The sequence below is a fragment of the Nycticebus coucang genome, chromosome 8 (genome assembly GCF_027406575.1).
Source record: "Nycticebus coucang isolate mNycCou1 chromosome 8, mNycCou1.pri, whole genome shotgun sequence".
In the NCBI taxonomy this organism is placed as follows: domain Eukaryota; kingdom Metazoa; phylum Chordata; class Mammalia; order Primates; family Lorisidae; genus Nycticebus; species Nycticebus coucang.
This window is the reverse complement of record NC_069787.1, coordinates 25,181,540-25,325,718: the sequence shown is the minus strand read 5'-3', so window position 1 is coordinate 25,325,718 and position 144,179 is coordinate 25,181,540. Positions and strand designations below refer to the sequence as shown.

Genomic DNA, 144,179 nt, shown 5'->3' with positions numbered 1-144,179 from the left:
GCTTCAGTGATTCTCTTGCCTCAGCTTCCCAAGTAGCTGAGACTATAGGTGCCCACCACAACACCCTGCTATTGTTTGTTGCTGTTTTTGTTGTCGTTGTTTTAGCTGGCCCAGGCTGGGTGTGAACCCGCCAGCCTTGATTTATGTGGCCGGCGCCCTACCCTGGTCAGTGCCTGGATTGCCTCTTCTGTGATTTAACAATGATCGCTATTTTCATTTGCACACTGCACAGGTGGAGACAAATGGCTGAGAATGGCAGAGCCTGAAGAAATCCGAACCAGGGTCTGGTTTGTCAACTGGCATTAAAATCCTCCCCTGCTGAGCTAGGGGCACAGCCAAAATAGCCATCATATTTCAGCTCCCACCACAAGAATTCTCCAGAGGAATTTCAGCATCTTTTCTAAAGCCCTGCAGTTTGTCTTCGCGTCCACGCAGAGTCTCTCAGATTCTTGACCAGCTGTGTGGCCTTAGGCAAGTCATTTGCCCTTTCAGCCTTAGTTTCTTCATTTGCAAAAGGGAATAGTACTAATTCTTAACTGGGGGGGGGGGACTAATCAAGAAAATGCACCTAAAACACACAGTTATAGCGTCTGGTGCTCAGTCAACGGTTCAATGCAGGTTGGGAGCATCACACAATTACTGCGTCTATGCTCCACAGCACAGAAAGTCCCCAGGTGTCTAAATATGGGAGAAGAAAAATGCGGACCATTGGAGAAGCAAGTTTTGATTGGTTTTATTTTGTTTGGTTTCCCTTGGTTTTGGGCTTTTGTTTTAGTTACTTAAAATCACATGGCCGGTTTATTTATTTTGATTGTTCATCACATAAGTAAAAACAAAACAAAGAAGTGTGAACAGTGACAGCCTTTGCTACAACTTGAACTCATGAGAAAGAACCATGGGGTAGAAGAAAAGACACAATTCCATTAAGTGGATAAGCATCAAACTCTGGCAGTTTAGTTCCATCCTCCCCCATATTCCTTACTGTGATTTTGATGCCAGTTGACAAACTAGACCCCATTTCGGATTTTTTCGGGCTCTGCCATTCTCAGCCTTTTGTCTCCACCTGTGCAGTGTGGAAATGAAAATAGTGATCATTGTTAAATCACAGAAGAGGTAATCTCGGCACTGACCGGGTGCCAGGTACTTGACGTGCTAAGTCAGTGATTATGGTGTGCCATGGCGCATCTCGAAAAATTTTAAAGATCGTTGATCAAATTATTTTTGAAAGAAGTTCAGAACACAGTTAAGCACTTTTTTTTACTCTTTTTTTCTGTTTGTTTTGATCAACATAATTTAAGTGTGCTGTGAAAGTTTAACTATAGGCTCAAGTGTGCCATGAGATAACTTGGTGCTAAGGGCTTAGTTCAGTTCTCACCACTTTGCTAGAAGACTTACACATTCTGAGACTCAGAGAATTTAACTGATGCACCCCACCCCACTCCACCCCACCCCTGCCCCACAGCTAGTCAGGAACAGATCTGGGACTTGAACTCCCTACTTGGGGCCACATAGCATAGTCCTGGGTACTGTCAGCCCCAGGGAGGCTGGGTCAGTCAACTCCATCTTGTATAGAATCCCAGAAAAAAACTCAGCTCCGGGGCTTCTCTTCCTGTACTTTCTGTCTCAGCCCAAGGCTCCTGGGAGGGGTGGATCCCAAAGCAGTAGCTCCTCCAGCCCAGCTCGCTGGCCACATGCAGGAAAAGCCAGAACCCTCTGCCCTCACAGCATGCTCCCCTGCCCGGCCACAGAGGCAGGCAGCCTTCCTGCTGCAAACTGCGCTGATTAAGCTGCTGCAGACCCATGTTCGACCTCTTTCCAGCTGTGTGGGCTAATGTCCCCAGGCCCCAGTCTCTCCATCTATAAAAGAGTAGCACAAACTTGGCTCATGTTTTCCAAACATTTTAGGCAAGGAAAGCACTGGTGAAAGTGCACACAGACCTCCAGGTGGGGAACTGATGAAAGAGCAGCAGCTCCAGATAAAAGCGGCCTGGGGCCTGTCACCCTCAGTCTCTACAGGGAGCAGTCACAACACTCCTGACCTAGCCTATCCCTGAGGGCCTGTCCAGCTCTGACATCCGTCCTGTGATTCTTGGATCTTGACGCATGCCCTCCAACAAAGGTTTCTTTCTTCCCAAACATGCCAATCAAGATTCTTGGGGTGGTGCCTGTGGCTCAAGGAATAGGGCGCCGCTCCCATATGCCGGAGGTGGCGGGTTCAAACCTAGCCCCGGCCAAAAACCACAAAAAAAAAAAAAATTCTTGGGGGCAGGCAGCACCTGTGGCTCGAAGGAGTGGGGTGTTGGTCCCGCATACCAGAGGTGGTAGGTTCAAACCCAGCCCCGGCCAAAAAAAAAAAAGATTCTTGGGGGCAAGAGAAATTCAATTCAAACCAAGGTAAGCAAAAGGAGGTGGGGGCGAGGTCCCTGGAATTCCACTTTGTCTTTTCCAAGTTGAGCTGATTTCTATAATACAGGAGGCAGATCCTGTCCCTGTCCTGCTTACTTCCTTCTGGAGTGGCTTTCCATGGCCCTGGGGGAGAAATGTGAACGCCTTACTTTCGCCTGTAAGTCCCTGCGTGACCTGGTCCCCACTCTGCTCCAACTGCATTTTGAGCCCTTCTCTTCTGCCTCTAGATCTTGGCATATGCTATGCCCTCTGACTGGGATGCTCTTCCATATCCAGCTCATTCTCACCATTCAGGCTTCAGCTCTAATGTTGCCTCTTCACAGAGGCCTTTCCTGTCCACTGCAACGTCAGCAGCCCACACTCTTCACCCTAGTCATTCCCCAGCACTTCACCTGTCCTTATTTCCTACCATGGTCTATAATAATCCCATCTACAGGCTCACTTATTTATCGTCTGGATCCTCATTAGAATGTCCACTGTATCCGACACTTGGTACTGTTTCCTGCAGCGTCCCTGATATCTAACACCACACTTGCAGTGTCCAAGTGCCCCATAAATAATTGTTGAATGAACAAATGAATAATTAACAGTAACTCCTCATGCTTAATACGGGCTCCTCCATCTCAAATTCAACATGTCCCTACAAACCAGACCCTCTTGCTTCCTTCAGCAAGAAGCCACCCCCCAAGCCATGTCTGTAAGCCTGTCCATCCCTGGCACCTCCCTCCTGCCCATATCCGTCCATAGCCACGTCCTGCTGATCTACCACTAACCTCTCAAAGCCATCCTTCCCTCTCCATCTGCTCCAGGCCAAGCTCCCCCTCTCTTTGCAGAGCCTACAGCACCTCCTCTGAAGTCTCTGAAGAATCCCTTCTTGCTCCCTCCCCACCTGACCCCCTCTGTACAGCTCTGATACTGTCATCCTCTGATGAGTTCCCCATAGCACCATCCGGCACATTCTGAATAAGCTCAGCTACCTTCCCATAGGGTCTGCACGGCCTGGCCTCTCCCTGGCCCTTGGAATCATTGTGAGCTTTGCTGCCCCTCTCTTTCTGCTCCGCACCATGTTCACCAGGTTTCTGCCTGCAGTTTACCAGAGCAGTATCACAGCTGGTTTATGTATTTACACTACGGATCCCAGATCGAATCTGTCTCCCATACCTCACTATATGCTCTATCAGGGCAGAGCCCTCGTCTGGTTTTGCTCATCACTGCCTAGCCCTGTTCCTGGCATTTAGTTGGGTGATTGCTTGATAAATATTGGTAGATGAATGAATGAAAAAATGTTGGCTCAGCGCCTGTGGCTCAAGCAGATAAGATGCCAGCCACATACACCTGAGCTGGCGGGTTCGAATCCAGCCTGGGCCCACCAAACAACAGTGACAGCTACAACCAAAAAATAGCTGGGCATTGTGGCAGGCACCTGTAGTCCCAGTTACTTGGGAAGCAGAGGCAGGAGAATTACTTGAGCCCAGGAGTTTGAGGTTGCTGTGAGCTATGACGCCACTGCACTCTACCCAGGGTGACAGCTTGAGACTCTGTCTCAAAAAAAAAAAAAAGAAAAAGAAAAAAGAAAAAAATGTTGTTGAGGCCAGGCACAGTGGCTCACACCTGTAATCCCAACAGTTGAGAGGCCAAGGTGGGTATTGTTGAGGCCAAGCTCAACAACATTTGCCTGAGCTCATGAATTCAAGACCAGCCTGAGCAAGAACGAGACCCCATCCCTACTAAAAATAGAAAAATTAGCAGGGCATTATGGCAGGTTCCTGTAGTCCTAGTTACTTGGGAGGCTGGGGCAAGAGAATTGCTTAAGCCCAAAAGTTTGAGGTTGCTGTGATCTGTGAGCGGTGATGCCACTGCACTCTACTGAGGGTGACAAAGTGAGACTCTATCTCAAAAAAAAAAATTGAAAATATATTGGATTCCTACATATGCCAGACACTAAGCTAAATGTTATCTCATTTCACTTTCTCTACAATCGCGTAAAGCATTCCTAGGAGGAATGATTGATTGAACAAATGAATGAATGAATGAACTTCCAAACAAGGGAAGAGTCATAATCCAAAAGCACACAGAGGCCAGGAGGAAACACAGAGTGAGAAGTGCCCAGTGTAAGGCCCTAGCAAATGGAGAGGACAGCAGCACAATGAAGAACATGGAGTCTATTCTGGGCTGAATTGTGTCCCCCCAAAGTCCACATGCCAAAGCCCTAACCTCCATACCTCACAGTGTGACTTTATGTAGAGACAGGGACTTTATAGAGGTAATTAAGTTAATGTGAAGTTGTTAGGGTGGGCCCTAACCCAACATGGCTAGTGTCCTTAAAAATAGGGGGAATAGGACACAGACATGTCCAGAGGACACAGAAATGTGAAGACACAGGGAGAAGAGGGCCATGTGTAAGCCCAGGAGAGAGCTACGGATCCTCCTCCACAGTCCCTGAAAGGAACCAACCCTGCCAACACCTTGGGCTCAGAATTCCAGCCTCCAGAGCTGTGGGACAATCGATGTCAGTCACTTAAGCCACCTGTCTGCAGCATACTGTCAGGGCAGCCCTAGAAAGCAGATACAGCAACCAAAGGCATTCACACTCAGAAACATTTCTCAACTCCAGATGGACCATATAAGACCTGTCTGGAGGCCGCATTCTGCCCAAGAGGGCGCAGGTGGCAGCCTCTGCAGTCTGCAGTTCCCAGAGTAGACTTTGTCCACTAGGGAATTGGCTCTGTGGGAAGCTGAGGTCTAGCAGATCAAATGGAAATTCAATTATGGTTTGGAGATGAATCCGTGAGGTCACAGATTAAATGAGGGCAGGGACTGTAGCCTGGGCCCTACTGTGTGGCCTCTGCCCCAGGCCCAAGGAGTGGCACGGCCACCTCCACACAAGGCCACACAAGGCCACACAAGGCCCAGCCTGCTTGTCACACAGAGGAGAAACCTGGAATTAAAAAAAAGAGAGATAGGTAGGATCATTTTATACATGGCTGTCGAGTAATACCCCAGCACATGGTAATCAATACTCTGTAAATCATATTGGAACTACTGCATACAAGTATCTGTTAATTATTAAAATTGAATCTATTTTTTTCCCCTCTATTTAGTTGTGAAATCTCATGTTACACAGAAAGGTTAATTACAAACCAACTTCAAGAACCCTTTGTTGGAAGCTTCTGTTTCATTTTTTCCCAGATGATTCCTTGAACTCCATATTTGGGAAGGTAGACACAGGCCGGCTTAGCAAAATCGTTTCCTCATTCTAGCAGACCCCAGACATAGCAAACCTCTCAGATGGCCCCATGGAACTAGGATTAACCAGAAACCACTTCAAACCATCCAAACCATCTAAAATGTGGTTTTGTTGCTTTTTCCATTTAGACCCAAGACCACCATCTTTTCAACATGTTGTCCTGGTAGAAAAAGTAAGAGGGTCTCAAGTTCTGGGACCACAATGAGAGACATACAATATTCCAGTGGCTACACCAATCAGGGCTGTTTGCTCTCGGCTTTGGAGAAGGTAAGTGCTCTATTACTTGGTGGGTAATTCATACCACATGGCATTCCTCAGCCTCAAGCAGGCCTGCAAGGCCTTGTATTTCTAGAGATAACTAGAAAGGCAGAGTGCAGGGCAGACCCCAGCACCAAGGTAAGCCCCTTCCCCACCATAACCTGTACCAAAAGGCTCCCCTGCTTGCCAGGACCCCATCAGAACCTTCCCAGGATTTAGTTCTTCTTTTTTTTTATGTCTCCCTCAGTAGAGTACCATGGCATCACAGCTCACAGCAACCTCAAACTCTTGGGCTTAAGTGATTCTCTTGCCTCAGGCTCCCAAATAGCTGAGACTACAGGCTCTCACCATAATACCTGGCTACCAAGATTTAGTTCTCTTCAGTGGTGCTTGGCAACCTCCTTGTAGTAGGTGGGGGTAATACTGAATTTTGTCTACCTGTGTCTCCATGTGGCCTCACCAAGCTAGTGTTACAATACCCAGCCCCAGGCAGTCTGTGCCCCAAGCTGAGCCAATAATAGGACTATGTTCTTCCGTTTGATTCAAGGGGGGGAATACATGACCCAAACTCCCTGGGACTTATAGCTAGTGTATAAAGATAGTCCTCCTTTTGTTTTTTTAAAGGTACTTTACTTTTCGTATTTATTTATTTAGACAGTGTCTCACTCTCTTGCCCTGGGTAGAGTGCTGTGGTGTCATAGCTCACAGCAACCTCCAACTCCTGGGCTCAAGAGATCCTCTTCCCTCTCAGCCTCCCCGAGAACTTGGCACTACATGCACGTGCTGCAACACATGGCTAGTTTTCCTATTTTTAGTAGTGATGGGGTCTCACTCTTGCTCAGGATGGTCTTGAACTCCAGAGCTTAAATGATTCCTCATCCTCCCAGGGTATTAGGATTATAGGAGTTAGCCACCATGCCTGGTCCCCCACCCTTTTTTTTTTTTTTGAAACAGAGTCTCACTATGTCACCCTCGGTAGAGTGCTGTGGTGTCACAGCTCACAGCAACCTCAAACTCTTGGGCTTAAGCGATTCTCTTGCCTCAACCTCCCGAGTAGCTGGGACTACAGGCGCCCGCCACAACGCCCAGCTATTTTTTAGAGACAGGGGTCTCGCTCTTGCTCAGGTTGGTCTTAAACCTGTGAGCTCAGGCAGTGCCTGTTGGTCAGTGGGTAGGGCACCCGCCCCATATACCAAACCCACCCCCAGCCAAACTGCAACAAAAAATAGCCGGGCATTGTGGCAGACACCTGTAGTCCCAGCTACTCAGGAGGCTGAGGAAAGAGAATCGCCTAAACCCAAGAGCTGGAGGTTGCTGTGATCTGTTACCAAGGGCGACAAAATAAGACTCTGTCTCAAGAAAAAAAAAAAAAGAAGAAGAACCTGTGAACTCAGGCAATCCACCACCTTGGCCTCCCAGAGTACCGGGATTACAGGCGTGAGACAATGCCCCCAGCCATCCCCCTCCCTTTTTTTTCTAAATCATGCTATAGGGATATAGAGCCAAGAACCAAACCTCTTGCTTGATGTGTTGTTCCTGGGTGCAGCTGCCTATAATAATACAGGCAGTCCCCAGGTTACGAATTGGATGGGTTCTGTAGATTTGTTCTTAAGTTGAATTGGTATGTAAGTTGGAACAGGTACATACACCTATTACCTGTAATAGCCTCCATTTGTAAGTGCAAGTTATATATCAGTCAGATGTTTGTAACTCAGGGACTGCCTGTAATGATAATAGCAAAGACTTATCTAACATTTACTGTGCCAAGCACGATTCAAACCAATTACACGTGTATTTTGCTAAATCTCTACAACCTTCCTCTGAGATCAGCATTCTTATCACCATCATCATTTTATATAGATGGAGAAACTGAGGCATAGAAAAGTCACATAACTTACCCAAGGTATATAACACGTAAGTTTCAACCCTAGGCAGTCTGGCTCCAGAGGCACTTTCAACCATTACCGTAGAGTGAGAAGAGAATGAGGTAGGGATGGAATCAATTAAGCCCCTGGATCCATCCATACCTGAAGCTACTCCTGGATTTCCCAGTGACACAAACCAATTCATTCCCTTTATTTGCTTAAGCTGCTTTGTTTTGCTAACTTGCAACCAAAAAAGGTTCTCTTTAAAGCATCCTTCCAGAGGGCTGGCCTGGTGGCTCACACTTGTAGTCAAGCACTCTGGGAAGCCAAGGTGGGTGATTGCCTGAGCTCAAGAGCAAGACCCCATCTCTAAAAATCGCCATGCATTGTGGCAGGTGCCTATAGTCCCAGCCAATTGGGAGGCTGAGGCAAGAGGATCACTTGAGCCCAGGAGTTTGAGGTTGCTGTGAGCTATGACGATATTGGCACTCTACTGAGGATGACCAAGACTCTGTCTCAAAAAAAAAAAAATCCCTCCAACACATTCTTCTTAGGTGGAAGATAGGCAAAAAGCATTTTAGTGTTTCCTACTGTCCATTTAGCAGGGCTTTGCTTTTAAATATAAAATCCTTCCTATGGTTCTATTACTAATCTCATTCTGCGGACTATGAAACTAAGGCCCAGAGAGGCTATGCCATTAATTCATGACTACATAACTGGTAAGTAGCAGGTGTGCCTGAATCCACCCAGGGCTACCTGACCCAATGTCCATGATCCCAACTACCTTTTATGTTGGTTTGTAATGCATAGCCCAACTCCTTCAAAAATTAGCATAAAGGGCTATAGTAGAAACACAAAAGCCAGGACAGTTAAAATTGAACTTTTTAGGAAAAGCCAGACTTATTTACATATAATTCACATACCATGTAATTCAACCATTTAAAGTAGACAATTCAATAATTTTTAATATATTCACAGCAATCACCAAATCAATTTCGGAACACTTTCATCGCCCCCTTAAGAAACTCTGCCCATTAGCAATCACTCTTTATTTCTCTCCAAATCTCTCCCTAGCTCTAAGCTACAACTAATCTACTTTCTGTCTCTATAGACTTGCCCATTATTGACATTTCGTATCAACAGAATCATACAATATGTGAGCTCTGTGTCTGGATTCATTCATTTGAGATCTTTTCAAGGTTCATCTGTGTTGTGGGGTTTTATCAGTACTTTATTTCTTCTTATTGCCAACATAGGAAATTGCATGATACATTTCATTTATCCATTGATTAATTAAGGAATATTTGGGTTGTTTTCACTTTGGAGCTATTATGAATAATCCTGCCATGAATATTTGTGTTCAAGTTTTCATGTTTTCATTTCTTGGTTGTGTACCCAGGAATTTCTGGATTGTATTGTGTGTCTATGTTTAATATTTGAGAAACTTCCAGACTATTTTTAAAGTGGCTGCACTATTTTACATTCCCAGCAGCAATGCACAGTGGTTCCAATTTTTTCCCATATCCTCACCAACACTTGTTATATCATCTGGCTTTTGTTATAGTCAGCCTAATGGATGTGAAGTGTATCTATCTTATTCTGGTTTTGATTTTCATTTTCCTGATGGCTAATGATGTTGAGTACCTTTTAATATGCTTTTTGGCTATTCGTATACATTTTTTGGAAAATTTTTCCATTCCAATCTTTTGCCCAATTTTTAATTAGGTTGTCTTTTTATTATTGAGTTTTAAAAGTTCTTTATATATTCTATACATAAGTCCCTTATAGGTTATATGATTTGCAAATATTTTATCCTTTTTTGTGGTTTATCTTTTCATTTTCTTTTCTAGACAAGGTCCTACTCTGTTGCCCTAGGCTGGAGTATAGTGGTGCAATCATAGATCCCTGCAGCCTTGAACTTCCACACTCAAGAGAAAGTGATCCTCTGCTTCAGCCTCTTGAGTAACTGGAATTATAGGCCTATGCCACCACACCCACCTAATTTTTTTTGTTTCATTTTTTGTAGAGGTAGAGTTTTGCTATGTTGCTCAGGCTGGTCTCAAACTCTTGGCCTCAATTGATCTTTCCACTTTACCCTCCCAAAGTGCTGGCATTACAAGGGTGAGTCACGTACTTGGCATATTTTACTTTCTTGATAGTGTCTTTTGAAGAATCTGAGGTTAATATTTATGGAGTCCAATTTATTAATGTTCCTTTGATTGCTTTCGCTTTAGGTGTCATGTAAAAAACTATTGCCAATCCAAGATCATGAAGATTTATCCTGTTTTCTTCTAATAGGTTTACAGTTTTAGGGCTTACATTTAGGACTTTGATCCATTTTGAGTTAATTTTTTTTTTTTAAGACAGAGTGTCACTATGTCGCCCTCAGTAGAGTGCCATATCACAGTTCACAGCAACCTCAAACTCTTGGGCTTAAGCGATTCTCTTGCCTCAGGCTCCCGAGTAGGTGGGACTACAAGCACCTGCCACAATGGCTGGCTATTTTTGGTTGAAGTTGTCATTGTTTAGTAGGCCCAAGCTGGGCTCAAATCCACCAGCCTCACTTTATGTGGCCGGCGCCCTACCCTATTCACTGAGCTGCGGGCACAGAGCCCAATTTTTTTGTTGCTGCATTTTAGCAGAGGTCAGGTTTGAACCCACTACCTTAGGTATATGGGGCTGGTGCCCTACTCACTGAGTCACAGGCACCGCCCTTTTTTTTTTTTTTTTTTGTGACAGAGTCTCACTTTATGGCTCTCGGTAGAGTACTGTGGCGTCACAGCTCACAGCAACCTCCAACTCCTGGGCTTAGGCGATTCTCTTGCCTCAGCCTTTCCAGCAGCTGGTACTACAGGTGCCCGCCAGAACACCTGGCTAGTTTTTTGTTGCAGTTTGGCTGGGCCCGGGTTTGAACCCACCACCCTCGATATATGGGGCCAGTGCCCTACCCACTGAGCCACAGGCTCCGCCTGCCAAGCACATTTTGAGTTAATTTTATGTATCATATGAAATGGGAGTTCAGCTTTATTCCTTTGCATGTGGATATCCTGTTGTCCCAGCACCATTTGTGAGAAAGACTATTCTTTTCTCATTGTATTATTTTCTTACCCTTGTCAAAAAATTAATTGACCATACCTGTGAGGATTTATTTCTGGACTCTTAATTCTATTCCATTCATCTATACTGATTATTGTTTCTTTGTTCTGTTTACAAATCAGGAAGTATGAACCTTTTATTTTTGTTCTTTTTTTTTTCAAGATGTTTTGGGTTATTCCTTGCATTTCCCTGTGAATATTAAGATCAGCTTGTCAGTTTCTGCAAAGTCAGCTCTGATTTTGATACAGACTGCGCTGAATCTGCAGACCCAATTTGAGAGAGTGTTGCCATTTCACTGATATTAAGTCCTTTAATTGGTGAACTTAAGATGTCTTTCCATTTATTTAGGCCTTTTTTATTTCTTTCAACAATGTTTTCCAGATTTCAGAGTATAGGTATATAGGTTTTATACTTTTGTTAAACTTATTCCTAAGCATTTTATTTTTTGATGCCTTTTCTTTTCTTTTTTTTTTTTTTGAGACAGAGTGTCTCTTTGTCACCCTCAGTAGATTGCTGTGGCATCATAACTCACAACAACCTCCAACTCTTGGGCTCAAATGATTGTCTTGCCTCAGCCTCCCAAGTAGCTGGGACTACAGGTGCCTACCACAATGTTCAGCCATTTTTAGAGACGGGGTCTTGCTCTTGCTCAGGCTGGTCTCAAACTCCTGAGCTCAAGCAATATAACCCACTTCAACCTCCAGGTTTTTCTTTTCTCTTTTCTTTTCTTTTCTTGTTTTTGAGACAGGGTCTCAAGTTGTCACCCTGGGTAGAGTACTGTGGCATCATAGCTCACAGCAACCTCCAACTCTTGGGCTCAAGCAATCCTCTTGCCTCAGTTTATTTATTTATTTTTTGTAGAGACAGAGTCTCACTGTACCGCCCTCGGGTAGAGTGCCGTGGCATCACACGGCTCACAGCAACCTCTAACTCTTGGGCTTACGTGATTCTCTTGCCTCAGCCTCCCGAGCAGCTGGGACTACAGGCGCCCGCCACAACGCCCGGCTATTTTTTTGTTGCAGTTTGGCCAGGGCTGGGTTTGAACCCGCCACCTTCGGCATATGGGGCCGGCGCCCTACTCACTGAGCCATAGGCGCCACCTTGCCTCAGTTTTTTCTAGAGACAAGGCCTTGCTTTTACTCAAGCTGATCTTGAACTTGTGAGCTCAAACTATCCACCCACTTCGGGCTCCCACAGTGCTAGGGCTGTGGGTTTTTCATAGATGTCCTTTATCATATTGAGAAAGTTCCCTATATTCCTAGTTTGCTGAGTGCCTTTATCAAAAAAGTGAATGCTAATCTTTAAAAGACCTTGAGACTTGCAGGTAAAGAAACACCATTAAAAAACATACTGCGGGCTTGGCACCCGAAGCACAGTTGTTACAGTGCCAGCCACACACACAAAGGGTGGAGGATTTGAACCCCGCCCGGCCCAGCAAAACAACAATGACAATTGCAACAAAAAATAGCCAGGCGTTGTGGTGGGAACCTGGAGTCCCAGCTACTTGGGAGGCTGAGGCAAGAGAATAGCTTAAGCCGAAAAGTTTGAAGTTGCTGTGAGCTGTGACGTCACCACACTCTACCGAGGGCGAGCAACAGACATAGTGAGATTCTGTCTCAAAAAAAAAAAAAAAAAAACTGTGGAAGGAGGGAGGGTATTTGGGGGACCTCACCTAATGTCCATGATGCAATGGTACATTTCAAAACTATTAAGAAAAGAATGTAATTATGATGGATGTGTTAATCAGTTCAATGTAAGCATTTCACATTGTATATCAAATCAGTACACTGAACCCCATAAATGCATCAATGTACACTGTTATGATTTAATAAAAAAAGAAACATACCATTTTCTTACTTCTTGGAATACCAATAAAGGATTTTTTTTTAAAGCAAAAAAACCCACACAGGTCTGGAGAATAGAGAGGGGATAACAACAAGAAATTATTATTATTATTATTATTTGAGACAGAGCCTCAAGCTTTCACCCTGGGTAGAGTGCTGTGACATCACAGATCACAGCAACCTCCAACTCCTCCAACTCAAGCGAGTCTCCTGCCTCGGCCTCCCAGGTAGCTGGGACTACAGGCGCCTGCTACAACGCCCAGCTATTTTTTGGTTGCAGCCGTCATTGTTGTTTGGTGGGCCCAGGCTGGATTTGAACCCGCCAGCTCAGGTATATGTGGCTGGTGCCTTAGCCGCTTGAGCCACAGGCGCCAAGCCACAACAAGAAATTATTTGAAGCTGGAAAATAGATGGGTAAGTAGCCATGGTTTCTAAGCCGAGTTGTAAAAACCAAAACCAAGTGAACTCTCCAAAAGGTCAGAAATTGGTTGCTCAGTAATTGTACAAGTGAAGGTGGGGCATGGAGAGGACTCAGGAAGGAGCGGTTAAAAGCTGTTGATGCGCTCTCAGTCTGCAGAGGGCTGCCCCTCCCCCACCTGCTCTGCAGGGGAGCTTTGTTCACAGAGCCCTCCCCTTCCAGGATGTGTGACTTTGCATAAGGAAGACTGAGGCTCTAGACTGCTTTTAGGAAGAAGACAGGAGGGGACTGACTAGCCCAGTGGGTAAGACCTAAAGACACTTACATTCAGGGTTCCCCCCAAAAGACCATATCCCCCTACGTTTAACATACTTTACTCTCAACTTGGTGGTTTCACCTTTCTCAAAGTCTACCCTTAAACAGGAGATTTACAGACACCTGAGAAAAGCCTTTACTAGGACAGACATAAAACAGGGAACTTGACAGCAGACTCACCTAGGAAAAGAAAGCTTTGAATATGCACATTGCTAGGTTTTTTTTTTTTGAGACAGAGTCTCACTATGTCGCCCTCAGTAGAGTGCTGTAGTATCACAGCTCACAGCAACTTCCAACTCTTGGGCTTAAGCGATTCTCTTGCCTCAGCCTCCCAAGTAGCTGGGACTACCGGCGTCCGCCACAACAACGCCTGGCTATTTTTCATTGCAGTTGCCATTGTTGTTGAGCAGCCCAGGGCCGGGTTTGATCCTGCAGCTTTGGTGTATGCGGCTGGCGCTGTAATCACTGTGCTACAGGTGCTGAGCCTATGTTGCTAGTTTTCTCAGAGAAATGGAAGAATGTATTGCAGACTTGAAATCAGAGGAAGATGTGACAAAAAGGACACCTACAGAGAACAAAAAAATGGTTCTTGGAAATTAGAAACATACTGGAAGAAATTAGAACTTAATAGTAAGAACTGATGGGCCAGGCATGTTGGCTCACACCTGTAGTCCTCGCACTCTGGGAGGACAAGGCAGGTGGACTGTTTCAGCTCAGGAGTTCAAGACCAGCAAGAATAAGAGCAAGACCCCGTCACTACTAAGAATAGAAAAACTAGTTGAGTGTTGAGGTGGGTGACTATAGTCCTACGTACTCAGCAGGCTGAGGCAAGAGGATTGCTTCCACCCAGGAGTTTGAGGTTGCTGTGAGCTGTGACTCTTGTTGCAAAGGACACACACACACACACACAACCCCACAAAAACAATAGTAAGAACTGGAAGGAAAAGATGAGGTACATTAGTTTGCAAGGGCTGCCATAACAAGTGTTAAAAGTTAGACAAATTAAATTTAACAGAGTTTAATTGAGCAAAGATCAATTCATGAATTAGTCAGCCCCCAAACTGGAATAGTTCAGAGTGACTCTGGGGCTGCCAGATGGTCAGATTATATTTACAGGCAGAAAAAGGAAAATGACAAACAGAAAATGGGCTTGAAGTGTAGAGATAGCCAGACTGGTTATAGCTCAGCATTTGCCTTATTTGAACATGGTTTTTTTTTTTTTTTGTAGAGACAGAGTTTCACTTTATTGCCCTCAGTAGAGTGCGGTGGCGTCACACAGCTCACAGCAACCTCCAACTCCTGGGCTTAAGCGATTCTCCTGGCTCAGCCTCCCAAGTAGCTGGGACTACAGGCGCCCGCCACAACGCCCGGCTATTTTTTTGTTGTTGTTGCAGTTTGGCAGGGGCTGAGTTTGAACCTGCCACCCTCGGTATGTGGGGCCGGAGCCCTGCTCACTGAGCCACAGGCGCCGGGTGGCTGCCTGTGATTGGCTGAGACTGTGACTGGTAAGAGAGTAAGTTACAGTTTGTTACACATCCAGTTAGGTGATAGTTCACTAAGGAGAAACCTCCAGGCTGAACTTAAAATCAATAGGGAGGGCCAGGTATGGTGGCATATGCCTGTAGTCCCAGGTCCTTGGGGGGTTGAGGCAAGAGGATCACTTTAGCCCAGGAATTCAAGGCTGCAGTGAGCTATGACGATGCCACTGCACTGCAGCCAAGGCCACAGAACAAGAATCTTTCTCTAAATAAACAAACAAAAAAAGGTAAGGAGGAAGCTTTAGGCTAAACTTAACACTAGGTCAATGGAAAGTAATACAAAGTACCACAGCTGAAATGTATGTTGTTTTACTTTTCTGGTGAGTTGCTGGCAATCTTTAAAATTCCTTGCCTTGTAGACTATCACCCAGATCACTTTTTCATACAGTGTTCTCAATGTGTGTCTTTGTATGTAAATTTCTCCCCCTATCGCCTCCCTTTTTTTTTTGAGTCTCACTCTGTCACCCTGGGTGAGGTGCCATGGAGTCAGCCTAGGTCACAGCAACCTCAAACTCCTGGGCTCAAGCAATCCTCTTGCCTCAGCCTCCCAAGTAGCTGGGACTATAGGTGCCTGTAACACTCAGGCAGTAACACTCAGCTAGTTTTTCTATTTTTAGTAGAGACAGGGTCTCACTTTGCTCAGGCTGATCTTGAAAAGATCCCCTGAGTTCAGGCGATCCCCGAGCCTCAGCCTCCCAGAGTGCTAGGATTATAGGTGTGAGCCACCCTGCCCACCTCCAATTTGCCTGGCCTCCAAATTTCCCCTTTTGATGAAGACACAGTCATATCAGATTAGGACCCTGCCCTAATGACCTCATCTTAACTTGATTATCTGTAAAGTCCCTATCTCCAAATAAAGTTACATTCATAGTCACTGGGGGGGGGGGTTAGGACTCCAACATATTTTGGGGACACACAGTTAAACCTACAACACGAAGAAATCATCATCATCTTCTTCTTCTTTTTTTTTTTTTGAGACAGTCTTACTTTATTGCCCTTGGTAGAGTGTCGTAGCATCACAGCTCACAGCAACCTCCAACTCCTGGACTTAGGTGATTCTCTTGCCTCAGCCTCCCAAGTAGCTGGACTACAGGCCCCTGCCACAATGCTCGGCTATTTTTTTGTTGCAGTTTGGCCGGGGCCTGGTTCAAACCCACCACCCTTGGTATATGGGGCCGGCGCCCTACCCACTGAGCTACAGGCGCCGCCCAGAAGAAATCATCGTCTTAAACATGAAGAAGAACAATAGCAAAAAGAGGTGGAACATAAAAGAAAAATTGCAAGGAAATTAGAGGAGGTACAATATCTGAATAAATGGAGTTCCAGAAAGAAAACTTGGGTGGCACCTGTGGCTCAAGGAGTAGGGTGCCGGTCCCATATGCCAGAGGTGGCGGGTTCAAACCCAGCCCTAGCCAAAAAAAACACACCCACACAAAAAAGAAAACTTGTGAAAAATGAAGGGAAGAAGTCATCAGTGAAATAGTTCTTTTTTTTTTTTTTTTCTCTTTTTCATCAGTGAAATATTTCAAGGAGGCTCGGCTCCCATAGCACAGTGGTTACCGTGCCAGCCACATGCACCAAGGGTGGTGGGTTCAAACTCAGCCCAGGCCAGCTAAACTACTGCAACAAAAAAATAGCCAGGCATTGTGGTGGGCACCTGTAGTCCCATCTACTTGGGAGGCTAAGGCAAGAGAATAGCTTACTCAAGAGTTTGAGGTTGCTGTGAGCTGTGATGCCACGGCACTCTACCAAGGGTGACATAGTGAGACTCTGTCTCAAAAAAAAAAAAAAAGAAAAAAGAAAAGAAAAGAAATATTTCGAGGAAATTTCCCAGTGCTAAACAATAAAAATTTTTGGATTGAAAGGGCCCATGGGGCATTTGGCAGTGTTGAAAATAGACTCATACATAGTCATAAAATACCAGTATACAGAAGACACAGAAAAAATTCTTTAAATTTCCAGAGGAAAAAAAAATCTCCATGCACAGGATCACGAGTCAGAGGGCTTCAAGTTTCTCATCAGTGTCATAGCCAAGAGGAAGGAAAATTACTCCCCACCCCCAACCTCCAGGCCAAGGGACTGTGCCAGTCAGGTGTGGAGGAAAGATAAAGCCGTTGGTAGTCTTGAAAGGGCTCAGGAAGCTACTGGAGGGCGAGCTGCACCAAAAGTGGACATGTAAGCTAAGAAAGAGAAAGATGGGGCCTCTAGGGAGCAGGTGATACAACACAGAGGAGAAAGAAGGGTGCCTCGGCCTGATGGTCAAGGAGCCCTGCCTGGAAGGGAGCAGGTCAGGGGGCTTTGGGAGAGATGTTTCCTAGAAGCTGAACCTGCCAGGACATCTGAAGTCAATGAGTCCGTTGAGAAGCAAGGAGATGACAGGCCGAGTGCACTGCAGTTTCTACTGTGCCCACTCCAGAGACCCCAGGAGGATCGAAACTCCCTCACCCTCTGGTTTCTGATTTGGTTTGGCTAATGGGAGGTCCTGGAGTAAGAGAGAGAGGCCAAGTGTTTCCATGCCTCTACTCAACTGCTCAGATGTCATCACCATACCCCAAAACACAGAGCATGTGAGGAGGCCCCTCCTCCCTATCCAATAGCCCTCCCATTAACTTACCTGGCCACCACGTTCTCTTCATGCTATAGATTCATTCAAGGAGGATGCCACATAGAGGAAGAGCAGTGAGAACCAACCAAAATTATCTGGATCCCCTTTAGACCACAGTGCACTTCACTTTGGGATCATGGACCATTCTGGAATCTAATAAAAAGTATAAACCCTGCCCACAATAAAAATGCACAGCTTGAGGCCGGATACAGTGGCTCACCCCTGTAATCCTCGCACTCTGGGAGGCCAAAGCAGGTAGATTGCTTGAGCTCAGGAGTTGGAGACCAGCCTGAACAAGAGTGAGAGTCTGTCACTAAAAATATACCTAGGCATGGTGTCAAGTGACTGTAATCCCAGCTACTTGGGAGGCTGTGGCAAGAGAATCACTTGAGCCCAAGAGTATGAGGTTGCTGTGAGCTATGATGCCACTGCACTCTACTGAGGGTGACAAAGTGAGACTCTGTCTCCATTAAAAAAAAAAAGAAAGAAAAAAAAGCACAGCTTGCTATCAAACACAGACCCGCATGTGTGCTTTTGTGAAAAATTTCAATTCACAGACTCTCTGAGGCCATTGATGCATGCCTCGTTTAAGATCTAACATCAGGGCCTGTGGCTCAGTGGGTAGGGCGCCAGCCCCATATACCAAGGGTAGCAAGTTCGAACCCGGCCCCAGCCAAAATGCAACAAAAAAAAATAGCTGGGTATTGTGGCAGGGGGCCTGTAGTCCCAACTACTTGGGAGGCTGAGGCAAGAGAATTGCCTAAGCCCAGGAGTAGGAGGTTGCTGTGAGCTGTGACACCAAGGTACTCTACTGAGGGCAATAAAGTAAGACTCCGTCTCAAAAAAAAAAAAAAAAAAAGAAGGTCTAACTTCAGTCTCATCTTCAGAAACTCCCCAACAGCAGATGCTACATCTGCTATCTAGAACCTTGCACAGCACAGAAGACAGTTTCCACTCAAAGACAGAGACTGTATCACTTAGCTCTGGGTCAATGTGATAACTGGCACAAAGTAAGTAGTCAGGAAATACATGTAGACACAGCAACCCTGTGCAAAAGGCATCATAATGATCTGATTGAGTTCAGGAGAAATCTGCAAAGATTCCTTAAGGTCATCCAGTGTTAAGTGATGGGTGAATCTGGACCTCAAATCTACTGGCCTTTACTCTTTGCATTGTCCGTACCTCCAAATTACTCAAACCCAGGGGATACAGGAGGCTTCAGCAAAAATATGGACTATTGGAGTGGGGGTGGGGGGCGGGCATCAGTTTTACTTGAATTTTTTATTTTGAGACAGTCTCACTCTGATGCCCAGGCTACAGTGCCATGGCCTCAACCTAGCTCACAGCAACTCAAACTCAAATTCCTGGGTTCAAGTGATCCTCCTGCCTCACCCTCACAAATAGCTGGGACTAAAGGTGCCTGTCATTCTATTTTAGTAGAAACGGGGAATTGCTCTTGCTCAGGCTGGTCTTAAACTCCTGAGCACAAGCAATCCACCCACCTTGGCATCCCAGAGTGCTAGGATTACAGGTGTGAGCCACCGCACCGGCCCTTCAGCTGTTACTTAATATGTGGCTTACATCCTTAAGGTCCTCTCATGGTCCAATTCATTGTTAGGGTTCCAGACATTACATTCATATCCCCTTATTCCCACAGCATCATTCAAGGACACTTCCCCAAAGTGACATACAACACTTCAGCTTGCTTCCCACTGGCGAGAATACAGTCACTTGGCCAGACTCTGGTGCAAGGGAGACTAGGAAGTGTCACCTTTGTTCCATAAAGCTATCTGCTCTGTTAACCACTAAGATTCCACTCTGAGAAAGGAAGAAGAGAGTGGAAATTGGGAGCAATTCAGAGTCTCCACCAGTTTTTATATTCATATACAGCCCTGCTAATCAGACAACACTGGTTTTCAGTCTGGCTGTGCACCTTGTGACACTGGGCGAGGGCTGTCAAGGTGAAGGGACTGTCTGTGTCTGTGCATGTTCTTGGATGTCTAGTGGAAGGCCAGGCCAGACTCATTTCCAGGCAATGACTTTGCAGGCAAGGATTTAAAGGTGGACAGAAATGACAGTAACTATGCTGACATGTGACAATTGAAGAGAGTAAGAACCAAACGAAGGCATCCAAACTCTGAGTAAAATTTTAAGGTGCTTCCATGTAACGGTGGAAGGATTCCCACCACCTGGGCTCCTCTCAAAAGACCTGCTGCCTCTTGGGATGCAAACTCCAGTGAGATTCTCAGTGGTCCTGGGACAGAGCACCTCTTCTCCCAGGGAACTATAAGGGGATGATGGCATCGGCTAGGTTACTGTCTTGGAATTATGTCCTTTGAAGCAGGCACCAGCAGAGGGTGGGGGTGGGATGGAGGATGAGGGGTGGGAGAAGCTAATCAGAGAGGGAGGGCATGGCCAACTTTCACACGGTTGATTCTTCCATTTTTCAGAGGCCTTCAGAGTGTGAGTGAGAGACAGCCACGGGCTCAGTCTGCCAACTGCCAGAGAGTAGCTGACGCACAGGGTCGTCACTGACAAAGCCAGGCCTTGTCAAATATACACCTTCCCCTCCTCGCCCTCCCCTCGTGGTGGGGTAAGAAAGTCACAGACTTTCTCAAACTTTCCAGCTGAAGCACCTAGTGAGGCAGGAGAGCACACTGAGAACGGGCCATTTCTCAAGTCTTGCATTTTGTTCTCAGAATACATGTTGAATTTGCATTTCACCACACTTCCCAGTTTGGGTCAGTGATACTGTCTACTGAGCTTCTGTGCCGGGTGGCACGCCCTTCCTCTCCTTCCCCTCTGGGTGAAGGCGGGCACTGATGAGGGAATTACCCCGGCTCTGCGGAGTGAGTCCCAAGGCTGGGCTCGCTAAGCTCAGACACACCTCTTGCAGCAGAGTCCATTAAGCAAAATCTTTACATGTCTGGGTTTCAAGATGGCCAGGGATTTTCTCAGGCACTGAAGTGGATGGTCACGTCAAGAGGCTGCCAGCGTCTCACCTGCTGTCAGAAAGAAAGGCTTCTGGTGTCCAGGGAGTCAAGAACAACTCACTTAAGCAGGAGTGTGACTAAAATGAGAGTGGATTCGAGAGTGCTGCTGACAGCCACAGTGCACTGTTAGATCTCTCCCAGGAAATGACGGATGACAAACTCACAAGGCAGGAGCAACACTCCCAGCCACAGCCCCGAGCCACGGCCATGCTGTTGGCACGCAGATGGTCTGGAGCATTTTCCAGTCTGCAATTAGAATGCCAGAAAATTCTCTCTTCTGCAGTTGAGATCATGTTTGATGCCTCTGAATGGTCCTATCTGTAACAATTAGGCACCTGAACGTGAAATGAGCTGTCACTTTGCAAAGCTACAGTTGTTCCCAAAGTGGCCCCTATGGTGGGAAATGGTAAGTTGTAGGACACCTGAGTTAGCCAGGTGGTGTGGGGAACTAACATTTCCTGGGCATTTATCAGGAACTCATCAGCCACCTTGTCATTCTATAGATAAAGAAACTGAGGTTCAGGGTGGCGCCTGTGGCTCAGTCGGTAGGGCGCCGGCCCCATATACTGAGGGTGGCGGGTTCAAACCCGGCCCCAGCCAAACTGCAACCAAAAAATAGCTGGGCATTGTGGCAGGCGCCTGTAGTCCCAGCTACTCGGGAGGCTGAGGCAAGAGAATCGCTTAAGCCCAGGAGTTGGAGGTTGCTGTGAGCTGTGTGAGGCCACGGCACTCTACCGAGGGCCATAAAGTGAGACTCTGTCTCTACAAAAAAAAAAAAAAAAAGAAACTAAGGTTCAGAGAGGCTCAATGATGTGCTTGTGGTCACAATTTGTACCTAGGAGGTCTCAACTGCAAGCCCCTTGTTCTGTTCACTTAAGCTTTCCCCCGAGTTAAATTAGTTGGTAGAAGGTAGGTTGAATAAGTTTTTAACACACTCTAGTAAAAAAGTTAAATGGATCTCTTTCCTGCAGGACTTCCTAGAACTTTCTTTCTTTCTTTCTTTCTTTTTTTTTTGCAGTTTTTGGCTGGGGCTGGGTTTGAACCCACCACCTACGGCATATGGGGCAAGTGCCCTGCTCCTTTGAGCCACAGGCGCTGCCCAGACTTCCTAGAACTTTTAATATGCTGGTGTCACTGTGAAACTCTAAGAGGGTGTCTCTACTAAATAGTATTTACCAAACATATCTGGCCACAGCTAGGCATCTGGCCTAACTGGTGTTCCAAAGAATATACATTGGGATAAGCTCTTCATTCAGTCTCGTGAAAACTAAAAGCCAGGACTCTGGATTAGACAAGGCTGAGTTAAACCCTGCTTCCCTCACTTATAAGCTGTGTGACCTTGGGCGAGTTCTTTAACCTCTCTGCACCTGAGCTTCCTCAGTTGTAAAACAGGGAGTCAGTGATTCCTCCATTTTACAACATTTTCTAGAGTTGTGAATATTCTTCTTTTTCTAGAGTTGTGCCAGAGTGTAAATATTTTAGGGTTGGGCCACACAGTCTGTCACAATGACTCCCCTCTGAAAAGCAGTAGGGAAAATAGCCAGCCATAGACAATGTGTAAATGAATGGGCAAGCTCTGTTCCAAAGAAACTTCATCCATAGACACTGAAATCTGAACTTTGTATAGTTTTCACATGTCACAATCATTCTTTAAAAAAAGTTTTCTTTAGGGCGGTGCCTGTGGCTCAGTGGATAGGGCACTGGCCCCATATACCAAGGGTGGCGGGTTCAAACCCAGCCCCAGCCAAACTGCAACAAAAAAATAGCCAGGCATTGTGGCAGGCACCTGTAGTCCCAGCTACTCAGGAGGCTGAGACAAGAGACTCGCCTAAGCCCAGGAGTTGGAGGTTGCTGTGAGTTGTGTGTTGCCACGGCACTCTACCAAGGGCAACAAAGTGAGACTCTGTCTCTACCCAAAAAAAAAAAGTTTTCTTTAATGATTATTAAAAATTTCCAGGCTCAGCGCCCATAGCTCAGTGAGTAGGGCACTGGCCACATACACCAAAGCTGGTGGGTTTGAGCCCAGCCCAGGCCTGCTAAACAACAACAACTGCAACCAAAAAAACAGCCAGGCGTTGTGGTGGGCGCCTGTGGTCCCAGTTACTTGGGAGGCTGAGGCAAGAGAATCACTTAAGTCCAAGAGTTTGAAGTTGCTGTGAGCTGTGACGCCACAGCACTCTACCGAGGCTGACATAGTGAGATGGTCTCAAAAAAAAAAAAAAAAATTTCCAGGCACCTTGGCTCACGCCTGTTATCGTAGCACTCTGGGAAGCTGAGGCAGGTGGATTGCTTGAGTTCAGTAGTTTGAAACCAGCCTGAGCAAAAGCAATAGAAAAACTAGCCAAGGGTTGTGGTGGGCACGTGTAGTCCCAGCTATTTGGGAGGCTGAGGCAGGAGGATCACTTGAGCCCAGGAGTTTGAGGGAGCTGTGAGCTAGGCTGATGCCAGAGCATTCTAGCCTGGGGAGACAGAGTAAGACTCTCATCTCAAAAAAAAAAAATTATTAAAATTATTTAAATCATTATTCTGTAAACATTTTTCAGCCATCAGAAAATGTAAAAACCACTCTTAGCTCATGGGCTGTGTAAAAACAGGCATAGAGATAGATTTAGGGATGGATTTAGCCCACTGGCTATAATTTGCCCAGCCCTGCTGTATTCAGCGAATCACTGAGGCTGGATGTGGTGGCTCCATGCCTGTATTCCCAGCACTCTAGGAGGCTGAGATGGGTGGATTGCTTGAGCTCAGGAGTTCGAGACCAGACTGAGCAAAAGCGAAACTCCATCTCTACTAAAAAAAAAAAAGAATAGAAAAACTGAGGCAAGAGGATCACTTGAGCCCAAGAGTTGGAGGTTGCTGTGAGCTATGATGCCCCAACACTCTACTCAGGGTAACAGCTTGGAGACTCTGTTTCGAAAACAAACAAAAAAATGCAGTCACTGAGGCTTAAGTGAGTTAATATAGACAAGATATTAAAAAAGTGCAAATAAAATGTGCTTCGATGAATTCTGCTATGAATATACCAAACCACGATGCATAGAACTGGTATAGGGAGTCAGACCAAAATGAATAACTGTAACGGGCCTGGGAACATAAAAGCAGGTTGTAGAGTGAACTGTCGTTCCCAGCACACTCTACTCACATATGTCTCCACTTCCAGGTCACTCAGTCTCCTTTGGGCCTCTCCAGGAAAGGAATGAAACTGGCTGAGCCAGGGTGTCGGTGGTCCCGCCTCTGCTCAGCAGGCCCCCAGAATGGTCCCAGGTTCTTGCTGACCCTGCTTGGGCCACACATGACTCCATGAGACACTATTAAATGCAGCGGAGGCTGCTGATTGCTCCAAGATGAATGGAAGCCACTCGCCACTCTCACTCTTAAGACCCCATTTGTTTGCTGCCTTCATCTCCATTGTCAGGATGATCTCTGTAAGCAGGATTGGAGCTTCACAGTGTAATTTATTAGAGGGTCTTGTCTCCTGAGAATGCCTTAAATTCATATATATTCTAGATTGTTACAATTCTAGCCAGTGAGATAACTCTACAGTAGACTTCTCCAAATGGGTGTACAAATTCTTTAAATGCAAAGAGGCAATGAATACAATTTATAAATCTGCCTTGCCCTCAGACACCAAGCTCTCCTTTTTCTGAGGCTGCTGTGATGGCTGAATTACTCAGGCTGAAAAATGATTCTCGTCTAGAATTCACTCTCCCTGAGTGTGTTTGTGGCTGATGTAGTGGTTTGTAGCTCAAACTTCTCTGTGCAAGGAACCTGTGGTATTTATGCATCAATGAAAAAAAAAAATCCGGCTCAGCACCTGCACTTCAAGCAGCTAAGGCACCAGCTACCTATACCAGAGCTGGTGGATTCAACTCCAGCCTGGGCCTGCCAAACGACGACAACTACAACCAAAAAATAGCCAGACGTTGTAGCAGGTGCCTGTAGTCCCAACTACTTGTGAGGCTGAGGCAAGAGAATTGCTTAAGCCCAGGAGTTGGAGGTTGCTGTGAACTGTGATGCCCCAGCACTCTACCCAGAGCGACAGCTTGAGGCTGTCTCAAAAAAAAAAAAAAAATCTATGTAACCCAGCCACTAACACGTGTTAAACTTCTCCCAGGCCATGTCTAATTCTCCTACTGACTCTAAACTTTTTTTTTTTTTTTTTTTTGTGGATTTTTTGGCTGGGGCTGGGTTTGAACCCGCCACCTCCGGCATATGGGACTGGCGCCCTACTCCTTGAGCCACAGGCGCCACCCCAACTTTTTCCTTTTTAATAATAACAGGACAGTGAGCATCATTTAAAAAATTGAACTTTTAATGACCAAAAGCCATATATACATTGTAACACTGTAGACACAGAAACATCAAATGGTTGTTAAAAATACCATTGGGCTTTATTTACAAGAGGCCTTTTTATCAACTGCTCTTTCCTCTGGGCCAGGAAAACTAATGCATAAAACATTTTAAAACACCATAAAGCCAAAACAAACCCTTTTCATTCATAGTGTTAGCAGTGAAATATAAGAATGAAAGTTCAGGAAAAAAATATTGCTCCCCATTATTAAAAACATGGTAAAACATAACCAATCTCCTGTGACTCTTAGGAGCAGAGAACAAGGCAAGAACCCAAATGCATCTAGCGTCTGAGGAACCAGGGAGGCTGACTTGCCCAAGGTCACCCAGTCATTCATTCAGAGGTGGGAGTATTGCCCAGTTGTGACTCTCAAGCTGTATCCTGTTGTTTCCAGGAATCACATCCGCTTGGTGTTCTGCCCTGCTATTTCAGAGTCCAAGGTTGTCAGAACTGGTGTGACAGCTTGGGCAGGTCCTAGTCTGGCCCATAACGGCAAGACTCTGGCTGGTAGGCCTTTGGGTCTGGAGTTCAGGGCTGCATTTAAAGCTACAGTGCTCAGCACTGGCCTCCCTAAGAATCTTCCAGTCTGGCCCTGTTTTAAACAGAAAGCTGAGCTCTTTGAAGAGTTATATGTTAGATAGTTTTCTTCCTCCCTGACTCCTCCAAGCCTCTCAGTCAGACTTCTCCTTGGATTCCTACGGTTCCACAATTCAATTGAAGTTTCAGCTAAAAACTACCTTGAAAGGTTCCCCAGTGGTTTGGGGGGTGAGCTTTGTCCAGGGAAGGAATATGGCAAATGATTTTATCTCAAGAGAATGTGTGCTAGAATAGCTGCCTTGAGGATTCTGAGTCTGGATTCAGCAGAAAAAGAACACTAGGACTGAGTGATGGCTGGAGGTGGGGAGGGAAACGGTAGGGTCAGTGTCACTTACTTGCCAGATCTAGGTCAGTGCTTGTGTGCACTGCTCCCCACGACCCTTGCTGCTCACTTGAGCACAGCATTGCAGCAAGAGACTGCAAGATACCCAGCCATGCAGTATGAAAAATGAAGACATCCCCCTGCCCAGCCATGTAATATGAAAAATACAGACATCGGTGGCTGAATACTTTCCAGACAGCCATCATACATAAATGCTTAGGGACTGGACACCTTAGAGCCCCCAGCCCTTCCCTGTGGTTAACACCTAGAGAGGTATTAACACCAGGCAGAACATAACATCTGCAAATCTACTTTCACTCTCCCTGTCTCCAGACACATCCTGTGATCCTTTCTAGAAAAATCAGAGCCTTCCCTGCAGTATCCAGTTGTCCTTTTTTTTTTTTGAGACAGAGCCTCAAGCTGTTGCCCTGGGTAGAGTGCTGTAGCATCACAGCTCACAGCAACTTCCAACTCCTGGATTCAAAGAGATTCTCCTGCCTCCGCCTCCCAAGTAGCTGGGACAGGTGCCCTCCACAACGCCCAGCTATTTTTTGGTTGCAGCCGTCATTGTATGGCGGCCCCAGACTGGATTCAAACCCGCCAGCTCAGGTGTCTGTGGCTGGCGCCTTAGCTGCTTAAGCCACAGGCACGGCCGAGCCCAGTTGTCCATTTCTATAGTACCTTCCTGACAAAAGCCATAGGACAGTCAAGACAGGCTGCGGCTTCCATCAATAGTTAGCAAACAGAACCTTGCTTGAAAGTTTTGATCTTAACACAAGGATGGCTCTAATCTTTCGGAGTGGCTCTTTGGAACTGCTGAGCAGTCAAGGTGAGACAGACCAAGGGCCTTACTGACATCATCATATTCTCTTCCCCGTGCCAAGTAGGAGCTGGCTGGCTTTCCTGTCCATGCACATGACTATGAAAACAGACAATACAAGCCTGGTTACTTTCTGGCTTACGACATCATTCTACCCTTTGCTGTTCACACCCTAACCATGGGATTCCCCAAAATGGGGTCTAGATACTTGGTGTTAACAGTAGGGTTTGGCTGAGGACTAGAGGGAAGCCTTTTGCACCCTTCCTGTCCATACAAATGGAAAGAAATCACTCTTTCTAAAGGACATCCTTATACTTCTGTTGTGAGGGTCAAACACTTGTCACAGGGATACTTCTAGTGTAGGCGGTGGCTCCCATCCTCCCCAAACAGGTACCAGGACCACCAGCAGTGGGAACGCTCAGAGAACTCCCCAGGCACCCAAGTAGAAAGCAGCCTAAGGTACAGCAGACTGCCGATCTGTATCCATCACCGGAAGCATTGGAGACCCCACCCATACCCTGCCTTTCAACCCTTCCCAGGCCAGCTTTCTTAGAAAGCTAAGCCCTCTGAATAACCACACTACAAAATAAGGACAAAGGAGAATGGAATTTGCAAAGTCTTCTCTTTCCAGGACAAAAACCCATTTTCAGATCAGAGGCCTGCACTATTCCCTTAAGATCCAGACAGATCCAGGACAGTTATTAGGGACAAGTCTTTTTTTTTTTTTTAATTGGTGGGGATTCATTGAGGGTACAATAGGCCAGGTTACACTGATTGCAATTGTTAGGTAAAGTCCCTCTTGCAATCATGTCTTGCCCCCATAAAGTGTGACACACAGGGACAAGTCTTGAAGTGTTACTCAGCTCTATAATTTTTCAGAAGGTCACAGTGACTGGAGTGGCCTCAGCAGCAGGCAGTGTCTTCCAGGCACAGGGAAGAAAGTAAGTGAGCTTTGCTTGTGTAGTTTTTAAGTTTGATGTTGCACTTGGTTTCTGTCTCTCAGCCATCATGGACCTAACCCGCAGCTGGCCAGACACAGGGGTTGTTTTCAACCCTGATTTAGCCATTCCTAGCATCATCTCCATTTCCTTTCTTTAAATCATTGCAACTTATCTCTGAGAATGCACTTACAAGGTGATTCTTTTGCTCATTTTATGTTTTTTTTTTCTGCATCATTTGGGACAGGTACTAAGACACCCAAAGCAACTTTAGCTTCTGATAAACAACTCAAGTTCTAAAAAAAAGAAATGACCTTCCTATTCACATTGGAAATATTCCACAAGTCAAAACTCAAGGTACAAAAAGTAGCTATTACTCTAAGCACTAAAGTCTGTACACACAAAAATAAAGATTTCCAATGTAAATTTTACTATTTTATTTGTGAAAAAACTACAAGCAGAATTCATAAATAGACATTTCTATTTAAAGCAGGAAAATGATAAAGTGGCTTCTAATAACATAGTCGTGCACATGCCAGTAACAGGAATATATTAACATCTTTTATTTGCTAGACAAAGAGCAGTGTCCAATATAAATTTCCCCAAAACATTTAAGACCTGTGAATTTCTGACCAGTTCACAAAACCACCAACTGACACTTTAGCATGAAGAAAAAAACAAACCTAACAGACTGTCAGCTCTAAAGACGTTACAGAGCAGAAACTTCCAAAAGCGTTATACAAGCTGTCTTTCTGGGCAAATGAAAAATATAGCTCGTATAATACATTAACAAAAATTCACAAGATAAGATTATGTTTTGACATACTTAACAAGCATTCTCTCTATTTGTCTCCAACAAACAAAGCTAAGGAAATAATGTAACCATCTTTACACAGTAAATTAAGGTTACAAGTCATACACAAGAACAGAACTGCTTGCGCATTAAAAACTGTTCAGCTCCATTGTCATAACTCTAAATGTTGGCTCTTAAACCATTTTCGGTTACATACAAGCAAAGGTTATTATATATTCAGCAATTAATAAATTTTCAATAATTTAAGATACGGTAGCTTAAAAAAGTAGACTGAGAATGGTCTTGATAAGGCAGGTGAAACATCTTAGTGGAACTAAACTCACAGAAGCTTCTGCCAATGTTTTTAAATATCCAGATTGAAACTGAAAGGTTTTGATTAAAATATTTTGTGGGTGTCAAAATGTCTTTACTTTTTTTTAACTGACTGACTATAGCAGAGCAAGTCAGGTAAGCTCCATGTGTGCACACGCACACATGCACGCACAGGCTGAAAGACTGTGTGGTATTAAAACAAATGGAAACTTGCAAGCATAACACTGTGCTTTTTTTGTTTTTGCTTTTTAACCTGCTTTCTGTGTCACTGAATACCAAGTATTTCTGGTCCTCTTTTAATATATATCTTTGTAATCTACACTAGTGTTTTTATGCGCTGCCTACTAATTGTAGGGCCAACTGCAAATGCAGGAAGTTACAGAAATTCCATTTCCAGAATACATGCCTGAGGGATGGTTCATTTTCAGAAATTAAAAGTCTAAAGTACCTACTACCTTACTGTCCCAGCAGAGTACACAACAGCAGCTAAAGGGCTGGCCCTGTAACATCTGATTGCTCTAACTCCCAATGTTAGCTGCAGTTTCTACCAGGATGACAATATCATGCCACATGTTCTAAAGTTAATTCTCCCCTTCCTTCTCCTCTCCCCATTCTCCTAATTTATCACGGAGGCAAAACTGAAAAACCAAGACATTGGCAATGAATTAATGAGCAGCCTATGAGTAGCTGATTAATCAGTCTTTCCCACTAATCTAGGGGGTCCAATCACTTTACATGAAACTAGTTTTCCAAAAGTACACAGTGTTTCTGAACAAAGTGCATATCAACACTTACTGGTTCAAAAAGCAGTGCAACCCATGAGTTTGGTGGTATTTTAAATTTTTTTAAAAAGTTAATTTAAAAACTTAGCAATTCCTTACACCTCTGGAAAATAAATATGGCTGACTAATTTACCCTCCCTGAGACCCTTAATAAAAGGAATATTAAAACTTTAGAAGGAATGTCTTTGCAATATCCCACTAATATTAAAATGTAGATTTAAAATTCATAGTCAAATCACTATGTATTATATATTCTAATGCTTATAGAAAGCATCTGATTTCCTTTGGTTCATTAATAAATACTTTAAAAATGTATTTAAAAAGATAAGCACAGCTTGCATCCCAGATACAAGTATTTTTAAAAAGAGGGGAACATTGTCCATGCATTTGACAATAGGACCACAGCAACAAATGGCACTGCTTTATAATCTAGACCTTTAAGAAAAGAATTTTAGTTATGGTACACCAATGACTACAGAATAGTTTTAATGTAAATGTGAAAGGAACCTTTCCTTTGGCTACTCAAATCAAGCTGTTAAATTTTTTTACTTGTTGCCTCCATAGACAGAAATTACTTCTATTATTAAGCAAACCAGGTTTTCAACACCAAAATGTGGTGCTGCATTACAAATTGGGCTGCCCTCCCAGTGAGTCCCGTGCTTGAAAAGACTCTGAGTACTAGGAACTGTGTGTGTTTATGAATATGAAAGTCAAACAGAAGACGGACCTCTAATCCAAACAAAGCAAAGCAAAGCAAACAAAACAAAAATTTCTTTTGATGAGGAGGGGGTGAGATCATGTTAGTGGTCTTTGATTTTTTTGTAAGACAGTTAAAAAAAAGTGAAAACAAAAACAGTTTACTCATGCTATCTTTATATCAAGGAAGATAAAGATCACTTTCTGCCGGCAGTAAGCAGGAGCTCTCCTAGCAACTCCGCCGCTAGGGCTCAAGCCATTCACTACTAGAGTTCTTTCCCACAGCAGGGAACCAAACAATGTCACCAAACACTGAAAAGCTCCACATTGGGCTTGGGCTGGATGTGTGGCTGATAACTTTTGTTCAGTAAAATGAATCATAGTAGGTTTTGAGAAAGGAAAACAATTCTCACAACTGAGTGGGTAGGGGTAGGTTGAGGGTTCATCAACCAAGGGACATGAAGCAAACCAATTTCAATCACAAAACACCACCTCTGCAATGTCATATGGAAAGTAGAAACAAGGAATTGCTTCCTGTATGGACCAAAAAATAGAGTTTGGACTGTTTCAATCCTAAAACTAAGAGACAATTTCTAGATTTACCTCAGCCATGATGAGTAGAGGTCTGGAAAATGGATGGAATCTGAGTACAGAATACCATATTTTCATGAGTGCTTATGTAAGAACAGCTATGTTAACATGTAACCGTAATTTACATGAATACTTGGCATTCTGGAGCTAGTTTAGTTACTTCTGAATGATCAAAGCCCTCCTCTACTAAACCACTTGTGATTTGTCAGTTATTCCATTGCGAATGCAGGCTATCTGGAGCAGTCTTTAAATGTGAGATCACATTGTTTAAAAAATATATATTTTTATATCGTCCAGTACTCGTTAGACAGATGAGAAAGTTGAGTTCCCATGTAGGTTGGAACATACTTCACCTAAGACTGATTTTAATTTAATTTCAGCACTTTCATAGAAGGGACTGTCCCAGATCTGTAACTGTTCAATGTTGTATTCACTTCACAGTGTATCAAGCACCAGCGTTGCCATGGATTGGTTTCAAATAACCCTTTATATATAATTTTATATTTATATATATATAGTTATATCAAAACTGATAGTACATAGTATAACTGGAAGAAAGAACTAAACTTAAAAAGGATATGCTGAAAGGATGGAGTTTGTGAACACAATAAATAAAAGTTCCCTCCCCCTCCCCAACCTCCCCCCCCAACAAAACAAAAACAAAAAACCAGTTGTAATGTACATGGAAAATTGTGCACAGCAGATTTTTTTTTTTTTTTTATAAAAAGTAGATTCAGGAGCACATCCAATTATAAATGATTGTTAGGAAAATCATATAAAACAATGGAATACATAAAAGTGTCAAGAGTAATCGTCAGGGTGCGAAATTCCTTGGTGGCCAGATGCCCATGGCAAGCAGGAATTATCCTGGCAGCATCATTAAGAGGTCGATGTCCACGGAAGATTCTCCAGGGGTGCAAGCAGCATGGGCAGGTGGAGGATTTGAATTTCATACCCTGATTCATAGTTTTCACAATTCCATGTGCAATTTCAGAAAGATTCATCATTTACTGCTGACATGTCGCCCTTTGGCGTGGAGGAACGGGAGGAGCCCTTGTCTGTGCTCTCTGACCCCGAGCTGCTCTGGTTCTGCTGTTCTGACCCTGCACTGGAGGTCACTGTGGATGAGGACGTCGAGGAGGAGCGAGTCTTTTCCTTAAAGTCTGTGATAATGACGGTGACGTTGCCAACAGTTACTGCCAACTGCTGTGCAGTGCTCCTATCCACGTTTTTCAGCCGGGGCCTGAAAGCAACACCACAGGGGAATAGCCCGATTAAATAACTTACGGATTAAAAACAGCTTCTGGCAAAATGTCATCAATACACACAAAGATTTCATGACACTATGGCAATGAATCTCAACTGCTCACCACACATGCCAAAGATGACTGCAAGTGTGCTGATCAACTTTAGCAAAGCTTTGGACCACTGCAAAAGTAGTATTTATCTTTCTCCTGTTTCAGCAAACAGTATTTAAGTATTCGATTAACAAATCCACTCCTAGCTCTTCATCTCACCTCCTTATCCTACAAACCCACTTGGGTTTTTGATGATTAAGTAAACCATAGCAGCAATTCAGTATTTCATTCTAGTTATTCTGAGTACCTTGAGGTGTGATTCGTTTCGCTGGTCTTTGTTGTAGCATTTGCAGACTGTATACTGTTTGCTTCGCTAGGAGGATCTTTCAGAATATCAGACTTTGGTCTAAAAGAGGGAGATGCGAAAAAGAGGCATTTAAAAAATGTCCGGGATTCACTTGCAAAATACTATCATGTACTTAACCAGAAACTTACTTTGTTTTCTTGTTGGTATTTTTCTTGGTAACACTAGGGCTAATTTCCTTATCTTTCTCAGGTTTCTCTTTGTCTTGCTTTTCAACTTTCTCCTTCTTCTCCTTTTTAGGGGGTGGTGGAGTGGCATACTGCTGTGCCACTTGCTGGGCCACCAGCTGAGAATTGATCCGAGGTTTTCTAAAACATTTGAAAAAAGATGTATCATTATTTGCTTTATAAATTTTTTTTTATAATTTTTATTTGGTTCCACAAGTTCTTAGGGATTTTATTATTGATCTCTGGCAACCCAAAACTAAATTACATGGTGCATGTATGTTATTTCTACATTATTATTTTGATTTAGCAGAAAGGAGTCCATAATAATTTACTTTCATAAAAGAAATGGAATATTCTCATGTGCTCACAAACATACACATTCCTATGCATAAAATAGTCTTCCAGACAATAAACCCTGACAGTGTTTCTAAGAGTGCTGAGAACACTACCTTTTTGAACTGTCAATATTATACTGACTGACAACTCTCAAATGCTCCTACTGCAGAGGGTTAATCTCATTTTATTAAATGGACATTGGAAATCTCTTGAAAAGAGAATGAAATTAGAAGTGTGACATTCACTCCTCAATCTAATTATCCTAACTTGTTCCGCCCCCTGCAGCTCTGTGATTGGCACAGACAACACATACAGAGCAATAAAAGGTAACTGTGGTTCACTAGCTCCCAGGAGGGAAAGACTGAAAGTCACCACAAAAAAATCTTGTCAAGTGATACATTCATTGTGCCATCAACCATTATGCCCAAGCCAGGCTCCAACTGACACGGGCTCTTAGCACTATTGTCCACAAATTCTAAGCAGTGCCAAACACTTTTCACAATACACAACCATTCAGAGACCCAAATGAGAAAGGGAGAAAGGAATGCCTATACATTATTTTTATCTAATATTAATTTTCAAAGACATGCCCATCTAGACAGACACAATATACTAAGCCCTCCAATTATAAGATGGAAAACAAATACACAACTGGGTCATGTCTAGCCTGAGCAAGAGTAAAACCCCATTTCTACTAGGAATAGAAAAATTAGCTGGGTGTTGTGGTGGGTGCCTACAGTCCCAGCTGTTTAGGACGCTGAAGCAGAACGGTCACTTGAATCTAGGAGCTTGAGGATACTGTGAGCGAGGGTAATGCCACTGCACACGGCACTTTTAACCTGGGCAATTGAATTAAGATTCTGTCCCCCAAAACCAAAATATATAGATAGGTCACTAAGGAGGTAAGACAACTACCCTGTTTTCCCGAAAATAAGACAGTGTCTGATTTTAAGGTGTGCTCCCAAAGATGCACTAGGTCTTATTTTCAGGGGATGTCTTATCTTTCCTGTAAGTAGGTCTTATTTTTGGAGGATGTCTTATTTTCGGGGAAACAGGGTAGCTGCCATAATATAAAGTCACCTTCTGATCCTACACACGCATTCCCCTCTGCATTCCTCAGGATGGAGGAGCTGGCCAGACATAAGTAATTGTGCAGACCACGGCTGACTCACGAATGCAAAAACAAAAACAAATCTAAGAAAAATAAAATAAAACAAAGCTGCTTTCTTACATTAACTTTTCTATTCCTTACCAGAAAACAAACAAAAAGAGAGTCACTAAGAGCATAGCACGATGATTGCCTAAGCTAAGCATGGGTATGGGAGCCAAGGGCCATGGAGAGGAGGGAACAAGATGCCGACTCCACAACAGCAGCCAGGTTAACAGTGCTAGAAGGCACTGGGTTTGTTCTGAGTGTTTTTTTTTTTTTTAGAGACAGAGCCTCCCTTTAAAGCCCTCGGTAGAGTGCCGTGGCCTCACACAGCTCACAGCAACCTCCAACTCCTGGGCTTAAGTGATTCTCTTGCCTCAGCCTCCCGAGTAGCTGGGACTACAGGCGCCTGCCACAACGCCCGGCTATTTTTTGGTTGCAGTTCAGCCGGGGCCGGGTTTGAACCTGCCAGCTTCGGTATATGGGGCCGGCACCTTACCGACTGAGCCACAGGCGCAGCCCTGTTCTGAGTGTTTTTAATACTGGCTTGGGGGTAGTGTGAACTTTACAAGAAAACACACCACCCAAAGGTGCAAGCTCAGAGCAAGTTTCCTATATGCCTCTGGCAACGGATGCTTTTTATTTTTTTGAGACAGTCTCACTTTGTAGCCCTTGGTAGAATGCTGTGGTGTCATAACTCACAGCAACTTCAAACTTGCCTCAACTTCCCCAGTATACAGGCGCTTGCCACAAAGCCCAGCTAGTTTTTCTAGTAGAGACGGTTTTTTTTTTTTTTTTTAGAGACGGTTTTTGTAGCTCTGATTCAAGCTGGTCTGAGACTCCCGAGCTCAAGCAATCTACCTGCCTTGGCCTCCCAGAGTGCTAAGATTACTAGCACTTGCAGTGAGTTACCGCGTCCGGCCAGAGGCTTTTAGAATGGCACCCCACCAAACTTTGAAAGTCCTCTGCAGCCTGAATCACAAGTGGCCTCACTTGTCACTGAGCAAAGAGTTTCAAACAGATGTGATAATACCCCTAGACAAGGGAAAATATACTTACTCTAGGCAACCCCCCCCAAACCACAGGGCCATGTCAAAGGCAACTTTCCCTTTTCACAGGTCCTAACAAGAGCAGTAGCAGCCATTCTAACACCTTCCACTCCTTTAAAGAGGAAGTATCACTGTGTTAATACTTACAAAGAAGATAATGATCACTACAAAACATTTCATATGCTCTCACTAGGAACAGGGACAGATCAGCTGTCTACTGGGATTGTCGGGCAGTTTAAATGAGAGTTAAATAGCCACAGACTAACCAAAATTTGATGTTAAAATAACTCAGCCAGAGTTGTTAATGTGAATAAACCAAACTATACCTTGAGCGAGAATTTTTCAATTAAGCCAGTGTATGTACTTTACTCCAGAGAAATCTAACCCAAGAACAAGAGGACACGTGGACACCAATTAAGAGTACCATAAACAGAGAGTCAAAGGTACCTGCCCCCCACTCTGAACTCCCAGCCTAAATGCAAAGCCCAAAGCCACACAGACCCCGACTGAGGTGCCTGCCTCACTCCAGGGCAACCTGCAAAGTTTTCCCATGTTTGTTATCATGCTACACTCTAACTGCCTATCAACTGTGTACTCCTCCACAGCAAAGACTACATCTTTGTCATCTTTGTAACCATGACAGAAAGCAAGGCCAGATTCTCAGTAAAACTATCTACTGGATGAATAAATGAACACTGCAGAAAAAAACAAAGGAGAATGTAAACTGAAACGAGGGCCCAAGCTTCGATGATCAAGAGGTTGTTGCTGACTTTTAACAGGCCACATAGGATGGGGCTTTAAAGATTAAGGGACATACGGCTGCCAAGGAACAGTATAAAAACTCCTATTTGTGATCTGTGGTGCTGAGGTAAAGGATGGCTTGGCTGATACGTTCCTGACTGCACGTGGAAGAATGGAAATGGCTGATCTCCACTGACACAGCTATGTACACTCTCTGCCACCAGGAGATCAATGCCAGACTCTCTAGATTAGATATTACAAATTGCACTTGAAGCAAGAGGGGTAGAACCATTCCACAGATACCATATGACAGGCACATTATGTAGTGCCATCTGGACTCTCCATAGACTCCTCACACAAAGGTATCCTCAAACTAGTCTCCTTGCTTTTGAAGAGCCCAGCTGCAGGCGTGCGTGCTCGCGTGCGTGTGTAGGGGATGTCTTGGGCACAGGGTACTAGACACTTGGCCAAAAATCCTACTGCTTTCATTAGCTTCACCATGCTTCACTCTGGCAAGACTATTTTCCCCGCTTTCTACTGCCTTGAAAACACTGTTAGGAATAAACCTATACCATATTTAACACTGCTGACCAGGGAGAAATACTGACATCCCACAAATTTCCTTGCTTAATAAAGTCTTCTAAGCGTCATACAACATAGTACAAATAGCTCTCCTTCAATAAGTGGAACTTTCAATATATTATAAAGTCAAATCTTCAATACAAGCTGACACTTTGAGGCTCCAAGATTATCCAAGTCTCCCAAGTAACAAATATTAAATAAGCAGTTAAAAGTCTTATCATAAAAAAGTCTTCATAATAACAGTGGAAAACATTAGAACAAAGCACACCGCCTACAACTTTTGTTTTGGTATCTAAGCCTCAAGTTAAAACTAATCAACCACCACAACCACAAAAACCCTCCAAAACCAATGAACGATTTGACCATAGACACAATATAGTAAACAGAGAGTCCAGCTTCCACGTAAGTTGACATCAAAGAGTTTTTTGTATCCTCTTGCACACTGTATTTTTCTTATAAAAAAATTTGTCTTGGCTCAGTGCCTGTAGCTCAGTGGTTAGGGCGCTGGCCACATATACAGGGGTGGTAGGCTCGAGCCCAGCCCCAGCCTGCTAAACAACAAGGACAACTACAACGCCAAAAAAAAAAAGTCTTCTTTAAATATTTTATACGTTTATTGTTGCTATATCAGTAGTTTACAAATGAAAATGTATTATTAAGAAACTTCAAAAATAAGCATCAGCAAACCATTTCTATTTTTTTGCATTTAAGCAGCTAATATTTCAGAAAAGAGCCCATTCCACAAAAAGTAAAACAATCTTCAACTAGGGACAACCTTAATTTCTATAAAGGAAAAATTTCGAAGTGTTCAAATACACTTGAATACAAAAGACACTGGAAAACAAAAATCTTTCTGGATTGATGTGTACTTATACCACTTTTAAGGAACACAGGCAAAAATAGTATTTTTTTAAAGAGTCATTTACATACATACCCTTCTTTTCCTGTTGTGTACTCAAGGAAACCTGAGATCTTAAGTACTTCTCTGTATCTCGGCTACCAGAACAAGCACACAAAACAAAACCATCTTCTTGCTGTTCAGGCAACAAAGAACCAGAAAAATCTTTTAAGCTTTTCCTTGATTATGTCCAACTTTTCATAAGGATCATGTGTGTTTTCTGCCCACTTTTGAAATTTCACCTTTCAAAGGTTCTGGAATCAGACAATTTGCCCATCTCAAACATTATTTATAATCAACATAGTTATTACAACTAACAAAGAGTCCTCACCACGTCAGCTTACATTGACCCTCAGAGTACATACATACTATATTCCCTCAAACCTTTCCTTGCCTTAGCAATTTGTTAGTTGAAGGATTAGCAACTTAAGGAATTTAACAACTCTGAGCAGGTCTTTATCCAGATTCTTCATGGCAGACCTCATTATGGTATGCCTCATATGGTAATATAATTAAAAGCAGCCTTCCCTCTCATGACGTTTTCCTGTTTCTATACTCAAAAGACATCAGAGCTAGCGGGTTCAAATCCAGCCCGGGCCTGCCAAACAACAATGACAACAACAACCAAAAAATAGCAGGCATTGTGGCAGGCACCTATGGTCCCAGCTCCTTGGGAGACAGAGGCAAAAGAATCGCTTAAGCCCAGGAGTTGGAGGTTGCTGTGAGCTGTGATGCCATAGTACTCTACCCAGGGCAACAGCTTGAGGCTCTGTCTTTAAAAAAAAAAAAAAAAAAAAAGTCACATACATGTACACTAGGCCAGCTAGGACGAATATGAGTCCATTCTACAATGACTACAAATTTATTGTTACTGATGTCCCAAAATGCATGCATCCCAGTTGGGAACCCAGCAAAGTATTTATTATGTACAGCCATTATTCCTCCCTACTAAAAAAAAAAAAAAAAAAAAAAAAAAAGTTTTTTTTTTTTTTTTTTGTAGAGACAGTCTCACTTTATGGCCCTCAGTAGAGTGCTGTGGCTTCACACAGCTCACAGCAACCTCCAACTCCTGGACTTAAGCGATTCTCTTGCCTCAGCCTCCCGAGTAGCTGGGACCACAGGCGCCCGCCACAACGCCTGGCTATTTTTTGGTTGCAGTTTGGCCGGGGCCGGGTTTGAACCCGCCACCCTCAGCATATGGGGCCGGTGCCCTACTCACTGAGCCACAGGCGCCGCCCTTTTTTTTTTTTTTTTTTGAGACAAGAGTCTCAAGCTGTCACCCTGGGTAGAGTGCTGTGATTTTATTGCACACAGCAACCTCCAACTTGGGCTAAAGCGATCCTCTTGCTTCAGTTTTTCTATTTTTAGTAGAGATGGGGTCTCGCTTTTGCTCAGACTAAACTCAAACTCGTGAGCTCAAGCAATCCATCCGCCTCAGCCTCCCAAAGTGCTAGGATTACAGGCATGAGCGACCATGCTCGACCCCTACTAAAATGTTTTAAAAACAAAATGAGAATGGTACTAAATCCAACCTCAGGAAACTAACTGGGTAGGCCAAATGTGTGGGACTGCTTTATAAATTGCACACAATTCTTTTTGTTTGCAAAATTACCTTGTTAAAATCACACAGAGGCTAAATAATTCTGATCTTTGTTTGGACTAGCCTGTATTAAGACACTGTATTCCAAGGTGTAAACAATTAAACTGCAAATATACTTGTGGAACACAATCTATTTTCAAATTGGGCAATGTGGTGGCGCCCGTAGCTCAGTGGGTAGGGCGCTGGCCACATTCACAGAGGCTGGCATTTTTGAGCCCAGCCTGGGCCAGCTAAAATCAACAATGACAGCTGCAACAAAAAAATAGCTGGTGTCTGTAGTCCCAGCTACTTGGGAGGCTGAGGCAAAAGAATTGCTTAAGTCCAAGAGTTTGAGGTTGCTGTGAGCTATGACACCACAGTACTCTACTGAGGGGAACATAGTAAGACTTTGTCTCAAAAATACAAATAAAAAAACACAAATTGGGCAATGATTTGATTTATTTGCCTCTAAGGAAATGTAAGTGTTAAATAAAAGCATCATTTTTCTATCCCAACAGCACTATCCACTAGCCCCTAAACGGCCGTTGGCTTGGATGACTAGTATAACTTGTTTCCTGTTCATTTAAACTACCCACCCCTTTGCCATTATATTCTTTAAACACCAAGGAACCTATATGACCTCGTGACTTCAATGAAGCCAACCATCACGGTAACATGGATATTTAAAAAATTCAACTGTCACTTGACTTTACTAGGATCAATTATTAGGAAACTAACAATTTCCCTCTGCTTCCTGAACACATCTTTGTGTACAGTTCTTTTTTTTTTTTTTGTAGAGACAGAGTCTCACTTTATGGCCCTCGGTAGAGTGCCGTGGTGTCACACAGCTCACAGCAACCTCCAAATCCTGGGCTTAGGCGAGTCTCCTGCCTCAGCCTCCCGAGTAGCTGGGACTACAGGCGCCTGCCACGTGTATAGTTCTTTTGTTTCCTAAATAGTACTTTCCTCCTTCGTGTAAATAAATATGTGCCTTCACTTTCTCAAATCCTTTGGCTCATCTAGAAGTAACTCCTGGGTGACCCTAAGGTATCTTAGTCTCATTCTAGGTTACTCCTTCCCACAAACATCCTTGACTCGAGAGATAATCACTCTCTTCCATATTAGAAAACTAAAAATTTTCCTCAAATCTGACTCCAACTATCAAATTTTAAAATCTAAGTCACCCCCCTTTCTACCAAGTATCTTTCCTTCTGTTACCACCACAGGTAATGTGGGAAAACACAGTATTAAGGAAAAGTATAGACTATGGAGTTAAAAACAGCCTTTGAATTTTATCCAGACCCACTACTAAGCCTAGGTAAAACCACATGTAATTCAATAGGGCTGAAGTCAGGATGAAGTGAAGTACTGTTCGTTCACTTAGCTCTTCTCAGGGCATGTGTAGATACTCAACAAAATAATTCCCCACAGAAATGATAACATACATTCCAAAGCACTACTTTTCCCCCTGTAGATGTGCCTACCACCTTTCTGAGAGTTAAGTGGGAAGATCTACCAAGTGAAAGAAACTGGCAAACCCTGCCCTGAGAAATGGTTCTAGAGACGTAAATCCTTCACACGTTAGCATCCTTAAGTTAATTATGCTAACAGCAACAGCATCACTAAGGAGCCTCATCAACATAGCTGCAAAGTTTTCTGCATACTCAAGAGAGAATTTTAGTTTTGCAGATACCCTTTTAAAAAAGGATGCCTTGGGCGGCGCCTGTGGCTCAAGGAGTAGGGCGCCGGTCCCATATGCTGGAGGTGGCAGGTTCAAACCTAGCCCCGGCCAAAAACCACAAAAAAAAAAAAAAAAAAAAAAAAAAAAAAAAAAAAAAGGATGCCTTTAGGGGAGGCTACCATTCCTCAACTATATATATGTACATGGCATTACACAAAAACTGTCATCAGATACAGCTTGGTTAGGAACTGGATCCAACACAACACAACACAACTAACAAGCGTTTTTACCTTAATAAACATTTTGTGAAATATTCTACCCTATGTTAAATTTTCATTTTGAATATTCAATTGTTTCTTATGCCCTGAAAACAAACTTAACAACTACTTGAACATCAGTTAAGTGAAAGCACTACAACTTTTCTACAACTCAGGAATGAATACACATACATATATGTTAAATAAATAAAAAGAATTACAAGTGGTTTAGATTATTGGAAACATAGCATTCATTTAATAAACCAATCTGGCAGCAACAGGCAGATAACTCACTCAGTCCTGTTGTCCTCTGAGCGTTGGTCCAGAGACTTCTGAGGGTCTCCAGATCTTTTCAGGAGGGTCTATGAGCTCAAATCTATTTCCACAATAACTTAAAAACATCACTTGCCTTTTCACTTTTGTTCCCTCATTAATGTAACAACAGAGCTTTCCAAAGACTAACTGAAATTGAGACAGTATTATTGCTGAGAACTCGTCTATTACCATAAGCATTTCTCGGTTTTAATTTCTGCATGTGAAAAGTATCTATACATGTAACCAAGACTAACAAAGGCTCCTTGGGGTCTTTAAGAATGTAAAAAATCGGCTCGGTGGGCAGCGCCTGTGGCTCAACAGAGTAGGGCACTAGCCCCATATGCAGGAGGTGGCAGGTTCAAACCCAGTCCTGGCCAAAAACTGCAAAAAAAAAATCGGCTTGGCGCCTGTAGCTCAAGCAGCTAAGGTGCCAGCCACATACACCAGAGCTGGCAGGTTCAAATCCAGCCTGGGCCTGCCAAACAAAAATGACAACTCCAGGGCAGAGCCTGTGGCTCAAAGCGGGTAGGGTGCTGGCCCCATATGTCGGAGGTGGCGGGTTCTGACCCAGCTCCGGCCAAAAACTACAAAAAAATAAAAATAAACAAATAAATAAATAAATAAAATAAAAAGACAGCTCCAACCAAAAATAGCTGGGCATTGTGGTGGACGCCTATAGTCCCAGCTACTTGCGAGGCTGAGGTAAGAGAATCGCGTAAGCCCAGGAATTAGAGGTTGCTGTGAGCTGTGATGCCATGGCACTCTACCCAGGGTGACAGCTTGAGGCTCTGTCTCCAAAAAAAAAAGAAGAATGTAAAAAATCTGATCACCAAAAAGCTTGAGACTTGCTACCCCAGCATTATGCCAAATACTTGTGCAAGTCTGCTGCATCACCAAAGAGGAGATATTCTGGAGAAGGTAACTTTTTTTTCTTTTTATTGTTAAATCATAGCTGTGAACATTTGTGCAATCAAGGGGTACAATGTGCTGGTTTCATATACAATCTGAAATATTCTCATCAAACTGTTCAACATAGCCTTGGAGAAGGTAACTTTTAAAATTCAAGCTTTAATTTTTCTCTCCACAAAATTTCAAAACAGAAACATGAAAAGTAGCATCACTTCCAATGGCAGAGTTAAGAAAACATTTTGAAAATAAACATTCTAGATAAAGCTGGAGAATATTTGCTTTAGTAAAGTATCACAAGAATGGAAAAGCAAGTGAAAGCAAGTATCCAATGTACTCAATATTAATACATGCCCACACAAGAGAAAAACTCAATTTAACTCAAGAGGTGAGGAGGGGAAAGAGAAGGGGAATTAGTGTGCTCCCACCTGATGGACATAACTATACCAGGGATTTTACCTAACAAACACAAACATTGTAATCTAATCGTTTGTACCCTCATATTAATCTGAAATAAAAAATAAAAGAAAAAAATTTAAGCTTATTAAACACTATAACAACTTTCCAAAAGTGGACTTCTTAAAGTATTTGAACTATAGACTATAAATCTGGCTTCCTCCCATTTCCTCTCCCCTCTGGTACCTATAATGACAGAAATGTACAGCGATCTTTCAAATATTTTTAAGTAAATGTCCCATAATAAATATGCCCTTCAGCTAACAGCCCTTCTCCAAAAAGCAAGGCCACTAGCAAAGAATGTGTTAGTTAAATGTGCCATGTGAAGAAAAACACTTCCTAAATTGTTTTGAAAATGGCCCCTTGTTTGAAGATGCCTACATTTTTCTTTTGATACCTCCATTTCATACTTTCAACATATATTGTATTACAGCAAGAAACTTTGATCGAAAAGGGTCTTTGGGTCTGCGTGGTGTTTTAGGATCACTTGAGGCAATGTAAATGCCACGCTAGCTGCAGAGGCTGGTACTGCAGCCACACAGGCATGGTAAAGACAAAGCCCTCCCCGCCTGCCTCACTGAACGAGGAAAACCTATACGCGCATCCAATCTACTCTGGACCAGCATCCTCTGCTTCTCAAATCCAGGCTGAGTAAAGGGGCAGAGATGTTAACTGCCTGTGCTTTCTCCTCTCCACCTTAGTTTCATCCTTGGTGTTTTGGCTTACGGCATTTCCCCTTCATCTCAGTTTCATCTTAGGCATTTTGATTTGTTTTCAAATTCAATGAACACACTTCTCCTGGGGCCTACTATATGCGAAGGCAGTGTGTTGTGCACTGTGGGTATGTGTGGACGTATGTTCATTTTCTGATCAGATACGACATAATAGATTCCAATGGCCCAGACCTCTGGTGAGGGCCATTTATCTTTTACATGGGTTGTTACAAAATTTTGAGAAACACAAAAATCCAGAAGCCTTGTATGTGGTCCTCTCTGACACCAAGCTGAGGCTTTTGTATAGGTAAGATGCCTAAACTCCCCCCTCTTTGCTTTGAGTATTACCTCAGAACAAAAGGTTACAGGAAATGATCTCTAACGTTACTTTAGCTCAGACATTTGTATTCAACACTGAATAAAGACAACTAAATAAAGTATCTGTTCTTGAGGTATACAGACAAGTTTGTAGTTTATGCTCACTTAAGTCAGAAATAAACATCACATTTTTACATTCTACAAACTACATACGGTTAAGTTTAATTTAAAGATGACCTCTCCCTCTCCCCTCAAAAGATATATATAAAGTAACTTATAAATCATGCCAATGATTACAATAAACCCCAGAAACTACCAATCTCTAAGCGAATTGTATTTTTAGATGCAAAGAAACTTCATAAATCAGATCTTTCTCTAAGAAATGAAAACTATATTGAAGCAGCCCAATCTGCACTGCAAATTATTTATAGCTGTCAAAAGATCTTTAAAATTATCAAATCTATACTATCTGCACTTCTCAATATATCACAAACGTGGGTACTTGTAAAACATAACATTAGTAATTCTTCATAGAAAAAAGAGATTAGATAATTCAATCTAACAAATACTTAACCAGTTAGTTGTCCCTCAGGTTTAGTTCCTCATGTGTTAATTTTTTTTTTTTTTTTTTGGTACAGTGCCATGACATCACAGCTCACAGGGGACCCTCAAACTCTTGGGCTTAAGCAATTCTTTTGCCTCAGCATCCCAAGTGACTGGGACTTACAGGTGTCTGCCACAACGCTGGGCTATGGCTCAGGCTTGTCTCCAACTCATGAGCTCAGGCAATCCACTCACCTCCACCTCTGAGAGTGCTAGGATTACCGGCATAAGCCACGGCATCTGGCCCCTCATGTGTTAAATTAAGAGGCTGTAATCTGTAAGGTTTCCCTCAAATCTACTCTTTAAAACAAAACAAAACTTAAGTAATAAGAAAATACAAGTTCCATAAGCTAATTCATGATCAAATGATCCTGTTACAATAGAAGTCCTATGTCTCTGGTAATTAAAACTTTCTTGAAGGCCATTACTATGTCAGAAAGACCTTAACCTCACTGTCCATTGCAGCTTTTCACAACTTCAGCATTACTGATATTCTGGGACTCAATTCTTTGTTGTGGGAGTTATATGCACTGTAGGATGTTTAGCAGCCCATCAGATGCCAGTAGTACTTGCCCCAGTTATGACAGCCAAAAATGTCTCCAGACACTGCCAAATGTTCCTGGGAGCAAAAATCACTGGTCTACCGTTTACCCTTTATATACTTACTATAGGAATACAGACTAAGGGACAGAAAATTTTGCAAATATGGGAAGGCAGCACAGAAAAAACAGAACTCCTCCGATCCATTTTATCAAAAGGTCCTCAAACATCTGACATTGTGTTAATTTTTCTAATTGGTGGGGGTTTTTAAGAGAGTAAGTTTTTAGGAAGAAATCTAAGAACAATGAATATACTAAGATTTTGTTACCTCTGTAGCAGCAAGGTTGAGCAATCACTTTTCTGCCAGACAGATCCTTTGAGGGAGGGTTATATACAATTACAGCTCTGACTTGTTTAAAAAAGAAGAATGGAGAAAAAGTATTGTTTCTTGCTCGGGCTATAAACTCAAACTCCTGGGCTCAAGTGATCCTCACACCCCGACCTCCTAAGTATAGCTAGGAATACAGGCAAGCCACCACCCTGGCTAATTTTCTTTTTCCTTTTGTAGAGACAGGTGTCTCACAATGTTGCCCAGGCTTGTCTCCTGGCCTCAAACAATCCTCTAACCTCAGCCTCCTAATGTGCTGGGATTACCAGTGTGAGCCACAGTGCCCAGCTGACTCTGACAATTAACATCATCAAACCATGGTCTTTACTTCCAGTGAGGGAAGAAAATGGCTTCTAAGTAAGGAAAGGGAAATTTTAGGGTATTTTTACTTACTGGTTCAAAAGGTTAAAAAATTAGGTGTTGGCTCGGCACCATAGTACTGCAGTTACAGTGCCAGCCACATACACCAAGGCTGGCGGGTTCCAACCTAGGCTGGGCCAGCTAAGCAACAATGAGACCTGCAACAGGAAAAAAAAGAAGCCGGGCATTGTGGTGGGTGCCTGTAGTCCCAACTACCTGGGAGGCTGAGGCAAGAGAAATGCTTAAGCATAGGAGTTTGAGATTGCTGTAAGCTGTGACGCCACAGCACTCTAAGGTGACGTAGTAAGACTGTTTAAAAAAAAATTAGGTGTCAATGAAAGTGAAAACTCTAAAATTACTAGTATCCATTAGAAAGACACTAGCATTGAGTTGGAGAATTCTATCAAATCAATAAATATAGCTTTGTTTTGCCTGGAGGGAAGGGAACAATGTGGCACAAGTCGAAGATGGTAACTCACACACTAAATAGTCATCTTTGAATTAAATGCTGGATGAAAAATTTTTATACATGGATGAAAAATTTCTCAGAATAATCATAAAATAATTACTATTATTTACATAAGAATAGCAACTCAAATAGAGATGGGAATATTTTGAGACTCACTGTCAACAGCCATGTATTACAACCTAACACACACAAGCACATACAGTATCTTGGTATCTGAGAAATCAATCACACAAGCAACAAAATCCATTCTAGTTAGACAGAAAGCATTTATGAGAATTTTTTCCCCCCCCATGAGGTGGAAACAGGGTCTTGCTCTGTCACTGGGGCTAGAGTGCAGTGGCTTCATCACAGTTCAGTGCAACCTCAAACTCCTGGGCTCAAGCAATCCTCCTGCCTCAGCCTCCCAATATATCTGGGTCTACAGGTATATGCCACCATACCTGGTTAATCTTTTGTGGGTTTTTTTTTTTTTTTTGGCCGGGGCTGGGTTTGAACCCACCACCTCTGGCATATGGGACCGGCGCCCTACCTGCTGAGCCACAGGCGCCGCCCATACCTGGTTAATCTTTTAAACTAGTTTTATAGAAATGGGGGTCTCAAGCTCCTGGCCTCAAGCAATCTCCCAGTCTCAGTCTCCCAAAGTGCTAGGATTACAAGTTTGAACCACCATGCCGAAAAATCCTAATAGCCAATTCTTTCTAGAATTTATCCTTTTCATTTTGAAGGACCAAATGGAGTGGTATCCAAGACATTATGTGAACACAGTAGAACCTCTGTAAGTTGACCACCCCGAGGGCTATAACAAACACGTCAATACAAGGAACTAGGCCTACTCTACTAATATGTGATGTCTGGTCTATGAAAATTGAGTCAACTTAAGGAGGTGGTCAACTATCAAGGTCCTGCTGTATTTGTATATTAAAAGTTAAGCCTGCACAGCCCCCATTTCTTACCTAAGCAAAATTGTCCATGAACTTTCCTAGCAAATAAGTATGGTGAAATGATACTAAATGAATATCAGAATAGATGTCATCTAATGTTTTCAGCAAACAATTACCACTATTATATTCTGAACACACTGCTAGGGGTATATTGTGGTATGCAATACGCGAACTGTCTCCCGCCTCTTCCTCATTCTTCACATGCCAAAGGGACCTCAAAAAGGACTCTCAAATCTATACTATCTGACTTCTCATTTGCACTGTCTTCCTACATCCTAGTCAGGACCATAATACCTTTTTCCATAAGGTCCTATCTGATCTTTTTTTTCACCTTCTCTCTAGCTATCTTCCCTGATTCTAGAGGACTAAAGATCCTAAAAAAGAATAGGTACTTGCCTATTTCTCCCCACCTCACCTTCCCATCACACTCACTACCCCAGGCTTGTTTTATTCAACTAGCTGAAGCCACTACCCATAGCATCTGAAATGCCCTTCCTCCTACTTTACCTGCAAAGCCCATATCAACTTTAAGACCCAGCTCAAACACCACTTCTCTCTCAAACTCTCCTGGCAGAAAAGGAAGTCTGTAGCCAGGTTTTCAGGGGTCCCAAACCACGTTGACATATTTCTACTGCTTAATATTCTGTATTATAATCCAGAAGCCTATTTGTCTCTCCCTACTAGGTTATGACATCTCCGAGGCAGTACTGACCTTTTCAATGTTATGCTATGTTTGCCAAACTTGCTTCAAAATAACTGTTTCCTTCTAGTAGCTCAGTTGAAAGTGGATTCAAAAATGTATGTCCTGAGTCAGGCATAGTAGCTCACACTTGTAATCCTGGAACTTTTGGGGAGGCCAAGGCAGGAGGATGGCTGAGCTCAGGAATTTAAAAATAGCCTGAACAAGAGTGACTGACATCCTGTCTCTACTAAAAATAGAAAAGTTGGGCGGTGTCTGTAGCTCAAAGGAGTAGGGCGCTGGCCCCATATACCAGAGGTGGCGGGTTCAAACCCGGCCCCAGCCCAAAACTGCAAAAAAAAAAAATTAAATTAAATAAAAAATAAAAACAAAAATAGAAAAATTAGTACAGCATTCTAGTTCAGGTGACAGAACAACACTCTGTCTCAAAACAAAAGTATGTCTTCTGTATACTGTAGTGCAGAACATAGATGCTGTATCAGTATGCAGTGTATTGTACATAGCACTGTACTTAATTTCTGCATGTTTCAGAATTGAGCTCTTTAGAGTCCAGTGCTCTAACTCATCCTTTATTCTGTCACTCTTTAGCAAAAACTCCTAGGACACACTAAGTTCTCAGTGAATATAAATATCTACTCGAGACAGAATAGCTCTCGGCTTAAGGGAGAAGTAGAAAAGCAAACAGGTAATGAGTGTTTCCTATGAAGAAGTGCTGTCTGTGTTGAGCATTCTACTTGCATAATCTCACAGTCCTGATAATTTTATGTTACTAAGGAAGCCAAAGGCCCAACGGTAAATACAAAGCTAGTGCCAAGTAAAGTTTAACCAAAGTTTAGACTTTTTCCACTACATGGCACTGCCCACCCAGTGAACCTAACCTTGACAAGAAGCGAGCTGAAGAGAAGTTAGACAACGAGAGGAAAACAAAGGAAAATGGGATACCATTTAAAAAAGAGGGAAAATGTCTAGGAAATAATGGTCAATAGTATTAAAAAGCTATAGGCTCGGTGCCTGTGGCTCAAGCGGATGTCAGTCACTGCTGGCTGAGCTACGGGTACTGCCCCATACTCAATTTATTAAAAAAAAAAAAAAGAAAGAAAAAAGATGAGGTCTTGCCTGCCTCAGCCTCCAAAGTAGGTGGGTTTATGGGAATGGTCCACCACTCTCAGGCAGATGGCTGTTCTTTTTTTTTTTTTTTTGCTGCAATTTGGCCAGGGCTGGGTTTGAACCCACCACTCTTGGTATATGGGGCCGGCGCCCTACTCACTGAGCCACAGGCACCACCCAGATGGCCTTTCTTTTTAATAAAAAAAAAAAAAAAATTCTGGCATCGTGCCTGTGGCTCAAGCGACAAAGGCACCAGCCAATATACACCTGAGCTGGTGGGTTCGAATCCAACATGGGCCCACCAAACAACAATGACAGCTGCACCAAAAAATAGCCGGGCATTGTGGCAGGTGCCTGTAGTCCCAGCTACTTGGGAGGCGGAGGCAGGAGGATCACTTGAGCCCAGGAATTGGAGGTTGCTGTGAGCTGTGATGCCATAGCACTACCCAGGGCAACAGCTTGAGGTTCTGTCTCAAAAAAGTATATATAGTACACTATATAGTATGTGTATACACACACACACACACACACACACACACACACACACACACACTATAGTAGCAAATGAGTACTGGGGGACAGGCCTTTCAATCTGGCAGTCAGGGAATTGTTCTCCCAATCCAATTGTTTCTTTTCTAATTCCTTCAGCAGATTACGTACATACAATACCCCTTAACCCCTTGCCTTTCCTCTTAAATCAACTATCCCAACTACTTAAATGCATCCTATTTATACTTACACTATACTGGAATGAAAAAAGCAGATTATTCTAAAATTTCTTAAGAAATTGAGTATAGGGCAGCACCCATAGCTCAGTTGGCAGGATGCTGGCCAAATACACCAAGGGTGGCAGGTATGAACCTGGCCCGGGCCAGCTAAAACAACGATAACCGCAAAGAAAAAATGGCTGGGCGTTGTGGCAGGTGCCTGTAGTCCCAGCAACTTGGGAGGCTGAGGCAAGATAATCGCTTAAGCCCAAGAGTTTGAGGTTGCTGTCAGCTCAACAGTTTGCAGTGACGCCATGGCACTCTACCCAAGGTGACAGCTTGAGACTATGTCCCCAAAACACACACATACACAAAATAAACAAACAAAAAAACCTAGAAATTGAGTGTAAATTAAGAAAGAGAAAAGTATGAGTTGTCAAAATTGAGACCCCTAAGCATGATATAATAAGCTGCTTATTATACTTACCCTTAGAGAAACCACATTATGACAAAATTAAGTATTACGGTATCAAGTGGGATTCCTAAACTATCAGTAAGATCTCCAACCACACAGATTTTTATCTAAATCCTTAGCTTATAAAAAGGATATCTGAATAAATTGAGATGACTGTATACTGTATACACGAAATCAAATGACCTGTGTGGGTAATAACGGCTCCAATACAACAACTCTTCCATTTGGTATTCCACTCTAAGTATTTCTCTTGGCATTGAAGTAATCCAATTTTCATTCCTTGTAAAGTTTCCAACAAGATCAGGATTCTATATGTTCCATAAATGACTTTGAAATGTCTTTGTTTGAAGAAGACTCACAGTCCCCCAAATTAATTGCCCCAAGTGCACTTTCTGCAAAGATTTGCTAAAATTTGGATTCACTAATTTGTGAAGATAAAAGAGATTTTTCAAATACGTTTTTAGAAGTATAAGTTTGAAATGGTCTACTTTTTAAACTAATTTTAGACACAGACAAGTTGCAAAAATAGCAGAGTTTCCATATATCCGTCCCTCAGTTTCCCCTAATGTTAACATCTTATATAAACACAGTACAATCATCAAAACCAGAACATTAAAACGTATCCAATTACATTAACTAAAACACAGACCCTTTTCAATCAGTTTTCTCACCAATGTAGATTTTTGTTTGAGGATCCTATCTAAGCCTCCCATCACATTCTGTTATTTCTCATTTTTTAGGTTCTTCCTTTCTATTATGGTTTCTCAGTCCATTATCTTTCATGACTCCTTTCTTTCTTTCTTTTTTTTTTTGAGACAGAGTCTTACCATGTCACCCTCAGTAGAGTGCCGTGGTGTCACTGCTCACAGCGGGCTTAAGCAATTCTCTTGCCTCGGCTTCCCAAGTAGCTGGGACTACAGGTGCCCACCACAACACCCACCTAATTTGTTGTAGTTGTCATTGTTTGGCAAGCCATGGCCGGGTCTGAACCCGCCAGCTCTGGGTATGTGCCTGGCGTCCTAGACGCTGAGCTACAGGCGCCAAGCCATTTCATGACTACTTTTGAGGAGTATCAGTCAGTTATGCTGTAGAAATGTCCCTCAATTTGAATTTTCTAAGAATAAAGTCATGCATTTAGGTACCACCACAGCAGTGATGCTGCACGCCCCTAAATGCATTATATCAAGGGGTTCAAGATGATGCTATGTCTTATTTGTCCACTCTAAAGTTACTATCTTAGGTAGGGGCATAATGGGTCAGCCACACCTATAATCCTAGCACTCTGGGAAGCCAAGGCCAGGTGGATTACTTGAGCTCAGGAGTGGAAGACCAGCCTGAGCACGAGTGAGACCCCATCTCTACTAAAAATAGAAAAATTAGCCAGGTGTGGTGGTACATGCCTATAACCCCAGCTACTCAGAAGGCTGAAGCAGGAGGATCGCTTAAGCCCAGGAGGCTAAGATGGCTGTGAGCTATACTGCCACAGCACTCTAACCAGGGTGACAGAGTAGGACCCTGTCTCAAAAATAATAGTTACTACCTTTCAAATAAATATTGTGGTACAGATACTTTTAGAATATACAAATATGCTGTTTCTCCTCAAATTTTCAGGCTCTAATTTTAGATTCAAACATGGATTCTAAATAAATTACTCTTTTTGTTTTTGTCCTAATGGTGATTTTCTAGTTCTCCCTTTTCAATATTAAGTGGAATTCTTTCAGAGCTGTCCCCTCTCTTCCATATATTTATTCAATTATTAGGCAATTAAATCTGAAATGTCCAACTTCAAATCAAAAGTTTAGTTTGTTATCTCAAACAAGCAGTGCAATTATTCAAAGTATGTGCTCAAATTATTGACAGTTTTGCCATCTTAATGGTAGCTTGTGTATGCCAACAGCAAAGAAGCCTAGAGAGCAAGTGGAGATAAAATCACGGAAGGCGTTTTCCACAGCTTGTTGAGAACTAAAAAAAAAAAATATTTCCCTTGTAAGAAGTGGGCCAAAGCCTAGAAGAAGTGGTAGTTAGTTGGTGCAAGGTCTGGTGAATACTGTGGATGACAGTTTCCAAGTCCAGCTTCTGTAGTTTGAGCAGCATTGATAGTGCAACAGTGCTCTCTGGCAAGAGGATTGACCTATTTCGGCTACTTAATTGCAAGTACCCTCATCGTTTTGTCCAATTAGCTGCAGTAAAGACCCGTTATGATGGACTGACCAAGTTTCATGAAGATGAAGCTGTAGCAGAGATTACCAGCGGTGGACCACCAAACAGTTACCATTAGCCTTTCTTTTTGGTTTTGGATTGTGTCTCAGCCCTTCATCTTTATTCAACCATTGTACCAAATGCCTGCGATTGTCAAAACAAATCCATTTGTCATCAACATAACAAAATGGTGGAGAAATGGTTCCCTTTTGTGTTTTGACAGCAAAGAACAGCCAAGTTTCAAGACAATTTCTCTTCTGATTCTCCTTTAATTCATGCTGAACCCAATTATTCAGCTTCTTTAATCTTGCTGATTTGTTGGTCCAACAGTGTTGGAATAGTAACATCAAACCTTGCTGTTAATCCATACATAGGTCACAATGGATTCGCTTTTTCCACTACAACTTTCAGCTCATCATTATCCACCTTGGTTTTGGGTTGCCCATGTGACTCATTTTCAAGATTAAAATCACCAGAATGTAACTTCTCACCAGATGTCCTGTGCATTCATTAGCCCAAACACTTCATTGATATTTCAAGCTGCCTATGCTGTACTGGTTCCACAATCGAAATCATATTAAAAAATTATGCACATTTTTGACTTACCCATGGTTTCACAAATACTGCTTTAAAAAAGAATTTTTTTTAAAAGGTCATCACAAGCCAAAACATGAGTTGAAAGGCTAAGGATGTATACTCACAATAAAAAAATAAATAAAAACATGAAGGACCAAAGTGAAATGTCAAAAGTATCAACTGTCAAACTTAGTACTTAAAAGAAATTGGACATTTCATACTTTTTTTTTTTTTTGAGACAGTCTTACTATTTTGCCCTCAATAGAGTGAGGTAGCATCATAGCTCACAGCAATGTCAAACTCTTGGGCTTAAGCGATTCTCTTGCCTCAGCCTCCCAAGTAGCTGGGACTACAGGTACTTGCCACAAACACCTGGCTATTTTGTTGTTATTGTTGCATTTGTCATTGTTGATTTTAGCAGTTCCAGGCCAGGTTCAAACCCGCCAGCCTCAGCGTTATGTGGCCAGTGCCCTACCCACTGAACTATGGGCGCCGCTGGACATTTCATACTTAATAACATAACCATTACTAAAAGTTAGGTGTGGGGGTTCTAGATATCATCATGGATACACTTTATCAAAGAGTTAAAAAAAACAAAACCCTTTTTAGTGAAAGTGTCAGATTAGCAATCCTAACACCTTTACTAATCACCAATTTGTGGCCAAAAGATAGATTTATTAGTTACAAAAAGTGCTCTCTAAAACAAAAAAAAAAATTTTTTTTTTTTTTTTAATTTTGGCCGGGGCTAGGTTTGAATCCGCCACCTCTGGCAAATGGGACCGGCGCCCTACTCCTTGAGCCACAGGCGCCGCCCCCCCAAAAAATTTTTTTTAAACTTTTTAATTTTATTTTGTTTGTTTTTTTGGTGTCACAGCTCACAGCAAACTCCAACTCCTGGGCTTAGGTGATTCTCTTGCTGCAGCCTTCTGAGTAGCTGGGACTACAGGTGCCTGCCATAACGGTTTGGCCGGGGCCGGGTTTGAACCCACCACCGGTATGTGGGGCCAGTGCCCTACTCACTGAGCCACAGGTGCCGCCCTATCATAAAATATTTTTTTTGTCTGGAATTCTGGGGGGCAGGATGGGATTTCAAACTCTGAAAGAAACTGAAGCTATTTTGCCCAGGAATAAGGGTATAAGAGACAAGGCTGAGTTGATGGCCCAAGGAAGACCAAATAGTCTGTATTGGGAGAAACAAAGAATCCACTCCCAATTTTATTCAGCCCTTCCTATGGCTCAAACTAGTAGTCTTACTGCTACCCCCCCCGCCCCCGCAACATTACTCCCTGCCTGCTCATAGGTACATGGATCACCTGCCATCCAAGCAAAAACAAACAAACAAAAAAGAGGCCAAAGAAGAATGAGGTAATGTAGTCTGACGCGGTAGTCTATTTTTTTTTTTTCTCTTGCTTAGGACAAGTTTTAATGAGGTACAATCTACGTAGAGTAAAATGCATAGTTTTAAGTGTGCAGTTGAAGTTTTGACAAACGTATATAGAGCAGTGTAATCACCACCTCAATTCTCCTTTATCCCCCTTTCCAGATCTAGGAGGCCAATGATCTCTTTTCTGTCACTATGGATTAGATTTGCTTTTCTTTGAGTTTCAAATAAATGGACTTACAGGGCATATGCTCTTCTTGTATACGGCTACATTTACTGTGCAATCCTCCATGCTGTTGAGTGTTTTGTTTACTCAGTCTCCCATGAATGCGTATTAGGGCTTTTTCCAGTTTTCAGCTATCACATATAAAGCTCAGATGAACATCCACATACAAGTCTTTGTGTGGACATTTATTTTCATTTCTCTTGGCTAAAATGCCTAGAGCAAGTATATAGTCAACTTTGTAAGAAATGGACAAATTCTTTTTTCTTTTTTTTTGTAGAGACAGAGTCTCACTTTATGGCCCTCTGTAGAGTGCTGTGGCCTCACCCAGCTCACAGCAACCTCCAACTCCTGGGCTTAAGCGATTCTCTTGCCTCAGCCTCCCGAGTAGCTGGGACTACAGGCGCCCGCCAGAACGCCCGGCTATTTTTTGGTTGCAGTTTGGCCGGGGCCGGGTTTGAACCTGCCACCCTCTGTATATGGGGCCGGTACCTTACCAACTGAGCCACAGGCACTGCCCTGGACAAATTCTTTTTTCAAAGCGACTGTACCCTGGTACATCATCCCCCCCCCCCCCCCCAAGCAGAGTTCTAACTGCTCCTCAACAACACTTGGTAATGTCAGTCTTTTTAATTTGAGCCACTGAAGTGGGTATGCAGTAGCATCTCTCAATGTGGTTTTAATTTGCAATTCTCTGACGATTATGGATGTTGGGCTCAATTTTTTGCCTAGAATGCACTTTTTACAAGTACAGTTGATAGCTTAACAGAAACAATAATCCTGTACAGTATTTATGAAGATCAAGGAGTTTGCCAATATGGTAACACTTGAAACTGGATAATGAACAGGGAGATTGTTATTTTTACTCTACTGTTTCAATTATATCTATTTAAAAAGTTAAAAATAAACAAACCAGAAGCCTACTGAGTTGCATACCCAAAGAATGTCTTAATTGAGGCACAAAGACTCAAAAGAGAATGAAGTAAAATGACAGCTTCGCTGTTTATCATGAGCACAGAGTTACAGAATAAAGCATTTTTAACTCTGAATTTACAAGAACCTATGATCAATTCTCCAGAATTAACCAGCTGAGAGTCTGTGCATGCCCTATATAAAAGTTGGTAAAATCAGAGACTTGGATATAGAAACTGCTTCTAGGTGACAAGACTGGAAGGAAGTGCTGGAAGATAATGATATCCAGCACTCTGGGATAATAGATTTGAGATTCAACAATAAAATTTCACCAGATAGCAATCTTTAGGGTCATAATCTGCGGTATTTTTAAATGTGAATGTAACTGTTCTGGTGAAATGAGTACTAGACTTAGAACAAGGAATCAGTCTTCGACCTCAGTTTTCTCAACTGTTTTAGGAAAAATGAAAAAATAATTATCACAGATACAGACTTAAACATTTGGTAGAAAAAATACAGAAATGCACTTTTCCACATGCACTTGTGTATACCTACTAACAAAAAAAATCCAAGTTTTAAAAACTTTGCCTTTAGTAAAATCAGAATACCCTCCCTCCCACCCCACCCCCTGAGTTTCAGACAAATACATGCCTCAGAGGGTTGGTACTACGAAAAATAATATTCTAGTGGGAGAAAAAAATACAAGCCTTAACTACCACACTACATTTATTGAGCACCAACAATTCTAGTTTTTAAAAATTGTATTCCATATTACATGTATTATTAAACAGACCATGAAAAATAATTTGCTCTTCTTCTGATGACTTCAGGCTGCTGTTACACTTAACATTCCCTACAGAAATATTCTAAGCTGCCCCACACAGCAAGTCCCTGCCCCTGTTTTGTGGTATACTGCAAAGTAAACCCTGTAGCTGTGCTGCCTCTGTTAATGCTAGCAGCTGTCTGTGGTTCCTGCTGTTATTCTAAGTATTCCACACTAGCCCCCAGCCCTCCTTCTGGGACACTGGAATGGATTTAAAACAAAGTGACAGAGAACACAATTGTTTCAAAAGCAGACCACAATCTGAGTTCTATTTTTGACCACTAATTCAGCATCTTCTCCAAGTGCAAAGGGACTTACCCTCTTAAATGAGGTATTACTGCATTAAATCCATCAGTTACAAAAAGTACATTTAAAATTTCCTCCTATACTTAACCGTTCTTAAAAAGCCACACCATGTTATTTCAGTATGTATCCACATCCCAAACTTAGAATATAGTAAGAAAAACTTCAAAGAGATGCAAGCAATAGTCATACACATATTCATGTGTAAGTATTATCTCATGGGAACAAATACAGCCAACTGGATCCAAAATTCCTCCTTTTCAAAAGACACTTGGGAAATTTTTGATTGGCAGGGTGTGGGTGAAGACATACCATAACTACCCATTGAAATCTTAGTCACAACAGAAGTGTTGCCTACCCAACAAAGGACCTATCTTCTAGAACAGCAGTTCTAAACCTGTGGGTCACTACCCACAGGAACTATATTAAAAGGCTGCAGCATTAGGAAGGTTGAGAACCACTGTCCTAGAAGAATCAGCAAATTTCATTTCTGATGTTTCTACAAGCACAAAACTTCACGCAGGAAAAATATTCATTATCAATTTAACTGATTTGTTTGCATTAATACCAGAATTTACTCTATTCAACTTTCTAAATGATGATAAAAGATAAAGCCTAATGACAAGGTTTTGCGTTAAGAAAAACATGAACATGTTTAAAACAGAAGTTCTAAGGAGAGCAAGTGTTTGGTTGTAGAGGAAAGCACAGCATATGGAGAATCCCCCACTCTTCCATTCTGGAGTAGCTATCTAGCCACACTCTGAAACCCACCAAGCTGCAACAACTACACTGGACTGTGGGGCTGAAAGCCAAATTCTTCCACATTCAACCAGCTCCTGAAGAGCCCATCTCTGGATCAACTAGATCCTGCCTGAAGCCCCAGTTCCGCCTGTAAGCTGTTACACTGCCAAGAGAGGAAATCTTAGAACAACATAAGTTTTTCCCCTGTGCCTCACCAAGGGAAATAGGGATTTCAAGTTCATCACACAGACTGACGGGTCTACTAAATGCAGATGTAGCCCTGTGCAAGAAAAGTGAAGTCAGGGGGATAATATGAGAGACAGTGAGATAGATGATCATCAAAAAAATTCAAAGTGTGGGTGGCGCCTATAGCTCAAGCGGCTAAGGCGCCAGCCACATACACCTGAACTGGCGGGTTGGAATACAGCCCAGGCCTGCCAAACAACAATGACAACTATAACCAAAAATAGCCAGGTGCTGTGGAGGGTACCTGTGGTCCCAGCTACTCGGGAGGCAGAGGCAAGAGAATCGCTTAAGCCAAGAGTTGGAGATTGCTGTGAGCTGTGACGCCACAGCACTCTACCTAGGGCGATAGCTTGAGGTTCTGTCTCAAAAAAAAAAAAATCAAAGTGTTATCAGAATTTTACATAAAGGTAAAATACATCCCCCCTTTGGAGTGGGGAAAGTTATCTTTAGAAGGAGGTTTTAAGGGGACTGTAAAGAATAAACAGGATTTGCAAACTTTTGCAGACTTAGCTTAGACTTATAATCATGACATAACTCTACAGATACCTAGCAGTTCCCAAGCAGTATTTGGTGAAATGCAACTGGACATTCCTTGAAGAAATTTGAGAAACCATCTAAGCATGAGGGCTTATGCCTGTAAACCCCACACTTTAGGAGGACAAGGCAGGAGATCACTTGAGGTCAGGAGTTCAAGACCAGCCTCACCAACATAGTGGGACCTTGTCTCTATAAAAAAATAAATAAAAAATAAATAAATAAAAATATCAGCTAGGCATGGTAGTGCATACCTACAGTCCTATTTACACTATTCCAGTGGCTGAGGCTGGAGGTAGGATCACTTGAGAGCCCAAGAGTTCAAGGCTATAGTGAGCTGTGGTCATACCACTGAACTCCAGCCTGGGTGACAGAATGAAACCTTGACCCTAAAAATATAAGTAGAAAGGAAAAGAAAAGAAATTAAATTTAAGAAACTTATGTGAAAGTAATTACAATAAGATGGTAAACGGTAAAAACTGATTAAATTCTATATTAAATCTGCATTAACACCATTTTTACTCAATAATTTCACATTTATTTGATCACAGAATTTTCTTTGCTTTTACTTCCTTTTTTTTTTTAAAGAGACAGAGTCTTACTTTATTGCCCTTGGTAGAGTGTCGTAGCATCACAGCTCACAGCAACCTCCAACTCCTGGGCCTAGGCGATTCTCTTGCCTCAGCCTCCCGAGTAGCTGGGACTACAGGCACCCGCCACGACCCCCAGCTATTTTTTTTTTTGGTAGCAGTTTGGCCAGGGCCGGGTTCAAACCCACCAGCCTTGGAATATGGGGCCGGGGCCCTACCCACTGAGCCACAGGCTGCCCTGCTTTTACTTCTTTTCCCTACTTTTATTCACTAAAATTCTACCTTTCATAGGTTTTCTTTTTATGTTCCATCAGTGTCACTACCAACTAAAAGTATGAGGGCAGGTGCTTTGGGAGGGGATGGTGGTGGATCCTTTTTATCATCCTAAAAAGGAAATTGTAGTTTATTGTTCTCTCTTTCTCTAGTAATGAAAGTTAACTCCAAAAGCCCAAATACCTATGATAAAAGTTTCAGTTACTAATTAATAGGGTAATTACAGTAGAACCTCTATAAGTTGACCACCCAAGGGACAATAACAAACCGGTCAACATACAAAGTTGGTCAACATTAAGGAATTAGGCCTACAGTGCTGATATGCACACGTGGTGCATGTTCAGTCTATTAAGATTAGATCAACTTGAGGTGGTCAATGTAGGGAGGTGGTCAACGATGGAGATTCTACAATTGTTATTTAATAATAATGAAAATGTTCTACTTTCATATTACTAAACAGATGATTTAGAACCAGTAATTTTCTTTTTTTATTTTTTGAGAACCAGTAATTTTCTTTTTCTTTTTTTTTTTTCTTTTCTTTTGTAGAGACAGTCTCACCTCATGGCCCTCGGTAGAGTGCCGTGGCCTCACACAGCTCACAGCAACCTCCAACTCCTGGGCTTAAGCGATTCTCTTGCCTCAGCCTCCCGAGTAGCTGGGACTACAGGCGCCCGCCACAACGCCCGGCCATTTTTTGGTTGCAGTTTGGCCGGGGCCGGGTCTGAACCCGCCACCCTCGGTATATGGGGCCGGCGCCCTACCGACTGAGCCACAGGCGCCGCCCGAGAACCAGTAATTTTCTTAAAGAAACTGGGTTTTAACTTGCTTCCACTGGTAAGTGTCTAACCAAGACGTCTAAAATTTTTCCCCCAGTTCCTAACGGAATAGTTACAACCTAAGTAAAAACTCTTGGTTCATCTAGTCTAAGCCCCAAGTGAATTTTCTTAATCCTAACAAGTGCCAAAGGGACGTTTTTAAATAACTGCTTCATACTTCCACTTCCTAATTCCAATCACAATATCAACAATTTTTTTTTTTTTTTTTAAGAGACAGAGTCTCATTTTGTCGCCCTTGGTAGAGTGCTGTGGCATTACACAGCTCACAGCAACCTTTAAGTCCTGGGGTTTGGCGATTCTCTTGCCTCAGCCTCCTAGATGGGACTACAGGCGCCCGCCACAACGCCTGGCTATTTTTTGTTGCAGTTTGGCCGGGGCCGGGTTTGAACCCACCACCTTTGGTATATGGGGCGGGCGCCCTACTCACTGAGCCACAGGCACCACCCAGGGATATCAACAATTTTAATAAGTGTCACAATTTCAGAAAGGTGCGATGTTGAAAAGTGATGTGTCAGAGAGTTTAAGTAGGGTATGATTTGATTTACTTCTATACATCATTTACCACATGCCCAGAGTAGTTACAAGAATAAAGAAATTACATGGTGCTTAAAAATAAATGGAATTTAAAAATTCTCTAAATATTCAGGTTTTAAGTTGGATTGGAATTCTTTTCCCCCCAGTGAGTTCAAAATAGTTGACATTTCTTGATATTTAACCTAAAGCTGCAGGGAGGTGGCTATGTTACCCTAGACTACTAATTACTTAAAAAGAAATGATTATTGCTACTTATGAAATAATTTTTTTTTTTTGAGACAGAGTCTCACTTTGTCACCCCAGTAGAGGGTATCCTGGCATCATAGCTCACAGCAACCTCTTAACTCTTGGGCCCAAGCAATCCTCTTGCATCAACCTCCCAAGTAGCTGGGACTACAAGCGACTGCCACAACACACGGCTATTTTTTTTAGAGGCAGAGTCTAACTCTAGCTCAGGCTGGTCTCAAACTTGTGAGTCAAGAGATCCGCCCACCTCAGCCTCCCAAAGTGTTGGGATTATAGGCGTGAAATCATTAAAATGGTTAGGAAAAAGTACTTTTCTTAAAAATAATCCCAGTTCAAGGCAAAGGTACCCAAAGTAGAGGTGTGGCCCCTCCCAAGGATCTCCTAGTGAAATTGTAACCTACCCACTAGTGACAGTGAGTTCACCTTTTCCCACCAACCGAACTTCCTTCCAGATAAAACAGCATCCCAGTGTTACCCTACCCCATCCTCATCTCATGATACACCAGCACACACCCCTTCAGACAAACACACACACACACACACACGCGCACGCACGCCTGCCCATGCTTCTCAAGCAATCCCCCAAATCTATCCCACAACCATATACCCTTCAAACACTCCAAGAAACCAACACACAAACACCATATATATAAAATCCTAAGTTCACCCAAAACATAAGATGCTCACATGCCTCCCTTCTGCTGCTTATGCAGAAAAGTCAACATCATTTAATACACTATATGCAACCTAACCATATCCTCTAAAAATACAATCTATTCAAACTTTCTAATGTGTATACTACAACCCATTGCCACTGCCAATACCAGCACTGAAACAGATGGCGGTGGTTCTAAAATTTGCCCAATAATAAATAACCTTGATACTCAAAATTAAGAAAGCATAATTCTTTTTTTCCTTGACTGTGGGCTAGACTTAGTGACCTGCATCTAACAAACAATGAGTTAAGTGACTTCTGAGACTAGAATATAAAAGGAATTCTGATTGCCTCCTTGTTCTCCCTTGGGTCACAGGTGGAGACCAGTAGTCACACTAAAAGAACTCAAAAAACCCTATGGAGGGTTTCTATGGTGAGCAACTAAGATATGTCTACCAACAGCCAGCAAGGAACTGAGGTCTTCCTCTTGAAAAGGTGACTGCAGCCTCAGCCAACATTTTGTTACAACTTCATTAGGGATCCTTAGCCAGAATCATGAAGCTGAGCCACTCCTGAGATTCCTAACTCTCAAAAAATGTGAGGTAGGCTCAATGCCTGTAGCTCAGTGGCTAGGGAGGCCAGCCACATACACCGGAGTGGGCCTGCCCGGGCCTGCCAAACAACAATGACAACTACACCAAAAAATAGCTGGGCGTGGATGTCTGTAGTCCCAGCTCCTTGGGAGGCTGAGGCAAGAGAAGCACTTAAGCCAGAGGTTCTCAACCTGTGGGTCTCGACCCACAGGAACTATATAAAAGGGCTGCAGCATTAGGAAGGTTGAGAACCACTGGCTTAAGTGCTAATAAGCCCAAGAGTTTGAGGTTGCTGTGACGTCACAACACTCTACTGAGGGCAAAGTGACTTTGTCTCAAAAAAAAAAAAAAAAGTGAGGTAATTAAGTTGCTAATTTCAGGGTAATTTGTTACATAGCAATAGAAAACTAACACACAGACATCCATCTCCCACATCCCCAATATTTTTTTTACAAAGTGAAGACAAATGCCAAGAAAAAGAAGCTAGGTGTTCCCAGTTAAGATATACCTACTATTTTTCTCCAATATACTGGAGCAGTGGTTCTCAACCTGTGGGTCGTCACCCCTTTTTAAATATATCCTGCATATCAGATACTTACATTAAAATTCATAACAGTAGCAAAATTACAGTTATGAAGTTGCAAAGAAAATAATTTTATGGTTGGGGATCACCACCTGAAGAATTGTATTAAAGGGTAGCAGCATTAGGAAGGTTGAGAACCGCTGCTCTAGAGGAACAACGGTTAATCTGAGGAAGGCAGAAGCTAATCTTAATTAACATACATAACCCACCTCTGACCTCAGTCAGCTCTTCAGATAGTCAATCAAGTTTTGGCAGTAATATTTTGTTAACAGTATTTCCATTAGACCAGGAATCAGCAAATTTTTTTTCTGTGAAGGATCAGACAATTAACTCTTTTATGCCCTGTAGGCCAAAAGGGAAAAATCCATAATATTATGTAGACACTTACATAACCACCATTTAAAAATGTAAAAACCAGGCTGGGCGCAGTAGCTTATCCCACCACTTTGGGAAAGGAGAGGATCACTTGAAGCCAGAAGTTCAAGACCAGCCTGGGCAATATACCAAGACCCCATCTCTATGAAAAAAACTTGAAAATATATTAGTCAGGTGTGCACCTGTAGTCCCAACTACTTGGAAGGATGAGGCAGGAGGATTTCATGACCCCAGGAACTCAAGCTGAGGTGTGCCTAGAACACTGCACCCCAGCCTGGGTGACAGGAAGAGACTCTGTGAAAGAAAACTAAAGTAAATAAAAATAAAAAATTTTAAAAACATTCTGAGCCCCCAAGCCCTGAAAATGCACGTGGTAGGTCACAGAATTTTGCCAACTAGAGTCTAGACCACAAAAGGTATGTCGTCTTTCATACTAAAGCACATTCAAAACTTCCTCTGCATTTTGAAGGAATTTCCCAAAGATTGCAAAGTATGTAAATCTTAAGAAAACAGTCACACAACTTATAACTAGAATATTTTTTCATGAGAGCAAGGTTTGCCATGGCAAAGTTAATTAATATTTGGTACGCTAAACAACAGACCCTAAAAGACGCACACTCCTGGTAAACTGGAAGAAATGTAAATTGCCTTAAGATAGGCAAGGGAGTTGCTGTGGTCTGAACTGTTTGTGCCCTCCCCTCAACTGGGGATATCCTAACTCCCAGTGTGATGGCATTAGGAGGTGGGCCTTTGGAAGTGATTAAGTCAGACCCCGTATGAATGGGATTAGTGCCGTGGAAGATGTCATGAATCATAAAACAAGTCCTCACCAGATACTGAATCAATATGCCACTGCCTTGATCTTGAACTTCCTAGCCTCCAGAACTGTGAGAAATAAATCCCTTTGTTTATAAGCTACCCAGTCTATGAAATTTGTTATAGCAGCCGGAATGGGCTAAGGCAGGGATGGTAGTAATAACATTCCCAGCAAATAAATCTACCATTAAGCAAGGAGGTGGTGGTGGTGGGGGGGTCTGAGTAAGTAAGGCTGACATATTGGTTATCCAATGTAGCATGCAATTACATGACTTACCCTAAGCCATTACCATTATCACATTCTCCAAAATTACACTCTTCAACTAGCTTGGATGATCCCTGCCCAGACAATTGTTTTCTCTGGGATTCAGATTTCTAATGATGGAGCTGTAATTTATAACATCTTATTATGTGAATAAGAAAAATCCATGACTGATATATATTTAAAACAAATATGAAGAAGCCTAGAATAATTCCATTTTGTGTACTTCACAGAAAATAGGTGGTGAGCAGGTGTTCTTATACTAAAAAGAGGCAAGAAAATGAAAAGAAATTGAGGTCTGGAAAAGACTCCATTTGCTTAACTTCTAATAGTAAAGAAAGTTTTTCTTTCCAAGAAGCCAATGAAATATTTTCTAAAGGGAATGCCAGTCCTCTTATTTAATATGCCTCAAGGCAGTGTTCTGCCTCTGCCTCTAAAATTACAGACACATTAATCTCAGAATTCTTTTTCTGCCAATAAAAGATTCCCTTCTGAATGAAGTGAATGTATCACTGAAACCACTTGAAATCAGTCTGGTGGACCAATCCATGACCCAGAATACCCCCTTTGGACAAACAATAGGATCAAGCTATACATGCCACAAATGGCAAGCTGGGTGCTTACTGTGAAATTATAAATATAGTCTAAGACTCACTTGGCTACACAGTCTCCTGCTTGGTAGCTCAGAGTGTTTTCCTGTAGTTGGCATCTAACAGCAGGTAAGGATCCAGCTTGAATCCTAAGTACAGTATGTACTGAGAAATTGTTTAGTCTTCAATATTTTGGACACATTTAGCATAAAGTTGTGAATACACTGAACATAAAGTCCATGTTAAAGTATAATTCTTCAAAAACTGAAAAATTTTAAGTATTATAGGAAAACACAATGTTTTCAGAAAACTTACATTTCTTTATTTTTAAATAAATTTAGCACTGCACCATGGTTAATCATCTTTCCTCAAATAAATCTATTTGAATATTCTTTTACAGTGGTTTGAGGAGAGGGACAGAAAATATTTAAATGTTTCAAAGTAACGAATGGGAATTAAATAAATATGTAGTATTTAATTGATCTTACTTGGGACTTTGCAAAACAAAAAGCAGAAAGCTAGGAGTAGGAAATGAACAAATACACATTTCTTGCTACAGTTGGTTCAACTCCAAATCCTGAGTTTCCAAGTACCTCTGATGAAAAAGGAGATAGTAAGAAAGGGATGAATTACGGAGGGAACTCGGGGCTGCCAGCAAAGCAACAGAGTTCATGAAGGTCAGAAGAGAAGAGGTAGGTCTCTGCACCTTTGTTGCCCACTGGGTTTAACAGCCTCTGGTTTAGCTCTGCTTGATCCTTAAGGGAAGAGTCTTGGGGCAAATGGACTGAGTAGTGTCTCATCTTCCTTAAATATAAGCTTTCGGGAAGAAACTGAATAGAAAGCAATTTGAGGAGGCTTTTTTCCTGAGGGTATATATATTAGAAATCAGATGTAGAGATAGAGGCTATAAAGCATGATAGAAGTCCAGGCATCTCATGTCATTGCTGAGTAAACAGGAGAGGCAGCTGTAGGCAAAACCTCATTCTGTTATTTGGAAAACCCACCTCAGCACCCGTATAAATCCTAAACTGGCTCCCCAGAGCTCTCTATATCACAGGCCATTTAAGGTAATCTTCATACGGAAATTTTTCAGGGTAGGTTGACCCACCAGAATCACAGAAAAGTCTTTAAGATACTGCTATGGATATTCCAGCTTTGACAACGCTTTCCGGTGAACCACTAAAGAGGCTTAGGCTTTCTGCAAAGCTAGTAATTAACAAAGAACACTGATAAATCTTCATGCATCTTATTCCTGGGACAACTAAAGGGGGGGGGGGGAGCACCAAATATGATTATCGCTTTTCCTTGTATTATGTTGTTTTCTTTTAAACTGGGGTAAATCAAGACAAAAAAGAATAGTACCGTTTTTGTTGGCTCTTCCCACTTAGAATGTTTAGTGTAGGGGGTAGGATGGGCAGAGGGAGGGTGATTGGTGGGATTACACCTATGGTACATCTTACAAGGGTACATGTGAAACTTAGTAAATGTAGAATATAAATGTCTTAACACAGTAACTAAGAAAATGCCAGGAAGGCTATGTTAACCAGTGTGATGAAAATGTGTCAAATGTTCTATAAAACCAGTGTATGGTACCCCATGATCACATTAATGTACAAAGCTATGATTTAATAAAAAAAAAATAGAAAAATAAAAAGAATGTATTTAGTGCAATTTCTTCTATAGTAGTCCCACCTTATCTTCAGCAAATTTTGTTCCAAGACCCTCCATAGCCCGTTGATATGTGAAGATTTGGATGGTACTGAACTCTGTATATACTATGCTTTCTCCTATACACAACCACTTGTGATAAAGTTCAGTTTATAAATTAGGCACATTTAAGAGATCAACAACAATATACTATAATAAAAATGATGTGGCTATGGTCTCTCTCTCAAGATGTCTTATTGTACTGTACTCATCTACTTTTAGAAGTTGGTCACAGTTAACTAATAGGGCAGAAAACAAAACCTTGGGTAAGCATGGTCTACGGTATTTTGCAGTTAGCAAAAACAAAATACAAACACTAGGTGAAGTGCCAAGGATTTTATTGCTACTTAGTGTCTTCTATCTCCTGAGTACAATGATCTTTGCTTTTTAAATTACCTAACACTGCCTTCCATATAAAATTCTTATTAAATATTTCAGATGTTATATTGATATACAGGAGAAAATACATTCCTAAAGTATTAATAATTTGACTTAAGACTTGTCAACAAATTATTCAATAAACATTAATGAACAAGTGGTTTGCCCGCCAATTTAGAACTTTAAAAAGTTTGGATTATCCCCAACTCTTAAATCAACCAAGAGAAATTCTAACTACCTTACTTATGTTAGTAAATTTAGCTACAATAAGCATTAGGGCCTGTTTTCTTTTAAACATTGCCTATCATTCAGTAACAATTCCTCTTAAAAACAAACAAACAACAAAAACAACAACAAAAACCCACTCTCTATAAATACCGGCTATTTATTTTTCCTTGGCAATGTTTCTTACACTGCCTGCTTAACATTCATTCATCCGAAAGTCAGTCCCCAGAGCCCAGAGAAGATTTCCCAGTGTAAAGCCTCTCTCTCCCTTCCAAACCCATAGGAAATATGGGAGGGCCCAACAGGGCTTCAAATTCCTCAGAACTATACTCTAGAAAGCTCAGGTAAAACCCCTATCCTGGCCAGGCACGGTGGCTCATGCCTGTAATATTAGCACCCTGTAAGGCCAAGAAGGATGGGTTGTCCGAGTTCATGAGTTAGAGTACAGTCTGAGCCAGAGTGAGGCCTCATCTCTAAAATAGCCGGGCACTGTGGTGGCTGCCTGTAGTCCCAGCTACTTGGGAGGCAGAGGCAAGAGAATCACTGGAATCCAGGAGCCTGAGGTTGCTGTGAGCTATGATGCCTGAGCACTCTACCAAGGGCACTTGACAAAGTGAGACTCTGTCTCAAAACAAACAAAACCCCCTATCCTATTCTCTTTTTCTCTTTTTGCAGTTTTTGGCCGGGGCTGAGTTTGAACCCGAACCTGCCACCTCCAGCATATCCTATTCTCTTCTTACACCTAGTATTTCCAGTTCCTTCTTACCTGTCCACTTTAGCATCTACCATCATTTAAAATACTGCTTTGATCCCTCCTCTAAGACCTTTGCATTTTTCAACCAAACTAAGGCCTGCCTTCCCCCAGGTAGATCCTCATCCCACACACAAACAGATCTGGCTACTCATTGTTTCCCACTACCAATCTGCCCTACTTCTATCTACTTCACAGCCTTCCCTGACTGTTCCCATTCATGACAATTTCTCCAGTCCTAGAAGGCTTTGCCTTATTTTTGCATATCAGCTCTACTAATTCATTGTTCTACAGAGACACATATAAGCTACCAAAATTTCAGTCCAGTTGCCTTGCACTTTCATTCTTTCATTCATTCAACATAAGTTTTATCTCAAGCACAATGGGTGGATAAAAATAGGCAGATCCCTCGTCTTAAAAGAGAGAACCAAACAAGCAAATAATCACACTCGTAAACAGAAAATTCCAAATAAGGAATTTTCCAAATAAGGAGAGTGTTTTAAACGATAGGAACATCAAGGGCATATTCAAAGACTGTGGACTCGTCTGGGGTGAGGGAGTTAAGCCAGAGCTGAAGGGGAGAAGTGTTGAGAATGGGTGGTGTCTCAGGCAAGGAAAACACGGAAAATGGCCCTGTGGTAGGAAGAAAAATCACACACAGTTAACACTAAAAGAACAAGGTGGCTGTTGTAGAGACTGGACTCCACAAGATGGAGGAACAGCAGACAGGGAGCCAGATTGGGACTGTTACTAGGAATCACATATTCACAGCTCCTATTATGAACCCCCCTATACTATCTATTACTGTACTATATATAGTGAGAAACTTTACTATTAACTTACTGAATAACTTGCATGCTTCAACAAGAAAATGATGAAGCTGTTGAAGAAATAAGCAGCATGGTAGGCAAACCCACCAGATCACATTAGTGATTTTCAACCATTCTCACCCTCAGATCTGTGGTTTAAAAATCTGACTGCGTTCTCTATAGATCCTAGTTATCAAGCTTTTGTCTGATTGAAAATATGCAAATATCCTTTCCCATTGTGTAGGTTGTATCTTTGCTTTGGTTATTGTCTCAAAACTGCAGATGCTGGCGTGGATGTGGAGAGAAGGGAACACTTTTACACTGCTGATGGGACTGCAAACTAGTACAACCTTTCTGGAAGGAAGTATGGAAAAATCTTAAAGCACTCAAGCTAGACCTCCCATTTGATCCTGCAATCCCATTACTGGGCATCTACCCAGAAGGCAAAAAATCCTTTTATCATAAGGACACTTGTACTAGACTGTTTATTGCAGCTCAATTTACAATCGCCAAAATGTGGAAACAGCCTAAATGCCCACCAACCCAGGCATGGATTAACAAGCTGTGGTATATGTATACCATGGAATACTATTCAGCCATTAAAAAAAATGGAGACTTTACATCCTTCGTATTAACCTGGATGGACGTGGAAGACATTATTCTTAGTAAAGCATCACGAGAATGGAGAAGCATGAATCCTATGTACTCAATTTTGATATGAGGATAATTAATGACAATTAAGGTTATGGGGGGGGAAGCAGAAAGAGGGACAGAGGGAGGAGGGTGGGGCCTTGGTGTGTGTCACACTTCATGGGGGCAAGACATGATTGCAAGAGGGACTTTACCTAACAATTGCAATCAGTGTAACCTGGCTTATTGTATCCTCAATGAATCCCCAATGATAAAAAAAAAAAGGAAAAAAAAAAGATTTAAATAGAAAATAAATATTTAAAGTTAAAAAAAAAAAAAATCTGACTGCATATCAGGTCAGGTAGGAAGCCAGTAAAGAACAATGATGCTCTGGCCAACAGAGATAGTGACTTAACTGGTAGGACATGGAGCTCACCTACGCAAAGGTGTTTTAAACAGCTCCCCAGAAGACTGATGTAGAATCGCGAGAACAACTTGTCTTAGCTCTCCTAACAAACTTTTCAGAAAAAGCCTTTGGTTTTCTCACATCCATTCCATAAAACACTAGACAATCCCCCTACCTGATGCCTCACAGATGCAACCCAACTCCCAGGGTCCCAAAACTCATCTGAATAGCAAAATCTCAAATATTAAACTCATTCTTTTTGTACCCTTTCAAACAACCAAGCTTGCATCAAAAATGAGGTGAGGGGTGCAAGGCTGGATTGGAATAAAGCTACCCTGAAAGTAAGCAATTTGGACTTGAGTACTCTAGTTGAAAATCTAGTACGTGGGCAGGGGAGTAAAAATCCATAAAGTGGCAGATAAAATGAGAAGACGGGTGACTTTTTGTCAAGGGAGTAGCTTCTCCCCATGCCCATCAAAAAAGGAAATATCATCAAAAGAAAACCACTGAATTCATGCTTGCTTGTTGGGGTAAATGGTTTTGAGACTCTGACACACATGAGCAGACATGGAAGGAGTCCCAAGAAATGAGAAGAAGAGGGGAATGCATTCAAACAGCTCCTGAAGTTGCTGGCAAATTACAGTTACAGGAACTTACTGCAAGTCAAATATAGGTGAACTCTTACGCTACTAAAATTGCTTGAGTATAAGTAGAGAGACTCTGGGTAAAGTTTATGCTTTGTTATGTAAGAAAATTACCAGCCAATGTTATCTGTACTAATAGGATACTACTGCTAATACTGGTTATTTACAGAGATAAGGTTTATAATAACTTTAAACATAACTTATGAATGAATAATTTTAGATTTCACTAGCTACATGGACTTATCTTGGCATCTGTTCATCAGATCATCATCAAGATGTTGTGCATCCGTGATAACAAATGTTTAAATTAAAGCACATGGAAATTTCAATGTTAAGTAGACAGTTTTACATAAAAAAAAAACCAAGACTTAATTACCAAAATTTATCTCAAAAGCAAAGATACAATTTTCACCTTCTCGATTTTAAAACTAAAGCCATTCTAAGAACGATTTACAAGTGACACAATGACAAAAATTCACTTAGAGTTCTAAGAACTTTCTGTTCTAAGATGAACCTAGGCCAACTGTAAATCACATCATTCTGGCACCGTCATTTGAAGTCACTTTGGACTTAAAGAGTTTCACAACAATGCCAGAAGTGCCTTTAATTACCCATCCCACTTAATGCCCACAATCTCTTCAGTTACACTGATTCAGTCACTGACCAGAGTATACAAAGACGGGTGTGAGAATGGATTAATGAATGGGCTTCTTAATGCTTTTACCTCCTGTTAGCTAAAGGTTGGACACTTGGCATTGTGCCCAACCTATGTAACATGTGGATCTGTCAGCCTGACCTGGGTGTCACATGGAGTCTGGAATGAATGAATGAAAAGAAAAACAATGTCTGCTTAGCAAATGCCTTCAGCCTCTGATACTTCTAAGTTCAAACATATGTGAAATGTTGTTGTTTCTTTAAATCTGTGAACAAGAACATTCCATTCCCCTTTTGAAGACATAATTCAAAACATATTTCATTCATATTTTTATTTCCTTCCTAAACACAGATACACTTTGGGGAAAAAGTGGGGATGACTTAAAAACGTCTTCCAACAGAAATCCTCCTTTTAAAAGCTGAATTTTTAGAAATGTATTCTGCTCCAAAATCATCATTAAGGCACTAGAGTATGTCTTTATAAATCTGAGAGTGAACAGAAATAATGCAAAATTAAATCACATTATCAGGCATCTTTTTAAATTTCTCTTTAAGTGGTACTCATTAGTTATTCCTATAAACTCAGCAACTTAATACTTCTAAAATCATTTCCTTTACTTTTTAGTGTTTCATCCAATTGATAAACCTTAGAACACTAAATTACCCAGCAATGCCTGTGGCTCAGTAGGCAGGGCACCAGCCCCGTATGTTGAGGGTGGCAAGTTCAAACCCGACCCCAGACAAACTGCCCAGACAAAAAGAAAGAGCCGGGGGCGGCGCTGTGGCTCAGTGAGTAGGGTGCCGGCCCCATATGCCAAGGGTAGCGGATTCAAACCCAGCCCCGGCCAAACTGCAACAACAACAAAAATAGCTGGGCGTTGTGGTGGGCGCCTATAGTACCAGCTGCTTGGGAGGCTGAGGCAAGAGAATCGCGTTAACCCAAGAATTAGAGGTTGCTGTGAGCCGTGTGACGTCATAGCACTCTACCAGAGGGCGGTACAGTAAAACTCTGTCTCTACAAAAAAAAATAAAAAAAGCTGGGCCACCGTTGTGGAGGTTGCTGTGAGCTGTGTGACACCACGGCACTCTACCCAGGGTGATAAAGTAAGACTGTCTCTATAAAAAAAAAAAAACACAAAACAAAACACTAAACTACCACTTCATACTAAACTTTTTTTTTTTAAGTAATAAGACTGTTTACACTGGGCCATGTCCAAAGGAAAAAAGTTAAAAAAAAAAACAATACAATTTCCCCTTTAGAGATTATGATGTAAGCCTATAAACAACACAAAATAATCAAAGCATACAAAGTAAAAAAACAAAATAAACAAAATATTTGATGCACCCTACTATGGTTTGGATGTCATCTGTCTTTGCCAAAACTCATGTTGAAATTGTCCCTTTTTTTTTTTTTTTTAACAGACAGAGTCTCACTTTGTTGCCCTTGGTAGAGTACTATGGCGTCACAGCTCACAGCAACCTCCAACTCTTGGGCTTAAGTGATTCTCTTGTCTCAGCCTCCCGAGTAGCTGGGACTACAGCTGCCCGCCACAATGCCCAGCTACTTTTTTGTTGTTGTTGTAGTTTGGCTGGTAGGGTTCGAACCCACCACCCTCAGTATATGGGGCAGGCGCCCTACTCACTGAGCCACAGGAGCCGCCCCTCATGTTGAAATTTGATTCCCAATGTGGGAGCATCAAGGTTTGGGGCCTAATGGTATGTGTTTGGGTCATGGGGGCAGATACCTCCTGAATATACTAAAGCCATCTTTTTAGGAGTGAGTTCTTGCTCTCTGAGGACTGAATTGGTTACTGCTACCCTGAGGAGATGAAGTTGTTCCATACACACACACACTTTTCTCCATATTCTACCACATAAACCCTCATCAGATGAGCTGCCCAATCTTAGACTTCCCAACCTCCAGAATAAGCCAAATGAACTACTTCTTTTCTATAAAGAAAAGATTGCCTTGCCTTGGTTATTATTATAGATATGTTGCTACCGTGACACATAATGGACCAACGCCCACACTGAACAGTGCATTAGTGGACTCGTGGTAAGTGGATAGACAAAGGAGTTATAGCAGGTATGTCGCAATATATCAGGACTTACTATGGAATAGCCGAAAACTGCCCCATATCATAAAGATCTACTTGACTGAAATCTCTGCAACAAGGGAAGGAAGCTGACAAGATGCTATAAGACATTTTAGAAATAAATACAATTAGAAAGAAGGCTTCCATGTAGGAATTAAAACTTAAAAGAAGTGATTTATTCTATCTGTCCTACAAAAGGTTAAAAAAGTGTGAGAAAATGTTACCCATTCAAGAAAGGTGGCTTTCAAGTATAAACAGATATAATAGATACAAACACATGAATGATAAAAATTTTATTTTCATTTCTTTTTGGTGAGTTAATACAGTTAAGTTACTCACTGCCATGGGAAGTTAAATTACTGGACAGAGTTCTCAGTTCTACTTGCAAAAAGGATGCCATTGCTATTTTTCCTCCAAACTTCTGAGCTTTCACAGTATATTACCACCACTCATTCATCAAATATTTTTTTAAATAGCTAATAAGCATTATCAAAGTGTAATCCTTCCTCACAGTCTGATCAATGCTCAATATAAGAGAACAAACTTAGGGCTCCGCACCTGTAGCTCAAGCGGCTAGGGCGCCAGCCACATACACCAGAGCTGGCAGGTTCGAATCCAGCCTGGGCCTGCCAAACAATGACAACTACAACCAACCAAAAAATAGCCAGGCGTTGTAGCAGGCACCTGTAGTCCCAGCTACTTGGGAGGCTGGGGGGAGGCAAGAGAATCGCTTAAGCCCAACAGTTGGTGGTTGCCGTGAGCTATGACACCACAGCACTCTGACTCTGCCCAGGGTGACAGCTTGAGACTCTGCCTCCAAAAAAAAAAAAGAACAAATTTAAAAGGTTTGATTTACTCCTTCAATGTGTAATTAGAACAGAAACAAGTAACTGGTTTCTCCAAAGGAAGCAAAACCAGATTCCCTTTCGTTCCCTACCAAATTTCTATAAAGGCAAAGTCTGAGAGATCCAGCATGTTTTTGTTTGTTTGTTTGTTTTTGTGACAGAGCCCCACCCTGGGTAGAGGGCTGTGGCATTACAGCTCACAGCAACCTCCAACTCCCGGGGCTCAAGTGATTCTCCTGCCTCCGCCTCCCAAGTAGCTGGGATTACAGGCGCCTGCCACAACACCCAGCTATTTTTTGGTTGCAGCCATAGTTGTTTGGTGGGCCTAGGCTGGATTTGAACCCGCCAGCTCAGGTGTATGTGGCCGGCGCCTTAGCTGCCAAGCTGTGAGATCCAGCATTGAGGGAAATTTTTCAAAACAACACAACTACCACTCCTCCTCACTTTTCTCTTCATGCAACTCCTCCTTCTGCAACTCAAATTACTGTACCATTCTACTTTCAATGCACTTTCCAGACGGAGATTTTTCTATCCTTTTTTTTTTTTTTGCAGTTTTTGGCCAGGGCTGGGTTTGAACCTACCACCTCCAGTATATGGGGCTGGCACCCTACTCCTTTGAGCCACAGGCCCTCTATCCCCATTTTTTAAATGGGAGTAACAAGAGTCTTCATGATGACTGTAGTATTTTTATAAATAAAAATCATCTATAAAATGCCTTGGTCTGGGCCTGGCTATAATGATCACTCAATAAATGGTTATTATCCCACCTCCCACTTTAAATCAAAGTACAGCTCACCTGAGCTTAGTTTATCACAAAGTGTCAAAATTCATTCTTCCACTGTCACAGATTATACCATTCCCTTCTGGGCTATGGGCCAGATCTAAAGTCTTAATTTCATGATCCACTCCCATGTAGTAATGGTGTTTCTAGACATTCTCCAGAGGTACCCTTTGCCTAGACTGCACTCTCTGGACTCCAATTAAACCTCTGGAGTCATTTGTATTAATTATAGCTTCAAGTCTCACTTATTGCATCTAGACTCAGCAAATATTTACTAAATATCTTCTATATACCAGGCCTGATTTATTAGCCTCCCTGACAAGAGAAGTGACAGCTAGGAACCTGTGAACAACGTGAACTTACACTTTTGGCAGGTTTCACTACACTTTACAAGTTTATTTTGTTGATTTCTCACTTCTAACACACTTGGTTATATGTTTTCAAGAAATTCTCTCAGAACAACTTGACAAATGAGAAAATATGAGTGGTCCAGTGATGGTAGTGACCTTTTAAGACATTAGCTGGTGACAGTGTGGGCAATCTCATCTAGATCTTCTGGATATGTATCTCCCTTGAAGCTCTATTTATTTATTTATTATTTTTTAAATACCATGCTAGCTCATTCTCTACAACTAATTACATACTTAAATCTGAAATATTTATAGCCATACATCTCTCAAAACATACTTTGTTTTTACGCTCTGGTCAAGCTATGGTTATAGATTCAGTTGCTTTGAACACTGTGTTTATTAACGCAGTTGTGATTATATTTCTAACTCCATGTAGGTCGTCAAGATTTCTACTGTCAGTGCTTGGATATACTACCACTGTTACTGCAACAAAGTCTCACTGTAAATGCTTACATTACACAGCAAAAGTATGTAAATAAACCATTCAACAAACACACCTTTGTGTTGAAACCAAACTGCCCCTGTCTTCAAGGAATGGACAGGGATAGGCGTATCAAGACAATTCTGTAAAGTATTATTTTTAAATGTTAAAAACAATGATTATAAAAGCTCGATGAAAACAAGGAATACCAACTTTGTGCTGGCAGATGACTAAGAGGTTCACAAAGAAAATGAATAGGGAGCCTTCAAGTTTAGTGAATTAGGTAAACCAACAGAACATGGGTAACAGAGGAGAATATCAATGTAAGGTTAGAAATAAGAAGTACAGGAACTCTAGGCACATTATCACCAGAAAGGAGTATAGGTATTACTTAAATATTTGGGTTATTGGAAAACTAAAAGCATATATGCCAGGTGGTGATGTCTCAAGTAAAAAGAACATCTTTATAGCCAACTTTGTTTTGCATTTGTAAATTTGCATGAAAAATGATTATATGGGCCAGAAGGCTTACCCCTATAATCCTAGCATTCTGGGAGGCCATAGAGGGTGAATTGCTTGAGGTCAAGAGTTCAAGACCAGGGCAGCGCCTGTAGCTCAGTCGGTAAGGCGCCGGCCTCATATACCGAGGGTGGCAGGTTCAAACCCGGCCCCAGCTGAACTGCAACCAAAAAAAAAATAGCCGGGCGTTGTGGCAGGCGCCTGTAGTCCCAGCTACTTGGGAGGCTGAGGCAAGAGAATCGCTTAAGCCCAGGAGTTAGAGGTTGCTGTGAGCTGTGTGATGCCATGGCACTCTACCGAGGGCCATAAAGTGAGACTCTGTCTCTACAAAAAAAAAAAAAAAAAAAAGAGTTCAAGACCAGCCTGAGCAAGAGTGAGACCTCATCTGGGGGGGGGGCGGGGGACAGAGGGGGAGACTGGGACATGGAAAATTAGCCAAGCATTCTGGTGGGCACCTCCCAGCCACTCGGGAAGCTGAGGCAACAGGATTGCTTGAGCCCAAGACTTTGAGGTTGTTGTGAGCTTTAACCCCGGGCAACAAAGACTTTGTCACTAAAAACAAAAACAAATCACAGTATACTCTTCTAGGTTCACAGCCTTTCTCAGTCCGAACCCTAGGACACCCCAAAAATAATGAGTGATGACTGTTTAACCAGTTCTCCCAAGGATCTATATAACTAGTACTACTCTGAATGCAGAGAGGGAAAAGTAACTGACTTCCTACATTGCAAATCTAGGAGGTAGCGGAGCTTAATTCTCTCAGAATTCGTTAAGAAAAGGTTTGTCAGGTGTAAGAACTTGCTGTCTTTGCAGTTATCTTATTACTACACACAAAACTCAACTTGAGGTTGTGCTTGTATCTGAAAGGTAGTAAGTAAATGATAAGAAACTTTCACTGTTGTCGCATTATCCTCTCCTAAGTATGAGGTGGGAAGAAGCAATAATGTATGCTATTTTCCACAACCTGTAAAATATTTGCAAATAACTTAATTGCTAAGCCTATCAGATGATGTATTTATTTACATCCATCTTTCTGTAGCTCACAATACACAAATTAGAGGGTTTGGAGCTAGGAATGACTGCTAAGAGTGCCAATAAGTTTGAGCCTTGCAGAAACCAAAAGCCAGGAAATGTTAAGGTGACTTGCCCCAAGTCACACACAGTGCAGAGGGCAGAGGCCACATGGAGCCCAAAGTTTCCATGTACTAACTTTTGGAAACCACCTGTCTTCTTTTCAATGTACAGTACCCATCTTCAAAAAAACAAAGAAAATGGTATCTTCCTTGAGTAGTAGTTAGCCTTAGGGAAGAAAAGGCATTCCTTTACAGTGCTTCCTGAAGTCAGCATTTCTATTCTCTTGAACACAGTATTATAACAACAGTTTCTCTGGTTATGTTTCAGTGTCAACTTTTTAAAGTCGGAAAATACGGTGTCCTTAAATTTGTTTGCTGTGTTATTGACATTGTTGTGGTCAATGAGGAACCCTGGTTACTATCAGGAACAATACTGTGCTAAGAATATCTAATTTATGATATCCAATTTCGTAGTAATTTTTTAAAAATTACTAAAAACAGAAAGCCTCCTCCATCTATAAAACAGTATTTTACAAATCCAACTTTAATTATACTTTATTTTTCACTTACACCATTGCTTTACCACAGGGAAAAAGCAAAGACTGAATTTACTCAGCTCATGAAAATAAAAGTTACTTTTTACTATGCTACAGGTTGTTTCTCCTCCTTACCCCCCCCAATCTTGCTCTGTCACTATGGTTACAGTGCAGTGAAATGAATTATCATAGCTCCCTGCAACCTTGAACTCCTGAGTTTAAGCAATCCTGCCTCAACCTCCCAACTAGCTGGGACTACACCCACCACCACACCAGCTAATTTTTCCTATTTTTGGTAGAGACAGGATCTCACTCATGTTCAGGCTGGTTTCAAGAAATCCCTCCCCACAATACTCAGCTTCCAAAGTGCTAGAACCAGCCTGAGCAACACAGCAAGAGCCCATCTCTACAGAAAAGAAGGCGTGTATGCTTGATAGTCCTAGTTACTTGGGAGGCTGAAGCAGGAGGTTCACTTGAGTCCAGGAGATTATGGATGCATGAACTATGATCACGCCTCTGATCATAGTTGGGTGGCATAGTGAGAATCTGTGTGCTATAAAGAAAAAATAATTAAACCATATAGTAAAAAAGTAGTTAATAAGAGCAAAACCTATCATGCTTGAGGGAAAAAAAAAACTAAGGAGGGTTAAGTCCAGTCATCTTCTACCACACTTCTTCAAACGTCTGCAAAACACACTTCCTGGGTTTTTGTAACTGAGGAAAAGCATCCAAATCTGCTTAAGGGCAGAGGGCCGTTCCATCAGGTCTATTATACTACGGTTGGTTAGAGGACAAGATCAGATGACCTATACAGCTACATGCAGCTCTGCCAGCTGCAGCCTAACCAAAAGCTGTGCTTAACTCAGCAGGACCCAACACCATAGAAGATGTGAACACGCTTATGCAAAATCAGTTTCAGGCAAGCTCCAAGATAGTAGATGTTTAAAAGATTATAACATGCTTATTAACACCTTCCATATTAACACTTCTGTGCATAAACTATGTTAGAAAAAACTGTGTTAAGTTAAAATGTCTGCAAAAATTCTCCATCTATAAGATGAATCTCTACGTGACTGCAAAAAGCAAAACAAAAGAGATACTTTCCAAAAAGGCACAGCTAATTCTCTGATGAGAATAATCTCCTACAAGGCCTTAAATGTGCCATTCCACTAACACTCCAAATGCCACGTGTACATTCTTCCTCACACGAAATACTCTTTTAAGGAGCTTCTCAGTGAAACACTAATGAAAATTTTCTATTAGGCTTGGCGCCTGTAGCTCAAGCCAGGGCTGGCGGGTTCGAATCCAGCCTGGGCCCACCAAAAAACGATGACAACTACCACCAAAAAAAAAAAGCCAGGCACTGTGATGGCTGCCTGTAGTCCCAGCTACTCTGAGGCAAGAGAATCACTTAAGCCCTAGAGTTGGAGGTTGCTATGAGCTTTGACGCCACGGCACTCTACCCAGGGCAACAGCTTGAGACTCTATCTCCCCCCAAAATAAATAAATAAATTTTTCTGTTAACTTTCTCCCCCACCTTCCCACAAAATGCAGGTAACTCCATTTTACTTCTTACCAAGAAAAATACACAGCTTGCAGAACTGTCCTGGCTTCTGGCCAACATCCATGGACCCCAGGCACGGACTATATGCAGATGAATTAGGAAATGTATGCTCCTGCTATGGTTTGAATGTTGTGTTGCCTCCAAAATTCATTTTCAAACTTATCGATATAATTTCTTTTTTTTTTTAAGAGACAGAGTCTCATTTTGCCCCTCTTGGTAGAGTGCCATGGCATCACAGCTCACAGCAACCTCCAGCTCTTGGGCTTGGGCGATTCTCTTGCCTCAGCCTCCTGAGGAGCTGGGACCACAGGCACCGGCCATAACACCAGCTATTTGTTGTTGTTGCAGTATGGCCCAGGCCAGGTTCAATCCCACCACCCTCGGTATATGGGGCCGGCGCTCTACTCACTGAGCCACAGGCGCCACTCCCATTTTCAAACTTAATACCCACTGCAACCTAAGAGGTGGGGCTGTTAGGCAATGATTAGGCCATTCAAGCTCTGCCCTATGGATGCAATCAGTGCCTTGAAGGACTGGAGAACTAGCAAGGTGCTTTTGCCCTTCCATCTTCCACCATGCAGGAGCAGAGAGCAATCTTCATCAGACACAATCTGCTGGTGCCTTGATCTTAAACTTCCCATACTCCCAAACTGTGAGGATTACCTACATTTTCGTCTTTTATAAATTACCCAGTCTCAGGTATTTTGTTACAGCAGCATGAACTAAAATAACTCCTTAGTCCATAATACACTATCATATCCTTGCTGAGAGGTGATCTTAGGCCCCAATAGCTTCTGCTTTTCATCATTAAAGTCACTTATATGACATGTGGTCAATACATGTTTACACACTGACCAAAAACTTGGACAGTACTGCAAAGGGACAGATTCATAAAAGATGGCTTTGATGCACAGAAGTACTCAGGACACATAAAAAGTACTCAAATAACCTCTTTAACTTGTAACCAGTTTGAACTCCACCTGAGAGGTTCATTTTCTAGTGTTATCATTGTGCTGCATTCTGCATATGAAGATGAAAGCGAGTAAGAAATTTAACCCAATTGCTATAATTAAATGGATACTTTATACTCCTTCAACATATTTGCTCCTCTTTTTAAATAGTATGTATGCAAGATCTAGCTTTCAGTTAGGTAATTTATTACTACTGAGTTGATGGCAAATAAAGACAAAATTGAGATGTAAGTGTAAAGGGAGAAAAAACCCAAAAATCTGTTAGTCCTCAAGCCAGAATTATACTGCTATACTTGATTTCCAGATGGCAATTTATAGAAAGCTCAAACAGCAACAATAAAAAGTCTACATTAAAAAGCTGCAAAAGAAAAAAAAAAAAAAAAGCTGCAAAAAAAGGCCAGGCATGGTGGCTCTTTAATTCTAGCATGCTGAGAGGCCTAGGCTGAAGGATTGTTTGAGCCCAAGAGTTTAAAACCAGCCTGAGCAAGAGCAAGAGCCATCTTTACTAACAGAAAAATTAGCCAGGGGCTGAGGTAGGAGGATCACTTGAGCCCAGAAGTTGCAGGTTGCAGTGAGCTATGATGATGCCAATACACTGTACCCAGGGTATTGGTACTTTTCTTAAAGGTTGCAAAAGGAGAAAGTAAGGAGTTTTAAAGATTTTTGTTTTGCCATTAGTTCTATACAGGATAGACAAAAAGGCTTCAAAGACATTGGTTCCTCGCTGATCAGCACTTCTAGCATTAGATGCTGTTTAACATTAGTTGTAATACATACAGTATTTATTGTTCATTTCTATCAAGCATAATTACTTGCAATTCCAGAAAATGTCCTGAGCAGGCCAATCTGGGCCTGATAATATATATTGCTTTCCACTACAAAATTATATATAATGAAAACCAAACTTATTCATACAAGATTTGTAATACAGTAGCCCCTCTTAACCCTAGCTTTGCTGTCCACAGCTTTGGTTACCCTGGATCAATGTTAAATCAGAATTTTTAGAAGTAAACAATTCTTAAGTTTTTAATTGCACACCATTCCAAGCAGCATGATGAAATCTTGCCTTGTCCCTCTCCACCCCACTAGAAACATAAATCATCCCTTTGTCCACCATATCCACACTGTATATACTCTAGTAGAGTACCATAGCTCACAACTCCTGGTGGGCTCAAGTGATTCTCCTGCCTCAGCCTCTTGAGTAGCTGGGACTACAGGTGCCCACCACAACACCCAGCTAGTTTTTCTATTTTTAGTATAGACAGGGTCTCCCTTTTGCTTAGGCTGCTCTCAAACTCCTGAGCTCAATTGACCACCAACCTCTGCCTCCCAGAGTGCTAGGATTATAGGCATGAGCCATCACGCTCATTTTACTTAAGAATAGTCTCAAACTCCAAGAGTATTGAGTGGTGCTGGCATATTGTTATAATTGGTTTTTTCTTTTTTTGAGACAGAGCCTCAAGCTGTTGCCCTGGGTAGAGTGCTGTGACATCACAGCTCACAGCATCCTCCAACTCCTGGGCTCAAGCGATTTTCCTGCCTCCGCCTCCCAAGTAGCTGGGACTACAGGTGCCTGCCACAACACTGGCTATTTTTTGGTTGCAGCTGTCATTGTTTGGCAGGCCCGGGCTGGATTCGAACCCGCCAGCTCAGGTGTATGTGGCTGGCGCCTTAGCCGCTTGAGCCACAGGCACCGAGTCTGTTATAATTGTTTTATTATAATAGTTGTTGATGTTACTCTCTTATTGTGCTTAATGTATAAATTAAACTTTACCACAGGCACATATGGATAAGAAAAGCAGTGTATATAGGGTTTAGGTCTAACCATAGTTTCAGACCCATATCACCTATGGGCAAGAGAAGACTACTGTTTATCCCTAAGATTCTGGAATAGAAATACAGATACACAACAATGAAAAAACAATTTAGGGCTGTGCCTTTGGTTCAGTGAGCAGGTCGCCAGCCTCATATACTGAGGGTGGCAGGTTCAAACCTGGCCCTGGCCAAACTGTAACAAAAAATAGCTGGGTGCTGTGGCGGGTGCCTGTACTCCCAGCTACTGGGAGGCTGAGGCAAGAGAATTGCCTAAGCCCGAGAGCTGGAGGTTGCTGTGAGCTGTGATGTCACAGCCTCTACGGAGGGAGAAAGAAAGAAGGAAAGAAAGAAAGGAAGGAAGGAAAGAAAGAAAAAAGAATTAAGGCAAGGCAGTATCTTAAACTTGGCTTTTAGAAACTGACTTAAAAAAACTTATAATGTATACATTATTCGTTCACTGATAAAACTGCCCTTTAAAAAAAATACAGTTAGTTCTAGCCAGGTGCGATGGCTCACAACTACAACAACCCTAACAACTACAAAAATAACAAAAAACCCTCACCAAACACAACACCCCCCCCAAGTCCTCTACTCAACACAACAGATAACCAAAGACAAAGGACAAAAAGCACAAGCTGACTACATTAGACCAAATGAAAGGAATGTCAAAGTCCAATTTATAACTTTAGAAAGTATGCCCCAGAAGATTAAAACCCCTAACGTTACAGTAACACAGCTAATAAATTCAGGAGGGTTTCAAATACCTAACACACATTTAATATGAACACATTAGATTATGACATGTAACCTGAAAATATATAAATCTATTATGTCTTTTTTAAATAAAAAAAAACAACCATGTTTAACCTTCTTGGTAAGAGAAATATACATCAAAACAAATACATTTCCACTCTATAGATTCCACCACCCACCAATTTAAATCTGCTAACAACAAATGCTGATATCATGTGGAAGAAAAAAACAAAACAGGAATTCTGCTATTGGCAAAAACACTCTGAAGAACAGTAGGACAATTCGAAATATTGCAGCAAGCCCATATGTGACCATTCAGAAATTCCACTTAGAAGTACCTAAAGAAGCTTGCCTAATTGTTATCAAGAGATATTTACAAAGATGCTCACAGTAGTGCTATCTGTAATAGAAAAAAGCAAAAGCAATCTATAATTTAGCTGAAGAATGGACAGGCTACGTTTTACCCAATGAAATACTATAAAACAGTTAACATGTGCAAGCCAGATCTAGCGTCAACATGGTTCCATCTAAAACTGTGCTGAGGCCTGTAACCGTGGCTCAGTAAGTGGGGCATGGGCCCCATGTACCGAGGGTGGCAGGTTCGAACTCGGCCCCAGCCAAACTGCAACAAAAAAATAGTGGACGTTGTGGTGGGCGCCTGTAGTGCCAGCTACTCAGGAGGCTGAGGCAAGAGAATCGCCTAAACGCAGAAGCTGGAGGCCACAGCACTCTTCAGAGGGCGACAAAGGGAGAAACTGTCTCTTAAAAACAAACAAACAAAAAGATGAGGTCTTGCCTGCCTGGCATGGTGCACCACTCTCAGCCAGATGGCCTTTCTTTTTAAGAATAAAAAGAAGACATGATTGCAAGAGGGACTTTACCTAACAATTGCAATCAGTGTAACCTGGTTTATTGTACCCTCAATGAATCCCCAACAATAAAAACAAAAAAGAATAAAAAGAAAAAAATTCTGGCTCAGTGCCTGTGGCTCAAGCGGCTAAGGCACTAGCAACATACACCTGAGCTGGTGGGTTTGAATCCAGCTCGGGCCCACCAAACAACAATGATGCCTGCAACCAAAAAATAGCCGGGCAGTGTGATGGGCGCCTGTATTTCCAGCTACTTGGGAGGCGGAGACAGGAGAACAGCTTGAGCCCAGGAGTTGGAGGTTGCTGTGAGCTGTGATGCCACCACAGCACTTTACCCAGGGCAACAGCTTGAGGCTCTATTTCAAAAAATAAATAAATAAAATAAAAATAAATTCCACATCATCTCTAGGGGATAGGGGAAGGACCATTCTCACCTCAGTGTTTTAAAGTAAGCATTATTAGAATACTAAAACCAGACAAAGATAGTAAGAGGTAACTATAGATCCATCTTTCAAGAATATGGACCAAAATTATCAGCAAATTGAACCTTGCAATTTTCGACCAAATGAGGTTTATACCATAAATGCAAAGCTGGTTCAATACTTGAAAAAAATCAATATGATTCACTGTATCAACAGATAAAAGAGAAACTACACAATCACCTCCACAGATACATTAAGCAAGCATTAATAAAACTCAATAGCAGTTCATAACAATAACTTTTTAAAACTCAGCTCTAACCAAAACTTTTTTAGTGAATACTGTACTGGCAGTCCGAGCCTATGCAATAAAAGAAAAAACAAACACATAAAAGGCATACAGACTGAAAAAGAAGATACAGATTATCTTCACTAACACGTTACATAATGGGACAGCATAAATACACAGAATCTTTCCAGGCAGGCACAGGAGTTCACACTTATAATCCTAGCACTTTGGGAGGCCAAGGCAAGAGAATTGCTTGAGCTCAGAAGTCCTTGACCAGTCTAAGCCATAGTAAGACCTCACTTCTTCTAAAAATTGAAAACCTAACTGAGCCCAGTGGTGCATGCCTCTAGCTCCAGCTACACAGGAGGGTTGCATGAGCTCAGGAGTTTGAGGTTTCAGTGAGCTATCATGACACCATTCAGGGCACTCTAGCCTAGGTTAAAGAGATCGTCTCCTCTCCTCCCCAAAAAGAACATTTCTAGGGCAGCGCCTGTGGCTCAGTGAGTAGGGCGCAGGCCCCATATACTAGAGGGTAGCGGGTTCAAACATGATCCGGGCCAAACTGCAACAAAAAATAGCCGAGCGTTGTGGTGGGAGCCTGTAGTCCCAGCTACACAGGAGGCTGAGGGAAGAGAATTGCCCAAGCCCAAGAGGCACTGGAGGTTGCTGTGATCTGTAATGCCATAGCACTCTACTGAGCGTGACAAAGTGAGACTCTTATCTCTTTAAAAAAAAAAAAAAAAAAAGACCATTTCTATCATTACAGATTGCTCTTCTGTACTGTGCTTCAAACAGACTCAATGCGATCCTGTCAAAATCCTAGCAAATTTCACAGAAACTGACAAGCTGATTCTAAAATTTACACACAAAAAAGAGGATCTAGAATAGTCAAAACAATTTAGAATGGGGGGATTCCCAAGTTGAAGGGCTTATGTACCTGATGTCATGACTTACCTAAATTATTTATAATTTTCAAGACAGTGTGATTTTGGCAAAAGATCAGAAAATGAAACAAAACGGTTAAAGAATTCACTCATATAGTCATCATTCATTTAATGACATATGGTCATTGATTTTTTTTTTTTGGTGGGGACAGAGTTTCATTATGTCGCCCTCAGTAGAGTGCTATGGTGTCATAGCTCACAGCAACCCTCAAACTCTTGGGCCTAAGTGATTCTCTTGCCTCAGCCTCCCGAGTAGCTGGGACTACAGGCGCCCACCACAACGCCCAGCTATTTTTTGGTTGCAGTTGTCATTGTTGTTTAGCAGGCCTGGGCTGGGCTCGAACCCACCAGCCTCGGTGTATGTGGCTGGCACCCTACTCACTGAGCGACAGGTGATGAGCCTGGTCATTGAATTTTTGACAACAATGCCAGTGTAATCTCATGGAAGAAAGTTTTCCAGGTGGCACCTGTGGCTCAGTGAGTAGGGCGCCGGCCCCATATACCGAGGGTGGTGGGTTCAAACCCAGCCCCGGCCAAACTGCAACAAAAAAATAGCCGGGCGTTGTGGTGGGCGCCTGTAGTCCCAGCTACTGGGGAGGCTGAGGCAAGAGAATCATGTAAGCCCAAGAGCTGGAGGTTGCTGTGAGCCGTGTGACGCCATGGCACTCTACCGAGGGTGGTAAAGTGAGACTCTGTCTCTACAAAAAAAAAAAAAAAAGAAAGTCTTTTTCATGTATGGTGCAGAAAACCTTAGGGCATCCACATAACAAAAATTAAGAACCTCCATATGCAAGAATTCAAAATTGATCAAAGATCAAAATATGAAACCTCAGGCTTGGCGCCTGTGGCTCAAGCAGCTAAGGTGCCAGCCACATACACCTGAGCTCGTGTGTTCGAACCCAGGCCCGGCCGCCAAACAACAATGACGGCTGCAACCAAAAAATAGCCGGCTGTTGTGGCAGGTGCCTGTAATCCCAGCTACTTGGGAGACAGAGGCAGGAGAATCGCTTGAACCCAGGAGTTGGAGGTTGCTGTGAGCTGTGATGCCAAAGCACTCTACGCAGGGTGACAGCTTGAGGCTCTGTCTCAAAAAAAAAAAAAAAAAAAAAAGAAACCTCAATCTTATCATAAAACTTCTAAGAAAATATAAGAGAAAAATCTTTATGACCCTGGTTTAAGCAAAGATGTCTTAGATAAACATAAAAAGCCTAAACCATAAAAGAAAAAAATTAAACATTTCTGCTCTTCGAAAGACACCATACTTTCCATTTGGGAGAATTTAGGTGGAGAGAAGAAAGCCCCTATCAAATACAAGGTTTACTTTCAAGCTAATAGCCATTTAAGCAAGCTCAACCAAATCCTAGATGTCCTAAGAGAATGTACCTGGAAGTTTGAAATAGTTATTGTTTACAGACTACAATAGGGAATTTTTCATAGACGTGTTTGTGTAGAGAAATGAGAAAGAGCTAAAAACTTCCCCCTAAAAGGGGAAAGGAAAAGAACAAGGCACATTATTTCTTTCTCTGTCCCAGGAATCCTAAACATAGAGCAGAGTAGAAGTCATACTCCATTGGGTCCAGAACAATAACACCCTTGGTCATCTTCCTACTCAGAGAGGTGGTACAATTTGATGGGAGAGGGCCGAGGCTAGACAAGGAGCCTATGCTCTACTACTGTTAACCTGCTCTACAACTCTGAGCCAGTAAGTTAATCTCACAGGATTTTAGCTTTTTTCTGTATATTGTGGTTAGATAAAATTTCTTCTCTCTAAGGCTAGTTTCAAGGAAATTTTTCCAAGGAGAAAGATATCAGGGGAATTTAAAGGAGTCTAGCTCTTCTTGATCTGACATGCTATAGCATATTTCCTACCATGAATGAGGATTCAACACTGTCATTTTATAAAAATCTTTATTATTTATTTCCCAAGAGGATATGTTTTAAGTAAAAATGCAAAATGGTCCTCAACAAGCCCAAGCACAAGAAACCTGAAGAAAACTGCACACAAGACCCAGCATAATCAAATTGCTAAAAAAAGAGCAATAAAGAGAAATCTTTACAGTAGTCAGAGAAAACACACATTTTATAGAAAAAACTAAGGTAAGAATGATAGAAAGGGCAGCACCTGTGGCTTAGTGAGTAGGGCGCCAGCAACATATCCCAAGGGTGTCAGGTTCAAACCCACTCCCGGCCAAACTGCAACAACAACAACAAAAAAATAGCCAGGCATTGTGGCGGGTGCCTGTAGTTCCAACTAGTTGGGAGGCTAAGGCAAGAGAATCGCTTAAGCCCAAAAGTTTGAGGTTGCTGTGAGCTGTGACACCACGCCACAGCACACTACCAAGGGTGACATAGTAAGACTCTGACTCAACCACAACAAAAAAAGAACATTCAGACACATGCTACAATGTGGATGAAACTTGAAGACATCCTGCTAAGTGAAATAAGCCAAGCACAAAAGACAATAGGTACTCTACCAAGGGTGACAGCTTGAGACGGGAAAGGGAAAGGGAAGAAAAGGGAAGAAAAGAAAAGGAAAGAAAAGGAAAGAAAGAGAAAAAAAATCAGCGAATTGAAACAGAAAGGAACTCCCTAAACCTACTTAAATGATTACTATAGCTATCGTACTTAATGGTAAAATATCAAATTCTTTATCCCTTTAAAATAAGGACTAGAACAAGGATGTCCACTCTCAGAACTTCTATTCAACATTGTAATGGAGGGTTTAGCCAGTTTAAATGTGAAAGAAATAAAAAGCATCCAAACTGGAAAGAAGTAAACTGTCTTAATTCAGTTTAAAATTATCTATAGATTCAATGCATCCCACTAAAAAAATCCCAACATGACATGTACATACAAATTGACAAGCTGATTGTAAGCCTTTGCGGGGGGTGGGGGGTGGGGGGGAGACAGAGTCTCACTATGTTACCCTTGGTAGGGTGCCGTGGCTCACAGCAACTTCAAACTGTTAGGCTTAAGAGATTCTCTTCCCTCAGCCTCCCAAGTGGCTGGGACTACAGGTGCCCGCCACAACGCCCAGCTTTTTTTTTTTTCTTTTTTGAGACAGAGTCTCACTTTCTTGCCCTCAGTAGAGTGCTGTAGCATTATAGCTCACAGCAACCTCAAGCAATCCTCTTGCTTTAGCCTTCCAAGTAGCTGGGACTACAGGCGCCCACAATGTCTGCCTATTTTTAGAGATGAGGTCTCACTCTGTCTGGCCCAGGCTGGTCTTGAACCTGTGAGCTCAGGCAATACACCGCCTTGGCCTCCCAAGTGTTAGGATTACAGGCGTGAGACACGGCACCTGGCCTCCAGCTACTGTTTTGTTGTAGTCGTCATTGTTGGTTAGCAGGCCTGGGTCAGATTCAAATCTACCATCCTGGTGTATGTGGCGGCCGCTGAGCTAGCTACAGGCAGCAAGTCTGATTGTAAAATTCTTATGGAAATCAAAGAACACAGAATAGCCAAGATAACTTTAAAAAAAAAAAAAAAATTACAGGGTCTCGCTTTGTTCCCCTGGTCTCGCTCAGGTCTCAGGAGTACAGACACATAATCACAGCTCACTACATCAACAACCAGCTAGCCCCCTGGCTCAAGCAATCCTGGCCTCAGCCTCCGGAGTACCTAAGACTACAGGTGTATACTACCATGCCCAGCTCACGTTTTATTTTTGGTACAGACAAGGACTGCTATGTTGCCCAGGCTGGTCTCGAACTCTTGGCTTCAAATAATCCTTTCACATTGGCCTCCCAAAGTGCTGGGATTACAGGGATGAGCCATGTAGCCTGGCCCAAAATAACTTAATAAAAAAAAAGTTGTGGTGGCGCCTGTGGCTCAGTGAGTAGGGCACAGGTCCCATATACCAAGGGGTGGTGGGTGCAAGTCCAGCCCTGGCCAAACTGCAACAAAAAATAGCCAGGTGTTGTGGCGGGCGCCTGTAGTCCTAGCTATTGGGGAGGCTGAGGCAAGAGAATCGCCTAAGCCCAAGAGCTGGAGGTTGCTGTGAGCTACGACATTACAGTACTCTACCGTGGGTGACAAAGTGAGACTCTGTCTCTAAAAAAAATCAAAGTTGGAGTTCTTATACTCCCTGATTTCAAGACTTATTTTAAAATTGCATTAAGACAATAGTACTGGTGTAACAAAGACAAAAATATAAATGAAACAAAAAATATAGTCCATAAATAGACTCACACTAAAGTCCATTAAGTTTCATTAAAATCACCAAGGCAATTCAATAAGGAAAAGATAAGCTTTTCGGTAAGTGGTACTGAAACAAGTGGATAGCCATGTTAACAAAAAAAAAAAAAAAAAAAAAACTTCCCTCACTCTTACAAATTTGTATTTAAATATTACCTCAAAATGGATCAAAGTCCTAAGAGCTAAAACTGTAAAACTTCTAAAACTATGAGAAAAATCTTAGGGTTAAGTTTGGCAATGATTTTTTATATATGATACAAACATAACGTAGAAAAAAATACTAAATTGAACCTCATCAAAATTAGTAAGTCTGCTCTTTTTTTTGGGGGGGGGGGGAGATAGGGTCCCACCCTCTCACCTGGGCTGCTGGAGAGTAAGTAGTGGCATCATCATAGCTCACTGAAACCTCAAATTCCTGGCTTCAATTGAGCCTCCTGCCTCAGCTTCCCAAGTAGCTGGGACTATAGGTGCGTGCCACTGCACCTACCTAATTTTTCTATTTTTTGTGGAAATGGGATCTCAAGCAATCCTCCCAAGCCTTTCTAGCAGCTGCACCACCATTCTCGGCTGACACTCTTAAAATATATAACCAAATCTAGGATAAAGAAAATCTCACAATTCAGTAATGTCAACCAACTAAATTTGAAAATGAGTAAATGATATGAGCAGACACTTTTAAAAAATATACAGACAACCAGCACATGAAAATACACTCAACATTATTAGTCATTAGGGAGACACGAGTTAAAACACTAGATACCCCCCACTAGTCTAAAATTAAAAGACTAACCATATGAAAGAAGAATCTGGAACTCTCATGGAAAGCTGGTGTGAATTTAATGCGATACTACCTCTTGGAGGGTAAAATACCTAGCAATTCCACTCCTAGGTATTTACTCCATGAAGTAAAAACACATGTCCACACAAAGACTTGTTCAGGAACGTACACGGCAGCTTTATTTGAAAGAAACTAGAAACTGGAAACAACTCATATGTCCAAGAATAGCCCAATGGATATAGACACTACTGCAGATAACTCATGCAATGGAATACTGTGCAGCAGTAACAAGGAATAAACTAAATACAGATATGAATCTCAAAATAAGCATGCTGACTGAAAGAAGTCAGACCAAAAAAAGAATGCATACTGTATGGTTATGCAGAGGGTGACAAAAAAATGTATACAAATTTTGAGAAAGGAAAATCTGTATATAAAACAGTAATGTTTAAAATATACCGATAACAATAGATGAATACAAGTTATGTTTGAGCACCTCTTATAATTGCATAAGTCCAATGTGACCTGAGTATTACCATTTTAGGACAGTGTCTTCCTTTCTTAAAATGTGGGCACCCTCTGTATCTATGTAAAAGTCAAGAAAATGTACACCAATTTATAGTGACAGCAGATTAATGGCTGCATGGGGACAAAAAGGGGCAGGAAAGAGGAACTGCCCAGGGACAGGGGAAAACTTTTAGGGGTGACAGATGAGATCATTATCTTTATTATGGTGGTTTCCCTGGTTATTTTTTAAATGTGAAATTTCTTTTATGCCAGTTATATTCTAATAAGGTTGAAAAAATTAAGGTAGATGGAAACTGCTGATTTTTCTGATTGCAATAATACTTTTTGGTTATTCTTAAATAATGCATTAGGCCAGAAAATTTATTTCAGACAATTCTACCATTTACCATCTTTTAAAACCTGGAGATAAAAATCTAGTGATTTAGTACTATTTGATGATGTATTTGAAATGCTAAAAATAAACTATATTTTTTGTACAGCAAAGTTATTGTCCCACTAGAACTTATTAAGTATTCTCAAAATGCTCTATGCTTTATCTTCATTCCTGAGTAATTTTAATTGGCAATAGATTTCTAACATTTAAGCCATAAATTTAGTATCAATATTATCGTTACCATTCCACACATACACACACACTACACATACGCAAGGGTTTCCTTGAAACAAACCAGACTGGAAGAGATCATCAATGTAGTCTGTTTACACTGGAATACAGCTTCATGTATTTTGGGGTCATGATGCTATTTTCCATCCCAACACCATAGGATTCCTACTCCTTTGCCTTCTTATCAGTACCTGGTCCAAAAGCTTTTCTATCTAGCAGAATAAAAGATATGAAAGGAAAGAAACACAAGAAGGTCTGTGTCTACTCAAAAGTCAACAGTTCTGCCCCTTTTTTTCTCTCTCTCTCTCCCAGAAACACACACTCTGTCACCCAGGCTATAGTGTAGTGACACAATCATAGCTCAATGCAGCCTCCAACTCCTAGGTCAAGCCATCCTCCCACCTCACCCTCAGAAGTAGTGAGGACAAAAGATGCAAGCCACCACATGCAGTTAATTTTTTTTTATTCACTGTAGAGACAGGGTCTTGCTATACTGCCCAGGCTAGTCTTGAACTCCTGCCCGCTAGCTATCCTACCCAAAATGCTGAGATATAGGCATGAGCCACCAGGGTTGGTTGGCCTAGTTATTTCTTCCTTATTCCATGTCATCTGAAAGTGGAAGTGGGCAGGATGCACAGGCATGATTCTTCAACTGTTTTTGAGTCTGAGCATTGAAAGCCAGAAATAAGGAAAGAAATCAACTTTCTTTGCCAGAAGTTCTTTTTTGAAATTCTAGGATTTAGTTTGAGTTGGGGGTACAGGGAAAGAAGTATGAAAAGGTTAATGCTAATGATTTATTGAATTTTGAGCTTAGATGATGAAATTCCAAATCATATATGACCAATTTCTGTTTTTATTTATATATATATATATATATATACATATATATATATATATATACACACACACACACACACATACTTTTTTTTTTTTTTTCCCCTGCAGTTTTTGGCCGGGGCTGGGTTTGAACCCACCACCTCTGGCATACAGGGCTGGCACCTATATTTTTCAATTAGGTATTGAGATTACAAATTTCTATGTAACACCTACTAAGAAACCAACTCTGTTAGTGTAGCATTAGTCTCTACTTTCATTCATTATTACAAAAGTTTGTGCTCCACAAATTAAGCAATTAATACCTAATTTAAATAAAACATAACAAGTCCTCTTTTTATCAAAACATTCCAATTCATCAGAAGAAATGTCTTCGCTCATGAAATTGGCTGTGAACTGTTCAGCATCCAGCACCCTTGTGGTACTTTCTCTAATGAAGGGGAAGAGTCCAATAAGCCTTGCTTTCTAATGCTAAATACAGCATGTGACAAGAATAAAAAATGTGTTTACTCATATAATAAAAAGTATTCCAGGCGGCGCCTGTGGCTCAGTGGGTAGGGAGATGGCCCATAGACCAAGGGTGGCCGGTTCAAACCCAGCCCCAGCCGAACTGCAACCAACATATAGCCGGGCATCATGGTGTGTGCCTGTAGTCCCAGCTACTCGGAAGGCTGAGGCAAGAGAATCGTCTAAGCTCAGGAGTTGGAGGTTGCTGTGAGCAGTGTAACACCACTGCACTTTACGGAGAGTGATAAAGGGGGACTCTTGTCTCTACAAAAAAAAAAAAAAAAAAAGTATTCCAAACTTAATGCAAATATTCTGCTAACCTAAAGGTCAAATTATATTCTCAAACACAGAATTATAGAAAAAGCTTGTATACCTATACACTACAGGTATTCTGACTCTAAACAATAACCTATCAATCCAAAAGCCTATTCTTAGAAGGGAAAAAAAATACATAAAAAACACAAAAACATCACATACTAAATCTTACTTTCTAAAAATGAAATCTACAACCCAGATAGGTTTACTCAATTATGCGGAAGTAAAAGTTTTAAAATGTTTAAAATTGTTTAAAAGACTGAGTCGCAAACACTTTTTTTTGCAGTTTTTGGCCAGGGCTGGGTTTGAACCTGCCACTTCCTGCATACAGGGCAGGCACCCTACTCTTTTGAGCCACAGGCGCCGCCCAACACCACTTTTTAGACTCAATAGAGTCTAGAGATATGAAAGGAAAGAAACACAAGAGTCTAAAAGACATGAAAGGAAAGATTGTGTGACCACACTATAGCCTGAGTGACAGAGACTGTGTTTCTGGGGGAGAGAGAGAAAAAAAAGGAGCAGAACTGTTGACTTTTGAGTAAACAAAACTGTAACAAAAAATAGATGGGCCATTGTGGAGGCTGCCTGTAGTCCCAGCTACTTGGGACGCTGAAGCAAGAGATCGCTTAAGCCTAAGAGTTTGAGGTTGCTGTGAGCTGTGAAGCTATGGCACTCTACCCAGACTCTTAAGCATCTGATTCATGAGCATTAAGATTAAGAAAGTTAAAATGACAAGAGAACACCACAAAAATACCCATTTATCACATTAGATTGTACAGTTTTTCCACTTCACCACACTACCTATTACTAAGAAGTTAGAGAATAAAAACTATTATAAATTGGAATTCCACCTTAATAGACATGACAGTTGAACAAGAAAAATATTACAAATAAAAACCTTATTCTTAAAGCATTATTCCATATACATATATATATAGCCTGGATAAATAATAGGATAACAGGAATAGATAATTAGGCCCTACCTACCAGACAAGATTATTAATTTAGAACAAAACAAACTTCCAGGATTGGTGGCTGTAGCACAGTCAGAGCCAGCCACATACACCAAAGTTAGTGGGTTGGAAACCAGCCAGGCCAGCTAACCAGCAATGACAACTGCAACAAAAAATAGCTGGGCCATCGTGGTGGCTGCCTGTAGTCCCAGCTACTTGGGAGGCTGAAGCAAGAGAATCACATGAGCCCAAGAGTTTGAGGTTGCTGTGAGCTGTGACGCTATAGCACCATACCCAGGGCCAGTGAGACTCTGTCTCAAAAAAAAAAAAAAAAAAAGAAAAAAACTTCCAGTGGTAACCTAAATAAAAAGTACAATTTAAAAGGTAATACTGGGGGTGGCGCCTGTGGCTCAAGGAGTAGGGCGCCGGTCCCGTATGCCGGAGGTGGCGGGTTCAAACCCAGCCCCGGCCAAAAACCAAAAAAAAAAGGTAATACTGGGGCTGTGCCTGTGGCTCAGTAGGTAAGGTGCCGGCCCCATTTACCTAGGGTGGCAGGTTAGAACCCAGCCTCGGCCAAACTACAACATAAAAAATAGCCAGGTGTTGTGGCAAGCGCCTGTAGTCCCAGCTACTGAGGAGGCTGAGGCAAAGAGAATCGCTTAAGCCCAGGAGTTGGAGGTTGCTGTGAGCTATGACGCCACAGGACTCTACTGAGAATGATAAAGTGAGACTCTGTTTCAAAAAAAATAAAATAAATAATAATAATAAAAAGGCTCAGTGCCTGTAGCTCAAGCGGCTAAGGCACCAGCCACATATACCAGAGCTGGTGGGTTTAAATCCAGCCCGGGCCTGCCAAACAACAATGACAACTATAACCAAAAAATAGCTGGCCATTGTGGCGGGCACCTGTAGTCCCAGCTACTTGGGAGGCTGAGGCAAATCGCTTGAGCCCAAGAGTTGGGAGGTTGCTGTGAGCTGTGACACCACGGTACTCCACTCCAGGGCAACAGCTTGAGGCTCTGTCTCAAAAAAAACTAAAAGATTATGCTGGTTACCAAGAAAAACAAAGCAGTACATGTATTTTTATGCTCACGTTCTCTGAGTGTGTTATGAGGGCAATAAAATTAATTCTGTAAATATATCTTTCAAGGGTGGCGCCTGTGGCTCAAAGAAGTAGGGCACTGGCCCCATATACCCGGAGGTGGTGGGTTCAAACCCAGCCCCAACCAAAAACTGCAAAAAAAAAAATTATCTATATATATATATATATATACTTTATATATATAATATCTTTCATAACCACAAGAGCATCAAAATGATTCATGGACTTACCATTAGTTGATTTATAATGTTGAATTATAAATTCCCCTATCTAGGGATCAATCTGGTCACTATGTACTAATTTACTCACTTCTACAATAGAACAAATCCTATTTGTAAATATTTTTTTTAAATTAGGCATTAAGATTACAAAAGTTCCTATGAAACACCTAGTGAAAAACCAACTCTGTGGTGTAGCACTCGTCTCTACTTTCATTATTTATTACAAAAATTTGTGCTCTACAAATTAAGTGATTAATACCTAATTAATTCAAAATGTAACAAGTGTTTTTTTATCAAAGCATTCTAATTCATCAGGAGAAATGTCTTCTCTTATGAAACTTACTATCATATTGAAGAGTTCTGAAAATACTAATAAACAATTCATTTATAAAACAGTACCAGCTAACAGGGAAAAAGATGTAAGACTTCATTTCTGGAAAAGAATAGAGAAAATTCCAATTACCTAAATTATAAGTGAGTTCAAAAAATTCCCTAGCCCAGCTCAGCGCCTGTAGCTCAGCAGGTAGGACACCAGCCACATACACTGGAGCTGGCTGTTTCGAACCCAGCCCCGGCCTGCCAACCAAAGACGACAACTTTAGCCAAAAAATAGCCGGGCATTTTGGCAGGCGCCTGTAGTTCCAGCTATTTGAGAGGCTGGGGCAAGAGAATCACTTAAGCCCAAGAGTTCGAGGTTGCTGTGAGCTGTGATACAAAAGCACTCTATGGAGGGCAACATAGTGAGACTCTGCCTAAAAAAAAAAAAAAAAAATTCCCTAGACCACCTCTCAGTAATCCTTTACTGAGAATGAGGACCATTCCAAGTCCTATTCAGCTGTAATATCAGAAGAACATATACTTTACAATCTTGTTAATTTTAACTCATCTGTTTCCTTAAATCAGTGGTTCTCAATCTTCCTAATGCCGCATGGCAATGTATTTTCATTGTTAAAAAGGGGTAGTGAGGGTGGCGCCTGTGGCTCAAAGGAGTAGGGTGCCAGCCCCATATGCCAGAGGTGGCGGGTTCAAACCCAGCCCCAGCCAAAAATGGCAAAAAAAACAGAGGAAGGAAAAAAGGGGGGGGGAGGGTCACGACCCACAGGTTGAGAACTGCTGCTTTAAACTATACTCGGAACAGCCAGCAAGAACAGAGCAGATCTTCCTGAGAGGGATCTTTTTTTTTTAAAGAGACATTGCTTCAAAAGAATCCCATTTTGCAATCAATTGTTGTATCAGCTGTGAGCAGAAAGGCACACATGAACTTGACAAGGAGTCACCAGGAGTCAAGGAAACCATCTTAAGAGTAACAGAGACTATGCAGCGTACAATTATAAACTAAAGTGAGAAAGGAGACTAGTTTGGCAGCATCTCCAAACCATTTACCAAGTTTTTTTTTTTTAAATGAAAAAAACCGATTTGTGGAGAGGGTTAATCAATATATGAGGGTAGCGCCTGTGGCTCAGTGAGTAGGGCGCCAGCTCCATATACTGAGGGTGGCAGGCTGGAACCCAGCCCCGGCCAAACTGCAACATAAAAAATAGCTGGGCGTTGTGGCAGGCGTCTGTAGTCCCAGCTGCTCAGGAGGCTGAGGCAAGAGAATCGCCTAAGCCCAGGAGTTGGAAGTTGCTGTGAGCTATGACACCACAGCACTCTACCAAGGGTGATGAAAGTGAGACTCTTTAAAAAAAGGAAAAAAAAAAAATCAATATATAAACACAATTATTTTAAAAAGAAAACATTTTTAGGTTCGGCACCTGTGGCTCAAGTGGCTAAGGCACCAGCCACATACACCTGAGCTGGCGGGTTCGAACCCAGCCCAGGCCCGCCAAACAACGACGGCTGCAACCAAAAAATAGCTGGGCGTTGTGGCGGGCGCCTGTAGTCCCAGCTACTTGGGAGACAGGAGACTTGCTTGAGCCCAGGAGTTTGAGGTTGCTGTGAGCTATGATCCACAGCACTCTACCCAGGGCAACAGCTTGAGGCTCTGTCTCCAAAAAAAAAATTTTTTTAAAAAGATCAGAAAATGGGCCTTGGTGCCTGTTGCTCAGTGGTTAGGGCACCAGCCACATATACTGGGGCTGGTGGGTTCGAACCTGGCCCAGGCCTGCTAAACAACAATGACAAATGCAACAAAAAAATAGCCAAGTAGTCCCAGCTACTACTTGGGAGGCTGAGGCAAGAGAATCGCTTAAGCTCTAGAGTTTGAGGTTGCTATGAGCTCTGACGCTACAGCACTCTACTGAGGGAGACACAGTGAAACACTGTCTCAAAAAAAAAAAAAAAGAGAACACTTGGGCGGTGCCCATAGCACAGTGGTTGTGGCGGGTTTGAACCCAGCCCGGGCCAGCTAAACAACAAGGACAATGGCAACAAAAAAATAGCCGGGCATTGTGGCGGGCACCTGTAGTCCCAACTACTTGGGAGGCTGAGGCGAATTGCTTAAGCACAAAGAGTTTGAGGTTGCTATGTGAGCTGTGACACCATGGCACTCTACCAAGGGCGACATAGTAATACTCTGTCTCAGAAAAAAAAAAAAAAAAAGAAAAGGATGCTGGATTTTATCAAATGCTTTTTCTGCATCTATTGAGAGGATCAATAGATGCAGAAAAAGCATTTGATAAAATCCAGCATCCTTTTCTAATTAGAACTCTGAAGAGTATAGGCATAGGTGGCACATTTCTAAAACTGATTGAAGCTATCTATGACAAACCCACAGCCAATATTTTACTGAATGGAGTAAAACTCAAAGCTTTTCCTCTTAGAACTGGAACCAGACAAGGTTGTCCTCTGTCACCTTTACTATTCAACGTAGTGCTGGAAGTTCTAGCCAATACAATTAGGCAAGACAAGGAAATAAAGGGAATCCAAATGGGAGCAGAGGAGGTCAAACTCTCCCTCTTTGCTGACGACATGATCTTATACTTAGAGAACCCCAAAGACTCAACCACAAGACTCCTAGAAGTCATCAAAAAATACAGTAATGTTTCAGGATATAAAATCAATGTCCACAAGTCAGTAGCCTTTGTATACACCAATAACAGTCAAGATGAGAAGCTAATTAAGGACACAACTCCCTTCACCATAGTTTCAAAGAAAATGAAATACCTAGGAATATACCTAACGAAGGAGGTGAAGGACCTCTATAAAGAAAACTATGAAATCCTCAGAAAGGAAATAGCAGAGGATATTAACAAATGGAAGAACATACCATGCTCATGGATGGGAAGAATCAACATTGTTAAAATGTCTATACTTCCCAAAGCTATCTACCTATTCAATGCCATTCCTATCAAAGTACCTACATCGTACTTTCAAGATTTGGAAAAAATGATTCTGCGTTTTGTATGGAACCGGAAAAAACCCCGTATAGCTAAGGCAGTTCTTAGTAACAAAAATAAAGCTGGGGGCGTCAGCATACCAGATTTTAGTCTGTACTACAAAGCCATAGTGCTCAAGACAGCATGGTACTGGCACAAAAACAGAGACATAGACACTTGGAATCGAATTGAACACCAAGAAATGAAACTAACATCTTACAACCACCTAATCTTTGATAAACCAAACAAGAACTTACCTTGGGGGAAAGACTCCCTATTCAATAAATGGTGTTGGGAGAACTGGATGTCTACATGTAAAAGACTGAAACTGGACCCACACCTTTCCCCACTCACAAAAATTGATTCAAGATGGATAAAGGACTTAAATTTAAGGCATGAAACAATAAAAATCCTCAAAGAAAGCATAGGAAAAACACTGGAAGATATTGGCCTGGGGGAAGACTTCATGAAGAAGACTGTCATGGCAATTGCAACAACATCAAAAATAAACAAATGGGACTTCATTAAACTGAAAAGCTTCTGTACAGCTAAGGACACAATAACCAAAGCAAAGAGACAACCTACACAATGGGAAAGGATATTTGCATATTTTCAATCAGACAAAAGCTTGATAACCAGGATCTATAGAGAACTCAAATTAATCCACATGAAAAAAGCCAACAATCCCATATATCAATGGGCAAGAGACATGAATAGAACTTTCTCTAAAGATGACAGACGAATGGCTAACAAACATATGAAAAAATGTTCATCATCTCTATATATTAGAGAAATGCAAATCAAAACAACCCTGAGATATCATCTAACCCCAGTGAGAATGGCCCACATCACAAAATCTCAAAACTGCAGATGCTGGCGTGGATGTGGAGAGAAGGGAACACTTTTACACTGCTGGTGGGACTGCAAACTAGTACAACCTTTCTGGAAGGAAGTATGGAGAAACCTCAAAGCACTCAACCTAGACCTCCCATTCGATCCTGCAATCCCATTACTGGGCATCTACCCAGAAGGAAAAAAATCCTTTTATCATAAGGACACTTGTACTAGACTGTTTATGGCAGCTCAATTTACCATTGCCAAAATGTGGAAACAGCCTAAATGCCCACCAACCCAGGAATGGATTAACAAGCTGTGGTATATGTATACCATGGAATACTATTCAGCTATTAAAAAAAATGGAGACTTTACATCCTTCGTATTAACCTGGATGGAAGTGGAAGACATTATTCTTAGTAAAGCATCACAAGAATGGAGAAGCATGAATCCTATGTACTCAATCTTGATATGAGGACAATTAATGACAATTAAGTTTATGGGGGGGAAGCAGAAAGAGGGATGGAGGGAGGAGGGTGGGGCCTTAGTGTGTGTCACACTTTATGGGGGCAAGACATGATTGCAAGAGGGACTTTACCTAACAATTGCAATCAGTGTAACTGACTTATTGTACCCTCAATGAATCCCCAACAATAAAAAAAAAAAAAGAAAAAGAAAAAAAAAAAAAAAGAACAGAAAAATGCATTGCACTCTAAAACATGCATTTGAGGAATAAAAAAATAGTACAGTAAGACCTTGTCTGTGCCCGTAAGATTCAACAATAGGTCACAGTCTCTGCCCCTGAGGACTTCAAATGTAAATATGGGACAACAAATACAAATTTTAAAAACAACTATTTTCAATTACACATGAACTTTATGGCCACGCTGTATAAACAAGAAATTTCAGTCCGAAGTGATTGTATACTATGGAAGACATAGTACAAAGGTCTTTTTTTTTCCTTTTGGGAAACAGAGTTTTACTTTATCACACTCGGTAGAGTGCCGTGGTATCATAGCTCACAGCAACCTCAAACTCTTGGGCTCAACGATTCTCTTGCCTCAGCTTCCTGAGTAGCTAGGACTACAGGTGCCCACCACAACACCCGGGTATTTTTAGAGACAGGGGTTGGGGGGTTCCACTGTTGCTCAGGCTGGTCTCGAACCCGTGAGCTCAGGCCATCCACCCACCCCAGCCTCCCAGTGTGCTAGGATTATAGGTGTGAGACACTGGGCCCGGCCAGCACAAATGTCTTCAATGATCATAGAAGAAAAGCATCAAGGTAGGTTTCCCAAAATAGTTAACGTGAGTTAACATGAGCTGGGTCCTGAAGCAGAAGCTGGTTACTTTACAAGGCAGCAGTTCAACAGCTCTAGAAGTACTAGTACTACTCTAATACTGTGGCAGGTAGTATAGTGGCCTGAAAGGACATGTTCAGGGAACATTAAACAGTTTAACCAGAAGGTACACACTAACAAGAACAAAATCTCCTTGGGCAATAAGGCAGTACACAGGTTTTTAAAATAGAAGCTAAATGATCTGTATCTTCTCTGGAGATATCTCTAAGCAGCACAAGACACTCGATTTCTCAGACTAGTTTCAAGACTACTAAAATGGTACAGGTCTGAATGATAGAGGTTTATAATAAAGTTCATACTGAAATAAAAGTGAAATAAGGATCTGAAATAAGGTAGTAGCAGCAGAAACACTGGAGAAATAAAATCAAGAATTTGGTATCTGACTGAATGCTAGGGATGAATGTCTAAATGTCTACAGATTGCATGGTGGTATAGATTGTCAGGCCCTCATCAGAGAAAAAGACTAAACAGACAAGCAATTCTGCGAAGCTGACAAAGATCAAGTCAAGTGCCGCTCTGCTAATATAATCTTGGGCCAGGATTGTAAACTCTAAGCTTCATTTCCTTATTTATAAAATGAGGATAAGGCTTTATATACATCACAACCTTACAAAGATTAAATGAGAAAATACATGAAATGAGTTTACCATAGTACCTGGTATATGTGAAATGCCCTTTAAATGTGGGGCCTTATATGCATAATTGGGTAAGGTACAAATCACTGATGAAGCCTTTGATGATCTGTGTCCCACTGTTCTTCCTATTCTGTAATGAACCAAGTTTCTTTTGCTTCAGGTCTGGGTTACCCATATAAACTCCTAGTACACTCAGTTGATGTTCAATAAATGCTAAGCAGAAAAAATGGTCCAAAGTACACCTGGTTCTATTAGAACCAAGCTTTGCCTTGAAGCATGATTCAGTATTCACTATTAAAATAATAAAAATACATTCGGCGGCTGTGGCTCAGTGAGTAGGGCGCCAGCCCCATATGCTGAGGGTGGTGGGTTCAAACCCCGCCCCGGCCAAACTGCAACAAAAAAATAGCCGGGCATTGTGGCGGGCACCTGTAGTCCCAGCTACTCGGGAGGCTGAGGCAAGAGAATCACATAAGCCCAAGAGCTGGAGGTTGCTGTGAGCCGTGTGACACCGTGTGACACCACGGCACTCTACCAAGGGCAGTAACGTGAGACTCTGTCTCTACAAAAAAAATAAATAAATAATAATAAAAATACTTTTCAAAAAAAGGATGTATCTGTGTCATTCTTTTAATATAACAAAGATCTGAGTAAGAATAGCCCTAGGGCTATAGCGCACCTGTTTATGTCATACTTAAAAAAACAAAACTGATCTTCCACCGCAGGTGTTGTCCTAAAGCCCTAACCTTAGAGATCCTGAATTGGAGACTGACTGAATATCATTTTTGGTCAGCCTACATTGAGTTCAATTTCTTGGAACAGGAAAAATAGGGACAAGGACTTGTTAACCCGTTAAGTGAGGGATTAAAAAAAAAAACAAAACTGTTAACTATAACTTAAGTAAGAAAACTGTTTAGCTACATACAAACTCAACACTAAAGTTTTCAGCAGATAAAGTTTTCCTATACAGATATCCCAAAATGTACGAATAATTCTTTATACCTTATCGGGGGTAGGAGTACATTACAAATTATTTACTCTTTATTTTAGAAAATTTGACATTACGATATTTGAGAATCATATTATAAATTGCAAAAAACCCCAGTATTTTAGAACTAGGATATAGAAATCACATAGTTCTGCGAACTTCAAGAAATTTTTTTAAATTAAAATTTAATTGCAATTAAATTAATTGCAATTCCGTTTTTATTTATTTATTTATTTTTGGGGGAGACAGAGTCGCACATTGTCACCCTTGGTAGAGTGCCGTAGCGTCACAGCTCTCAGAGACCTCCAACTCTTGGGCTTAATGTGATTCTCCTGCTCCAGCCTCCTGAGCAGCTGGGACCATGGATGCCCACCACAAGGCCCAGCTTTCTTTTGTTACAGTTGTCATTGCTATTTTAACTGGCTGAGGCCGGGCTTGAACCCGCCACCTTCGGTATATGGGGCCGGCACCCTACTCACTGAGCCAACCTAACATACATACCTGTACTTAAACAGAGGATATCAAAAAAATGTGTACACATTTTAAGAAGGGGGAAACTTCTAAAATTATAATACTCAAGTCACATTTGACACCTCCAACTACAAGAGACACAAGATTCAATAAGATAACTGACATATATTGACTATTACAGGTTTTTTTGGCATCCTCTATATAAAGGTACATCTTACAATTAAAGTTTTTATTCACAGCACTATTGTAGTAGCAGAAATTGTGTATAATGAAACTTCTAAGATATTGAGATCCTTTTTCTTTCTTTCTTTTTTTTTTTTTTTTTGCAGTTTTTGGCCAGGGCTGGGTTTGAACCAGCCACCTCTGGCATATGGGGCCAGCACCCTACTCCTTTGAGCCACAGGCGCTGCCCATTGAGATCCTTTTTCAATATAGAAATCTTTGAAACAAGATTACATTGCATCAAATTTCACCCCAAAAGGTGGTGCCTATGGGCTCAGTGGGTAGGGCGCCAGGCCCCATAAAATGAGGGTGGAGGGTTCAAACCTGGCCCCAGCCCGGCCGAACTGCAACAAAGAAAAAAAAAAATAGCCGGGTGTTGCAGTGGGCGCCTGTGGTCCCAGCTACTCGGGAGGCTGAGGCAGGAGAATCGCCTAAGCCCAGGAGTTAGAGGTTGCTGTGAACAGTGGGAGGCCACAGCACTCTACTAAGGGCAATAAAGTGAGACTCTGTCTCTACAAAAAAAAAAATCTATCAACCACGTTCCACGTATTTGCACAACCACCGTTCAACTTAAAAACAAAAAAACTAAGGCAGAATTTCATGTTGCTAAAATTTAACATCAAAAATGATCAGTTATGGACAGTGCCTGTGGCTCAAAGGGGTAGGGCGCCGGCCCCATACGCTGGAGGTGGCGGGTTCAAACTCAACCCCCAGGCAAAAACTGCAAAAAAAATCAGTTACTCATAGAAGATTCAGATGGGTTCTTTGTTTAAGAGTTACAGCCCTCAATCTATAGTAAGGTACGAGTAGACAGAAAGGAGGTATTGGCCAGCAAATCACACTGATCCCAAAAGGGGGAATTAAAAAGAAAACCAAAAGGCAAAAAGCATTCTACCTATCTCCCTCCCCACCAATTACCACTCCCATCCTGAGCACCAATATATAATTCCCTTCTTACAATTAGGCTTCAGTGGTGCACACCAAAAGCACTTGCCAAGATGAGCTGATAGTTTACTGTAATACATTTGGTCCTACAGCACCCAAGAACGACTGGGTGTCCAGTGACTTCCTCTTGTTACAACTAGAGAAGGAACCAGAAATAAAGCCAGCAGTATACAATGAAAGAAAAATCTACATATGTGTTGGAACACAGAGCCCGAACATCTAATGGTGTATATATATGCTCCATCTGACTGTGCCCAGGTAACAAGTGTCTTCACTGCACCACTGTCTTGGGAGAGTCAATCATTCACAAACCCACTGCCTCTTACCAGTGATTTTAATGATGGCACACAATGTTCTTTCAAAGAACTGTGTAATTTTCTGAACAAGTCAAGCAACGAAGCACTTCAAAGAATCTGACTTAAGGCAGTCAGCATATATTGCATATTTTCAGCTTATTTTTACAGGTGTATTTATCCAAGGAACAGTATAAGAAATATTCAACTTCACAAAAAGAAAAATAAGCAAATTAAACTACCTAAACTTTGTATTAATTGTTTATATTATTTATTTATTTATTTTTGAGACAGAGCCTCAAGCTGTTGCCCTAGGTAGAGAGCTGTGGCATCACAGCTCACAGCAACCTCTAACTCCTGGGCTCAAGTGATTCTCCTGCCTCCGCCTCCCAAGTAGCTGGGACCACAGGCACCCGCCACGACGTTTTTTTTTTTTTTTTTTTGGTTGCAGCCATCATTGTTGTTTGGCGGGCCTGAGCTGGATTTGAACCCACCAGCTCAGGTGTATGTGACTGGCACCTTAGCCACAGGCACAGAGCCATATGTAATTGATCTTTAATGGAGGACTTGTACCAAGTTAACTGTTGTAATTGTTAAGAATCCAGTGTTCTGGTTTTTCCCAAAATGAAAACAATCCCGAAGGAAAACTATATTTCAGCGTTATTTTCTACAAATTAGGAACTCTAAAACCATGAAGTCAAGTCTTCCAAAAGTTCCCCTTAGAAGAGGAATCCAAAATGACTCCCATCAACCAACAGGCCAAAATACACGTCTCGGAAATCAGATTCAATTTGTTTCATATCACACATATCCTGACTTTCCCACTCCACAGAACTACCACCTGCATCATTCTGAAAATTCAATGAAATAGCATTATTAAAAGCACAGTATCAGCTCAGCGCCTGTGGCTCAAGTGGGTAAGGCACCAGCCACATACATCCGAGCTGGTGGGTTCAAATCCAGCCAGGCCAACAAACAACAATGTGGCAGGCGCCTGTAGTCCCAGCTACTTGGGAGGCAGAGGCAGGAGAATCCCTTGAGCCCAGGAGTTGGGGGTTGCTGTGAGCTGTGATGTCACAGCACTCTACTCAGGGCAACAGCTTAAGGCTCTGTCTCAAAAAAAAAAAAAAAAAATCCACAGTATCGAGAAAACTGTTGCTAACCCAAATGTGTGGTCAAATAAACTGCCTAGTAAATAACAATAATTCTGGATAGCAGGATTGTGGATGATCTTTATATCCTTTTCCTGTTTTGTCTCCAAACTTCAATAAATATGCATTACCCTCAAATTAAAATAAAGGATAAAGAATCAGTGATCAAATGCAACTATAAAAGAAAACCTACCAAATATCACTATCTTTAAAATTTACCAGTCTTGGCTGGGCACCCATAGCACAGTGGTTACGGGACTAGCCACATACACAGAGGCTGGCGGGTTCTAAACGGGCCAGGGTCCGCTAAACAATGACAAACGCAACAACAACGAAAATAGCCAGGCGTTGTGGCAGGCGCCTGTAGGCCCAGCTACTTGGGAGGCTGACGCAAGATTATCACTTAAGCCCAAGAGTTTGAAGTTGCTGTGAGCTATGACGCCACAGCACTCTGAGGGCGACATTATAATGAGACTATCTCAAAAAAAAAAAAAAAAAAAAAATTAAACAGCCTTCACTGAAAATTCCCTCCTTACCCATACAAAAAGTTATAACTAATTTACAAAGTGCTGAAATAATGAAAGATAAATACACCTTCATACCAAAGATAAAGTCTTAATCAGAACTGAATAGATCACAAGTATTAACCCTACAACAAAGTTGATATACTAAACCAGAAGTTCTCAACCTGTGGGTCGAGACCCACAGGAACTGTAGAACTGTATTAAAGGGCTGCGGCATTCACCCTTTTCTAGTAACTAACCCAGAAGAAGAGTTAGAGTTGGCCAATCACAGCATCCCAATCTCTAGACAACAAAGAATGATCTAGAAATCATGCAAGTCACAGAAGTCCTCATTCTTGCCTTTCTTCCTTTGATTCCCCTAGTTGAAACGGCATTCTCCTCTCATAATCAGAAAGGACGAGTAAATTCTGTTTTGTTTTCTGGTGTACAGGCAGCTTGAGATAAGAGTCCTATTTATTGCAACCTTGACTATTGTAGCACTCATGTCATTTAAGCAGCAGTTTTGGAAAAGAACAAAGCGAACAATTAATAAACCTCATAAGCTACCCATGAAATTGGATCTGTTCTTAGAAAGCAGTCCTTAGGTTTTCTCCCTCTGGCTAACCACCACACACTATATGTGTTATAAGACCCAATATGCTCATGAAATTCTTTAATTTCTTGTCCCTCCCAAAAGTTTTAACTTAAATTATATTGCTAATGCTCTTAAATTTTAGAGAAAAATATTTTGAACAAGTTTTAAATAAGAAGCCGTTTTTTACATATCTCTTCCACAGCCATAGGATAATTAAAATAGATTTTAATTGGCTGAGGGAGAAAAGGAAAGGGAAAAAATCTAATCCTACTTAAAAATACAATTTTCACCTGTTTACCTTGTGACTCCAACTATTCATGATGTATGAGTAACACAACAGTCTATCGGTATTGTCTTTACTGAGAGTTCACTTTTGGCACCATTGTCTGTGTCAATCACTGCATGGAACTGAAAATACAACTAAATAAATCAAGTGAATGAATCAAGACTGCAACTTAACAGACATAAATTACTCAATAGAATAGTGTACTTGATGTACTATCCAGTGTACCAGTATACAAGGGGCAACTATCAAGTCTGTTAACATAGTTGGACAGCATAACATTTCCAACACTCAAAATATTTGGTAACTATTTTAATACTGCCTTAAGTTCCAGTTTACAAACACATGAATTCAGTTCTTATCATACCTTGTTTTTGATTACTCCAAACTGGTTTTATACCACATGATTGATCCCCTGCTTTATGACTGGACTTTCCAATATGACTTCTGAATATTGAAATCCCCAAATGGGCAACCAAAAAGCATGAAGAATTGTCATAGTTACTTAGGTAAGCATGCCAAAGCTCTGAAGGATAAATTCACTAAAAGTCATTTAAATGCATTGCAAACAGACTCCCAAGCTGTAGAGTTCTGTCTTTAACTTCTAGTACTTATTTGGGAGAAAAACTCCAGTAAAAAACCAGTAATACTACTTTGAAAAGCCATACTTCATAAAGATAGCTTCCCCTAATTCAGTAACATTAAACACCCAAGACAAAAGCCCTAATATAAAAGAACATTAGCACTCTTCACCACAACTCCTCCTAGTCTTCATTTATTCTGTTGTATATAGTTTTATTGAACCACTACAAGTGCCAGGCACTGTAATAGACATAGGAAAATAAAGCTATAAAACAAAAGGTCTTGCCCTCAAAAAAGATGACAACCTAATAGAGGTAAATTAAAAATAAAATAAAAATAGGGCAGCACCCATAGCTCAGTGGGTAGGGCGCCGGCCACATACACACAGGCTGGCAGGTTCAAACCCGGCCAGGGCCAGCTAAACAACGACAACTGCAACAACAACAACAGAAAAATCAGCCAGGTATTATGGCAGGCGCCTGTAGTCCCAGCTATTTGGGAGGCTGAGGCAAGAGAATCACTTAAGCCCAAGAGTTTGAGGTAGCTATGAGCTATGACACAAGCACTCTAATGAGGGCGACACAGTAAGACTGTCTCAAAAATTAAATAAATGAAATAAAAATAACAGTTTAAGTGTGATTTCAGAGCAACAAATGATTGGAGGGGAATGGAAAGGCTTCCTGAGACACCTAGAAGGACAAATAGGAGTCCGCATGCACACAAAACAAGGAAAAGCATTCAAGAAAGAAAACAGAGGGGCGGCGCCTGTGGCTCAGTGGGTAGGGTGCCGGCCCCATATACCAAGGGTGGTGGGTTCAAACCTGGCCCAAGCCAAACTGCAACAAAAAGATAGTCAGGCATTGTGGTGGGCACCTGTAGTCCCAGCTACTCGGGAGGCTGAGGTAAGAGAATCATCTAAGCCCCAGGAGTTAGAGGTTGCTGTGAGCTGTGATGCCATGGCACTCTACCAAGGGTGACATAGTAAGACTCTGTCAAGAAAGAAAGGAAAGAAAGAAAAGAAAGGAAGGAAGAAAAGAAAAACAGGAAAAGGTATGTGAAGGTACGGACGTCAGACATCATGGTCCCTCAGCAAACCCCAAGCAGTTTGGTATAAAATGCACACATACTGTGCGTGGAGGGCAATAAAGTGGTAGCAGACTGCTTCCAGAAATTCTAAACACACAGGAAAGGACCAAATGAAAAGCTCCTTATGGTATTCAGAATATGGATTCTACCCTAAAGGCAAATGAAAGCCAGGAGATAATTTTAAGCAGCAATGGGACACGATCTGTTTGGCATTTTAGAAAACACTCTGATGTATAAACTCAGCTTTTCAAACTGTAGGATTTGAATTGCCTTTAAGATGTCCACAAGTGGAGATGCCTAGGAAGCTGTTGGATTTACTTGTCCTATGTACTCACACGTGGGAGTAGTAATGGAGGCTAACAGTATGTGAGGAGAAACACTAGCCTCTGAGAAGTGGAAAGATGTCCACCATCTGAAGAATCAACAGTTATCCTACAAAGAGTGAGAGGGGCCAACACTAATGAAATAACTTGTCAACCTGTACAACAAATCTTACACCCAAGAATCAGAAAGGCCCAGTTTAAATCCCAGAGTCAGTGAAATCTCTGATGAGATGCCAGAGGATTTAGCATGCACTCCACTCATTCCATGCCTACCACAATGCTCACAACCCTGGGTGCTTTACGTGACTTGCTATCTTCTTATGCTCTTATCTTTTCAGCAAGTTTGTAAGTTCCTTGAAAGCAGGAATTTTTCCATTTACCCAACCAATGCCTTGAAAGAGAAATCACTGATAAACACTACTACTGATGAAAGGCAAAAAGTTACCTCCTTTCACATACTCTAAAGTTTCACACAACAAGATTCATCTCTTTCCCATAATGACGTATGGACTCACGATGCTGCTGGGAAGAGACAAATGTTCAAGTATGTAGCTAGTGAATGCCAGGTGAAGAGAAGTCCTCCCTCTAGACCACATAAGGAGTCGTCTCGCAAACAAAGCTTAAGCTAATAGGATATTCTTAGGACAAAACAGCACTAGTAAAATAAGAACTGCACACAACAAGGATGAAGCTTGCAAACATAACAGTAAGTCAAAGAAGCTAGACCCTGAACAAGTATACACACTGTGTGACTCCACTCCTATAAAGTTCAATAACAAGCAACCTAATCTCTAGTGTTAGAAGTCAGGATAGGAAGGGATACACAAGGGGCTTCTGGCAATGTCTGTAAGAATCTGATTAAGCCAGGTGCAGCACCTCACATCTGTAATCCCAACACTTTTGAGAGGCTGAGACAGAACCATCACTTTAGCTCAGGAGTTCGAGGTTGTAGTAAGCTAAGATCACGCCATTGTATGCCAGTCTGGGTAATAGAGTAAGATCTGGTTTCTTAAAAATGAAAAACAGGAAAAAAAAAGAAAGAAAGAAAAGAAAAACAGGCTCGGTGCCTGTGGCTCAAGTGGCTAAGGCGCCGGCCGCATACACCTGAGCTGGCGAGCTCGAACCCAGCCCCAGCCAAACTACAACAAAAAAAAATAGCTGGGCGTTGTGGTGGACACCTATAATCTCAGCTACTCAGGAGGCTGGGACAGGAGAATCCACCTACACCCAAAAGCTGGAGGTTGCTGTGAGCTGTGATGTTACAGTACTCTACAGGACAACAAAGTGAAATGCTGTCTCTTAAAAAAAAAAAGGGGGTGGGGGACGGTGCCAGCTGGAGGTGGCGGGTTCAAATCCAGCCCCGAGCAAAAACAAAAACAAAACAAAACAAACTTAAGAAAAAAAAGAGGGCGGTGCCTGTAGCTCAGTGAGTAGGGCACCAGCCCTATATACCAAGGGTGGCAGGTTCGAACCCAGCCCTGGCCGAACTGCAACAAAAAAATAGCCGGGCATTGTAAATAGCCAGGCATTGTGGCAGAGCCTGTAGTCCCAGCTACATGGGAAGCTGAGGCAAGAGAATGACCTAAGCCCAAGAGCTGGAGGTTGCTATGAGCTATGATGCCACAGCACTCTCCAGAGGGCAACAAACTGAAGACTATGTCTCTTTAAAAAAAAAAAATTTTTTTTGATTAAGAATTGGGTGCTGGGGTGGTGCCTGTGGCTTAAGGAGTAGGGTGCTGGTCCCCTATGCTGGAGGAGGTAGGTTCAAACCCAGCCCCAGCCAAAAACCCCAAAAAAAAAAAAAAAAAAGAATTGGGTGCTGAGCTCAATGCCTGTAGTTCAACTGGCTAGGGCGCCAGCCACATACACCAGAACTGGCAGGTTCAAATCCAGCCAGGGACTGCCAAACAATGACAACTACAATGAAAAAATAGCTGGCGTTGTGGCCGGCGCCTGTAATCCCAGTTACCTGAGAGGCTGAGGCAAGAGAATTACTTAAGCCCAAGAGTTTGAGGTTGCTGTGAGCTGTGATGCCATGACCATACCAAGGGTGACAGCTTGAGACTCCGTCTCAAAAATAAATAAATAAATTAAAAGAATTGGGTGCTGGTTACAAAGGTGTGCTCACTTTGCAAAAGTTCATCACTTGGGATTTCTGTACTTCTCTGTATATATGCTACAATTCAAAAAAGTTTAAATCAACAGGCAAGAAAAGACAGTGTAAGCATTATGGGGAGTATAAAGGAAGGTACCACAGAGAGAAAAAGCATTAGCGACAGTGCAAGAGAAGATGAGCACCAGAAAGACTACAGACTGTCATTTAGGAGACATTAGAGACCTACTATTAAAGTACTAATGAACTAAATTAGTTCTGATGACTATTTTGGTACCAAAACTATATCTTCTTGGAGGAAATTTTTCTTAATCTTAGAATTTCTTCATCACCTACTGAAGCATACAATAAATGTATGCCACAAGAATAAATAATATGTAAGTGAATCTATTCACAGCCTCCCACCCTAACAACTGATACAATATACCGGTAACTTACCTGGCCTGTGTTAGTCTACAACATACAACTAAGAAAAGTTTAGTAGCCTGTTTACAAAAGCTCCAAGTCTAAAAACTGTCCCAAATGAGATAAATGGCATTTTCTGTAAATCTGCAAAAAGAACTATTCCCTGGCTCCCCAAAGCATTATTGTTCCTTAAACACGATCTGTAAAGCAATCACTCCACCCAGTTCTTACCATTCTATGGTTCCTTAACCTGCTTTAATTTCTTTGTAGCACTAGACACTAGCTGAAATTACCTTATTTTTCTGCATACTTGTTTCTATTCTCCCATAGTATTTTAAGCTCCATAAGAATAAGAACCCGGCTCAGGGCCTGCAGCTCAACTGGCTAGGGTGCCACATACACCAGAGCTGACGGGTTCAAATCCAGCCCAGGCCTGCCAAACAACAATGACAACTACAACCAAAAAATAGCCGAGCATTGGGTCAGGCACCTGTAGTCCCAGCTACTTGGGAGGCTGAGGCAAGTGAATCACTTAAGCCCAGGAGTTGGAGGTTGCTGTGAGCTGTGACACCATAGCACTCTACCCAGGATGACAGCTTGAGGCTCTGTCTCAAAAAAAAAAAAAAAAAAGAATAGGAACCTTGTCTTTACACCACTGTACACCCAAGAGCCCAGATAGCTGTACGCTCAATAAAAACTTGCCAAATAACCAGAACTACCCAGTTAATTTACTTTAAGGTCACCAAGTACACATAAGATCAAGTCAATACCAATCAATCAGTAATTCCAATGTAACAGCAAATACAAAATAAATTATTACTCCATTCCTGGATAACAGTGATCTTCAAAAACTATACCCAGCTTTTTTGTACCAGCTACGAGGTTGAAAAGAGTTTGATGATTTGGAAAACAGAGGTGAATTTCTTATGTGTTGCTCTTTTTTTTCTTTAGACACAGGGTCTTGCTGTTACCTAGGCTGCAGTGCACTGGCATTCATAACTTGCTGCAGTCTTGAACTCCTAGACTCAAATGACCCTTCTGGCTCAGACTCCCAAGATACTATGTACGACTACAGGCACATGCCACTGTGCTTGACTTTCTTTTTTTAATTTTTTGTAGAGACGGGGTCTTGCTATGTGGACTAGGCTGGTCTCAAACTCTGGCCTTGGGTGGTCTTCCTGCCTCAAGTCTCCCAAAGTGCTGGGATTATAGGTGTAAGCCACCATGTCCAGTCTTTTGGACGTACTTTAAGGACAATTTTTTTTTTTTTTGCAGTTTTTGGCCAAGGCTGGGTTTGAGTTAACCACCTCTGGTATATGGGGCTGGCGCCCTACTCCTTGAGCCACAGGTGCCGCCTATTTAAGGACAATTTTTATGAAAGATAAACACAACAAACCAATGTCTTTAAGAAGCAAAATCTGGGGCGGCGCCTGTGGCTCAGTCGGTAGGGCGCCGGCCCCATATGCCGAGGGTGACGGGTTCAAACCCATCCCCGGCCAAACTGCAACCAAAAAACAGCCGGGCGTTGTGGTGGGTGCCTGTAGTCCCAGCTACTCGGGAGGCTGAGGCAAGAGAATCGCTTAAGCCCAGGAGTTGGAGGTTGCTGTGAGCTGTGTGAGGCCACGGCACTCTACGGAAGGCCATAAAGTGAGACTCTGTCTCTACAAAAAAAAAAAAAAAAAGAAGAAGCAAAATCTGGGGCAGTGCCTGTGGCTCATGGGCCACAAGCCCCAGATGGTAGGTTTGAACCTGGCCAAACTGCAACAACAACAAGAAATAGCCAGGTGTTGTGGCAGGCACCTGTAGTCCCAGCTACTCAGGAAGCTGAGGCAGGAGAATCACCTAACCCCAGGATTTGGAGGTTGCTGTGAGCTGTGACACCACACACTCTACTGAGGGAGATAAAGTGACTCTGTCTCTTAAAAAAAAAAAAGCAAAATCTGCAGATCAGCAGGAAATATTGGTAAGAGACCCAGCTCTGCCCAGTGTAGGTAGGTACCTTCTCTTCTTTCTCATTTTCCTAGAAGTATCAAAGAATGGCCCTTTGAAGCTTCCAGCAAAAATCATAACTACGTTGAGCTTTTTCCATAAGACTTTAAAAGTATTTCATGACTATTCAAGATTTTGAGTTGTCAGGGTATCAGAATTTAACAGGGTGGGGTTGGAATCCAAAGTTAACAACTGCAAAGAATTATAGGGCTCCCAAACAAGGAAACATTTTACACACAAAGCAGTTGCTTCTTCAACCTTTCCAATTTGGTTATCTTGAATACCAATTATTTTTAAAGTGAGTTATTTCCACACAATCTTATTACACATCTAAGGTAATTTCCTCACTTCTACTTGTCTATACAAGCTGTAAGACCAGTACGTTTTTCAGAGGGCCTGTATTCAAATAAACAGGGATGAAATGAAACACAATTTCAAGTCAACAGTGATAAATCCTGGAACTAAACACTAGAAAACTTCTAAACCTGTGGCAATTAATAAAAGCAAAAGTTTTCTGATTTTTCAAATGAACGTGACGTAAGCAGTAGCTAAAGGTAAAAATGCAGCATTACTATCACAGACATACTAATAAAGAATATATAGCAACATCTCAGTGACTTTTACTTTACAATAAAGTAACACTGCAGAGAACTAACAAGACCATAAAAGAAAATCAATTTATCACAAAGTCTAGGAAATTACTTTTCCCAACACTAGACAACTTCAACTAACAAAACAGGTAAAGGCATGCTTTTAAAAGCTGGTATCCTCTTTCCTGAGACCGGCAACATAAAATGGGAAATACTACTTTACACTTATCACTTAGAAGAGGGATAGTGTTTCTTCCCCACCCACCTCCACACACACACACACACACACACTCTCTCTCTTCTACCTTGAAAGCTATAGAGTATACCAGTAGAACCATAGGGAAGCAATCTTCCCAGCTACCCATGACTTTTGTGCTCCACCATTCAAGACTTAAAATTATACCACAGAGTGTGCATGAGAAAACCATTTGACATGATAAAAATGTTTTAAAACCCGGTTTTGAGGTGGCATCTGTGGCTCAGTGAGTAGGGTGCCGGCCCCATATACCAAGGGTGGCGGGTTCAAACCCAGCCCTCGGCCAAACTGCAACAAAAAATAGCTATTTGGTAGGCTGAGGCAACAGAATCGCCTAAGCCCAAGAACTGGAGGTTGCTGTGCGCTGTGACGCCACAGCACTCTACCGAGGGCAGCAAAGTGAAACTCTGTCTCTAAAAAAAAAAAAAAGCAAAAACAAACCCGGTTTTGGTAATGGCTGCACAAGTCTTTAAAATGACTAAAACTCACCAAATTGCACACTTACAACAGGTGAATTATGTTACAGTATGTAAATTACATCTCAGTAAAGCCTTAAGAAAAATAGCCAGCAAGGTATAAAGAGTTAAGACAGTACAGCAGGAAAAGAAGTGTATCAAAGACCTGAAGAGACTCAACACATAATTGATAATCTTAAATACAGAACCTCCAGGTAGCCTATTAAGTGCCTCTTCCTAACATATTCCTCAGGACCATTTTATCTTCCCTTCATTCTGCTCCAAAAAGAAAGAACTCATTCTTCATCACCTTCACAATTCCACCTGCAGAATTAAAAATATCTGATGCACATGCCCAACAGTAGTGAAAGGCTGACAGGTAATTTTATACTAATCAATTCTCCTTGTCCAGAACAAATTGGGAAGGGAGGTCCTTCTAATTGATTCCCCAAGCCAGACTGCTTCGACCTCCCATAGCACTTTGTTCATACTTCCCGTGGAGCCTTTATAACTTGGATTATGGTCATTCTGGTAAGTCTTATCAAACTTTAACACTGCTTCCCTCCTTTCCCTCTCCTCAATATCTTCAGCAATATCTGTCACATCCTAGGAATTTAATAAATGTTCTTCCGATGAATGGCATTGTTTTCCCAATCAAATTGAGGAATATCAATTCTATCCTCAACATGCAAATACAGTTCTCCATCCTACTGGACTACTCTAATTCAAAGCCTATTTCCTTGGGTGACTAGTAGATGACAGTGACATGAATAATCAAAAACTCTAAAATTACTAATGGCTAGCCAAGTAGCTAAGGCTATTAAAATACAAAGCAGCTCAAAGCACTGAAACCCAATTTCTGTGCTAGGCAACAAATTATTATAAAAATCACTATTGTTTGCCTATTACCCAGCATCCAAACCCAACATGTTTTCTACTACCATTAATATACCAAGTATGATTATTACTATGCAAGACAGAAAATGTTAAGTTCACATCAAACCGCTGAGGTACAAAACAATAAAAAAACCTCAAGAAAAAAAATCATAGCATTTCACAGCGAAATTACCAACTATTAATACACAGGACAGAAAAGGAAGAAAACCTATCAAATTCATTCCCTACCCAAGATCTGTTCATAAGAAAGCCAAATTTGCATTACAATTAATGACTTCTAAATAGATCTAAAATACCAAAATATTGACAATAACCAAAATAAATTTCAGCTGGTTAAGAACATCATGAATTGATAGATTTTAAATCTTCAGACCTGTGAAATCTGTGTTCAAATCCTATTCAATGTGAAAAATACAGTGATGGCTATTAAAAGGGGAAAAAAAAGAAAAATACTCGATGACAGATATCATAAACTTACAGGAAGGCCCTTAAAGTGGGTGAGTTTCAGACTCCTAGGTGGACTCTAAAATACCTTAATTACTACTAACTTAATATATTTTTTAGAACTGAATTTCACTGACACCATTTGTAGCTCTGGAAAAACCTAAAATATACACATTGTTTTTAAAGTCAAAACCTTCCACGTGCTTCCAAAAAACTGATGAGTCAGATTTTTTAAAATACATGTAAAAACTGAAATACACTTCATTATGAGGTAATTATTCCCAGCAATAAATCAAATGTAAACTTTTGATTTTGGTTTAAGTTCCTCTTCACCCGTAAAGTTGTCAAGCTTTTAGGAGTTTCCTAGTAATTTACTTGAACATCATCTACGGTAACACTCAAAGCAAAACCACAATAAAGAGGTTTGGCCTCTGAGGGATTCTACATGTAAAAAACATTACTCATAAATAATATACAACCACTATTGCTTTAAGTAACAAATACATTTCTAAACTTTTTTGCCATTTGATGGAATTCCCTATTTTAAATAGCAAAACAAAATCTATGAAACCACCTTTGCATTTTTTTTTTTTTACTTTAAATCTAGTCTATGATAATAAAGTGCTGACATGAATTTACTTCCACAACTTAGAGGAAAATATTTTTAGTAATTGAGTATTTTTATTCAAAAAGGCCTCATTATTCTAAGAGTTAATGGAATTCAGAGAACCAGTAACTGGGCCAATTAATCCCACAGTTAAGTTCTTTTAGGTTGCCCAATATCCTATTTAATCCCGGGTATAAATAAACCAATGAAACCTTAAGAGGACACATTCATTTAATCAAAAAACAGTATATAGTTGGAACTGTGGAGTACAACCACACAGTCATATTGGAATGCCACCAATTCAAAAACAAGTACCTGATGAAAAGAGACTTTTGGCAATTAACTTTAAAGCTTATAGAGCATCCACTCAAAACTTTCTTATTCTATTTCACTTTCACATATTCAATGCCTATTCATTAAAGAAAACCCAAAACAGTTTAACTTCAAACTCTAACACCAGTGAAACCAATTCTAGGCAGAATTTAAAAGACTCTACAAAATCAGTCTTGACATTTTATCCAAATATATCTAAATGTTAAATCCAAAGTATTATACTTCAAATCGTTGTGATACCACATGCAGCTTCATTACCTTCATTTAAATAAAAAGGAATTCTTTCAACATTTTTTTCATCATAAAAAAGCTTTAAGCAGCCTTGAATACAGTCACTGTATTCATTTCACCATTTTGCAAAATCGTCCTCCATCACCACTCTGCATAATCCAAAAAAACTGACAGCTCAACCTTCCAAAAAATGTCCCTTCTTTATCAACCCCCAACATTTACTTTCTTCGATAACAAGAAAATAACACACATTTGCAGCTTAAGACAGAAAAAGCATAACTAGGCTCACTGTACCACCACTAAATTTCTCAAAGAAGAGAAAAATAACTCAAGACGGGCAAATTAAAACCATTATGCACATGGCAAAAATAAAAAGGTCTGTCCAACAATCCACAGCAATAGCATTGCTTCCTCTCTTTCTGAGCCAATACCAGTATGCCAAGGGATGTAAGTGTCAAATAAATCCAGCGTCCGTTTTAAACAAGACGAAAACCTGGGAAAATTCCCTCCTTTTAGTGAATACTAAAATTCCTCCATTTAGTGAACACGAGGCTTTGCATTCAACACGAAATACACACAATCCACCCCAAATGCAGAAAAGGCTGTAATCAACAAGTTGGAAAGAGGGCAGTAAAGTAAGGCTCACTACCCTCTCTTCCACCTTTAAAAAAGTCCTTTAACAAAAGGTAACGCAGATCTTCAAGTACCTGGTGGATGTGCCTTTCCTCACATCGCAGATGCTGCACTTAAAGGCTTCCGCACTGTTTCTGAAGGTGCAGACGCTACAATCCCAAAAGCCTTCGTCTGCAGCAGGTTTCGCTTGTCTTTTTGGCCTTCAGAGTGGGGAGTAGGGAGTGGGAGAAAGGAACGGGGAGAGACAGGGAGCAGGAAAAAGGGGGAGAGAGCAAAACACCGGCGCTGGTGAGCCGTCGTAATTTCACAGGAATCCGGCGCTGGAAACTTCGCTCGGGCGACCACCCACCCATCCTTTTCGGGGACTGGGAGAGTGGGGAAGGGAACCGGGCGCCCCTACCAGCACCCTGCAACCCCCGAGTCCCAGCCGGATTGCTTCGCACACCAGGCGGCGGCGGCGTCACCCCGGGAAGGGCCGCGAAGGGCGCAGGAAGCGGGCGGACTCGTGGACTTGAGTGTGGGGCTGGGGGGGGGCCGGGAGGGGAGCCGCGGGCCGGATCTGGAGGGGGCGCGCAGGGGCAGCCCGAGGCCGGCGGCGGGGAGTGGGCCGGCTCTTTCCCTCTCCCCTCCCATGCTCGCGCCCTCCCTCCCTCCCTCCCCACCTGGTTAAATCTCCCTTTGTCTGGGAGGAGTGGCGGCGGCGGCGGCGGCGGCGGCAGCGGAGGGCGGCTGAGGAGGAGCCGCCATGGCTGCGGCGCGCACGGCCGCCGGCCCCGAGCGGGAGCGACACCGCCTCCCGCCGCCACCGCCCGCCGCCGCCGCCGCCTCCCCCCGCCCCCGGATCTCCATCTTAGCAGATCCTCCCCCCGCCCCGGGTGGCTCCGGGGCCTAGTCGTCGCCGGCCCCCGCCCGCCCCCAGCCCTCCCACCCCTTCCGCCCCTTCAGCTCGGAGCAGGTACCTGGTCGGGCTCTTCTTGTCGCCCATGGTCATGGATGGGCTGTACCCCCGCCCCCCCCCAAGCTGAAACCGGCGCCGCTCGGAGGAGAAACGCCGTCCGGGGAGTCGTCGCGGACCGGCCCCCCTCCCTCCCCCGCGCCCGCCCGCCCTCAGCCGCTAGGGCTCGAGCTCTGGCCGCTGCCGCCGCTGCCAGTCTCCGGACGAGACTAGTCCCCACCAGCGCCGCCTCCGCCGAGTGACTGACGAGGGGCGGGGCCAGGCGCCTCACGTCACGCGCCTTGGGGCCAATGGGAGGGCGGCGGTCGGCGCCGCGAGGGCGGAGGCGGGGCGCGGGGGAGGGCGGGGCGGGGCGGACGTGGGCCGGGCCGTCGGTGTGCGTGCCCGGGCGTGTGTGCGCGCTTGGGGCGCGCGTGCCTGCCAGTGGCCCCGCGGCCCCGCGCGGTGGAGCGTGCAAGCCCGGCGGGGCGCACGTGGCCGCGCCCGAGAGCTGGCAACTGGCTTCGGGCGCGTTACAGCCGCCGGGTGGGGGCTGTTGCCGAGACCCCAGCCCCGAAGCCGCCCCGGGGAAGTAGTTCAACGCAGTTTGCATGCGCCATGGGAGCTGGCAACAACCGCGCTGCTCTCAGCGCCTCGAGGCTTGCCGTGCCCCGGGAGCCACCTGGGCCTCCTTCGGCCCGCGGTCCCTCGCGCTTTTCTGCTCCTCAGCCACGCGGAGCTTTGTATGTGCCTGTCCTGAAGTGGCAGCCTGTAGCCGAGAAGCCTCCTCCCAGGCAGCCCCTAGTCTCGGGAGGCAAATGCAGAAAGGGTGTGGCGGATCTAAAGCCCCCCGCAGTCCCCTCCGCCCTGCAGGCCGGACCCTAAGTTTAGGCTTGCGGACTCTTCCCTGGAGTCTCTCTCCCCAGAGCCTAAATAGGGCGTTTCCCTAGAGAAGTTGCTAGTCAAATCTTGGCAACCACATACCAGCGTTCTAGCATTGTGCCTCCGTTCCTTCTCCAAAATGGGTCTAATAACCTTCACCCTAGGGTTGTTTTGAAAATTTAGGGACAAATGCACGGAAAACCCGCAGATCAATCGCTGACAGTTAGGAAGGACCAAAACAAAAATGTTGGGGAATGGGAGCTGTTATAACTGGGCCTGAGTTCTGCATGCCCTCCACCCCCGCGCGTGCTATAAGATTTTTTTGAAAGCAAGGAACAGGTAGTGCCCTTCACTTTCGGTCTAGCTTCTAGAACGCTTGCCAAAATGACTTGAACGTGGTACCCTCTGTCTTCAGGCACTAGGGAGCAGGGTATGAGGAGGACCCCAGATGATAAGATAAAAGGCACAAGGCGGGGTGGAGAGACAGGGTTGTAAAAGGATGCTAGAAGTTGGGATGGGGTAGAGGGAGGATAAGGCAGATTATAGGCTCCCTTTATATGCAAACACAAACGGGCTGTTATCAGGACTTATAAGAACTGCCCCAAGAAAGGGAAACCTAACAGCGAAGCCCACTGAAACAGAGCACTCAGAGAGCAGGAAGTCCTAGAATCAGTCCAGGGAGAGAATAAAAGGGAGAAGGAATGTGTCAATGATAAGCTTGATCAGCACACACTGTCCTCTCCAGGCAGGCACACCCTGGAGGGCCAGGAGGAGCAACACTGTTTAGCAAGGGTCAGCAACCTCCCAGGCCTCAATGCCACGGCTGCCTCCTTAAGAGAGAAAAAAGAGGAGGAGGGAGGTGTGGGACCTTAGCGACAGAGGGACCAGAGGAAGCCAAAAGTTCTTTGCACAAGCTATGGCCGGGTGCAGCCAGGCTATGCTCAGCCTTGGCCTCTCCTGTGAGTCTGGCATACTCCCAGAATTTTACCCTGGTGTGAAGCTACTGAAAGAAAAGGGACATTAAGAAACCCAACTGAGGGCGGCGCCTGTGGCTCAGTGAGCAGGGCGCCGGCCCCATATACCGAGGATGGCGGGTTCAAACCCAGCCCCGGCCAAACTGCAACAAAAAAATAGGCGGGCGTTGTGGCGGGCGCCTGTAGTCCCAGCTACTCTGGAGGCTGAGGCAGGAGAATAGCCTAAGCCCAGGAGTTGGAGGTTGATGTGAGCTGTGTGACACCAGGGCACTTTACCGAGGGCAATAAAGTGAAACTCTGTCTCTACAAAAAAAAAAAAAGAAAGAAATCCAACTGAGGGATGGCGCCTGTGGCTCAAAGGAGTAGGGTACCAGCCCCATCCATATGCTGTAGGTGGCGCGTTCAAACCCGGCCCTGGCCAAAAACTGCAAAGAAAAAGAAAGAAAGAAACCTAACTGAGGCTCGGAGCCTGTGGCTCAAGAGGCCAAGGCGCCAGCCACATACATCTGAGCTGCCCAGTTGGACCCAAATAACAATGAGGGCTGCAACCAAAAAATAGCTGGGCCTGTGGCAGGCGCCTTAGTCCCAGCTACGTGGGAGGCGCAGGAGGCAGGAGAATTGCTTCAGCCCAGGAGTTAGAGGTTGCTGTTAGCTGTGATGCCACTGCACTCTACTAAGGGTGACAGCTTGAGAAAAAAAAGAAAGAAACCCAACTGAAAGAATGGTCTCTGAAGAGGGAAACTAGCTAGGAGCCATGGGTAGTAGAAAAGAGACTGACTTTATTGTTATTATTATGCTTAGAATAAAATACACAAATCTTCACATTGCAGCTTGGTGCATGTATCTATATGCTTGTGTCTACATCCAGACCAATTTATAAAACATATCTATCCTCCCAATGACTTGTCCCTGCATAGGTAACCACTATTCCAACTTCTTTTTTTATTTTTCTGAAAACTGTTACGATTTTAATAAAGCACAGTGAAAATATTCCCTTCAGGATGGAAATGATAGTATTTACATCAAGGAAAATATATCCTTGACAATAGCCATTATTTGGCTTTAAAGTATGGTAGCATAATCTTTTCAAAGAATATTTCCGACGTAAAAAGGAATCAGTAGTATACAGGCAATGTTCCACTCTCCCCTAATAATGCCCTAAGTTTGTATACCTTTAATTTCTTCTCAGCCCTCAAGAAGAAAGGGCTGAGAAGAAATTTTTTTTTTTTGTAGTTTTTTTTTTTTTTTTTGGCCAGGGCTGTGTATGGGCCCGGCACCCTACCGCTTTGAGCCACAGGCGCCACCCCTCAAACTTTTTTTTTTTAGAAACACTATTCCAACTTCTGTTACCAAAAATCAGGTTTGCCTATTCATGAACAGCACACACGGGTCGTATGGTATGTACTCTGAACCAGGCTGGCACCTTTTGCTCAGTGTATTATTTGTGATATTCATCCATGTCGTTGCCTACACCAATAATTCATTTTTGGTAGCCAAATGGGACTAACTTTGAACAATGTGCTCCAGGACAATACAGTTCTAGGCAGATTGTGATGTGGTTCTAGAGTGGTGGTTTTCAATCTGAGCTGGATGAGAACCAAATCTTCCTCCCAAGTTTTGCCTTGGACTAGTGTGGGGTGAGGATATAAGTGAAAGTTACCAGTCCCTCCCTGCTCCTGTTTCCTATCTTGAACTTCCATTTCATGTTTCTTTCTTTTTTTTTTTTTGAGACACAGTCTCACTTTGTTGCCCTGGGTAGAGTGCAGTAGCATCATAGCTCACAGCAACGTCAAACTCTTGGGCTCAAGTGATTCTCCTGCCTCAGTTTGAGACAGGGTCTTTCTCTTGCTCAGGCTGGTCTCCAACTCCTAAGCTCAAGCAATCCACCAGCCCCAGTCTCCCAGAGTTCTAGGATTACAGGCGTGATCCTAACCCATTTCATGTTTCATTTGAAGGAATGCTTTTACTGCTTTAAATGTTATTTGAAGGCCATGATTTGGCTCCACACTTGTAGCTCAAGCGGCTAAGGCACCAGCCACATACACCAGAGCTGGCAGGTTCAAATCCAGCCCAGGCCTGCAAAACAATGAAAACTACAACCAAAAAATAGCCAGGCATTGTGGTAGGTGCCTGTAGTCCCAGCTACTTGGGAAGCTGAGGCAAGAGAATCGCTTAAGCCCAGGAGTTGGAGGTTGCTGTGAGCTGTGACACTACAGCACTCTACCCAGGGCGACAGCTTGAGGCTGTCTCAAAAAAAAAAGCCATGATTTTAGTGTAAATGCTGGTGAAAAGCACTCTCTAAGAAATGTCTGATATAAATAATTCCATGGATACATAGGACAGATTAAAAGACCACATTTTGACTTTTTTTGGGGGGCGGGGCTGGGTTTGAACCCACCATCTCCTACATATGGGGCCAGCGCCCTACTCCTTTGAGCCACAGGCGCCGCCCACATTTTTACTTTCTTGCCCTTGTTTACTTCACTCACACTGGCTTCTTGTTGTTCCTGGAACAGTTTATAACCTTCAAGGCTCAGGGCCTTTGCACTTGCTAGGGTGCAGCCCTTTGCCTGGAATGTTCTTTCCCCAGATACCCACAAGGTCAGCTGCCTCACTTCCTTCAGGTCTTTATTCAACAGTCACATTCTCAGTGGGGTTTTCTCTGGTCACCCAATCTAAAAATTTCATGTACCAGCCCACAACAGGATGTCTGGTGTCCCCCTTTCCTTCTTTACTTTTTTCTCCTTAGCAGTTATCACTATCTAACATACCCTGCATTACTTATTTTGTTTAGCAGATCCTTGCCCCAGTAGAATATAAGCTTCCAAATGGCATGGATTTTTTTTCTGTTGTATTTTCCCCTTCCCCCTCCCAACTTATTATATATCCATTGCCTAGAACAGTGCCTGGTGTACATGTGTTGCAGAGAATTCCTTTGAGCATCAACTAGGTGACATGTCCATGCCAGGGACTGGAGGAGCAGATGAAGATAAACTGGACTTCTAATCTTTTGGAGTTTACATTCCAGTTCAGGAGCCAGCCATTATACAAGTAATCAACTACAAATTTTGACAGTTCCTACAAAGACAAAATTCAGGGTGCAAGGTAAGAGAGTACTAAGGGAGAGAGGCAGGGTGGGAGATTTCCCAGACAAGGTAAAGGTGAAGATTGCTTGAAAGAAAGCAGAAGTAGGGCGGAGCCTGTGGCTCAGTCGGTAGGGCGTCGCCCCGTATACCGAGGGTGGCGGGTTCAAACCCAGCCCCGGCCAAACTGCAACCAAAAAACAGCTCGGTGTTTTGGCGGGCGCCTGTAGTCCCAGCTACTCGGGAGGCTGAGGCAAGAGAATCGCTTAAGCCCAGGAGTTGGAGGTTGCTGTGAGCTGTGTGAGGCCACGGCACTCTACCGAGGGCCATAAAGTGAGACTCTGTCTCTACAAAAAAAAAAAAAAAAAGAAAGAAAGCAGAAGTAGATGGGACTCTGGTACTGTGGAGGAGCTGAAGGCTGGGAGAGAGAAAGAGAAAAGATGAAGCTGGCAAGCTGGACACCTGATAGATCCCAGGTGGCGGGGTAGCCAGAGCTCGGAGTGAGGTCTTTATCCTGATTGCCACAGAAGCCATCGATAGGTTTACTAAGAACATTTGTCTACTTGGAGTCTTTATTTATTTATTATTTATTATTTTTTTTGTAGAGACAGAGTCTCACTGTACTGCCCTCGGGTAGAGTGCCGTGGCGTCACACGGCTCACAGCAACCTCTAAGTCTTGGACTTACGGGATTCTCTTGCCTCAGCCTCCCCAGCAGCTGGGACTACAGGCGCCCACCACAACGCCCGGCTATTTTTTTTGTTGTTGTTGCAGTTTGGCTGGGGCTGGGTTTGAACCAGCCACCCTCAGCATATGGGGCCGGCGCCCTACTCACTGAGCCACAGGCGCCGCCCTACTTGGAGTCTTAATGAATGAGATATTGGGAGAGGCAGATCCCTTGGGGGAGGGGAGGTAGTGGAAGAACCTTTAGAAAGGCCTGGGATTTCAAGGGTGGTGCCTGTGGCTCAAGGAGTAGAGTGCCAGCCCCATATACGGGAAGGTTCAAACCTGACCCCGGCCAAAAAAAAAAAGAAAGGCCTGGGATTTCCACCCTAGAGTTAGCTTCAGGGCTTTCCTCCTTTCTTGAAAAGCCAAAGGGAGAGTCTGGAAAGTTATCTACTCAGCTTGCTCCTACCTTTAAATTTGCAAGTGCTACTCCCCAGAGGGAAACCCGAATACTCACTAAGCCTGGGACTTTGAACCTTAGAAATACTCAATAAAGGTACCATACAAAAGTCTTTCTCCAAATACTACAGATTTTACCCCTGCTCCACCCATGTTATGCCTTGTTTTGGTCTGAGTCTCACAATGTGGTCTGGGGTGAGGTTTTCACCAATCTATAATAAAATGAGAAAAATAAGGGTAAAAGTATGAATTTTTTTCTGTGTCTATGTAAATTACCAATGGTCGATCCTTGAAAAAGACTTTTTATTCTGAGATTATGCTGCTTCACTTTTGTCTTGGAGGATTGGGAATTTAAATGTCCCTTCTTCAATGTAGTGATGGCAATAGTATATGGCAGTTGCCCTTCTGAAAATGTCCTCAACTGGCCAAATCACAGGTTGGCAAATTTGTGTGTTTGTTTCCCAACCCTCTCCCCTCACTGATTTTATCCTTGAAGAAAGGGTACCGGGTGGCGCCTGTGGCTCAAAGGGGTAGGGCGCCAGCCCCATATGCCAGTGGTGGTGGGTTCAAACCCAGCCCCGGCCAAAAACTGCAAAAAAAAAAAAAAAAAAAGACAGGGTACCAAGATACAAATGACTTTAGTAACACTTTCACTGCTACATAGTGTGATTGAGGAGAAGAGCAACAAGAAAACAGTATCACAAGGTGACTGAAAAAGCCACCTAAGCAGCACTAAAGCTAGCAAGGTTAAGATTTCAATCCTGGCCCAGCAGGGTGCCGTGGCTCACGCCTATAATCCTAGCACTCTGGGAGGCTGGACTAGGAGAATTCCCTGAGGCCAGGATGACCTGCATTAGCAAGAGGGAGACCTGTCTCCACTAAAAAAAAAAAAAAAATAGAACAATTAGCTGGGTGTGGTGGTGCACACCTATCCCAGCTACTTGGGAGTCTGAGGCAAGAGGATCACTTGAGCCCAAGAGTTTGAGGTTGCTGTGAGCTAGATTGATTCTACCGCACTCTACCCAGGTCAACAGGGTGAGACTCTGTCTCAAAAACAAATAAATAAAATTTCAGTCCTAATTGCTGCTTTTCACAGAATCTACCTTCATTGGTTTAAAAGAGAAAAATCTTTTCTTGGAGCAACTAACTACTTGGAGATGGAGTGTTTTAGGAACCGGGGAGAACCTACAAAGAGTCAGGGCTTATCACTGGGGACATCTGGAGAGTGTTGCTGAAGATAGGATGAACTTCTTTTTTTTTTTTTTTGTAGAGACTCTGTCTCTACAAAAGACACTTTATGGCCCTCGGTAGAGTGCTGTGGCTCACACAGCTCACAGCAACCTCCAACTCCTGGGCTTAAGGGATTCTCTTGCCTCAGCCTCCTGAGTAGCTGGGACTACAGGTGCCCGCCACAAACGCCCGGCTAGTTTTTGGTTGCAGTTTGGCCGGGGTCGGGTTTGAACCCACCACCCTCAGTATATGGGGCCGGCACCTTACCGACTGAGCCACAGGCGCTGCCCGATAGGATGAACTTCTAAGGAAGCAACCTTGGGATCAAAGAGCAGTGGAGCTTCCCTGACCATCTGTGCTGAACTCTAACCAGATTTTGCAACCAGTTACTATGTCACCTGTGCACATGCTTATCAGAGATGTGAAGATTTATTGGTGTGCCTCTTCCACAGTAGGAAATATTGCAGCTCAAATTCGTCCTGGGCTGTACCTCAAACCACTTACAAAAATTAACTCAATGTATGTCAGATACCTAAATGTAAAACCCTAAGCCTATAAAATGGCCAGAAAAAAATAGAGGAGAAAAATCTTTGTGGCCTTGGGTAGGCAAAGATTTCCTAGATATGAAATAAAAACAGTGATTCATGAAAGAAAAAGTTGGCTTGGCACCTGTGGCTCAAGCGGCTAAGGTGCCAGCCATATACACCTGAGCTGGCGGGATCGAATCCAGCCCCGGCCACCAAACAGTAATGACGGCTGAAACCAAAAAATAGCCGGGCATTGTGGCAGGCACCTGTAGTCCCAGCTACTTGGGAGGCAGAGGCAGGAGAATTTCTTGAGCCCAGGAGTTGGAGGTTGCTGTGAGCTGTGATGCTACGGTACTCTACCCAGAGCGACAGCTTGAGGCTCTCTCTCAAAAGAATAAATAAATAAATAAAAGAAAAAGTTGATAGCTTCTACTTCAAATTAAACACTTCTGCTCTTTGAAAGACACTGTTAGGAATAACATGAAAGGACAAATCAAAAACTGAGAGAAAATACTTACAAAACACATTATCTGATAAAGGGCTTGTATCCAGAATACATGAAGAACTTTTACTGTACAAAAAGACAAGAAACCTGATGAAAGCATCACCAAAAGATGTGAATGGACATTTAACAAAAAGATACATGAATAGCTAATAAGCCTCTGAAAAGATTTTGAACATCATTGCTCACGAGAGAAATGCAAATTAAAACTGCAATGAGATACTATCGCACGTTAGAGTGGCATGAGTCAAAGAAACTGACGATCCCTATTGCTGGGGAGGATGTGAAACGACCCTCACACATTGCCAGTGGGAGTGCAATATGGTACAATTCCTCTGGAAAAACAGTTTGGCAGTTTCTTACAAAGTTAAACATACACTTACCATATGAGCCAACAATCCCACTCCTAGGGGGATTTACCACGAGAAACAAAGACATATGTTCACTTGTAAACCTGTCCCCAGATATTTACAGCAGTTTTATTCATAATTGCCAAAATTTGGAAACAACCCAAATGTCCTTCACCTGGTGATATGATAAACAAATTGTGGTACATCCATGCCATGGAATACTACTCATCAATTAAGAGGATCAAATTTCTGACCTATGTAGCAGAGAGAAATCTCAAATACATTGTTCTAAGTGAAAGAAGCCAGTCTCAAAAGGTCACTCCTATGTGACTCCAATTATGCAACTTTCTGGAAAAGGCAAAATTATAGGGATGGAGAACAGATCAGTGGCTGTCAGGGGATAAGGGTAGAGGGAGGATTTGGCTACAAAGGGAGGAGCAGCAAAAGAGCATGGCTGTGGGATGGTGGACAGATTCTTTGTCTTGATTGTGAAGGTGCTTACAAGACAAAATGCATTTGTCAAAACTCAGGCCTATACACTAAAGAATAAAATTTTACTGTATATGAATAGCATCTCAGTAAATCTAATTTTTAATCATTCTGGATTGAAAAGTTCTCCAGGCATCTACGTTCCATATTACTTCTCTTTTTAACGTAATAACCACAAGAGCTAGCATTTGTACTTTGCTGTGTGCCTGGCACTGTGAATTATTATTATTATTATTATTATTATTATTATTATTATTTTGCAGGTTTTGGCCGGGGCTGGGCTTGAACCCACCACATCCAGCATATGGGGCCAGTGCCCTACTCCTTTGAGCCACAGGCGCTGCCCTGGCACTGTGAATTATTGTGGACTTTCCTGAGTATTCTTTGCAGTAACCCATCCAGTTTTTCAGACTATTATCCCTGGAGTTACTCTGACTCCTCTCTTTCTTTCATAGCCTACATCAGTCCATCAGCACAGACTTTGCACTTGACCTTCATATATATCCTGAATCTGACCACTTTTCTGTTGCTGTCACTCTACTCCAAGCTAGGATCACCTTTCAGCCTCCTGACTGGCCCCCCCTACTTGCCTTCTTGCTCCCTGTGCCTGTTGGGTTATGCTCGGTTATATTAGGGGAACACTCCCAAATCTTTGTGATTTATCCCAACAAAGGTTGCTTTCTTGCTGAAGCCACATGTTTGCAGGGCAGCTGCAGCTCCACCCCATATCTTCTCACTGTGGAACCTAGACTGCTGTGGTCTGAATGCGTCCCCTAAAATTCGTGTATTGGAAATTTAATCTCTAATGCAACAGTGTTGAAAAGTGGGATCTTTTGTAAGGTGCTTAGGTCATGAAAGCTCCTCCCTCATAAATGGATTAACACTGCTATAAGAGGGCTTGAATCCCCCTTTTTGCCACATGAGGACACAGTGTTCCTTCCTTCTGGAGGATGCAGTCAGCCTTCAAGGTGCCATCTTGGAAGCAGAGAGCAACCCTCAGTAAATACCAGCACCTTGATCTTAGATTCCCTAGCCTTCAAAACTGTGAGACAACAAATTTATATTCTTTTTTTTAATTTAAATTTTATATATTTTTTATTTATTTATTTTTGAGACAGAGTCTTTTTTTTTTTTTTTGCAGTTTTTTTTTTTTTGGCCAGGGCTGGGTTTGAACCCACTACCTCTGGCATATGGGGTCAGCACCCTACCCCTTTGAGCCACAGGCACCACCCATGAGACAGAGTCTTATTATGTCACCCTCGGTAGAGTGCTGTGGTATCACAGCTTACAGCAACCTCAAACTCTTGGGCTTAAGTGATTCTCTTACCTCAGCCTCCCAAGCAGCTAGGACTATAGCCACCTGGCACAACACCCAGCTATTTTTGTGTTGTTGTTGTCATTGTTGTTTGGCAGGCCTGGGCCGTGTTCGAACCTGCCAGCCTCAGTGCAAGTGTCAGCGCCCTAGCCACTGAGCTACAAGCACCGAGTCCTATTTTTTTAAAATTTTTTTTGAGCCCTATATTTTTATTTATATTTTCTTTTCTTTCTTTCTTTCTTTCTTTTTTTTTTTTTTTGAGACAGAGTATCACTCTGTTGCCCTGGGTAGAGTGCCAAGGCATCAGCCTAGCTCACAGCAACCTCAAACTGTTAGGCTCAAGTGATCCTCTTGCCTCAGCCTCCTGAGTAGCTGGGACTACAGGTGCCCGCCACAATGCCTGGCTAGTTTTTCTATTTCAGGTAAAGATAGGGTCTGGCTCTTCCTCAGGCTGGTCTCAAACGCCTGAGCTCAAGTGATCTACGGGCCTCAGTCCCCCAGAGTACTAAGATTACAGGCTTGAGCCACTGCACTCGGCTCTGCTCGTTTTTTGCCAAAGTAAACCAGCCATATGTGCCAGACCCCAGCGAATGTGTGATGCGCTTAGCACGTCTCCAGTTTGGGCCTTGCGAATATGCAGATTGGTTGTTCCCTATGATCCTGGGATTTGCTTTGTTTGACAATACTTATTTTTTTAATATTTATTTTATTTTTTAGAGACGGAATCTCACTATGTCGCCCTCCGTAGAGTGCCATGGCATCACAGTTCTCAGCAACCTCAAACTCCTGGACTTAAGCAATTTTCTTGCCTCAGAATCCCAAGTAGGTGGGACTACAGGCACCCGCCACAAGGCCCAGCTATTTTTTGTTGTAGTTGTCATTGTTGTTTAGCTGGCCCAGGCCGGGTTTGAACTCGCCACCCTCAGTGTATGTGGCCGGTGCCGTAACCACTGTGCTATAGGCACTGATTCCCCAGTAGCTTGATCTTGATACTTGAATTTCTACCCTTAGAATCAGAGTCATAGATTTTGAGGATAGAATGAAGAGTTAAGATCATCTAGTTCTGTCTTTTTAGTTCAAAGGCAGAAAGTCAGGGACACGGAGATTACAGAGGGCTTTCACACACATTGTTGCCCTCAATTGTCACAGCAGCCCTCTGTATGAATTATCATCAACATCTTCATTATAAAGGTATCATTAGGGTACAGGACTCACTCACTCATTCTTGAGACTGACAAAGTTCCAAAACCTGCCTTTCTGATTGAATAATATCACTTCTATACCACAGATGGGATTCTTAGAACTTAAATATCCTAGCATTTATTAATTAAGGATATAACAGAAAGACTCAAGGCCGGGTGCAGCGGCTCAGGCCTGTAATCCTGCACTTGGGAGGCCGAGGCAAGGCAGGTGGATTGCCTGAGCTCACAGGTTTGAGACCAGCCTGAGCCAGAGCAAGACCCCATCTCTAAAACTTAGCTGGCCATTGTAGCAGGCACCTATAGTCCCAGCTACTTGGGAGGCTGAGGCAAGAGAATCACTTGAGCCCAAAAGTTTGAGGTTGCTATGAGCTATGACACCATAGCACTCTACCAAGGGTGATAAAATGAGACTTTGTCTCAAAAAAAAAAAAAAAAAAAGACAGACTCACCCACAGGAAATCTAATGTTAGAGTCTATTTATAGGTCGTTATGGGTCAAATTGTGCCCACCCATCCCCATCCCCATCAAAACGTACATGTTGAAGCCCTGACCCTGGCCACCTACAAATATGACTTTATTAGAAGATAAGGTCTTGGTTGCGCCTGTGGCTCAGTGAGTAGGGTGCCGGCCCCATATACCGAGGGTGGCAGGTTTGAACCCAGCCCTGGCCAAACTGCAACAAAAAAATAGCCGGGCCTTGTGGCAGGCACCTGTAGTCCCAGCTACTCAGAAGGCTGAGGCAAGAGAATCGCCTAAACCCAAGAGGAGCTGGAGGTTGCTGTGAGCTGTACAGTACTCTACCGAGGGCAACAAAGTGAGACTTTTTTTTTTTTTTAACAAAGTGAGACTTTGTCTCTAAAAAGAAGAAGAAGATAGTGAGACTCTGTCTCTGAAAAGAAAAGAAAAAAAGGTGTTTAAGCTAAAATGTGACCATTGGGATGGGCCCAGTCTGACTGGTGTTTATAGGAAGAGGAAATTTAAACACACATGGAAACATGAGACATATGCAGACGAGAGGAATGACCACAGGAACACACAGCAAGAAGGCAGCCATCTGTAAACCAAGGAGAGAGGCCTCAGAGAAACCAGCCCTGCTGACACCTTAATCTTGGACTTCTAGCTCCAAAACTGTGAGGAAATAAATTTCAGTTGTTTACGTTGCCTGGTCGGTGGTATTTTGACAGTCCCTGTAAGCTAATACACACTTCATGAGTTTGTGGGTAGCTAAAGAGAGGCTGCCCTGTGGATAATAACAACAGATGTATTAAAAGTGGAGCGTTGCCTCAGGCGAGGCGCTGGGCACTTCAGGTGCTTTAATTCAATGAATCCTAACAATAACCTTATGAGGTAGATTCTATTTATGGTGCCCCTTTTATAAATAAGGAAACTAAGGGAGAGAAAAGTTAAATCACTCTCACTGAGTCACAGATCTGGAAAGTGACTGGGTTGAGATTTGAACTCAGGCAGCTTGGGCTCTGGAGCCCATGCTTTGAAGGATTTAGTGAGTTAGTTATCATCCTTCTTGTCTTCTAGATGAGAAACTAAGACAAACACTTGTCCAACATCCCACAGCCAGGCTGTGACAGAACCAGAATTTCAAGTTCTTTGTCTTCATCACAAACTGAATCTCTGAAACTCAAGAATCCTGAAAGTTATTAATCAGAGGAAGGAAAGGGACCCACCTGGAAAAGCAAGACCAAAAATCTACTTAGGCACAACATAGGTTTGCAAGGCACAGAGGCATCTATATAGAAGCCTGGGCCACTAGAGGATGGGGAAGATGGTAAAAGTGAGTCAGAATCTGGGAAACCCAAAAAGAGGGGAAATATAAACTATAGACCTTTGAGGAGCACTGTCTCTCACTTCCTCTTGAGATCCTCTTGGGCCCGTTTTCAAAAATCTTGTCCAACGTCACACAACTAGGATGGCAGTTGGCAGGATTCATTCAGCTCTCCTGACTCAAAGTCCATTCTTTTCTTACTTTTATATTTAGTTACGACTGGTATTCATGAGGTACCCACTATGAGCCAGGTATCAGGTGCTGGGAGAAAGAGACACATGAGCAGATAGATAATGAGACTAGGATGGGGGCCTGGTAATCCGTCGTCCCTGCTCTGGGATCTTTTGTCTCCCAGTGGCTTCCCCTTTCCCAAGTGGGTTGTTGGGCCTGTGCTGTCCGTCTTTTTTTTTTTTTTTTTTTTTTTTTTTGAGACAGAGTCTCACTACATTGCCCTCAGTAGAGTGCTGTGGCGTCACAGCTCACACCAACCTCCAACTCCTGGGCTCAAGCGATTCTCTTGCCTCAGCCTCCCTAGTAGCTGGGACTACAGGCATCTGCCACAAGGCCTGGCTATTTTCTGTTGCAGTTTTCATTGTTGTTTAGAAGGTCCGGGCTGGGGTTGAACCCACCAGCCTTGGTGTATGTGGCCGGCACCCTACTCAATCTCTGTCTTTTATGTCCCATGTTCTGTCCTTTTAAACTCTCTTCTAAAGTTCCCATAGGGGAACTGAGAGGAGATAAAGGGTAGATAAATGTTAGGAATAAGGAAAGGAAGGAGAGACCTTTTTCCAGGTGCTGGAGAAAGAAGAGAAGACAAGGGGATCATAAGGCGGAGCAGGTTGTGGGCCAGAAAACATGATGGGCCTGCCCACAAATAGGGCCCTGGGAAGGTGGCTAGACCCCAGGGATTCCAGCCTGGGGTGGACACTGCCAAAATGACTTCTGTATTTGCCGGAGCCATGAAGAGAAAATCAGGAGTGTTTTTATGTTAAAGAGATACCTTGAGACCAGGTGGACACCCCCAACAGTGAAACGGAGTCAGAATGTGGGTTCAAAATGAAAATTGAAAGGACAGCAATGACAAAACGGAAAGATTCTTTTTCTTGTTTTGGAGACAGAGTCCCATTTTGTAGCCCTCAGTAGAGTACTGTGACATCACAGCTCACTAGGCGATTCTCTTGCCTCAGCCTCCCAAGTAGCTGGGACTACAGGCATCCACTGCAATGCCCGGCTATTTTTTTGTTGCGGTTTGGCCGGGGCCAGATTTGAACCTGCCACCCTCAGTATATGGGGCCAGCGCCCTACTCACTGAGCCACAGGCGCCGCCCAGGAGAGATATTTCTGGCATGCCTGAGATTCATACTGCTACGGAGTAAGAGAAGGAAAACAGGCTGCACGGGAAGAAACTGGCTAGCTAGTATTGTTCAGGGAGACCAGTCTGGAAGGGCATCAGTCAGGAAACAACACTTGCTGTGATGCTAAGGAGCAGTGCTTGGGGGTTGTGAGGCAATCAGTGCGCTGGAGGTAAGAATCTGGGAAGGTAAGCCCTAGCTTGAAGCATCATACAAATCATGTGGATGGTTTGGATTTCATCTTGAAGACAGTAGTAGGCTATGCACAGACTATAATCAGGAAAGTTGCAGGATTCATACTGAATTTTAAAAATCTCTTTGGGAGCAGTGTAGATGGTACTGGCTTAGATTACAGCAAGAAAGGAGACAGATGACCAGTAAAAATGGCAAAAAACTGAAAAACTGAAAAGGACAGGGAGAGAGCTATTGGAAAGAATGACATGTTTTCTTTTCTTTTCTTTTCTTTTTTGTAGAGACAGAGTCTCACTTTATTGCCCTCTGTAGAGTGCCGTGGCCTCACACAGCTCACAGCAACCTCCAACTCCTGGGCTTAGGCGATTCTCTTGCCTCAGCCTCCTGAGTAGCTGGGACTACAGGCGCCCGCCACAACGCCCGGCTATTTTTTTTGTTGTTGCAATTTGGCCGGGGTGGGGTTTGTACCCGCCACCCTCGGTATATGGGGCCGGCGCCCTACTCACTGAGCTACAGGCGCCGCCCCTTCTTTTCTTTTCTTTTCTTATTTTTTCTTGAGACAGAGCCTCAGGCTGTTGCCCTGGGTAGAGTGCTGTGGCTTCACAGCTCACAGCAACCTCCAACTCCTGGGCTCAAGTGATTCTCCTGCCTCAGCCTCCCAAGTAGCTGGGGCTATAGGCTCCTGCTATAATGCCTGGCTATTTTTTGGTTGCAGCTGTCATTGTTTGGCAGGACCGGGCTGGATTTGAACCTGCCAGCTCAGGTGTATGTGGCTGGCACATTAGCTGCTTGAGCCACAGGCGCCGAGCCTAAATGATATATTTTCAATAGTAAAATCTCCTAAACTTAATTCATGAGTGGATTTTGTGGGTGAGGCAAGAGGAAGAGTCAAAAATAATACCCACCTGGCCAGGTGTGGTGGCTCACGCCTGTAGTCCCAGTGCTGTGGGAGGCCGAGGCTGGTGGATTGCCTGAGCTCAGAGGTTCGAGACCTGTATGTAACAGCAGTGAGCCAGAGTAAGACCCCGTCTCTACTAACAACATCAAAAACAGCCAGCAGAAAAGGAGAAAGAAGAAAATCAACAAAAAAGGAGTACTTCAAACAAAGAAGAATGAACAAGCACACTGAAATTAAAAATAAAAAAATTAAAAAAAAATAATACCCACTTTTCCAATTTGGGTGACTGTCAATGAGTCGAATAATGAAACAATTTATTATTTAATATAGTTGGAAGCCCCTGGTCTCCCTGATAGAAGAAGAAAAGGGACCATTGGGCGGCACCTGTGGCACAAAGGAGTAGGGTGCTGGCCCCATATACCGGAGGTGGCAGGTTCAAACCCAGTCCTGGCCAAAAAGAAGAAAGAAAAGGGAGAATTTTTTCACATGTCCTTTTAGGGAGGAGAAAACCTTTTCCCAGACATCCCAGCAATCTTCCCCTTCATGTCTTACTGGTAGAATTCAGTCCTGTAATTGCTCCTTAAAGTTTAAGGGGTTTAAGGCTTGAACAATCACTGACTTTCACCGATCATTGGGTGACTTGTGTCATATGCAAATGAAGATTTCTTAGAAACAGTTGGAAACAAGGATCAGAGGACAGACTTTAGCTGAAGATACCACAGAGAAGTTCCCTGGGGGCCTAGACTGTGCAGGAGCCCTGGCAGAGGGCAGAGACAGCATAGGAGAAGGAACCCCACCCTGAACTCTGGAGCACACCTCTATTTAAGGGAGGGGCCACCTGAGAAAGGGAAATTCTAGTTAGGCAGCTGAGAATCTGGATTTAAATTCTTGGACAACTTTTGGAATTTTTTTTTTTTTTTTGTAGAGACAGAGCCTCATTTTATCACCCTCGATAGAGGACTGTGGCCTCACACAGCTCACAGCAACCTCCAACTCCTGGGCTTAGGTGATTCTCTTGCCTTAGCCTCCCGAGTAGCTGGGACTACAGGCGCCCGCCACAACACCCGGCTATTTCTTTGCTGCAGTTTGGCTGGGGTCAGGTTTGAACCTGCCATCCTCGGTATATGCGGCTGGTGCCCTACCCACTGAGCCACAGGCGCTGCTCAATTTTTGGATTTTCCACTTCTTCTTTGATTCCCTTCATCATTTTTGCCACCCATAATCTGAGTTCTCGCTCTGTCATTTCCATAATCTCTTTGTAGATGGTATCTTCTGAGATAGCTGCGTTGTCATCCCTTGTGGGAGAGGCTCTCATCTGATTCTTCGTGATGGCACTGATTTTTTGTTGGTTACTCCTCATGAGTAGTTTCTTCTTCTTTGACTCTAGGTATGGTCTTTGAAGGTCTTACACGTGTCGCAGACATCTTGACTGTGAAACTGGACTCCTCAGCATCAGACCCCGTGGTTTTCCACAGGCACTGCCCAGGCACAGCATCGGGTTGGCCCAGCTGCTGTGCTTCACTCAGCAGACCTGCCAGTGACACAGATCAACCCTTAAAGTTTAAAAACTTTGTGTTTAAGGCCCAGCGCCTGTGGCTCAAGCGGCCAAGGCACCAGCCACATACACCTGAGCTGGCGGGTTCGAATCCAGTCCGGGCCTGCCAAATAACAATGACAGCTGCAACCAAAAAATAACTGGGTGCTGTGGCAGGTACCTGTAGTCCCAGCTACTTAGGAGGCGGAGGCAGGAGAATCGCTTGAGCCGGGGAGTCGGAGGTTGCTGTGAGCTGTGATGCCACATCATTCTACCCAGGGCGACAGCATGAGGCTCTGTTTCAAAAAAAAAAACAACTTTGCATTTAAGGTTTAAATAATCTCTGGCTTTCCCCAGTTATCAGGAACAGAATGACAGTTACTGAGCCTACCATACCACCTGTCATTGGGGTAGGTAGGGTAGCCTGGCCAGTGCTTCCTGATTCTGGATTCAGACATAGGTTGGGATTCCTAGATCTGCTATTTATCAGCTAAGTGACCATGGGTGAGTACACCTTAATCCCTCAGAGGCTTAGTTTCCATATCTGTAAAATGGAATCAATAAGCCCTACCTCCTAGGGGTCGACACAACTTCAGGCCCCAGTAGCTGCCCCGTAGCTACTTAAAAAAAAAAAAGAACAGCCTATGAGAGGATCTTGGAAGGAGTGATGGAGCAAACTGGAGAATAAGCAGGGTAGGGTGGTGTCACTGAAGCCACAGGGTAAGAGTGTTTCAAGGAGGAAAGAGTAGGTAATTATGTCATCTGGCTGAAGAGAGGTCAGGTCAGAAGAGGTCTAAAAAAATGCCATTTGGATTTGGCAATTGGAAGGGCATTGGTACCCTTGACAAGAGCACTTTGAGTGGAGTGCTGGGGCTGGAAACCAGGAAGCCGGGGTCAGCCATCAGGGCGGGAATCCAAGTCGCCCGGCTGCCGGCATCAGTGTTCTGTTCATTATGCCAGGAGCTGCTTCGTTTTGAAAATTCTCATTTAATCATGCCCCCAAAATAATCATTTGGAGAGTAGTAAACAGTAGGGATTCCACAATCTGTGAATGAAAATTGCCCCTTTTTATCATTTTATATATTTTGTGTGTGTGGATAAAGCGAAGGTGGTTGTCACCTTTCATTAGAAATATGTTATATCCTTTTGGAGGGTTTGTGTTTACATTACCATTTTATTGCTATATGGTTCTTTTTTTATATAACGTATTTTGCAAACATAAAAACAAGCAAACAAAACAAAATGCAAACAACATATGTGCTTTGTATTAAACTCCCAAAGTTCAAACCCCTTACTCGTTATATGTGTCAGAGGTAAAAATGTGGGTCTAGGAAAGCTCTAGAAGAATCACGCAACTTGGCAAATCCTCCTTTAATAAGTGATAGCAGTTGCTTTTGAGATTGATTTGGTCATACGGATCATGTTTGTCAGGGCTGTCATTAAAAGCCTAATATTTTTTCCATTGCAGACTGTCTCCAAGTAATCCAAACGTGGGCAGCGGTTAAGCACGGTCAATTTCATGACCTCCTTCCTGCTACCCACCTCCCCCTCCTGACTATCTCAACTCCCAAGTGGATGATCCCTCATCCCTAGCAACAACTGCAGCTGCTACTGTTTCTTGACTCTGGCTAGGAAAATGGGCTCGGGGCCAGGTCTACTGTCCAGAGCTCCCTGTGGAAGATGCTAGAAGAGAGCAGCATGCACTCTCCCACCGTCAGTGACCCGAGTTCATCACCTTTGCCAAACATCTGGATTGCAACACACAGAGTTCAAAGGTCCTGAGTGTGTGTCTGCACCTCACCGGGCTGTTTAAACGGAGCTGACCTCAAGCCCAACACTGAGCCTCTGTGCTGTTACTTATGTGGAGGGTTGGATACAGAATATAAATATTAACTTCAGCATCTTCTCCCCACAGAAGCTGTTAACCATCTACGATGCATAAAAAAAGCTCCCCAACTCTTTTCTGAGCACTGAACTCTTCTCCCTAGCAGGCAGATTTTCAACCATTGTAAGCATTTGTTGATTTGAATAGTGCCATGGAGCCCTAGGTGGCCTCTTCATTTCAGGGTAGGAGGCAGTGGACATGCTGCAGAGGGCACCTTGCAGGTGTAGTAGTCCCCTGCCCGCCCCATGTTTACAGCCTTCCCCAGGGCTGGGGGTGCAGTCAGGGAAGAGTGAGGCACAAAGGCACCGTGGAGTGGAGGTGGGCTTTCAATTCTCCGCAGTTCCGAATGATTCTTACACTCCGACGAGCATGTGTGTGGCAGGTGTTGCTGAGGGCTGCCAGGAGCAGGACAGGAGTGACAGGAGGACAAGCTAGACTATGAGACTCTTGGGCACAAGACTGGACTCCGTTTTTCTGTTTCTGGAAAGAGGCCTCAAATCAGTCCACAGACATGTATTAACATATCTTCTTCATTATATTGTTATCCAAGGCACTAAGAGCTGGGGTACAGGGCCACGGGTGAAATAATATGGAGGAAAAAGAAGATGAGATTCAAGACTTTGATCAGTATTCTTTTTTTTTTTTTTTTTTGTAGAGACAGAGTTTCACTTTATCGCCCTCGGTAGAGTGCCGTGGCGTCACACCGCTCACAGCAACCTCCAACTCCTGGACCTAGGCAATTCTCCTGCCTCAGCCTCCCGAGTAGCTGGGACCACAGGCGCCCGCCACAACGCCCGGCTATTTTTTTGTTGCAGTTTGGCCGGGGCCGGGTTTGAACCTGCCACCCTCGGCATATGGGGCCGGCGCCTTACCGACTGAGCCACAGGCGCGGCCCAAGAGTCCAGATTCTTAATGACATTGCTAAGTGGCCACATCAACTATGAGGCTACTTGTCCTAGACTTCTTTTTTTGGTTTACAGTACTGTTCTTATGATTTGGGCAATTATTAATCTGGTTTTCTGCTTCTTAATTGGTCCACTCCTTTTCTGTTTGCCGAGCCTGGAAAATGACTGCTATTCAGATTCTGCCTAGACATAAAGACATTTTGTTCTCATTTTCTTCCTCTACATTTGGGTAATCAAGTGTCTTTAAATAAATTTCACCCTTACCATTATAGCAAAACTGTTCTTGAAAAGGTCATGGATGACCTCTTGATTGACAAGTCCAGCAGCTCCAACTAATTTTGCATCCTGCTTAATGACTGCTCCACTGGTCAGCTTGACCGCATTCTTATTCCTGAAGTGGTAGGGCTTGCTGCTCTTTCTTTCTACCTCTCTGGTCCCTCTGCCATGGTCCGTCCTTCTTCTGCCTCCTTAACTACATATGAACCGCCATTCTCTACTCTCTGCCTTTCCTTCAGGTATTTTCTATGAATGCTGCCTTCATGTCCAAGACTTTGGTTACTGGGCGGCGCCTGTGGCTCAGTGCATAGGGCACTGGCCCCATATACCAAGGGTGGCGGGTTCAAACCCGGCCCTGGCCAAATTGCAACAAAAAAATAGCCGGGCATGGTGGGCGCCTGTAGTTCCCACTACTCGGGAGGCTGAAGCAAGAGAATCGCCTAAGCCCAGGAGTTGGAGGTTGCTGTGAGCTGTGTGACACCGTGGCACTCTACCGAGGGCAATAAAATGAGACTCTGTCTCTACAAAAAAAAAAAGACTTTGGTTACCATTGGTAGGTGCTCATGATCCCCCATCCAGATTTCCAAGGCAGATCTTCCTTCAGTACCAGATCCATGCTTTTGTGGGCAGGATGTGCCACTTAGATGTCCCCACAGGACTGTCAACACTGTATTCCCTGAGCTGAACTCTGTCTCTTTATAAATTACTTCTCTATAACACACTTCACCATGCATGCTGGCCGACAGCTAGAAACCTCAGGGTCATCCTAAGCAAACTGTTTTCACCCAACATCCAATTAATCACCAAGTCTAAAAATTTTTCTAATCTCAGGAGTCTTTTACGGCTTCCCCCAATTTAACTGCGTGGCCTCCATTTATCACTTCTATAGTGTACAAAACTTTCACCTGCCTCCAATCTCTCCCTTCTCTAATCATTTGCATTACAAGTGGAGTGAGTTTGCTAAAAACAAACTGAATCAAGGCCAGGCGCGGTGGCTCACGCCTGTAATCCTAGCACTCTGGAAGGCAGAGGCAGGTGGATTGCCTGAGCTCATGGGTTCGAGACCAGTCTGAGCAAGAGCTAGACTCTGTCTCTAAAAATAGACGGGCATTGTGGCAGGCACCTGTAGTCCTAGCTGTTTGGGAGGCTGAGCCAAGAGAATGAATCACTTGAGCCCAAAAGTTTGCGGTCGCTGTGAGCTATGACACCATGGCACTCTACTGAGGGTGACGAAGTGAGACTCTGTCTCAAAAATAAATAAAAAATAAAAACAAATTGAATGATCTCACTGCCTTTGAAAATATCCTAAGGGGTAGACGTGTGTGTAAGGGGTCAATGTGGAGACTTTATCAGCCATCATGTCCTCCAAACAAAATCTATGCTTCATAGCAAGGCATAGCAGACAATCCAGTCTCTCTGAGTGCAAACTTATTTTTGTGTCCCATCTGCTGCCACCTCCCCTTCACCATCCCTGCATCCTGAGCTCGGCCTCCTGTGAACTCCTCTTTCTTTCCACTGTTACCTCTGATTAGATGCTGATTGATTATCAAGTCCCTGCATTCTGAAGTCCTGGCATCTACCAGTTCTCAAATCCAACTGTACTTTCCAAAAGCATTCTCTGACGCTAGGACTGGATCTAGTTTCTTACCCTTGGCTCTATTAACCTTCTCAGTTCGATAATTCTTTTTTTTTTTTTTCAGTTGGATAATTCTTTGTTGACCTGTGCCTTTCAGATGTTTAGCAGAATCTCTTGCTTCTCCTTACTGGAGGCAGTACTACTCCCAATTCTTTACACCCAGAAATGTTACCAAACATTGCCAAATGTCCCCTGGGGAGCAGAACTTATTATCCATAGCTTCCCAGCCTTCCTTGACGATAACACCCACAACACACTTTTTTTTTCTTTTTTTTACTGAGACAGAGTCTCACTTTGTCATCCTCGGTAGAGTGCTGTGGCCTCATAGCTCACTGCAACCTCAAAGTCTTGGGCTCAAATGATTCTCTTGCCTCAGCCTCCCTAGTAGCTGGGACAACAGGTGCCCACCACAACGCCCGGGTATATTTTTTGTTTATTTGGCAGGCCTGAGCCAGGTTCTTTTTATAAATTTTTTTTTGAGACAGAGCTTCAAGCTGTCACCCTGGGTAGAGTGCCGTGGGATTACAGCTCATAGCAACCTCCAACTCCTGGACTCAAGTGATTCTCCTGCCTCTGCCTCCCAAGTAGCTGGGATTACAGGCATCCGCCACAACGCCTGACTATTTTTTGGTTGCAACCATCATTGTTGTTTGGCAGGCCCGGGATGGATTTGAACCCACCAGCTCAGGTGTATGTGGCTGGTGCCTTAGCCGCTTGAGCCACAGGCGCCAAGTCTCTGAACCAGGTACAAACCCACCAGCCCAGAGCATGTTGCCAGGCCCTGGCGCCCTAACCACTGAGCAATGGGCACCTCCCCCCCATAACACACTCCTAAAGTGACTTGTCTGATTGTGTCAACTGCTTCAGCAGACTGTTACCTCCAAGGTGTCTCCCAGGGCCTCGCACCCGGGAGGCATGTGATCTAGTTTCACAAAGACTGAGCTCCATGATGGGAGCAATCTTGACTGTCATTCTCACTGTTATATCCCCAGTGCCCAGCATGGTGCTACCACATCATAGGTGCCCAATATGTGTTTGTTGAATGAAAGAATAATGGAATACTCCCTTCAAACACTTCTTTACAAAACTTTCATTAAGAATACTGATCAAGGGCGGCCCCTGTGGCTCAGTGAGCAGGACTCTTTCTGTTTCTCTTCTCTGTCATCTTGAAAGTGTTGGCTTTTATCCTCATGGTCACAAAAAAGCAGCTGCAGCTCCAAGCATTGCATCCTCACATGTCAGTATCTAAAGCAGAAAGAGAGAGGGAAGGGACCCAAATGAGGCTCATCTGATGCTCCTCTCTCCCTTTATTATTATGATACTTTCCCTTGTGTCTCTTTAGCCAGAATTGTTTCCCATCCCCTCCCCTCCACCAGTCAAGGGAAAGGTAAATGAGGCTGCCATAAATGGCTTGAAATGATCATGATTGCTACCCTGGGGCTAGGTCCATGGCCACCTAAGCAAAATTTGTCTTCTGTTCACAAGGAAGAAGGGGAACTGGCAGTTGAGATGGTCACAATGTCTGCCACAGGAAACTGTCCTTTCATAGGGTTAGCACAAGCCACTGAAGGAAAACCAGAGGCCTCACAGAAAATGAGTCCACATGCCCTTGGAGAGCTTTGAAAACAATAATAAGCTTCTATAGTTGACAGTCACAACAGAAACATTATAATATCCTCCATTAATTGCATAACTTTGGGCAGTGGGCTGATTGCTTTGCAGATCTTCTACCTTACGTTCAGTAATATCAAGAGGTAGGTAATAATTATGGCAGTAGCACTGGTGATAGTAATTATGAGCACTTACTATGTGCTGGGCACTTCACATTCATTATCCCAATTAATCCTCAAAACACAAGTTTTGAGCTAGATGATGTTAATATTTCCATTACATATGGGAAACCTGAGATGTCTAGAGGTTCAGTAACTTGCCCGAAAGATTTCGTCTGGTAGCATCCTAGCCAGGGTTGGATGCTGCTAGACCATCTAGTCCATCCAACCTCAGCAGCTGTACTGACTACATTTTACTATCTCTTTAAATAAAGAGATGTCACTGGAAAGCTCTGCTATAACCTAGAGGTAGAAATAATTGTACGTAAGAATGGAAAATTTGCTGCCACGAGGATTCTCTACTCTCAGCGTCCTGAGTTTTCAGCCCTTTCATTTTTCTGCAAAACTTTGCAGCGAAAACAAATCCAACAGGCAGCCCATTCCTACCAGCTTTGCACCCTTGTTAACAAGCTCACTAGTCTTAGATGGTACTCTTGGCACCTGGAGAAGGCCATTGACCTGTGTGCTTTCAGGAAAATGGTAACTAGACCTCCCTGGCTGGAGCCATCACACAGATTCTGAGACAACAAACAAGTTCTGAGGGGATCTATGTCGAAGAAAGAGGGGGCCTGCAATAAAAGATAACAACTGCCCTGGATGTTTAACAAGTTTCCAGCTGGAATTTAGGTTCACATCTTGAGACCTGAAGAGAGAAGCTGGCATTCTAGGTGCTAGCTCTGTTCTCCGTTCCATGCTGAGCATTCTATATGCATCAGCTCCCTGAGCCTCTCAAGGAGGTTATGAAGAAGAAACTTCTATTATCTCTGTTTTACAGATGAGAAAAACAAGGCTTAGAGTGTTTAAGCAACTTGCTTATAGCAACACAGCTAGTGAGTGACAAAAATGAGAGTTGAACCCACCCAGATCTCTCCGTCTAGACTGATCATCTTTATTTACTTATTTTGTAGAGACAAAGTTTCACTTTATCGCCTTCGGTAGAGTGCCGTGGCATCACACAGCTCACAGCAACCTCCAACTCCTGGGCTTAAGCGATTCTCTTGCCTCAGCCTCCTGAGCAGCTGGGACTACAGGCGCCCGCCACAACGCCCGGCTATTTTTTGTTGCAGTTTGGCGGGGGCCAGGTTTGAACCTAGCACCCTCGGTGTATGGGGCCGGCACCCTACCCACTGAGCCACTGGTGCTGCCGACTGATCATCTTTAATTATCAGACTTTACTGTCTAGAAGTCACTTTCTAGGAGCTGCGTACATAAATACCTCTAGGTATTGAATGAACACCCAGGGCATGAGGAAGGAGATCTTGAAACTCAGAACCTTTCTACCTCCTTAAAATCCCAATTCTGGGGGCGGTGCCTGTGGCTCAGTGAGTAGGGCGCCGGCCCCATATGCCGAGGGTGGCAGGTTCAAACCCAGCCCCGGCCAAATTGCAACAAAAAAATAGCCGGGCGTTGTGGCAGGCGCCTGTAGTCCCAGCTGCTCGGGAGGCTGAGGCAAGAGAATTGCGTAAGCCCAAGAGTTAGAGGTTGCTGTGAGCTGTGTGATGCCACGGCACTCTACCTGAGGGTGGTATGTGAGACTCTGTCTCTACAAAAAAAAAAATCCCAATTCTGAACCAAATATATTCCTAAGTATGTATATTTCAGAATGAACATACATACATAATTAAAATCATGGCAGCATTTGGAAAGACTTTTTTTTATTTGTTTTTGTTTTGAGACACAACCTCAAGCTGTCGCCCTGGGTAGAGTGCTGTGGTGTCACAGCTCACAGCAATCTCCAACTCCTGTGCTTAAACGATTCTCTTGCCTCAGCCTCCCAAGTAACTGGGACTACAGGCGTCCACCACAATGCCTGGCTATTTTTAGGTTGTAGTTGTCATTGTCCTTTAGCAGGCCTGGGCTGGACTTGAACCCGCCAGTTCTGGTGTATGTGGCTGGTGTCTTAGCCGCTTGAGCTACAGGCACTGATCCTGGAAAGGCATTTTTAACCTAGAAACAAAAATAAAGAGACCATACATGCTATGTAACCCCTGTGC

General features: G+C 42.8%; 1 protein-coding gene across 1 annotated transcript; it reads right to left on the bottom strand.

The window, feature by feature from the left end:
- Window positions 1-28,035: 28,035 nt before the first annotated feature.
- Window positions 28,036-118,452, bottom strand: RYBP (RING1 and YY1 binding protein). Its single transcript, XM_053599614.1, has 5 exons — window positions 118,246-118,452; window positions 117,361-117,486; window positions 32,602-32,778; window positions 32,414-32,512; window positions 28,036-32,051 (listed from the first exon to the last, which is right to left on the bottom strand). Exons 1-5 carry the CDS (start codon window positions 118,275-118,277, stop codon window positions 31,799-31,801), a joined length of 687 nt encoding a protein of 228 aa, XP_053455589.1. The 5' UTR covers window positions 118,278-118,452; the 3' UTR covers window positions 28,036-31,798.
- Window positions 118,453-144,179: the final 25,727 nt, after the last annotated feature.

Excerpts from the sequence above, each read along its gene's own strand:
- RYBP (XM_053599614.1), bottom strand. The coding sequence starts at position 118,277 with ATGACCATGGGCGACAAGAAGAGCCCGACCAG. Across the intron at positions 117,487-118,245 it reads GACAAGAAGAGCCCGACCAG|GCCAAAAAGACAAGCGAAAC; the intron begins GTACCTGCTCCG and ends CCCACTCTGAAG. Across the intron at positions 32,779-117,360 it reads AGGAAAGGCACATCCACCAG|AAAACCTCGGATCAATTCTC; the intron begins GTACTTGAAGAT and ends CAAATGTTTTAG.